The sequence below is a fragment of the Mangifera indica genome, chromosome 9 (genome assembly GCF_011075055.1).
Source record: "Mangifera indica cultivar Alphonso chromosome 9, CATAS_Mindica_2.1, whole genome shotgun sequence".
Lineage (NCBI taxonomy): Eukaryota > Viridiplantae > Streptophyta > Magnoliopsida > Sapindales > Anacardiaceae > Mangifera > Mangifera indica.
Window position 1 is genome coordinate 15,898,307 of NC_058145.1, and position 106,398 is coordinate 16,004,704.

The 106,398-nt window shown below is 32.1% G+C and overlaps 15 protein-coding genes across 22 annotated transcripts; 8 read left to right on the plus strand and 7 right to left on the minus strand.

Moving 5' to 3' along the window:
* The first annotated feature begins 7,343 nt into the window (after positions 1 to 7,343).
* Positions 7,344 to 13,315, plus strand: LOC123225808 (CDPK-related kinase 1-like). The gene is made up of 11 exons (XM_044650079.1): positions 7,344 to 8,246; positions 9,079 to 9,209; positions 9,815 to 9,856; positions 9,952 to 10,060; positions 10,431 to 10,509; positions 10,595 to 10,891; positions 11,135 to 11,247; positions 11,340 to 11,447; positions 11,529 to 11,591; positions 11,693 to 11,860; positions 12,734 to 13,315. Exons 1-11 carry the CDS (start codon positions 7,761 to 7,763, stop codon positions 12,869 to 12,871), a joined length of 1,734 nt encoding a protein of 577 aa, XP_044506014.1. The 5' UTR covers positions 7,344 to 7,760; the 3' UTR covers positions 12,872 to 13,315.
* A 693-nt stretch (positions 13,316 to 14,008) lies between these two features.
* Positions 14,009 to 18,186, plus strand: LOC123225809 (the record flags this gene model as incomplete). Its single annotated transcript, XM_044650080.1, has 6 exons — positions 14,009 to 14,343; positions 14,719 to 14,811; positions 14,971 to 15,204; positions 15,884 to 15,986; positions 17,248 to 17,477; positions 17,621 to 18,186. Coding segments are annotated over 6 exons (1,221 nt in total), but the record flags the coding sequence as incomplete, so codon positions are not given.
* A 3,702-nt stretch (positions 18,187 to 21,888) lies between these two features.
* On the plus strand, positions 21,889 to 26,768 carry LOC123225580 (dual specificity protein phosphatase 12-like). Of its 3 annotated transcripts, none has more exons than XM_044649646.1 (7): positions 21,889 to 22,021; positions 22,679 to 23,171; positions 24,306 to 24,358; positions 24,556 to 24,620; positions 24,730 to 24,808; positions 25,296 to 25,595; positions 26,310 to 26,768. In XM_044649646.1, the coding sequence occupies exons 2-7, from the start codon at positions 22,729 to 22,731 to the stop codon at positions 26,342 to 26,344; spliced, it is 975 nt and encodes a 324-aa protein (XP_044505581.1). In that variant the 5' UTR covers positions 21,889 to 22,021; positions 22,679 to 22,728; the 3' UTR covers positions 26,345 to 26,768. The 3 variants fall into 3 exon arrangements, with proteins under 3 accessions (XP_044505581.1, XP_044505579.1, XP_044505580.1); XM_044649644.1 differs by having other exon boundaries at positions 26,350 to 26,768; XM_044649645.1 differs by having other exon boundaries at positions 21,891 to 22,021; positions 22,669 to 23,171; positions 26,350 to 26,768.
* A 662-nt stretch (positions 26,769 to 27,430) lies between these two features.
* Positions 27,431 to 32,569, minus strand: LOC123225581 (rhomboid-like protein 20). Its single transcript, XM_044649648.1, has 8 exons — positions 32,245 to 32,569; positions 32,053 to 32,153; positions 31,249 to 31,389; positions 29,808 to 29,874; positions 28,999 to 29,150; positions 28,800 to 28,901; positions 28,382 to 28,504; positions 27,431 to 28,016 (listed from the first exon to the last, which is right to left on the minus strand). The coding sequence occupies exons 1-8, from the start codon at positions 32,267 to 32,269 to the stop codon at positions 27,849 to 27,851; spliced, it is 879 nt and encodes a 292-aa protein (XP_044505583.1). The 5' UTR covers positions 32,270 to 32,569; the 3' UTR covers positions 27,431 to 27,848.
* A 3,130-nt stretch (positions 32,570 to 35,699) lies between these two features.
* LOC123224872 (F-box protein At2g32560-like) lies at positions 35,700 to 38,256 on the minus strand. The gene is made up of 5 exons (XM_044648617.1): positions 36,986 to 38,256; positions 36,749 to 36,828; positions 36,371 to 36,543; positions 36,187 to 36,261; positions 35,700 to 36,103 (listed from the first exon to the last, which is right to left on the minus strand). The coding sequence occupies exons 1-5, from the start codon at positions 37,457 to 37,459 to the stop codon at positions 35,916 to 35,918; spliced, it is 990 nt and encodes a 329-aa protein (XP_044504552.1). The 5' UTR covers positions 37,460 to 38,256; the 3' UTR covers positions 35,700 to 35,915.
* A 7,143-nt stretch (positions 38,257 to 45,399) lies between these two features.
* Positions 45,400 to 49,834, minus strand: LOC123226100 (arginine/serine-rich coiled-coil protein 2-like). 5 transcript variants are annotated; one of them, XM_044650577.1, is made up of 7 exons: positions 49,698 to 49,834; positions 49,241 to 49,359; positions 47,492 to 48,385; positions 47,223 to 47,363; positions 46,276 to 46,376; positions 46,084 to 46,152; positions 45,400 to 45,906 (listed from the first exon to the last, which is right to left on the minus strand). In XM_044650577.1, exons 2-7 carry the CDS (start codon positions 49,356 to 49,358, stop codon positions 45,403 to 45,405), a joined length of 1,827 nt encoding a protein of 608 aa, XP_044506512.1. In that variant the 5' UTR covers position 49,359; positions 49,698 to 49,834; the 3' UTR covers positions 45,400 to 45,402. The 5 variants fall into 5 exon arrangements, with proteins under 5 accessions (XP_044506512.1, XP_044506513.1, XP_044506511.1 ...); XM_044650578.1 differs by lacking the exon at positions 49,698 to 49,834 and having other exon boundaries at positions 46,285 to 46,376; positions 49,241 to 49,679; XM_044650576.1 differs by lacking the exon at positions 49,698 to 49,834 and having other exon boundaries at positions 49,241 to 49,679.
* A 1,184-nt stretch (positions 49,835 to 51,018) lies between these two features.
* On the plus strand, positions 51,019 to 51,844 carry LOC123225401. Its single transcript, XM_044649339.1, has one exon. The coding sequence runs from the start codon at positions 51,149 to 51,151 to the stop codon at positions 51,707 to 51,709; it is 561 nt and encodes a 186-aa protein (XP_044505274.1). The 5' UTR covers positions 51,019 to 51,148; the 3' UTR covers positions 51,710 to 51,844.
* Positions 51,845 to 53,055: 1,211 nt separating this feature from the next.
* On the plus strand, positions 53,056 to 55,971 carry LOC123226552 (putative pentatricopeptide repeat-containing protein At1g09680). Its single transcript, XM_044651084.1, has one exon. The coding sequence runs from the start codon at positions 53,118 to 53,120 to the stop codon at positions 54,888 to 54,890; it is 1,773 nt and encodes a 590-aa protein (XP_044507019.1). The 5' UTR covers positions 53,056 to 53,117; the 3' UTR covers positions 54,891 to 55,971.
* A 3,027-nt stretch (positions 55,972 to 58,998) lies between these two features.
* Positions 58,999 to 60,746, minus strand: LOC123226419 (aspartic proteinase PCS1-like). The gene has a single exon (XM_044650935.1). It carries the CDS (start codon positions 60,604 to 60,606, stop codon positions 59,266 to 59,268), a length of 1,341 nt encoding a protein of 446 aa, XP_044506870.1. The 5' UTR covers positions 60,607 to 60,746; the 3' UTR covers positions 58,999 to 59,265.
* Positions 60,747 to 66,641: 5,895 nt separating this feature from the next.
* On the minus strand, positions 66,642 to 68,989 carry LOC123226415 (protein GAMETE EXPRESSED 1-like). The gene is made up of 5 exons (XM_044650932.1): positions 68,405 to 68,989; positions 67,727 to 68,314; positions 67,513 to 67,639; positions 67,096 to 67,430; positions 66,642 to 66,994 (listed from the first exon to the last, which is right to left on the minus strand). Exons 1-5 carry the CDS (start codon positions 68,893 to 68,895, stop codon positions 66,727 to 66,729), a joined length of 1,809 nt encoding a protein of 602 aa, XP_044506867.1. The 5' UTR covers positions 68,896 to 68,989; the 3' UTR covers positions 66,642 to 66,726.
* A 4,371-nt stretch (positions 68,990 to 73,360) lies between these two features.
* LOC123226486 (glutamine synthetase cytosolic isozyme 1) lies at positions 73,361 to 76,234 on the minus strand. Its single transcript, XM_044651013.1, has 12 exons — positions 76,038 to 76,234; positions 75,649 to 75,688; positions 75,436 to 75,539; positions 75,297 to 75,345; positions 75,109 to 75,215; positions 74,934 to 75,021; positions 74,565 to 74,693; positions 74,405 to 74,479; positions 74,255 to 74,308; positions 74,072 to 74,109; positions 73,832 to 73,991; positions 73,361 to 73,738 (listed from the first exon to the last, which is right to left on the minus strand). Exons 1-12 carry the CDS (start codon positions 76,109 to 76,111, stop codon positions 73,589 to 73,591), a joined length of 1,068 nt encoding a protein of 355 aa, XP_044506948.1. The 5' UTR covers positions 76,112 to 76,234; the 3' UTR covers positions 73,361 to 73,588.
* Positions 76,235 to 85,036: 8,802 nt separating this feature from the next.
* LOC123226221 lies at positions 85,037 to 87,428 on the plus strand. Of its 2 annotated transcripts, XM_044650756.1 has the most exons (3): positions 85,037 to 85,413; positions 86,306 to 86,515; positions 86,820 to 87,428. In XM_044650756.1, exons 2-3 carry the CDS (start codon positions 86,422 to 86,424, stop codon positions 87,044 to 87,046), a joined length of 321 nt encoding a protein of 106 aa, XP_044506691.1. In that variant the 5' UTR covers positions 85,037 to 85,413; positions 86,306 to 86,421; the 3' UTR covers positions 87,047 to 87,428. The 2 variants fall into 2 exon arrangements, 1 of the variants encoding a protein (XP_044506691.1); XR_006504304.1 differs by lacking the exons at positions 85,037 to 85,413; positions 86,306 to 86,515 and adding an exon at positions 86,582 to 86,714.
* A 1,812-nt stretch (positions 87,429 to 89,240) lies between these two features.
* LOC123225008 (nudix hydrolase 18, mitochondrial-like) lies at positions 89,241 to 91,054 on the minus strand. Its single transcript, XM_044648833.1, has 5 exons — positions 90,829 to 91,054; positions 90,292 to 90,409; positions 90,115 to 90,198; positions 89,763 to 89,891; positions 89,241 to 89,672 (listed from the first exon to the last, which is right to left on the minus strand). Exons 1-5 carry the CDS (start codon positions 90,927 to 90,929, stop codon positions 89,553 to 89,555), a joined length of 552 nt encoding a protein of 183 aa, XP_044504768.1. The 5' UTR covers positions 90,930 to 91,054; the 3' UTR covers positions 89,241 to 89,552.
* Positions 91,055 to 95,321: 4,267 nt separating this feature from the next.
* Positions 95,322 to 97,289, plus strand: LOC123225287 (plasmodesmata-located protein 7-like). The gene is made up of 3 exons (XM_044649215.1): positions 95,322 to 96,164; positions 96,675 to 96,788; positions 96,892 to 97,289. Exons 1-3 carry the CDS (start codon positions 95,441 to 95,443, stop codon positions 96,897 to 96,899), a joined length of 846 nt encoding a protein of 281 aa, XP_044505150.1. The 5' UTR covers positions 95,322 to 95,440; the 3' UTR covers positions 96,900 to 97,289.
* Positions 97,290 to 103,711: 6,422 nt separating this feature from the next.
* Positions 103,712 to 105,971, plus strand: LOC123226510 (plasmodesmata-located protein 7-like). Its single transcript, XM_044651037.1, has 3 exons — positions 103,712 to 104,584; positions 105,098 to 105,310; positions 105,414 to 105,971. The coding sequence occupies exons 1-3, from the start codon at positions 103,825 to 103,827 to the stop codon at positions 105,512 to 105,514; spliced, it is 1,074 nt and encodes a 357-aa protein (XP_044506972.1). The 5' UTR covers positions 103,712 to 103,824; the 3' UTR covers positions 105,515 to 105,971.
* Positions 105,972 to 106,398: the final 427 nt, after the last annotated feature.

The following is a 106,398-nucleotide window of genomic DNA, read 5'->3' on the forward strand; positions in this document are numbered from 1 at the left end:
AGCTTCCATTGATATTATCATACTTGTTTTACGCTACAATTAATCACTAAATTAATAGATAATTAAGTGTTAATTACGCATGTTAATGAAATATACTCAAATCAAATGAAGATTTTTTTCAAGGAGAAAAAAAAGAGAAAGATGACTATTCATGAGTGGAAAATGATAAGGCAGGAATCAATTCCCTCTTTTATTTTTATGTAAAATTTGGTTATATGAATTCTACTTGGCCAAAGGGTTGTTTTTCACCCAAATTTTATCTCCGCCTTAGAAATACATTCGTGATAGATGAAAAACTCAAACATTTACTAATATCTAAACTACTGTTAGATATAAAGACAAAACCGTCATTTAACAATAATATTAAAAATATATGCAATTTTATCTCAATTTTTTTCCTAGGTTTTAAAAATTAACATTTCACCTTCATATCTGAACTTTAAAAAGTGACTTTCTCCCTCTCTCTCAAATCCCAAAGTTTTTTCTTTACTCTCATTCAGGCCACCAACAACTAAAGCGACACGTTACTGGATGACAATCATCGTCCATTCTTTAGACGACGCTTATCATTTATTTTGGATGATGAAACAACATAATTTAACAGACAAAAACTTAAATAAATATTTAAATTTTTTATTTGTCGTAAATATATATTTGTTATTTCTCCAAAACTTAGGTGGGAAATAGTCTTTTGGCCATTCTACTTTTATGGGGATACATCATACTGGCACCTTATTAAAAACGCAACATTGAATTGCCATTTTTATAGAGATCACCAAAATTTGAGAAAATTATTAATTAGGTAGTCTTAATGATAATTAAAGTGGAATGGAATTAAACCTAGATATGGGAGATTTAATTAAAGGGGCCCGAGGGAGTTTATTAGTTGGATGTTGGGAGACTCATTTAAAAAACTGACAAAAACATATTTATGCTGAATTTGGCAAAACCAATGTGTTGAAATTTGTAAAAAGAACGGAGAAAATACCAAGTAATTTGATCTTGTCCTTTTTATTTCCTCATCTGAGCAAAACGGCTTCCAGATTCATTGTAAATGGAGTAAGCAAATTAAGCTTAAGTTTGTTGATTAACTAGCTTCAACTGATTTCCATATTTGATTTATGTCCTTGAAAGATTAAAGAGAAAGAAGCCTAATTACAAAAGAGATATATATATTTTTTGTTAAGGCTAAAAGACTTACTCCCTCCCAGAATTTGAAGAAATTTCAAACGCATATTTATTAATTTTTAAGAATTTAAATATCCACGATTCTATTACAATTTACTATTAAGGTTACAAATAAAAATATCATTTAACTATAAATATTAAAAAACCTAAATATTCATCATATTTCTCCTACGGGCTTAAAAATCTAACAATTTGTTTTTGTTCAAAGTTTGAAAAGTGACAATTTTTTTTAAGTTTTTTTTTCCTTTCTTTATATCTTTATTTTGGCTCTGTTTGACAACCAGTCTTCATTATATCTTTCTCTCCCGTTGATCTTCCAACGACAACATGCATTGTCATAAGACGAAAATGAATCATCTTCATCCAACGAAGAAGATTTGTCTTCATCCATCTAGATCGACGTTAGAAGACAATAACAAACCTTGAGTGAGAATAAGTCTATTGGCCTTAAAGTATTACCGGAGATGATACAAACTCATACTCTTTTATGCTCCAAATCTCTTCTATTACTATTTAAACTATCTTTCAGAGGTAGATACAAGTTTTTCTTCTTGTTGAATTCATCAGGTAACACATGAATAAATAGTTGAGTACAATTATTAGGAGCCTAAATAAAATATTTTCTAAGCTAGTCTAAAGCTAATCCTAATTAAGAACATAGGAAAGTAGCCATTAATTGGAAAGATGAAATGTTTAATGGCATTGATTAACAGAGATTGAAAGTGCGTGGGGGAGTGAAAATATTGATGGTAAAGTAAACACCTACGGATGTTCATCAAAGTAGGAGCAAAAAAGCCTCAATTACAGGAGGGTAAAAAATTATTACAGCATTAGTTATGCTCATATTTAACCCTCAATTTAATGAAATTATTTATAAATATTTTTTTTTTATGATTTCTTTCATTAATTCTTAGAAAAATGATGTTATTCAGGATTCCGTTTATAATGAAATAATTGCAAAATCCAAGACAAATAATTTCTTCTATTTTTTTTACTTTTTACCTTATGGGACATAATTATAATGTTTATTAGGTTGTCATCCAAACGTGAGGATAACATAGATCTAAAGAGATCTCTAGTACTACTTCTTAATAAAGGTTAAGATGTAATAATTTTAATGATAATGATAATAATCATAATAATTCACTTTATATTATTAGTGGGTCAAATTGTAATGACTTTATTTCGTACAAAAAAAAATATTGACCCAGTAATTTAATGAAATAAAGTAAAAATATTTCAACTATATATATTAACCATCGGATAAAATTTTCAAAATGAAGTAATGTTACAATATATTGTAACAAAAAACTTAAAAATTGCAACATTTATGGATAGAATTGATGATGTGAAGTTAGAAAAAATTAATAGAAGTAAGCTTTAGAAGTATTCACACATAAGTAGTTGTAAAATAGAGTATGATTATGAAATAATTGACCTTCAACCATCAAAATGTTTTTTTGTTGGGTGAATAGATAAGAAACTTAGAGGTCACTGTAAAATTGTTTAATTTAATTTATTCAACATACAAAATCAAAATCCTAATAATTGCTTGTTAATTGTTATAAGCAATACTATAATTAGGGCTGGATTCGAGCTCGAAATGAGTTAGCCCTAAGCCAGCTTGAGCCAATGTTTTTGAGCTCGAGCTAATTGTCAAAGTTTGTAAATTAAAAATTTTAATACAAAATGACATCGTTTTGATCAAGATGTATTAAAATGATGCCGTTTTAATAACGAATACTCAAATTCGAAACGAACCAAGTTGAACTCAAGCCAAGTTTGAGCTCAAGCATAATAAGCTCGACGAGCCTGAGCTCGGCTAGACTTAATAATAATATAGCTCGAGCTATATTATTATTAAGTCAAGCCGAGCTCAAGCTCTATTCTATTTGAATCCAGCCCTAGACTATAATACCCATTTTGAGTATTCAAATGAACGCATATTTATATATGTTATTATGCAATTGAATATTATCTTATTCTTAATTAAAAATCGCTTATTCACATGATGACACATATTAAATATATATCAATTTATATATCCAAAGTGGGTATATATAGTTTTACTAAATTATTATTGTATGTATTTTTCTTCGTGAATTTTTATTAAAATTTTATATAGTTGTCATATGAAGTTTCTAATTCATGAGTATAGTTTATAATTAATTAATTATTATGCAACAACTATGCATATCCAAATTTTGTAATGCACCATCCATTGTTATATTATTACAAATAATACTATACGTACCCACTTTAAGTACTCAAATACATATACACTTGTATGTATCATTATGTAATTGATTATTATTTTATCTTTAATATAAAATTATTTAATCATGATACATATCAAATTTATATTTATTTATATACTTAAAATATGTGCGTATAAATTTGTTGATTATTATTTAGTGTCACAATTATTATGATATTAATTATTTCCCCTAAATTAGTCTTATGAAATCTGGAATATCCAATGCTTGCTGTTGAAACAAATCGTCAAATTAATATAAAAATGGGAGTCCATATTACATAGAGATTTGAGATCACATTGATAACTCTACTGCACGGTTGGTAATAATCATTAAAGTCACTTAAATTGATTCCTTATAATTGAATTGAATTGAGGTCTATCCACAAATTATTTTTAGTCAAAAAGTTATTGGTCCATCAATTTAACTTTTGATGTGGCTTTACTATATATATAAATTTTTTATATACAATTTTAATACATATATGATATATCATCATAAGACTGAGTATTATTTTATCTTTAATTCGAAATATATTTAAAAAAAACTTAAAATTTGCAATATTTATGAATAGAATTAATGATGTGAAGTTAGAAAAAATAAAGAGAAGTAAGCTTTAGAAATATACAGACATAAAGTAGTTGAAAATAGGTATAATCATGAAATAATTGACTTCAACCATCAAAATGTTTTTTTGTTGGTTGAAAAGATAAGAAACTTTGAAGTCATTTTAAAAATTGTTGAATTTGATTTATTTAACATACAAAATCAAAATCCCGGTAATTGCTTGTTAATTATTATAAGCAATATTGTATATATCTATTTTGAGTGTTAATATAATTTTTCAAGAGGTTTCGAAAATTTAAAAAAATTTAAGAGTGTTTCAAAATTTTAAAATTTTAATGTGTCTTGATAGTTTTAAATATGATAAGTACACCTCAAAAAACTGACTGAAACGTAATATTTTTTAAGTAAAATAGAGTTTTGATATTATTTAAAAATCTAAATAATGAATTTTTAAATAATAATTTGACACACACACACACACACACACATATATATATATATATATATATATATATATATATATATATATATATATATATATATATATATATATATATATATATATATATATATATATTAAATGTTAATTGTGGTTTTGTAATTTCAAGAAAAAAATAAGAAAATATTTTCAAGAAAAGCAAATATAATTTTTAACAAAAATAAATGAGGAGTGAAAATGAAAAGTCTTAAAATTTGATGGGTGAAAAATTGTCATTTATTCTAATCTTAGGTGAGAAATAGTCTATTGACCATGAATTAAATATATAAGTAGCTGGCCTTTCTTTGTTAGAAATCAAATCAAAGATTAATTAGCCGACTACCCACTAATTATGGTTGCCTTCCTAATGGAAATCCAAGTGGTGGAAGAAGAGAACTGATCAATCTTGTTGAGTTAAAGAAATAAACCAACTCTAATCAATTTAATTAATAAAAATAATAGAATAATTAAAGATGTGGGCAAATTCTAAATTGCCATGATACTAGACTACTTTTGAATAATGAAAGTAGATGCACCTACTTTTGAGCAAAAACCCTTTTGAATAAAAGATACTTGCCCTACAAATTAAGGGTGTCCCTTACGACTACAACTCTTCCCAGGCTGAAACCAATTCTGGGTTTTTAAGCTTAAGTTTGGATAGAGACAATTCATCCGTTTTTTCAGAACATAATCGTTCATCAACTTAATTCTCCCTCGTCAACTTAATTTTAGCTTAGTATACTAAAACTTTCAAAATGTTCATATCAACTTATGAAAAAAAAAAAAAAGAATAATTTTAGGGATTTGAAAGAGGCCAAAGGACTATTTTCCACCCAAATTGTAGTGCAAAGATAATGTACATCTAAGAGGTTTGAAAAATCTAAATACCTATTCATGAATCAACTGTAGTTAAATTTTTTTGTTAAGATTAAAAGTAAAATTGTTATTTTATTTATAATATTAAAAAACATATAATTTTACTTTATTTTTCTCTAGAGTTTTAAAAATTCATATTTCAACCTCAGCCTTAACTTTGAAAAGTAATTTTTTCTCTCCGAAATCTCTAAGGTTTGCTGCAAACTCTAGCGACAGTGACAGTGGTGGCCAGTTGGTTGAGGTGTTGACTAACTTTCTGTGTATCTCCCTCTACTGCTATCGATGACCCCAAATGAAGAAATTTTGTTGAATTGGCTTCTGACGATGTGAATCTATTGTGTTCATGGCTGGAGAACACACCTTCATTGACAATCGTCCAAATTTGAAGTTAAATTGACAAAAAAAGTGATAAATTCTTGTTGTTAAGAGTTAATTTGATTAAGTCTCTTTGTCTTCGAGCTTCATCGTTGTCACGACTTCATCAGCCTTTATTTGGCATTGTTAGTGACAATAGAGGGAGATGCAAAGAACACTGGTCGACTTTTAAACCAATTGGCCACCATTGCTGCCGTCATCAGAGTTTGGAGCAAACCATAGGGATTTGAAAAGAAGAAAGTTATGTTTTAAAGTTGAGGTTGAGAGGTGAAATGAGAGTTTTTAAAATTTTAGGAGAAAACGAGATAAAATTATATACTTTTAATATTATTGATCAAATAACGATTTTATCATCGGTCTTAATAGAAAATTTTAATAGCAGTTAGTTTATATGTGGGTATTTGAACTTTTTAAACCTCATAAATGTGCATTTACCTTTGCATCAAAACTTGGGTGGAAAATTCTCCTTCGGCCTTTGAAAAAAGGTAGTATAATTTCAACAAAATTAGGTTGGCAAAAGTCTTGGAAGAAACATTGATTTAGAAAATTCAATACAAGCAAGGCATGAAGAAAATAAAATGAGTTGGTTTGCATGTGTGAAAGAAATATTGCATATACCACCTTTGAACAATCTATCATGTGGTCATCATAATAATAATAATAGTCAAATAATGGTAATCACAATTAACTAACCAATTATCTTAAAATAATACATGTCATTAAATTTAATAACATAGAATACAAGTTACATTCAGAAATTAATCATAAATAAAAATCTGTCTTTACTTTGATGGATTCTCAAAAAGATTCATAAAGTTATTCCACTTATCATTAGTCTTGAAATAAAGAAGTTTTGTAATTAAATTCAAACCCTCTTAAATTTGAACTTGCTCTGGTTTGAGTTGTGAGACTCCATTTTCATTTTCCCAAGAAAAGAAAAGAAAAGAAAAATTTTCCCATGTAAAAGAAATAAATAATTATAAAAAAAAGGACAAAAGCCATTCAAAGATCAAAAAGAGGAAGTCAAATGAGAAATATATTAAGGCAAGAACAGTAGAAGTAGTTTAGTTTATTAACTGTTCACAATTATGCAATGTAATGTAATGCAGTGTTCACATACAAATAGAAAAATACACAGATTAAATTTTAAAGTCTTAGTTTTTTGATTCAATGAAGACAGGCTGGAAGGATCCAAAACACAACCCCACTTCCATTAATTATTAGAGAGAGGACAACCAAAGCATGCATTGATTCATCTTCTTCTCTCTTCCTCTTCTTCTTCTTGTTCTTCTCTGAAGAAAAACAAACAATCCAAAGTGGTGGTGAAGTTCAATGGTGTTATATTTTCCACACTCACAGAACCACTCAAAATAAATAAATAAATAAAGCTTACAAAAAGCAGAAATAAAAAAGCATTTGCTGCTTCTTTTCTTTTTACTCCTTTTCTTGTTGTCCCAGCTAAGCATCTTTACCTCACTTTCTTCTGTTCTTTTCCCTCTCTCCTCTTCTCATTCTGTTCTTCTATTCCATTCTTCCTTCTTCTTTCTGTAAATTTTCTTGCTTTCTTCACTTCATTGCATCTATCTCATTTTCTTCTCTTATCTTATTTTAGCTTATTTTCTTTTTTTTTTTCTTGTTCTTGTTTATTGATTTTCTTTTCTATTAGGCATTGTTTATTGATCGGTAACGTTGTGTTGCTTTTGTTTTTTTCATAACTATTATTTTGTGTTTTAATTAATTTTCCTTTCAATTTTCTCTTTACCTAGGTGAATTTGATCTTCTAACAAATTCACAGCCTTCGTCTTTTCTGGGTTTTTGCTGATCAACTGGTTAAATACTAATAAAAGAAAAAAAAAACTAAATTTTCAGTTTAGAACAAACAAAATACTCTCTTTCTCGAATTCAACTTTTCCATAATGGTTTAAAAAACTTCTCCTTTCTTGATCACAATACAGCAAGGCTGAGTCTTTAGGCTTCTGTTGAGGATTTTTGGGATTTTTTACTCTTGAAGTTCTGTTAACATGGGGCTTTGTCATGGAAAACCCAGTGAACACCCACATGACAGATCACAGCAAGACACAGCTCTTCCCTTTGAAAACAACCCTCCAACTAATTCCCACAACACAAAATCTTCAGCCTTTCCATTTTACAGCCCAAGTCCATTACCAAGCCTCTTCAAGAACTCCCCAGCAATACCAAGTGTTAATTCCACTCCTCTGCGTCTTTTCAAGCGCCCCTTTCCTCCTCCTTCGCCTGCAAAGCATATCCGGGCGTTGCTTGCAAGAAGACATGGCTCTGTGAAGCCTAATGAGGCTTCAATCCCTGAGGGTCATGAGAGTGATATTGGTTTGGACAAGAATTTTGGATTTTCAAAGCAGTTTTTAGCTCATTATGAGCTTGGTGACGAAGTGGGACGTGGACATTTTGGATATACTTGCTCTGCTAGAGCCAAGAAAGGGAGCTTGAAAGGACAGGATGTGGCTGTAAAAGTTATTCCTAAGTCTAAGGTCTTATATTTTTTCTCTGTTGTTTGATTAGTTATTCTGATCTTTGATATTTTGGTTCTGTTCTGTTTATTTTAAAGACGGATAACTGCTATCGTTTTGCACATTTAATTGCGTGTTCTTCCAAATGTAGATATTTTTGTCAATTAAATAATCAAGTTTAGGAATGTTTGATCTAGATACTTGTTGCTTCATCTCAGATGTTTTTGAATCTTTTCTTTTGGGGTTTCTTGGAAAATTTAGACTGAAAGTGTTTGTTTTTTCTTTTTTGGGTAAATGGTTGAGTTTATTTTTTGTTCTGTTACCTGTTTGATTTGTTGGAAGTAATTTTGAAGTCATTTTTGATGTTATCTTCTTGACAATGTTGTTTATATTGCTAACTTGTACCTTATAGCATATTTTTTAGTGGATACAAGTGGGTTTAAGGAAAACAATGTTTTGTTCTGATTTAAAACCTTGATGTTATTATCATCTCATCTTCAATAGTTCTCTATTTCATACCATGATGAAAGAACTCTTACCTTTATATTTTCTATGCAATGTGACAACAATCCAGGGCCTAGATGCTCTTCTTAAAGTCAAAACGACCGGATTTTCTGTTTGTTTAAGTTTAATCTTGGAAAACCATTACGTGTCTTAAGTTACCTCAACATAGGGTAAGGACTTTGTAGTTTTTTCTAGATTACTAATTATTTTTTTTTCACAAGAAGGACACTTCGGGGAATCACTGTCCTTCTAGATCGTTGTGGACAAAGTGGAATGACAAGTCTTAGTATCTTGTTTTTTCCTTTGTTTGAAAGCGGGAGCTGATGAATTGTATGTTAATGTGTGACAGATGACGACTGCAATTGCCATCGAGGATGTAAGAAGGGAAGTGAAGATATTACGGGCTCTGACTGGGCATAAAAACCTAGTACAGTTCTATGATGCTTATGAAGATGATGACAATGTTTATATAATAATGGAGTAAGTTTAAGTTACCTCATCAATTTTAATTTATAAGTTAATCTGTTGCATTCGTGATCCTGATAAATGAATGGTCCATGGTTGCAATGTAAGGACTTGGACAAACTTATTGCTTCTTGGATCATGAGATAAATACCAAAATTTTCAACAGATATAATTATTTGTATATTTATGCAAATGTGAACTCTCATACTGAGTTTCACTGTGTTTGGTCAACCTTATTATCAACCGGTTTTGAATTTTTATGTTGGCCTACCTGGAATTTTGATGTCAACTCCACTCTGTTGTAATACTGAATTTGACTTGAGATGCCTGTTGATTACATAATTCCTTCTATAAAAGTGAAGATTGGCCAGCTAAGTGGTCTTTTCATGGTCAAAATATTTGACCTTTGATCTTTTGATATTCACTGGGATAAACAAGGGTCTTCCAGAGACAGTTGCTAATTTATTTGGTTATTTGATACCTTTTTTCATCCTGCCGGATTTTTATTTCTTCTAAAACTAAAAAGAAAGATCAATTGAATTTGAGCAAAGCATTAGAAACTACAATTTTTAAGTTGAACTTTTTTTGTTGCTAATCTTTTCGTTCTTTGATGTTTCAAGGTTGTGCAAAGGTGGTGAACTATTGGATAGAATACTTTCAAGGTACACACAGTTTTCCTAATTCTCTCTTTATTGTGAATTCTTGGTCTGTTTGCTGACCTTCTAACTGTAGCTTAATTTCCATCTGTTTTCTCTAGGGGTGGAAAATATTCAGAAGAAGATGCAAAGGTTGTTATGGTTCAGATTTTAAGTGTGGTAGCCTTTTGTCATTTTCAAGGTGTGGTTCATCGTGATCTCAAGCCTGAGGTAATTAACACATGAAGATTATCATTCTATTTTTATAAGAAATTAGTTAAAACACACCTTATGATCAAAATTTACCTTTTCTAACTCTTGAAAAACAAAGAAATGAGTCCAGCATAAATTGCGAAAATCAAATTGGTAAAAGAAATACCTTTTAAGTTAAACAAAACTAACATCAATCATCGAGCTAAAAAGGATTGTTATTAAAGCTTAGAAACTGGCCAATCGCTTGAATCAACAACTGAAATTCTAGTTTGTGGCTTACAGCTCCTATGTTCACTTTCCTTCTCACAGATTTCTCTCCCAGCTTATATGTATTCACTACCTTGTGGCATGGACTCAATTTCTACTGGTGTTTTATTCTCTGTTTCAGAATTTTCTTTTCACTTCTAAAGATGAGAATTCACCTCTGAAGGCCATTGATTTCGGACTCTCTGATTATGTAAAGCCAGGTCAGAACCACTACCTGAGGTTTCTTCCTAGCTAATTTATGTTGAAAATGTAGTTTGGGCATTTAACAGTTGTAATCTTTCACAGATGAGAGGCTGAATGATATCGTAGGAAGTGCATATTATGTAGCTCCTGAAGTACTACATAGATCATATGGGACTGAAGCTGACATGTGGAGTATTGGTGTCATTGCTTATATTCTTCTGTGTGGAAGCCGCCCTTTTTGGGCTCGGACAGAGTCTGGCATTTTCCGAGCTGTCCTTAAAGCAGATCCTAGCTTTGATGAAGCCCCTTGGCCTTCTTTATCCCCTGAGGCAATTGATTTTGTGAAGAGATTGTTAAACAAAGACTACCGGAAAAGACTAACTGCTGCACAAGCCCTCAGTAAGTCACTGATTTAATCATTCCATAAACAAGCACATTGCTTATCCATGGCACTTGTGGTAAAAACTTTCTTTGAGAATTAGCACATTGAGTTGCATCTTTTATGAATCAATTTTGATTTGTCAAACTATGCAATTGTTGAGAGAGACTAGGGATGCACCCCTTAGTGCCTCTCTTCCATATGTATTGAATCCCCATAACTATTCATATTCTTGTTTACTGAAGTTTCTGGAATGTGCTCAGGTCATCCATGGCTGGCCAATTATCATGATGTGAAAATACCATCAGATATGATAGTATACAGGCTTGTAAAAGCTTATATAGCTTCTTCTTCATTACGAAAAGCAGCATTAGGGGTAAGTTGGTCATTTACAGAGGAAACTACTGCTACATTTTCTGAATATCTTCCTTGATACAAGATCTGATAGCAATGATTCTGTGGTGACAGGCTCTTGCAAAGACATTAACAGTTGCTCAGCTAGCTTATCTTCGGGAGCAATTTACACTGTTGGGCCCAAACAAAAGTGGCTTTATTTCTATGCAAAACTATAAGATGGTCAGCTCTATTGTATGATTTTTGTCTTGTAGAATCTACTACAGTTTTTTAAGATTACCTAAGAAGTTTCATAATTAGCAGGCCGTGACAAAGAACTCCACTGATGCCATGAAGGACTCACGGGTTCTTGACTATGCCAGCATGGTAAATTCTCACAGAGATCATTTAATAATTATTCAAATGAATATATAGGCAAGACAGCCAAAATAGTAGTAAATGGCTGATTATCAGATCTTATACTGCAGATTGGTTCTCTTCAATATAGAAAACTGGATTTCGAAGAATTTTGCACTGCTGCTATTAGTGTGCATCAGCTGGAAGGAATGGAGACTTGGGAGCAACATGCTAGGCATGCCTACGACTTGTTTGAGAAGGATGGCAACAGACCAATTATGATAGAGGAACTTGCATCAGTATGCTCTCCCTCTCTCTCTTTCTGTTCTATATACTGCTTTTGTTGTAGTTTAGAAACTTACTGTATTGTAAAAGATAAGCTCAAATTCCACAAATAATCTAATTAAAGTTAATCTAAGTAACGAATTATTTAAACCAATCCAATCCTGAAGAGAAGATATGTGAAACACAAGTATAAAAACATTTGATGCAGTCATGAGGTTAATTTGCTATTGTGTACACCTGCAAAATGAATGCACCCTGAATGTGTGTGTATATCAACTTAAGGGTGCGCTTGCTTTGCTGCTTCAACAACACAAAAACTAAGGTTTGCATTATATGACTTTATGCATTTGTTTGGTGTACTTTCACTTTCACCCTGGATTGCACTGGATGAGTTGAAAATAATAGTGTTGGAAGATTCACACTAAATAGATGACATGTAAGAGCAAGCTTTGAATTGGCTCATCAAACCCACGAGCCTAGAAGAGTTTGATGCAAATTAACCAAAATGAGGTATTTTTGGTTGATTTTGGCTCGACTACAGCACCAAACCGAGCTCAGCTTGGTACTGTAGCTGAACTCAAGCTTGACTTTTCTCAAGCCAAGCTGAGTTGAGATGCTTTGAAGTGAGATTGACTCGAATCCACCCCCCCTACACTATGAACTGTGCAACCAGTTTGAAGAAACTAATCCAGTCCAGTACAATGTGACAAAACAACCAAAGATATAGCACATAAACTGATATGGAGCAGAATTAGTTGATCACAGAAAGGGCATCAATTACTGGAGGAACTACTGGTGAAATTATTTAAGCTATTAAGTCAAATCTCATGCTGCATTCTCCCTATGGAATGTGATATTGACTCAAGTAATTTTCTTTTCTTTTCTAGGAGCTTGGACTTGGTCCATCAGTACCTGTGCATGTTGTTCTCCAAGACTGGATCAGGCACTCCGATGGAAATCTTAGTTTCTTGGGATTCGTTCGACTTCTACACGGTGTCTCATCCCGCACATTTCAGAAGGCTTGAATAATAAAAACTCCATTTTCCACCTTTATACCACTTCTTCTGCAGAATTATCTCAGGGAGACAATATGCACTGCATAACATGGTAGCAAGGCTAGCTAATGCTTTAGCTCATCTTAAATTGCAGAAAGGACTTAGGCCTATCGGCATGTGTCCTTCGTTTGAAGCTGCTGATTCATCATTGGCTGTCTCAATTTCTTCCTTCCCCCCTATCTTTATATAAGGTTTTGCATTTCAATGATTTAGTTTTGTGATTTGTGTCATTGGAAAGTAGAGGATTGTACAGATAAGAAAGGTAGAATTGGCTAAAATGTATGTAGTGTTAGCAAAGAGCTTAAAAACCTGAGGTTTTTTTTTTTCTTCTTTTGGTGGATTTGGGGTTTATCCCTAGTGTACCCCTTGCTCTTCCTCTCATTCTCATAATAAATCATTCTTGTGCTCTCTTTATCTTTTATGTCAATTGGTAGGCAATTTAGTAACTTTGCGACTTATATACTTTATTTAACCACAACCAAAGATGATTTATTTTTCATAATATAATTGTATATTGCATAGGATATGATTTATTTTTGGTAATTTTCATAGCCTGACCACAATTTAAACAAATTTTTTCTTTTTTATTTCTCATTCTCCTCATCCTAGCTTTCCCCATCTTCGCCATCAACAGTATATTTACAGAGGATCTCTGTAGGGGGTTAGTGAGAAGAACCACACAAACTGGGAATTCTAACTTAAAACACACTAATAAGCAGGAGATTCATTTAAAAATTTGTGTGAACCTTCTATTCGTTCATTTTTCAGACTAACCCCGTTTTTGGCAGATTTTTGTCCAATGGCATGAAAACTCACATGAATCAGAGAATTTCATGCTGACTATTATGTTTCTTTGCGATGTTTGAACACCCTTAAATACTAAAAATGTGTATCCTAACCGTAAATCAAAATACAGTAATAATAATAATAGTCTTATTATACGTGTTCATGAGATTTTAGGTCAGGGAATTTTGATCTAAGGATAAAACAACGACCTGCCTAATAATTTTCTTGGTTATAATGCTTGAGCAGTTGAGTGGGATGTTTCTTGTTCGAATAGGTTTTGTGAACATTCTCAGTTGTGGGTTTCTACCATCTTCGTTCTAATCTAACTCCAATGGCGACAACTTCCAATACCCTGAAGCTCAAGACGAAACCCAGATCCCCAATTTTGATTCTCTCGTTTTCTTATCAGTCATTGCATTTCTTTGCATGTTCTCCTCTCTTCTTTCCATAAATGGCTTCTCCTTCTCTTCTTCTTCATTCTCCTTCAGAAACTTAAAAAGGCCCAGGAGCGAGAGACAGCACAGTCTTCAAGAAAAGTACTTGTACTGGGGTAACAGAATTGACTGCCCGGGTAAAATCTGTGAACCTTGTGCTGGCCTTGGTCACCAAGAATCTAGCCTCAGGTGTGCCCTTGAAGAAGCCATGTTTTTGAATAGGTAGCTTTTTCATTGATAACCTTTTGAGAGCTTGTTGGGGTTATTTTGCTGAATTGTTAGTTTTCTTGGGGAATTGAGTCCAGAAAGTTGGGAAGATTAGGGGAATCTTCGTTTCTGATTAGTTTTTGTAAAGAAAGAATTTGAATGCTGGGATCTGAGAGTCTATTTATTGGGATCTTAGCAGTGGCTTCACTTGTGATTATGAGGAAGTGAAATTTTAAGTTAAAAATCACTACCAGGTGCTAAGTGGCACCAGTTTCATTTAGCATCTTTGTTAATGTGTAATGCACAATGGATTGGTTTGTTTTCTTTCTATCAACTATATGTTTTTTTTTTTTCTAGTGTTTTACTCTTATTAGTTTCTAATTGTTGCAGAACTTTAGTCATGCCTTCTAGGATCTGTATCAGTCCTATACACAATGCGAAAGGAATCCTTCATCAATCTGACAATAAAAGTTCAGTGGAAAGGTCATTTACTGAAGTTCTTTTCTCCTAGAGTTGGTTGACTTTCTAAAATTAAGTGCTCTGTTTTGTGAAAGAAATCTCTTTCACTGATGATCTTTTGAATTTTTTCTGTTGACAGAAAGAAATTGCATAATCTGAACTTGCTTCCTTTTCATATGGTAGATGGGCAGATAACTCTTGTGCTATTGAATCTCTGTACAATGTGGATCTTCTATCTGAAACTGTACCTGTGATTCTAGACGATTCAAAAATGTGGTATTGGGTGCTTATGACAAGTATGCAGTTGGGAGCTAGAGGGGTAGCGCATGTGGAAGGCATTAGTCGAGCTAATCTCAGAGATGATACTCGCTACTCAGATCTCTTGCTCATTAACCAAACTGCTAACCCTCTTTCATGGTAATCTGTTATATTTATTATGCTGATTTTGAGTTGCCACTTTTTGTATGGCTCAGAATCTTATAGTGGATTGATCTCAGTAGTATTAAGTAACTGAGTTTAAAGAAACCATGCACTTGTCTTACATTGTAGGTCAATCATTACATTCTGGGGGCTTGATTGTTTTTGTAAAAAAGGAAAATTTCTTATATTGACTTGCTTTATGAATATTTGAATTTTCCTTGTTTTTGCGTGTCCTTATGAAAATATCAGGTATTTGATTGATTTGGAGGAAGCAGTCATACTTTTGGGAATTGTTTCTTATTACTAACGTTCGTCTCTCTTGTTTTAAGAGCTCAATTGTGACATATTCTTGCCTTATTAATGCCTACACTTGAGTTTAATCATTTTTTTTTTTTTTAGCTTTGATAATGCCTAAATTAGTGTATTTCACTCTCTGGTTGACAATCTTTACCTATTCTAATTAAGGTTAAACTGAATCATTTATCTGAGTTTAAATTAGTCTTTTCCATTTTAAAAGATGTTAAAGACTTCCTTTTTTAAGCCATTTTATTAACGAGATAAGATTTTGAATGCATTTGCTTATTGCAAAATGTAAGTTGTTGCTTTTCTTATGGATGAGTTTAGTTAAGATTCTGTATTTTTCTAGTTTTGCACTCTAATTATCCTTGTTCTTTAGGTTCGTGGAATGCAAAGATCGAAAAAACAAGAGTGCTATTCTGCTGCCGCATTCATTTCTTCCATCAATGGCTGCAGAAAAATTGAGGGATGCAGCTGAAGAGGTTTGTTATTTATAATGCCATCAATGAATTTTTTATTTTTATTTTTATTTTTATTTTATAAAAAGGGGAAAGGAAGTTTTTTTTATGTGTGCTAGTGTGAAAACATGCCAATGGACCAGTGCTTGAATTGCTTTATGGTTTTTGTCGTGTCAAATTGGATTTAATAATTAATTTATGTGGTTGTGACAAGCACTTGGTTCACATCTACTGAGGAGCTTCAATAGTGTTTTCATAGATGGGAGCATCATTAGCTCAGTTTTTTATTATCCTTATGTAGAGTTGATGGTGATCCAATCAGATATAGAAATTCATATGACTATATTTTTTCATAGATGGCGAGGGTAATAAAGCCAGATTCAAGTCATCCTTATGTAAATTGTACGTTGATTAATCTAATAGAGAAATTTATATTATTGTCTATCAGTCAAGAATGGCATGTTAAGAATTAAGTAGTAGTATCTGGTCTCTTTGGTGGTTTGGTGACTATTAAAGGACAGGTTTAGTGACCTTTATATGTGGAGGCAAATAAGATTGGCTCTTGTAGGTTGCAAAATATGAGAATGGACCTTGATGGTTCTATTGAAGTTGAAAGATGTCTGCTGGTTATACTTGGAAGAATTTATTTATCTCAAAATATAAAAATTAAAGTAAAATGATGAGTTATAAACCTTATTATTCATTTATGATATAATTTGCAATAAAATGAAGTAGATTTGGCTTGTCAAATTTGAAGTAGTTGTTTAAAGCAACAATGGCTGATAGTTTAAAATTTTGAAGATGTTTCATTATTATGAAAGCATTTTCAGGGTAGCCATTATTTGTCATATTCATCAAGATGCATGAAGTTGTCATTTTTAATGTTTTAAAGTGTTCAATATATTGCACACTATTGCTTCTGGTTAATTTGCAATAGAAGAAAGTGGAAGGCTATGCCCAAAGGCCTTAAACTATAGCATTTACCTTATACCAGCATCTCTATTTGTTGCCACCCTAGTTATTTGGGATAAGGGTTGTCGTCTAAACAAATTTTACTTCACTTTTTTCTGTTATTATGATTGGCCAAGTAAATGAGGATGATTTAATTTTGATGGATTTGAAAAACATATCGTATATGCATTTAGATTGGTATTGATGTTTACACTCTGTAGCAGGCTCTGTAATTCTTTTTGCTTTTTTTAGTTGCGGCATTTATAAAAGGACTACCATAATGTTCATTCTATTTCATAATTTATTAAGGCTCTGAAGAGTTTCATGTTTATAGATAAAAGCATTCCTTGGTGATTCTGATGCCATGCACGTTCGTAGAGGTGATATACTAAAAACCAGGAAGGACAAAAACGGGGTTGAAAGAACCCTGCATCCTCATCTGGACAGGGATACACGCCCTGAGTTTATCCTCTGCAGGATTAAAGAGTGGGTTCCACCTGGACGAACTCTTTTTGTTGCTTCAAATGAGAGAGAACCTGGATTCTTTTCTCCACTCTCTGCCAGGTGAACACTGGCGTTCATATAAGGTCTTTAAGAGTTAAATTATTTGAATAATGCTCTAAAGCAACATAAAATTAAAAAATTGGTAAAAAAACTTTCATATCGTGGCAAAGTTGACCTTGACTTTTGGTGACTGATATTTTCAGATACAAATTAGCATATTCATCAAACTTTAGCTGGATCCTAGATCCGGTGATTGAGAATAACTACCAATTATTCATGGTTGAGAGACTTGTCTTGTTTGGGGCCAAAACATTCATCAAAACATACAAGGAGGATGAAAACGATCTCAGCCTCACTGATGATCCGAAGAAGAACACCAAGAATTGGCAACTACCTGTTCGTACCATGGATAGAGATCGGGAATGCTGATATTACATTTACCCTTGTTCCTTCTGTAATTCAACTCACTACTTTTCCACTGATTGCATGACACTCAAATGTATGGCCCTACTCTGATCCCAAGATATATACTTACTGTGTGTTGTCGAGATGTTGTAGCTGAATTGGAGAATCCAGATTGTTGGTGAATATGAGAACCTCACTGATTTGGCATTGTAAATTGTGGCGAAAATGCAATACGGGTTGGGTATTGTTTAATCATGCTCTTTTGAAATTACAGAGAAATGGAAATCCATTTTTTATGTACAGCTCTTGGGAAGTCACAGTTGACAGCAATTTTTTAATGGATGGTTATGATTCTTTCTGTGTATTTGAGTTGAAGGATATTTTCGAAGACTTTTCCAGTTTAAGATTATTTGAAATGTCTAACCAATTCAAAGATGCAAAATTAACTGAATGACAGCTGAGTCTCTTGGGTTTTCTAGTGCTGAAAATTCATCAGATGTGATTGCCCGCAAAATCCAAGTAGCCAAGTCTGAAACCCTTCTGAGCAACCTCTTTGAATGATCTTCAGTTACTCATTCTCCAAATTAAATCGGTATGATCTACACCATCTTCTGTTATGCAGTATTTTTATGCTTCTGGCCTGGAAGCCTGTACGTATCCAGCTCAGTATGATCTTTTACATAAAACTGGCCTAAACCATAACTACGGATATAGAATAATCAGTATTTTTTTATTAAAATACATTATATATACAGATAATGCGTTATCATGTGATTGAGTGTTATTTTTTTGTTTAAATAAAAATTATTTAATCACATCATGATATATCATTTATGTATTCAAAACTGTGTACATATAGTTTTATTGTTTTTATTATCTATAATGAGTGGATGATATAGAAAGTTCCTTTAGGACAAATACCTGCAATCTGCGAATGCACTTAGCGATTTTGCATTGGCTATAGGTTACATCTCCACAAACTTGATAGCAATGGATGTGGAAAGAACAGAGCATCGATATGGGACTTTCTGTAAGCACATTTTCAACTATTTTTAACACTTGGACCTGCCAGAACCTATTGAATCCCATGATCCTTATCTTTCTTTTGATTTGTTTTTAATATTTTGTAAATGGCAATCATATTGGAAACTCTTTTCTTTTGGCCTACCTCCAATGGCCAATTGGTAATTCTTATTTGCAAACCAAGTTGGATTCCAAAATCCTCTAGTCTCTCTCCAAGCCTTCAACTATATTGTTCTCATCCTCTATCATTTTCACGTAGTATATCTTGAGAATTATTAAGAAAAATGGGAAAATATCTAGTAAAGTAAAATATTATAATAATACTAAAAGTATACACTTCTGGTACATAATTTATATACACAGATAATGTACCATTATGAAATTGAATGATTTTGAATTAAAAATAAATTAACATTCAATCATATGATGACACATTATCTATGTATATAAATTATATATTAAAAATGTATATGTATAACATTGCTAAAAATATTAATATCAAATTGATGAAATTTTATTCATATTTAGATCATATCAAGAAAGTTTACAATATTTATTCTTACTAATTTATATATAATTACAACAATGTTATGTGTAGTCAATTTTAAATACCCAATTAGATAATTTAATTGGATACTTAAAGTTGTATATAAATAATTTTATTGATATAATTATTAAAGTTCATTAAGCATCACTCTCTTCACTAATATTAAAAAATAGATAATAATTATTTTTAAGGGAAAAAGTGAGAAAAAGTTTGGTGAAACACCATTGATTATTTTAATAAAGTAATAATTAATTCTTGAAAAAGAAAAATAACATGTAATAAAAAGATATATCAAAGACATGGTTGTAAATTAAAGAACTAGAAACACAAGATTCAAAGGTTCTTCCAAACAATTCTCACGACAACAATGGAGGAAGAGTGATTGTACGATCTTAATCAACCTATACAATAATATGTGTCACTAATTTGAAAAATTCGGGATTAATTTAAGGCCAAAGGACTATTTGCCACCTAAAGTATGTTGTTTTTCTATGTATCCTCCTTTTAATTTTAAAAATCCCAAATACTTATTTTTAAACAGTTAAAATTAACGGAACCCTAACTCTTTAAAATTTTATCTCTTTTTTTCTCTCTAAAATTTAAAAACTAAAAGTTTTTCTCCAATCTTAGTTTTAAAAAATGACAGTTTCCTCCTAGGGTTTAGTTTTCAAATCTTTGATACCAAATCTGGTGCCATTACCGGTCGTCTATCCCTCCTAAAGCTTCCTCTCCCTCCAACGGTTTCTCTCCACCCATTTGAACACTCGATCAACGTTAAATGAGGCTTAGGAGATGATGGGAGACGAAGTCTTTCCAGACGTCTTCTTCTGAGAAGACGATCGTCTTCCCAAATAAAGACTACAACTTCATCTTTGTCTAGGAAGACGATAGCTTCGTCTTTCCCAACAAAGCTCTTTGTCTTCCAGATGAAGATCGACGTCAAACGAGTGTCCAAATGGATGGAGAAAGATCGTCGGAGGGAGAGACGACCAACAATGTTGCCAGATTTAGGGTCAAAGATCTGGAAACTAACCCTAGGGGGAAACTGTCATTTTTTAAAACTTCGGTTAGGGAAAAATTTTTAGTTTTCAAAGTTTAGAGAAGAAAAAAGATTTATTTTTAATATTCTAGATAAAATAACGATTTTATCCTTACTACTGTTAATTTAAACCATTCATGGGTAGATATTTGAAATTTTTAAAGTTAAAAGAGAGTTATTTGGGACAACAACATACTTTGGGTGGAAAATAGTCCTTTCGCCTTAATTTAATGAATGATAATGAAACATGAAGCATAGTAGGACACATAAACCAAACAAAAGAAAAAGTTTAGTTTATTTTTTCCTTAAGAAGAACAAAATATTCCCCCCTAAGATTTGTTTAGTTAATCCACCCGTTAAATTTCAAAACAACATATGCCCACCCACCTTTTAAATTTAGATGTGAGTTTTAACGTTTGAATCTTATTTCTGTTAGTTTCTAGAGTACATATTATAGGGGTATCACTTATGTTTATAAGAAAAACAAATTACATTTTCTTCACCGATTTTATAATTAATCACTTAGACTTCTATTTTCAACTGAAAAAATTAAAACTATATTTGTTTAGATGACCAAAATAGCAATTCTAGATGCTATTTTGTCTCAACACAGTCACATTAGAGATGTGCAATTCGACTAAATTTGGCTTGAACGTACTACGATTTGGCCAAATTTGCACCTAGCTAGTTGGGTAATGACTTTTTTAATTTTATTATTATAATTATTTATCGTAAAATTAATATAAACTACTAATGAAAATATGTTTAATAAAGTTTCAATAGAAAATTGTTATTTTGCTCCGGTAAATATTATAAAACTAATAAAAAAAATGTAACAACTAATCATATCATCTACATAAAAGAGCAAGAAAAATAATTTTTAGTAATTATAATAATTTTTCACGATTTTTTTAATATGTAACAACAATTTCCTATTAGCAATGCACACTTTCTATAATGTCTGCAGCCACAAGAAATAAACAGTCAACTCATATAGGATCAAGAGCACATGATCCTCTATTTTTTATAATATGAGATTCTAATATTCAATCAATATAATCACATAAATAAAAGATTATATAAAAATTTAAATACAAGACTTTTAACATTCATACTGTTATCTGTTATATGTTTTTTTTTTTCTTACATAAAATTATATTCATGATTTGACATATTTTTCGGTGGCATAACTTTCAACATTCAGTAATGACTTCCATTGACATATCATCAATCAAGCATATATAATCTTGGTTTAGTCTAGAATTAGATAGGATTAGATATAATTAACAAATCAAAGTATTTTTATGAGAAAAAACTAATTAAATATTGACTAATGATGACGTGGAAAGTTACCGCCAATGAATATTTCCATGTCATCTGACGATTTTGCGGTGGAGCCTCGACTCTGGTCACTGACACGTGGAAAGTTAACTAAGCTAAAGCAAGTCGCACATGCCTAGATCATTAGTTATTCGCACGTGTGAACAACTCTCTATTAATTAGCACGGCATTTTATGCGAGGAACGAGCAAACAAGCGAAAGCGATGAGATAGAGATTCCTTCTACGGCCGGAATATTCCTGATTTTCAGGTCAACATTTTTTTTTATTTTATTTATCTTCAATGTTTGAAGAATAATTAAAATGATTTTCTGGACTTTAGATTCTAGTATTCTGTTTGGTTGACGAGAACGGTAAGGAAATGATAAATGATAGTCTCTGATAGCTTGATACTTGTGAAATCTTATGACATTTATTAAGATATCAAATACTCCTTCTCATTAGTTATATTTAGCTAAGCTACATGGTCCTCAACAAGCTGTAATTTTTTATGGTCTGAGATTTGTTTTTTGCGGGATGGTAAACAGAATAAATTTTTAGTGAGTTTAGTGGATCGCAATTTGTAGGAGAAAAGACTAGTTGAGATTTGGCAAAAATACAGCTACTTGTATGGTTTCAGAATATATGAGAAACATATTCTAAAATTGTGCAAAACTTATTTTCAAATTGTCATAAAGCAACTTTTATTTTTAAGTCTTATATGGGGTTAAATTTATCCTAGTTTGTAAGTCTTGTTGAAATTTTGGGTTTAAAATTATGATTTATGATCAAGTTTCTCACTGGCCAAATAGAGAATATTAACTTTTTCTATTTCTATGAATTTTGCCTTCTACTTCCTTTAGGTAACTGTTGATTGTTGGGAAAACTATACTGAATATGAGGATGTTAAAATTTTTAGCTTTTTGCAGGCACAACATAATCTGGGATCTTGATAAGAAGCCATCATTGTTGTGTTGTCATGCCGTACCTTGTCCGTGAGCATCTGTTTATTGGAAACATAGGCGATGCAGCAGAGGTTCTACAAAATGGAAGCAATGAAATCACACATATTCTATCAGTTTTGAGCAGTGCATCGATATCTTTTTTCTCAGAATGGCGTAGAAGTCTCACAATCCCCACCAAGGAGATTAAGAAGGTTTATGTTGGTGAAGCCGGTGGTGATGGTTCAAGCACCAAGGACAATACAGGTGATGTGTCAAAGAGTTCTTTGTCTCGTGAGAAGCTCTTGTATCTGTTGGAATATGCTGGTAAGGATCTGAAGCTGGTGAGAATGGCAGTGCCCATTAGAGATATGGAAGGTGAGAATTTGTTGGATTATTTGGATGTATGTTTGGATTTCATTGATCGAAGTAGAAAGGAGGGATCCGTTTTGGTGCATTGCTTTGCTGGTGTGTCAAGGAGGTACGTTCTTTACTCATTTTCCTTATTTTAGATAATTAGCATCTAACTTTGTTGTATCATTTTTTCTTATCAGTTTTAATATCTACAAGGAAAATTAGTTAGGTTTTAAGGTCCAGATGGATGCATTTAAGCCTACTTTAATTTTATATTAAGATCAAACTTGTAAGATTGGATTTTGGTTCATCACTTGGGGAGCCAACTCACTGTATTTGTAGCTATAATAGAAATAATAAGAATCTTATGTTTAATTGCTCGGTAGTGTTGAATTGTGGTTATGTCAACATATATAATGCAAAATCAAGAGTGCTGTGATTCAACTTGCTGTTTCAGTACAATTCTGTAAAGAAATGACTGCCTAACTAATTCCTAACCTTCCATTGTGATTTTCATTTTTCTGCAAACAGAGGATTAGCCTTTGATCAAACTTATTTTGGGACAATGGTATCTTGATCCAAAGATATAAGAATGTTTTAAAAGGCTTATAAATTATAGGTCAAAATTCAAAGTCTTACTTTTATTAGTTGAACGTCTTTTTCTTACAGGTTTCTCCAATTCATTCCAATAAATAACTTGAGATTTTCTACATGAGATTCGACAGTCTTAATTACTTGTAGAAATGCTTAAAAGTTTTCCGTCATATTGTGTAGTGTCTTGTTTGCTTTTTGCACATAACATTTTTGGAAACAATTGTTTTGTAAAACTCTGATAGCTCAGGCCTCAGTATAGTAACTGATTTGGTTTTTGTTTACTGAGGGAAGTCTATTGCAATTTGCCCTTGGATTTTTAATGCTACCGTATTAAATATTCTCAATTTAGGATAGTAAATATTGGATTTGACATTCAAGGGTCACTTTCTAGTTTCTGGTAAATTAACTGTTGAAATCAAGTTCAATTTTTATGTGTGAAGATTTTACTTTTACTTATTCAACTGTAGCAGTTGATTTGCTATTGTTATTTTTGTTAATGGCTTTTTTGATGATCATATGTGTAGACATAATCTTTTGTTTCTCTGTCACTTTGCTAATCTGCTTTAATCATTTGTCCAGAACAGGCCTACATTTTAATAACTTTTCCATTTTTCTAAATTGTCAAGTCCTAAGGGTTTACACCCTTCTTTCCATTTGTTTGTTGCAGTGCAGCTATCATTACAGCATATCTGATGAGAACTGAACAGCTATCTTCAGAAGGTTTGCACAAATCCATTGTTAATTTGGAGTAATGTGGGTCCACAAATTGGTATATGACTCTGAGTTTAAGTCTTTATTAAGTAATATCTGAATTGCTGTTTGTGAGATGAGATTGAAAATATTTGTCTTTGTCATTTCAGACTAATACACATTTGCTCTCTTCTTTCTTCTTTTGTTTTGGCCATTTATTCCTGCAGATGCACTTGAATCACTACGACAGAGCTGTGAGTTTGTTTGTCCTAATGATGGATTTTTAGAACAGGTAGTTTATGCTGTCTTTTGTTATCAATTGACTCTGAATTCTCTGTCTTAAGTCTTAATTTCTAATTTCTAGTTTTCTTTGTAAATATATATTCTTTTTCTCATTGCAGTTGAAGATGTTTGAGGAAATGGGTTTCAAAATTGATCATGCTAGCCCCATTTACAAGCGATTTCGTCTGAAAGTATTAGGTACAGTTCTCATACTTATCATTTTTACCATCTTTGTATTGGTTTTTACAAAGCAAAAAAGATCTGAAAATTATAAAATTTACTAAAAACTGTGCTGTTCAAAATTGTTTAAGTAACAAAACATGAAGAATTGGAGCGGCTCTCTAGAGAGATTGTTTAGATTGTATACTGAATATAGTTCTCACATATTGATTTTATTGTTCTTGTTTATCCCCTTGTTCTTGGTTTCTAGAGTGCAGCTCTACAATGTTATGGCTTATCAGCTTCTAGGTCTGTTACATTAAGCCATTCCTGAAATATTTTTGGACTCCTTTTTCCCCCAATATTCCATGTTTGTAATTGAGTAATGTATTAATTTGGAGCTTTATATATCTCTTGCACTTTTAGTTAATGTTTTCCTTTCATTATGAATTTAAAGAGAAGCATATAAATGAACTCTTGCCTTTTGATTGATATTTTGAAAAGATTTTCTGACATATCCTCTTAGGTGATTCTTATAACCGTGGTGAGAAAATCGATGGTTCCAGATTTGGGGCTGATCCTGGCTTGCCTGCAGAAGTTTCCTCTGTAGAATTAACCCCAAATGGAGATAATCATACCCGGGCATATCGCTGCAAGAAATGCCGTAGAGTTGTTGCATTGCAGGAGAATGTTGTTGAGCATGTTCCAGGTGAGGGTGAGACAGCCTTTGAGTGGCACAAGCGGAGTTTTTCCAACTGTTTTAACAAGTCTGACGAGTCTGAGTGTTCTTCTATATTTGTTGAACCGCTTCGGTGGATGACAACAGGTAACATTTGATATCTACTAATTTTTCTTTTTCCAGAATTTCTGATGTGCTAGTGTGCTTTCATCATGGATATCAATTTAGTTGGACATAATAGCATGGTTCATGACTGTATTGTTTACCTTCACTTCATCTCAGTATGAGTATTCTATATTTGTAGCATCTTTTAGCTTGCAAATTGATATAGATTTTCACTCGGGATATTAGAGGATAGTTCAATTGTGAACTGATTAGTCTTACGAAATGCCCTAGTTTTCGATGAATTTACAATCTTGATTTACTGGCTTCTGGTATCTTTGATTGGGATTGTTTGTGAAAGCATTTTGAAGAACTGAATGGTTCAATATATTGATTGAAACAAATGTGTATACAGTGGTATAACGTATACACTTATAATTATGGTGGAATATGATTTGTGAAGTACGAAGAATATGGGTAATCTTGTTGAGACATCAATTTTATCCTTCCCCTTATTCTTTGTTCCATTGTCATGTTTTAATCTATATTGGAGCGTAAGAAAGCCCACCTTAGAGGTACTCCTATTCTTTAATATATAATTTCATCAAATTCATTTTTGAAGTAAGCATTTTGGTCACTTTTTGAGTGCTTCTAATTCCTCTCTGATAGTGGAATCCAATATTGATTTTGAGGTACATCAACTCATGCTGAAGTTGACATTGGTTGGTTTTGTGCACTTTGTAATTTGCATGGATGCAGATAGGATTTACCCTTTTGGAAAAATTTTCTTGTGATTCAGTTGAAGATGGTGCATTGGAGGGCAAGTTGTCATGTGTTCATTGTGAAGCACGCTTGGGTTACTTCAATTGGTCAGGGATACAATGCAGTTGTGGAAGCTGGATCACCCCTGCTTTTCAGCTGCATAAGAGCCGTGTTGACATCAGCACTGTCTGATGCATGCAGCATGCCTGTGGAAGGAAAAGAGAGGCATGACAGTTGAGTGCCCAATACTTTTCCATTTGTAATGCCATTTATACAGTCATATAACGTCCATGTTGACCCTCAAAAGTAGAGAAAGGAAGCCCTCGGAGTACTATATTTTCTTATCTTTTGCACCTCGATTTCACAGTTTGCTGATGGAGATTGAATTGTGGATATTTGGCTTTGATTGTATGCACTCGATATTACCATTATGAAGCTTCTCTGTTCGTGGCGCAATTTTTTTTAAATGCGTTTTATAGGTATTCCTGAACAGAAATTTCCTTAAAGCACCATATAATTAATGGAGTTGCATGTTATGCTTGAGAGAGTATTCTTTATGTTCACTAGGGCTTTGGCTGACTTCATTCGTCTGCTTATTCAACCCAATCTCTCATATACACTAATTGTTACAATGTGGCTGACAATGTGAGGCTACTAATATCTCTGTCTTTATACCCTAAACTACAGTGATAATTGATTAATAGTGAGAGAACTATAGGACTATAATTGGTCAAGGTTTTGTCATAAACAGATTTGCCTTTCATATTGTTAAAAGTATAACGAATCAATCAACCATCGTCTTACTAAATAAAACTTTCTTCTTGGTCTAGAATTTAGCAAAATGGTCATGTCTGTTACTCTTTTAGTATGAGCCATCATTTCGGCTAGCGACTGGATTAATGGTGTTTTGGTTATTCCGTACTGTATACAAACTTTTCTTAACCGCTGCGATTTGGGATTTGTTACCTTCCGATAAAATGTTAACTTCGGCATTTTGATGGCACCTTGTCATAAATTACAGGGCAACTTCAATTGACTTGACCAGAGAGATTATAGTTCATGAAGCCTGAAAGATACCTTTGCTGTTTCCAGGGGTCCCAGCAATCCACATGAAATCATGGAAGGGTAGATTCTGACAATGAAATTTGCAAAGTACTAAGATAACCAATTTACAAACTTATCATCAGCATCTAAATGGATCATATGACAGAATTGCCTGCATGCATGGCATCCTTAACTTTGTGGGGAAATGCATGTTTTCCGCTATGGCATAAAAATTCTACAGGCTCCTAAACTTTAGTGTTAATGGTGTTATATATAGGGATGTGCTAATAATTAAAACTAGACAGTGTCGTAAAGATAAGGGAAAACCCTTCAAAAAGATGAGTGCCCTGATGTATTCCTGGAGCACATCAATTGGGTGGTTGTAATTCGCACTTATGTTAAACTACCACAGCTTGATGTCAACGGATTCAGCTCTGGGTTCGAGAAGTCCAGTTTTCACTTTCTCAACAATTTTTCTTTTTGTTTCCAGAATTAGCGAGATTGTGCTTCAAGAAGGATGTTTGTAGCCACATTGATATCGTTTCTTGCATGCACAAGTGCCTGTCTGGCAGAGTTCCAGTCGAAGCCCATAGAAACAAGCATAGCAATGGAGTCTTCTGGCGGATCTATACTGGAAGGCACGGAAGAAGGGTAATTTCTCTGAAATCAAAGTAAACAAAAGTTGTTCAGAGGTACAAATGAAGCGTAAGTCAAATATGATTTACATCAAAATGCCAAACAGTTATCCAAAAATTGAACTACATGTATCCTACAAAAATAAAAAAGCATCAAAATTAAGTGTCTTGGGAGCACGATCATTGTTGGAAGAGATTTTATCCACTTTCAAGCGGGAGAGGAGAGGATACGATGGTAAATTTTAGGGCACCGGGGTTAAAAAATCCCAGATATAGTGAAAACGAATCAGTAAAAACCATAAATGCACACATAGTTTTGTTAGTTATTACCACTAGTTAACAATTAAACAAGTTCTAAGGAGGTGGTTAAAACACAGCCAAGGTACTTGCCTCCACTTGGCGCCTTGCGTAGGATGGCATGCTTCCTACAACATTTCTACCCTGTGTTGCAGATGAACTCCCAACAGATGGCCAGGAAAGCCGTGAGAAGAATGAAGCAACAAACTTAGGGAACTGTCAGGCAAGAATAAAAAGCGTGATTAAGAACAGTATAGCACAATATTTATGACAACATATACAAATAAAAATAGATACTATCATTGTAAATTCCATAGAGCACATTTTATAATTAATTCCATTCTCTTTCCTTCTTTAAAAAGTCCAATGAAGCTCATATGAAAACATCTACTTATGCTTGAACAGGGTACCAAGCAAATCATCTAAATGTATAGTCACTAAAAGTTATTTCAGTTCATACATAGTAAAGAACTATAACCTTTGTTTTGCTTTTAAAAAAAAAAATTATTACCTTGGCCTTGCGGATGCGGAAGATATTTAGACGGTACATGGAACCAGCGAGAATTCCACATATTCCTGGCAGCAGAGATCTTTTCCATGATGATAAAAGAAGCTGCAAACAGAAAGTAATGTTAGATCATAGAATTCTATGGCAAGAGGGGAAAGGAGGGCAGACATGGTAAAACGTAATAAATTACAGCCATACTAACCTGTAGACCAGCAAGATATACGAAGGACTTATCAGAAAAGCGAACTCCAAACACACGGAACCTTGTCGAAACTGGAATGTCGAAGAAAAAGGGTATGAATGAAGCAAATATAAGACCATATGGTCCAGATGTGATTAGGTTCTTTTCAGGATCTGCAAAAAGGATAGATACAAGTGAATTAATTTCTCCACCGTTTTGCATTGTATACAAGTATTCAGAAAGACAGAGAAGTAATAAATAGAGAGTTTAGCCGCAATTATAGTAAACTCCAACATCCACAAGCCAGAAAACAAAGAAAAAAAAGAGAGAAAGAGAAGGAAATTATGAAATTAAATAGTTAAACATGAAGAAGCAATTAACCTAATGTCTTCATTGCTTTAGGAGCCATCTCCATGACATGATAGTCTCATGTTAGAGACTCCACTTTCGCTTGGATATTTTTACACAAGGAACTCATGCGTATAAGGAAATTATTGTCGTTCCATGTCTTAACTTGGGAGCATGAGGGTATAAGTTCTATTTCAGATCACTTGTCAGATGCCTACTCTTTTGAAAGGGCCCTTAATATTATGAGGCTTGTTACATAAGAGATGACTAATTTTGACAAAAGTATGAAGCTTGTTAACATAATTTTCCTGAAGACCATTAACAAAAGCGGAATAACGTGCGCACACACACACACAAAAAAAAAGGGGGGGTGAACAGTAAGACTGCAAAATTGCTCTCATACTACACTGCAAAGAGCTGAATGAAATACTTAAAGTTTAGAAACTAGAGAAGCATATAAGGATCATACAAAGATAGCATACCTTTAAGAAGAGCCAGTGCTAGGACTTCAAAGAGTGATGAAACTATCATGGAGAATAAGATGAAGACCTGCATGAATGGAGCATATTCTCTCTTTAAGAAAGAAAACAGCTACAAGTTTAAAAGGAAAAGCAATTCAAAACTAAAAGAAAACCATTATTTTGTATCCTGTGGTTCATCATTGATAAAGAGGACTAACTATAGTCAAGGTAAACTAAATAGTAACTAAACAAACTAGAAACCGCAATTTACCATACATGGGATTCTACCACCACTTTCATAAAAGCCTTATAAAAGTACAGAAACAAAAGAGCATGATGAATATTAAAGAAAACATGTTATGTGAAATATAAATGAACCAACCTATAAAAGGTTAAAAAAAAAAAAACAATTAACCACATCCGTGACTCTAGCACAAACTCAAAGAACTAATTTTGAAATGACCTGGCCACGTTGGGAACAGAAAAAAGCTTACTTAAGATAACACCCACCAAATAAATCACAAAACACTAGTCTAAATTTCATATTCCATGAGAATATACCTACAAAGCTGAACTGAAATCAGCAGGAATGAGTTATTGACAAAGGGCAATAATGGCTATAAGAAGCTGCAACATTTAACTATTCAAACCATCAAATAATCACCTTCACAACCTGATGAATCCTAAAATCACTTCTCAAAGTGATATACTAAATGGAAAGAAAATTATACTAAGTAATTGAGCTATTACACGCAAAACAGTTACCCTACGAAAAAAAGCTTTCAGTGATATACACAATGGGCCTCTTTGAAAGCCTTTGATTCATTTTAAACAAGTTTCTTCTTTCATTTTCTCTTTTCTCTCTCTGCCCATTTTCACCTATGAACAAAAATTGAGCTGTCCAATATCTGGGCAATCTAATGTAAACAATCAACTGAAAATCTCCTTCATTTCAAGAAACAATTTCTCCAAGTAAACAGAATAAGTCAGCAGCTTCTTTGCCGGACCTTCCAAGCTAGGTAAATGTATATATTAGCTTGAAACTAAACTTTCACTCAAAAAGTTTCTATTGTTTTTCACATTTCAATTCTACAAACAAGTATCATGCTATGATTACACAGCATACAAGCAGAACCCATTATTATGCCAATTGCTCAATAATAAGAAATGGTTTGCTTTATAATAATTATATAATAAGAATAATAGGACAAAGTTAATCCTCCCTATTGCATGCACAAGATAGTAGCAATTAATTTCTAGAATATATGGTAAAATAAGATATTATTAGGGAATTTTGACTGCTTGCTAATATGATCAGTTGGGTCTCTTCTGGATGCACAAGAATTCTTGGATCCAAATTTTATTCAGTGAAGGGTTCAGTCATCCAAGATGTTTGGTAGGGGGTAAAAAGGAAAGATAAAATACAGAAATCATGAGGATTTCAAAAAGGATGATCACTCACTGAGTACTTATTAGAACCTATCTGTCTCTCAAACACCCTGAAGTAGTATAGAAGATAAAGCCCAAACATCAGTTCTGGTGCAGATGAAAAGGCAAATCCTGACACAATCAACTTCCATAGGTGAAAATTTCTGAATATGTCCTGTCATTATATAGAATAGAATCGATCAGAAAATGTCACATTCAGAATGAGTTTGTACAAAACATATAATTTCAGTGAGCCACTAAAAACTGAAGGAAAGATGCTGATCAATTTTGCCACCAAAACAATACTACATAGCCAATGGTCCAAAGGACACCTAAAGTATAATAGTGTGTGCTATCACAATTCAGATGATGTTCACATGCGCTGTTTATGATACTGTTAAAATCCATATTATCAGGTAGTTCTTACACCCATTGGTATGATACTATCCATGACAATGCCCAATTCATGCATATTCGAGAAACTATTCATTCTAAAAAATTTCAAGCTTTTTCCATAATAAATTTTTTTTTTTTAAGAACTCCATTCAAATCTAAAATCCTAAATCCTTGTCTTTACGTATCTAAATTCAAAAAATCCTTGATTTTCAAAACCATCCCAGGTCATAATATAATTTCCAAAGGATATGGAAAGTATTTTTCTACAAAGCTAAAAGAACCCTAAATCATCATCAAGTGAGTTGAATGAAAAAACGATATTGATCATAATTCGAGCCATCAATTTCCAAGTAACACAAAACCCAGTTCAAATTAAGCATAGATATCAACAATAAATCACAAAAAAAAAAAAAAAAAAAGAGCAACAAACAATTATAGTTACCTCATACGACAAACCAAGCTTGTTAAAACGGCCTTGGATCCCAAAGAAAACGGTGAAAATCGCACTAGCGATGACAAATGTTCTGGTGACTGGAGCATTATCTACAAGACGATATTCAATTTCATCAATCATATGTAAAAACTTAAAATTACGAACATGAATAAATCAAACAAACACATTATTGGTACGTACTGAAACCCGAGGGACCGCCGTTCATCTTCCCTTTCTCTTATCAGAGAAGGAGAGACCAACAAATAAACTAAAGCTGTATGACTTATTGACTTTCGATTATCTTTCTTTCTTCTAATCAATGGAATTCAGAATGTTTTTTTATCAGTTGATGTTTCGTTTCCTAATCGTATTCGACTTTTCCTCCAGAAACTTTTTTCTTTTTCTTATTAATAAAACTTAAACAAATGCCGGGGACGATTGGAACAGTGCAATTCCAATAAAAATCTCTTCGAAATAATATGATTTCAATTTGAATTGCACCGAAGTAATGCAATTCACCTCTAATTACATTGTTGATGATTCTAATTAAAATTTCATTATTCCAATGCTATTTAAATTGAAATTGTATTAGAATGACACTATTCTAGACAAAGTTGGGTAGATATGATGTGATTCTAATCCTAATTTTAATTATAATCAATACTCAATACGATTACATATTTGAGACTAATCAAAATTAGAATTAAGATTTTAATTTTTTTTAATTAATTATACGGGTCAAAGCAATAAATTTTTAAATTGATTGAAAAAAATTAATTTGTTTGTACTTTAGAGGTGTAAGTAGCAAGATGGGTTAGACGGATAAACTCATAAGTATAATGGTTGAACTTAGAATTGTTATATCAAGTAAATCAAAGTTTTATAAACTTAACATAAACTCAAATTTAAGATTTTTCCAAAAAATTCTAGTGTTATATGAATAACTCTATATAGTTTATATATTTTATAAACCAATAAAAGCACCTTTTTTAATTGTGCCCAAAGGAATATTTTCACACACCCCCCCCCCCCCCCCCCCCTCAAACCACCCCAGAGTTTAGTTGCATTCTTAAAATTATATTCATGAAATTTGAAAAAACTCAAAAATTTCATCTATGAGTTAATTGTCATTATAATTTTTTGTTAAAAATAGGGGTAAAATTATCATTTTATTAATAATATTAAAAAATAAAAAATTCATTATATTTTCTCCTCAAAGTTTTAAAAATTAATAACTCATTATTGCCTTAAGTTTTCTAATTTTGAAAAGTCACATTTTCTCTTCCAAATTTTTTCTTCACCCTTTCGATCATCATCTCTAATGTCGACAACCTCCTCTTTCCACTCTAAACCATTGACAAACATACAAGAGGCCATCTAAAACAGATCGTTTCATCGGACAAAAAGATTGGAATCTCTTTGTCGGAGATGATTTCTTCGTCTCCAACAAAGAGATTTATTTTAGATTGTTTCTCATGTATCAGCTAATAGTTTAAGGTGGAGAGGGGAGGTTTTTGGTGCTAAAGATGGTGACCGGGGGAGAGAAGAAAAAATCCTTAGGTTTGGGGGGGGGGGGGGGGAGAGGAAGAGGAGAATATGATTTTTCAAAGTTAGAAAAACTTTAGATAGGGGTGAAATGTTAATTTTTAAAACTTACAGAGAGAACTGTAATGAATTTTATATTTTTAAAATATTATTAGTAAAATGATAATTTTTTTTTATCTTTAATAAAAAATTTTAATCTTTATTAATTTATAAACGAGACTTTAAATTTTATAAATATAACTTTGAAAACGCAACTAAATTTGGGTGGAAAATAGTCCTTTGCCTTAGTAGTTAAAACTCACTACTAATTTTTAATAAAAGGTTAACAAAAGATCTTTTTCAACTTCAAACGTAAGAACTATTGTTTTGACATTTAGGTGAGATATGGTCACTCTCCGTTATTTAATATTCTTTTTGTTTGGACTCCAACAATACTCGTCCGTGTAGTGTACGGGGAGGTGTCAAATGGGCTTGTATATGGACATTGATCGGCCCAAAGTTTTTACATGGGAGTCCGAGCCTAAACCCAGCTCAAAGTGGTGTTACATCATATTGTGTTACTGTTGATTTACCTTCAAACATGAATTATATAATTCCATATCATAAATAATGTATAACTAGTACAATTGGATAGATTCTGAGTAGAGAAAATAATTTCAATTTAAATTTAAGGACTCTGACTCTCTCTTACCCAAACAAGGAGAAATTTTCTTGATAAGAACAAGGTAGAGAACAAAAACGAAAAAAACCTCTTAATCGAATATGAAAATACATGTATTTCCTCCTCTTCTCCCCTTGTCTCTGTCCCACCATTTTATATTAATATATATTTATAGTTTTATATTATTTATATTTTTCAAATTTATTTAAGTCTTTGTCATATATATTAAAGTGATTAATATATGATATTTGTGATATTTGAAATTATGGATTGATTTTAATTTTACTCAATTTTGTTATTTAATATATTTATATTATATTTAAAGAGTTTTCCTGCAGGTAGAGGGAGATGATTTCTTCCCGTAAAGATGAGAAGAGGATGAAGAGGGGACAGAGAATCATTATCATCTTGTAACAAAGATAGAGATTAATATCCCCTTCAGGGATAGAGACAATGATTGAGATCTTCTTTCTATTGTCATCCCTATTTTGAAATGAGCATGTAGGAGCCGTATTTTTTTTATTTTGTGGGAAAATTTGGGCCCAGATTCAATTGAAAGTATATTTTCAATAAAACAATATATTCAAACTTTTGAATATACAAATAATATGTCATTATATGATTAAGTGATTTTAAATTAAAATTAAAATAATACTTAATTATATGATGATATATTATTTATATACCTAATTATAATATATATATATATATATATATACCTAATTATAATATATATATATATATATATATATATATATATATATATATATATATATAAAACATTATTTGCACATTTTTATCATGTTACGAAAAAGTCTTGGAATTGATATGAACAAGATAGATGAATTGCGGAGAGTAGGCATGAAAAGCACGAGAGTGGCAAACGTGTAAGGAGTGAACACGTGAATAAGACACTCCAATCTCAATTAATTTTCCTTTGTTTTATCTTATTTTCTCTCTCCAATCACTTAATTATTTGATTAATAAAATTATATATACATATTTTTTAAACATAATTTAGATACATAAATAATATATCATTATATAATTAAATAAATTTAAATTAAAAATAAAATAATTGTTAATTATATAATAACATACCACTTCTATACTTGTTGAAAAAATGTCGAATTAGTATATGAGTATTAAGTTGGTTATAGTAAAAATAATTTGGGTATTATTATTATTAGTATCATTTTAAGTTTTACATTAAGAGAAAGAGAAAAACCCACTGACCTACAGTAATTTTTATATTGTACTTTCAGGGTTGGAATTTTAGCCACTAATGTAATGGGCCAAACTGGCTTGGAAAATTATATGTTACTTGCATACATTTCTAAACCAGGAGCTTTTTCCCATTCATCAGTTGAGACTTCTGCTAGATAAAAGTTTTCATGTCATCAAATATCTTATACTCCAGCTGAGGGCACAAGAAATTCATAGAAAATGGTAAAAGAAAAACCATCAATTACAAGTCAGGTTGGTATTCAATTTAAATGAGTTTCAATGAAGATTACATATTTTGGTAGACTGTGTGTGAAGAGCAAAATTAATCAAGTTTAATAGACTCTACATCTTCTGTAATTAATCCCCTCAAATTCTCAGCTCAGAAGGAAAAAATGAAGAGAGGGCTTATGTACAAACTGGATAATGGTTTCATCATATTTTAGTCCAGGGCATGGGCAGTCCAGAAGCTCTTCCATATTGCTATCTCTTCTTCCTTGTAAAGCTTTCTGATTCCTCCATAAAACCCATTAATCTCATTGCCTACTTCGCGATGCTCTCTTCGGTTTATCATCGTTTGTCTCCATTGCGAGCCAGCAGGATACTGGTTGAACTCCAAAACCATCATATCTGTCATAAAAAACATCCAGAATGTTGAATTCAAGGATGTACATTTTGATTAGGAGAATGCTAATTGCAGCTAATTTACTTACCACTACAGTGGCAATGGCAGTGATTGCCATTTCTGTCACATGATTCCAAGTGACCAACAACACCATACCACCAACCTGCAAGAGACTAAGGTCTCTTAGTTACACAACCAATTTCATAGTGACAATGATTTGTTCTCTAGGGGAAAACTGAAGTGTTTAATACTCATTACTGATCGAAACGCACCATAAGGGAATTCTTTGTTTCTTCTCCACTGGATCTCAATATGATCACCAGGCTTCAAGTCATCTAAACAATCTGAGATGTGAAGAACATTTGAAGGAGTATCAGTTGGTGGTGCTCTTAGTCTATTCCATGAGATGTTTTCCTCATTCGTCCGGCGTCCCAGATTCGTGTACCTGGAAAATGAAATCCATTTCAAGTTCAATAGAATGCCCTGCTTTGCAGATGAGCTTAAAGCATATAAATAAAGTAATTTTCAATATCAAGGCCCTCCCCTGCTGCTAAACTTGAAATCCCTTTTCAGAAATCTCTAGTAACATAAAATTAGTAGGTCTAAATGTTGACATTGCTTCTAATTCTTAATTTTCTCAGTTTAAATACCTTGCTCGGAAAGTGTTTGTTCGAGAATCATAGCTAAGCTCAGCATCATAACATGACAGTAGAAATCCAGCATGGCCATTCTGCCTCCAAATAAACAGAATTTCAATGTTTTTTCAGTGACAAATGCAAAATACAATTATTTGTATAGAAACACTGGACAAATAATGCAATTTTTTCGGAGGAGAAATCAACTAAAGGCTAAGTTGCAATTAAGAAATTAACACTTGCAGCTATTACCTCACGATTATAAACCTGTGCTGAGAACCAGAATTTGCCACTCTCAAGAGAGACATACCAAGCCATAATTGAATCAGCTGGCAATGAACTTCTTGGCTCACAGTTTTTTTCCATCTTTGGTCTATTCCAAGAAAAGGGCAAAAGGTTATAAAGAGAAGTGAAAAAACCTTTTTGTTTGGTTTGCTTCTGGAGGCTTGCTCTCTTGTTAGAAACTACATGCCATTGCCATTCTCTATAAGCTGCATCACCAATCAATTTTCCCCATTTCTGCTCCATGTGTCTCTTCCACAAATGGTCACTTGTACATCTATCTCTCAAAGAACTACAAACTCCAGCCATGCTACACAACCCAGCTGGTGAAAGCTTCTTAAGAATGCATTCCAATGGTAACTCTGGCAATTCCAAGAGAGAAAGTTTCTCTTCTGGTAAAGTTTCTGCTTTTGAAGGAACGAGATTCATCTTTTTCAATGGCATGATTTTAGGAACTTGATGAAAACTAATAGCAAGCCTGCCCTTTTGGAACCATGACTCAGAAAAGCTTCAAAAACTCTTCCAAAACCAAGAAGACAACAATCTCCAGTCGGTGATCATTAGAGGGTATAGCTTGAAAGACAAAGACTTCGACAGCAGTATGAGAGAAAAAGAAGAAAAGCATTGAAATAAGAATGAGCTTCAAATGGGGTGAGTCACTTTAAGCATCAAAGGAAAGGAAGAAGTAAAGCATAGAAATGAAACAATGGTGCCATGGAATCAAACCATATACATGATAAATAAATAAACATAAGGGAAGATGTAGTAATATTAATATTATTATTATGAAGCTGAAAATGACCGAGAAAGATCCACCGATGAAGAGAATAAGAGAGTTGGTTGGGGGAAATCAACGGAGTTGTCAAGCGAGCTCAAAGATTTAAAATTGTATTAAATGCCTCAACCGACAAAACATTGATTGCTCGTTAGATATGATCCCACCAAACTGATATAGAGAACGAGCAAGCAAGCCCTGGCTACTTAAATGCTACATTGAGATTGAGGCATTTAGCCACATACAATGAATTCCAACCACTGAAAGAGGAGGGTGGAGGACAACTGGCAGTTGAACATTGAAAGATTTTAAGAGGGAAAAATGAAGAAGGAATAAAATCTAGAGAAGCATGAGCTCGTCAGATTTTGCTTTTGCTCAGATTCTCCATCAGGAGCTGAGCCACATGCTAAAATCTAACACGGGGAGTTTACAGTATTGTTAGTTGAGCTCAACACAAGAAATAGACTAAAATAATGAAAAAGAAAAGAACCTTGTATTGCAGATGTACGCTGATTGATGAAGATGAGGATAAACTTGAAGTGGGTCCTCCAGAAAGTCATAAAAAATGCTGGTCATTTGAAGTAAAAATCTTTGTGGCTGGCTGCCAATGTGATTTGACTTGTCTGAGGGCCATAATGCCTCACCAATCCTTTGCCTAACTTCCACCAAACTCTGAACTCAACTCAACACTTCAACCACATATATGACAAACCACACAAATTGAAAAACAAATCATGTCCCAGCAAGGGAATTAATGAAATAGATATAATATTATGGAGTCCCACCCTTTCTTTCCTTTTGTTTGTCAAATGCATTGAATATATTAGTAGAGATGGATTATACTACATGATTTAGACAAAATTTAAAGGGATTTGGACAAATTAGAGGAGCTCCCCAATAAAAAATATAAGGGGAAAGGACTATGTCCCACCCAATTTTTGATGTTTTCTTAAAATGTCATTTATGACAGATTAAAAACTCTTATTCTTATCCATAAATCATTAGCGTTATAAGAATTTGTTTGAGTGAAGGGGTATTTTAGTAATATCAAATGTTATGTTGGTTTTATAAAATCAAGGGAATAAAAAATTGTTTATTCTGTAAAAATTAAATGCGGTAGACTTTTCTGTCGCATGTCATCCACCAATGCTTAACGCATGGTGAAGCTTACAGTGGAACGAAGCTTTATTGGCGAGTTGAAGCGAATTAATCAGTGACATGTTTTTGATGGATGGTGTGACGAAAGGAAATGAGGACACGTAGAAGGAAAAAAAAATGGCTCCGATTTTAAAACAATGAGGCGGTGCATTTCGGTGCACTCGTACGCAACACCTATAGAGAATTAAATACGTAATGATTTTTCAAAATCAACAACTAATATTGTTTAGATAGAAATCAATGGCTATGGGGAATTTCAAAATCGATAAGCCAATCAAATATGGACACATGTTAGGGTGTTTTTGTCATTTAACAGGGTTTTGAATAAATATCGACAGAAAAAAGAATTTTTTATTATATTGAGAGTGAACGAAAAAGCGACGTGTGGCCTAATAATTTGAAACGTCATTTTGAATGATCGAAAGAGAACAAAGGTTTCATTCATTCTCAAACAATTAGGTTGCTTTTTGTGTTTTCTCTAAAGTATGAGCGTCTTGTGAGTTCCAAAAACTGACAATGGCGAATGACGACTGCAAAACGACGATGACGACAGTAACGACAACGTCTTCAAGAGTGAACGAAGTAGTGTTTCAACCAACGACAATGTGAAAGGTTTTCTGCAACTACCTTTAAACCTACGACAACAATAATGGTTTTTCGTATTGTTTGAAGTAGGAACGATGATGAAAAGTACACCAATCAAGGGTTGTAGAAGTTCTTTGGCTTCGAGGTTTGATTTGTCCATGTCTCGTTGTTTCATACACAGTGTTTCAACATTATATTGTTTATAATGGTCTGCTTTGTTGGTAAAAAGGTTAAATATGTTGGTGTTTGTTTATGTTAACGGTTGGTTTTATGATTTTTCTGCTATGTTGGTTTAGGGTTGATGCTAGGGTGATGTATTTTCGTATATAGTAGGTCTAATAAATTTACGTGTGGGTTTTGCATGCTTTCGTGCATATTATTGCTACAATACTTAGGGTTTGTTTTTCTTCATCATATTTATTAAATATTTTGTAGCTTCACATGAAAAAATGGGTAGTTCGTGAGAGTTTTTTAGGGTTTATCGTGTATATGTAATTTTTTTGTGTACTAATGGATCTGATGTTTTTAATTAACTGTTGATTGTAAATAAAACTTCTGATTAAGGTTTCTTTGCTATTGAATAAACTTGATTATATGAATAATATGATTGATTATGAATTAAATATACTTACACGAAGAGTTGTTATATGCTTACTATTATAATATATATGATTATATGTATATTGTCTACTGTATAATAGATCTATACTGTTTACATGTAATACGTATGTGTATGATGTATTACATACTTTCATACTATTTGTAACATGTTTACATAATGTATTATAATATATTAATTGAACATGCTTACTGTGAATGTATTTTATGCTTAAATATTGTTTGATGGTTGTGAATATACATTATTTGGTATATTGTCTGGACATGCAAAAGTGCATGCTACTGGCGCGACAGGAAGGGGTAATAGCTTCAAATCTCCTGGTTTAACAACGCCTCATACCAATAATGTGTAAATTCATGTTATTTGATATGTACTGATTCTTTGCAAATTGCATGTTTGCATAGTGACTGCATTTTGATTACATAATTGCAAACAATTTCCATGGTTACATGTTGTTTACATGTTGTCATGCTTGACATAACATGCTCACCATGTACTATTGGAGTAGATGGACATGCATACTGTTAATCAGAAGCTTGAATATTGTTTGATGATTGTGACTATGCATTATTTGGTATATTGGTTGGACATCCAGGAGTGCAATGCTATTGGCGCAACAAGAAGGGGTAATACCTTTAAGTCTTCTGGTTTAACAACACCCCGTACCAATAATGTGTGAATGCATGTTGTTTGATGTGTATTGATTCTTTGCAAATTGCATGTTTGCATAGTGATTGCATTCTGAACATGCATGTTGTTTAATGGATGCATTATTTGGTTAATAGATGTTATTTATGGATGAACATGCATGTTGTTTAATGGATGCATATTGTTAATGCATTATTTAATTGGGGATATGTCACACATAGGATATTGCCCACAATGCGGTTTAATTTACAATTCAATGCCCATGATATTCCGTGTAAAATTCACAATGTTAATCCAGATGAGTATAACTATATTGTTTGTGAAAGTTTATTGTTTTCTAGGGTTATGTTTTCAAATCTCTTGGTTTGTTCTGCATTTTCTTGTTTTTGGACTTTTCCTGCATTTTCTTTTAGTTTCTGAAAGTTTATTTGGTTTCTTCTGCATTTTCTTGTTGAAAGATTATTATTTTCCAAGGTTGTGTTTACCATTTTGTTTCTTCTGCATTTTCCTTTTCTGGAATTTTTTTGCATTTTTTGAGAGTTTAATTTTTTTCAGGGTTCTGTTTGCAATTTGGTTTCTTCATTTTCTTGTTTCTGGATTTTGGTTTCTGCATTCTCAGTTTGGAATTTGAAAACATTACCCAAACAGAACTATGCATGCATCAACTAAAACACTAAAATGAGCTTATAAATTGAACAGAAGTAATTGGCATAAAAGCATCAATCCCTAATGTAAATTGGTAATTTACTTTCTTCATCGCAAATTGGTAATTTCAATCAAACTCCAACGTCAATTTTTGGACAAATTTTGCGGATTAAATTGAGGGGTATTTTTGTTATTTAATCTAATAAGGGCAAAATAGTCATTTTAACTCCATCCAAATATATATGATCTATATTAACGGCTCATGGGTGAGAATAAGGGTTTTTGCTCTGTCATGGATAACATTTAAAAAAAGCATCAAAAATTGGGTGGGAATAGTCTTTTTCCCAAAATATAATATCATATTCAAATTGATATAGAAGAGAATAATAATATGAGACAAAATAATGTAAGAATATCATGGGAGGGTGAGGCCTTCTAAATGGAATCATTACCTAAGAAAATATCATTTTCATTTGTGATACTCCAAATCTTTCGTTGGTGTGGTAAGCAAGAGAGTTTTAAATATTTAAATTATGTGTTAGTATGTAATTAAATTTTATTTTATATTTAATTGAAAATTATTCAATCATATAATGATATATTATTTAATTATATAATTAAATATCTAAAATTGGGTACACATAAATTTATTAAAATAAGAACTCAATTAGATTTAGATACCCATTTCATTTCATGTAAGGTTGTTCAAAATTATCCAATAACCAAACTGAACCGATTTTTGAATTGAAAATCAAACAAAAAAATAAGTTATTTAAAAAACTGACTCCGATACTAATTAAAAAATATAGAAAATCAGGTTTTTTGATTTGATTACTAGTTTGTCTAATTTTCAAAACCGGTTAATTGATTTAAATTGGTTTTTAAAAAATTGAATAAAAATTTAATCCAATATTAAATATATTTTCAAAATAATTAGAAAAAATAATAAAAATATAATAATTTTTTGAAATTTGGTTTAAAAATCGGTTAACCAAAAATTAGGTTCAGTTAATTGATATTTTTTATTCGATTCAAAATTTGTTAATTGATTCAATTTCAATTTATGGTTTTTTCAAACCAAAATTTGATTCAATTCAAAAAATAGATAAACTTGTTTGGTTAACCAGTTTTAAATATCCCTAATTTCATATATGAAAGGAGCAAGACCGGTGTGATGTCAGCATAATTACTAAATGAAATCCCCAAAAGAAACCCAAATTCAAAGGTACTTTTTAAGACAACTAAGTAGAGATTAAGAATCAATGTTTAAATTGGGCCAAAGGACTATCTCCCACCTAAAGTATGTTGTTTTCTCAAATTTTTCTCTTTTAATTTTAAAAATCTTAAATACCTATTTATGAATAGTTAAAATTAACGAAACTTTAACTCCTTAAAATTTTATCTCTTTTTGCCCCTCTAAACTTTAAAAACTAAAAGTTTTTCCGTAACATAAGTTTTAAAAAATAACAGTTTCCCCCTAGGATTTAATTTCCAGATGTTTGACATCATCTCTGGTGTCATTGCCAATGGAGAGAGACCGTCGAAGGGAGAAAAAGTTTCGGGAGGGAGAGGTTGCCAACAATAGCGTCAGAGATGAGGTCAGACATCTGGAAATTAAACCCTAGAGGAAACTGTCATTTTTAGGTTGGATAAAACATTTAGTTTTTAAAGTTTAGGGAGGGAAAAGAGATTATATTTTAGTATATTTTTAATATTATAGATAAAATGATGATTTTGTCTTTACTACTGTTAATTTTAATCAGTCAAGGATAAGTATTTGAGATTTTCAAAGTTAAAAGAAAAAAAACTTAGAAAAACAACATATTTTGAGGGGAATAAGTCCTTTGGCCTTTAAATAATTAACAAAGCAAGAAATTAGGTTAAGATTTTTGGATGGTTGGGTTACAGATAATACATTGTGATCAGATTCCTTATGTATGTGGATGAGGGGGACATCCATTATTTTTTTGCCAAAATTTCTGCAAATTTTATAATTTTGGGCCCAAAGTCCTTACAATTTCTATTGAAAAAAAAGAAAATTATAAAGAAAGAGAAAAGAAAAGCGAAAGATTATAGACTTTTTGTTTGCCACTAAATTTGTACTACTGATAATTGTATACTTTAGTTGACTCATAAGTTAGTGTTTGCAAGAAGCAACTTTAAATTCTCATTTATTAAAATAATAAAACTATTTTCAATATATATATAAAATCATATGATTGAGTCAATTTGAATTAATGATAAAGTGATTCTCAATCATATGATGATATATATAAATGTATACATATTTGTATACCTAAAATAGATACATATAATATTACTCTTATTAGAAACTCTTATCTTAAGCCTTTGAATGAGTTTTTATTGATGCATGTTTGAAAATTTTTCAGGGTGGCCTAACAAAGCCATCATTCTTGATTAAGAGTCTATATATTTTCTCATGTGAATTAGGCCAATCATTATGTAAATTTTGCATGTTTTAATTGCTAAAACTATAGTTTATAATTGTTTTTTTTTTTTAACAATTTCTTTATCCCTATTCATATGATGCTTCACAAATATGTGAATGATAGAATTATAATATAACTAATAACATTTATTTTGCTGCTTTTGCTAAAATTGGTCAGAAGGGAAGGATTGAAGGAGGCCAAAATCATATAAAGTATAACCTATAATTATCCATTCACCCACCTTAAAAAAAAAAAAAATTATTTAAATGATTTGGGAGATAAGTGCCCCAAATTACTGACTATGAAGGTATGTAGGTTGATATTTTATATTAAAAAAGAAAAGTTAATACCAATATAATCTTAAAGAAAATTTGGTAAATAATTATTTAACATCACTTATAAAGATATGTTTATATTTTAGAAGTTAGATTCTGTCTCCCTCTTTTTTTAATATTTTGATATTTTAAGAAGTTTTAAGTAATTTTAAATAATTTTAAAATTTATCTTTCTTCCAAGAATCATAAATGAGAATAACCGATAAAAGAATAAATAATATTATGTAAATTCAGATTTAAATATTTAATTATTTTCCATTAAATACTTAGATGGAGTGTCCAAAAAGTTGAGATGATATTATTCTTCAAATCTTTGGTGCACTTAGAAAGAAAATATGCTTCAACCCATATAACATAATTTGATTCTCAAAGCAATTCAAATGGCACTTTCAGACCCATCTCCCCATCATTCATCAGCAACACAGAGGAGAGAAGGAGAATAGCTAAGCTATGACTATGATTTAAAGATAAAAGTTATGAAAATTTAATTATAAAAACAAGGTTTAATTGGTCCACTTAGCAAATGAAATTGGCTTCTTTAAGTTGTGCCGGTATGATAGGAGACTAGAATTTAACTACGGGAGGCCTACAAGGTTCATGTGGGGTCTTATAACTCTGTGGCAGCTCTTTTCTTTTTGCTCTATGAACAAGCAAATGGATAAGGTTTTCTTTTTAATATATATATATATATATACAAGTAACATGAACGCTTGCACTTTTTGAGGTTGTATTTGATATAAGATGACCAATGAGTGTGATTTTATTTGTTCTTCTATCAAGTATGATTATTTTCTTATGGGGGAACAAGACAATCTAGCTACCTGAACAAATATTTGGCTAATCTCAAACAGTCAAAAGATGTTGGAAGAGAAAACTACTTTTATAATGCATAATGCAAATATAATAATAAGAGAGAAGATTGATAAAGCAAGACTTGTGAAATATGGATTCATTTTTGGTGCAACTAACTTGATTAATTAGCCCACCAAGAATATCATCATCAATTGCCTTCAGTGTGATTTCTACAAAGTTGGCAGCCAACATTGTCGTTTGTCATTGCGCTAATCCCTCTTTATATTAAATTAGCTTTCATAATCATGTTTTAGTTTATGTCAATTTCACCGCATTTGGCTTCATTCTGAAATTGTATTTGTGACAACAGATTGATGTGATTAAAGGGCTAACTGCTGTTTCTTCATATATGAAACTGTTGTATTCTTGTGATATAGAAAGCTAGACACAGATGATGACAACTTCCCAACAACATATATGAATGCAACCCCATTTATAGATTTAAAGGCGACAAAGTTCAAGTGACATTTTTCAGTTTCTAAGATCTGAAATGCCCAATGGCAGGAACTAAGTTCCCTAACAAGCTGTCTCTGTAAAAACACAAGATTTAAGATTATTGAACATGAGCACAACAGATTGTCATAAAGCCTGATCGGGAGAGTAGAAACAGATCCTGGCTTGATGCTTAAAGACCTAATCCAACAGTGCGTCCATCTCTCCGTCGAAGTCCAGCTGTGTACTGCTTCTCCAAATCCAGCTGCAGTTCTCTCTGCTTCTCGGCTTGGAGGAGAGCACTGCCATCTTGATTGTCGGGTTTGTGCACTACCTTCGATTCGCCCTTCACACCCTACAATTGGCCATATGTACCAAGGCAACCTCAGGCTCTAAAACTGTGTTAGTAGGCGTACAAACTCTAAATGAGACAGTCATACAGCAACATGCAACAATCGGTTCTTTTTCGATGTTAGCAGAGCAGACAAACATATTGAAAGCAAGCCTCTACAGAATGAGAGAGACTGTTTTGCAGTTGGAACATACAACAGGACGAAAATGAGATTTACCATGAGTTTGTTGAACTTCTCCTGTCGATCATGATCACCAAACAATGCAGTGTCCCAGCGATGACCAGACTGAAAAAATTGTTTACCAACTTTATTAAATAAATTATGGGCAAATGAAAAAAAAAATTATGATATTCATATTAAATAGCAAAAAGGAACCGACAAACCATATGTATGCATTAGGAAACTTACTGGAATTACCTCTTCTGTGGTTGTACTTTTTTTGTTTCCCCACAATAGCTTCTTCTTTTGATCAGTAGACAAGTAACCGCCCCCACCAAGGTTCCTATTAACTGTATGATTATAAAAGATTTCCAACTGAGTACAATGTTGCAGAGTATCAGAAAATATAGATAGGGCGAACCATGCATCAATTAAAGATGTGACCTTTAACTAATGCTACACTTATAGATAGGGTGAACTACACATCAGTTAAAGATGTAAACTTAATGTTACACTTACAAAGTTAGTACCCAAGCAATGTGCAACTTTTTCTACTTATATTACTTACAACATCATCATGCCATTTATATGTCGCTGAGAAACTAAGTGCTGTGTTACTTAGGATACAGTATTAGAATATTTATTTTGTTAAAGTGTAAAATTACTCACAGCCATTTAATTTGTTTACCCAAGCATTCAAAGGCATTTGATAATCAGAAATCATAGGCAGGAAAATCCAATAGTCAGATATATTGACTTTAGGAAATAATATCCTTGGTAATCTTAGGAAAGAAACACTAGCATTTGTTTGGACATGGAAACACTATAACACAGTCAGAACACTATGATTAAAAAACTCAAAAATGCTTTAGGAAGGAAGAAATGGCACCATGTCCATTTCATTGCAACGGTGAGACACTACAACAAATTGAGCTTATCCAATTACCAACTAAAATTAAATACATTACAGAATAGCACCTATCAGGGACAATAAAAAAACAGAAGCCGAAATGGAATTAAAGATCTAGAGTAAAATAATAATTGTCCTTCATATCCCAAACTAACACAAGAAAGACAGAATGATTCTAATTAAAAAACAATTGATGTAAAAATTGAGATATTAAGTAAAACAATTCTCAATAGCATATAGTACTCATTTCATATGAAGATGGTAACTATATACTGGCATTTCATACCTAATTCAGCGGCTTTCATTGCAGCAATTTTTGCCGCATTTAGCTCATTTGTGACAGAGTCACCATCATTGGCCTGAGAAAAAGCAACATTACCACCAATTTCCTGAACTTTCTTTGAACTTGAAGACATCTTTTCCGCAGCTACAGTTGTAGACGACTTTAAGATTAATCATACAACAACAAATAATGATTAAATGCACATCAAACAATTGGAAGACAGGTAGAGATGATTGCAATGCTAAAACAAAAGAATGTAAAAAAATGATTACCATCTTTCACAAAATCAGAGCCTTTATCCCAGTTCGAAAACTTTGGTTTCTTGGCCAGAGTTTCTTGATTTTCACTTACAAAATCAGCTTTTTCTCTATAGTACCGGTCTTTGTCCCTGTTTGTTTTCCCATCATCATATTTTTTCTTCTCCTCTTTGGCATGCTTTTGTCCATCCAGTTCCTTCAAGTCACTCTTATACGCTTCTTTTAAGTGGTGCCCACCATGGTCCCTTTCAGAAGATGAATGATTTCGATAGCCCCTTGATTCTTCATAGGTGACTGAACGATCATTTCTATAGTCTCCCAAACTCCTGCGATTATCTCTTTTTTCATCTCTGACATCCTTATCCCACTTATGCCTATCTTTATCTGTCTCTTCCGAATTTGAGCTAGTGTGTCTCCTAGCAGATCCAGCTCCGTCAAATGAGAAATCCTTATCTTTATACTTCTGACGCTCTAAGTATGACAATTTTTTCTCCTTATCCTTGCTTCTATGCCCAGTAACAATATTTCTATCACGGATAGATTTGTCAGCATCACTGAAATTGACTTTAGACCTACTAGAGTCACTCTCTTGCCTTTCATAATTAGAATGAGAACTATTTCTTGATTCCCGACCAGTACGAGATGATAACCTCTGATAATTTCTCTCTTCATCATTGGCATGCTTGTCATGTCTGCCATAGTCATGATGCCTAGAGTAACCATGGGAACTCCTGAAGGATTGGTGATCAGAACTTATATATAAATTACCACTTCTACCACACTGATATCTACCAGAATCTCTGCCTCCTTCCCTCTCATCATCCCTCCTCCTTTGTTGATGTTCAGAGGCTTTAGCAGGATCTTCCCTTGAAAGGACTGGACTAGAGCTCCGGTCATGTTTAGGACTCCCTATATACAAAGACACATGAAATTTACTTACAAAATAATCAATGAGACTGCTGACTACAAAACATGCTTCAAAAAGCTTTAAAATCTTAAAAATAATGTTAACATACGAATTCATAAACAAACTAAATTTTTGGATGGTCTTAGGACACAAATTAGGAATACAAAAAAACAAAAGATTTACTGACTTCAATACATATTTTGTACAAAAATACCAAAAAAAAAAACACTTTCCAATACATTGGAAGGCTAAATCTTTTGTGCCCTAAGATGACCCCTAATTTTAACACATAGGATCACTAGCAAAAGTCCATTTACACTATCAATTAAACAACAATTGCACTTCAAGATAACCATGACAAAAGGCAAAATATCAAATCTAAATTTGTGCACTGTAGTTGCACATTCTGGATGCATTTTTGATATCCAACAACTAGTGACAAACACAAAAGACTTTTGATTTATATTTATTTTTAACAAATAGATGTTGAAAACGAGAATCACATTCAAATCTCACTTTCACAGGATCCACCTTAACTCCAACAGATGGTTAAACATAGGAGACCTTAGCACTGGGTAATTCTACAACCAAGTCCACCCCTTCAGCTAAACTTGGTATGAAATATTTTCTTCCTACTCCAACTAAGAACGAAATCATATTATCTTCTGTAACTTCCCCACCCGCACATTGTCTAGATAAAAGCATAAACATAACAAGTTGTGTACCACGTGAGGATTGTTCTGGGTCAAAAAAACTGTTCTACATTACACTAAATTCACTAAATTACCTGGTAGCAAGATTGAAGAATACCAACACAAACTGAAATTGTATTAGATCAAAGACCATGGAAAACTAACCATCGGATGAAGAGGACCCATTAACTGGAGAGCGACGCCTATATTTCCTATTACCCGCATCATTTAAAGGCTTGCGAAATTCTGCTTTTGCGTCCACAGCTTGTGAAGAAGATTGCATCCTGTAAAAAAACCCAGCAAGATAATAAACTTATTAAAGCATTACGACTTAGTTGCAACAACAAAAAGCACAGCCAGAGACCCTAAATCACAAACCCTAACCAAAATGATAAAAACAAATAAACACAAAAACAGAAAACCCTTAAACCATTATGTCTTTGGGTTTCTTTATTATTCAAATTCTAAGAGAAAAAGTGCAGAAAATGTTGTTAAAAAAAAAGAAAAAAGAGTTAAACAATGGGATTTAAAACTTGGGGATGTTGAATAATAAGAGCAGTTAACATCGTAATCTTGATGAAATGGTAATAAACGTTAGTGTGACAGAGTGAGTACAATGAACCTGAAAAATGTATTAGGGCTGAATTGAAGAAAATTGGTTCATCTAGTGAACAAAATTGATGATTTGATAAATTTAAATTTAGGGTTTGTTTAGATTGGATTCTCTACGCGCTGAGTGTTCATTTGCTTTACATAAAAAAGGAACAAAATTGGGAATAAATACCTCTATTTTTTATATTTTGTTTGTTCCAAAATACCCCTGGATTGCATTAGATATTTTTTAAAAAAATAAATATGTGTATATATATTTTTTTGTTACGAAAGGAATATTTTACTGAAAATGTAATGGTTCAAATAGAAGTGAATATGAACTAAATCGAATTCAAATATCTTTTGATTCGAATAAAAATTAACCTGATTGGAATTCGAAGAACCAAAACCAACAAGTGTTTAAGCAAACCAAAAGATGCTTGCTAAAAGGAAGTTTTGGTTAAGCAAAGGGCCGGATAGTGGTTGCTGAATTGGACTATATCGATTTGGGATGCACTCATGAAGCATTCATGCGGAGGAGGAGAGTCGATATGCTAAGTAGCCTAATATATTATTTGAATATCTAATTAACTATTTAAAATTAAGTATGCATAATTTTACTGTCAAAGTAAATGGTTGGAGGTAAATTAAGTCCCTTGGTGATGGGTCGGGTGATACTGACTAATGGAGGCCATTTCTCAATCTGAAAGCAACATTCTCTCCTCAATTCCCCTTTAGTTGCAATCCTGCCCAACCAACTGCGTAGGGAAAAGCTTATTTATAGTTCATTTAACTAATCATAATTAAACTGTTTGCACTAACAAAAACTCAAGCCGAGAAAATTCAAAGGGATAAGTAATTTCATCATCTCTTAGAACAAGAAATCTGCAGTCATTGAACAGGTCAAAAAGTTGATTATTGTTGCTTCCCAAATTTCTTGAAGGGATTTTCAAAAGAAAGAATAACCAGAGTCTCAATCTAGGCAAATGAGAAAGGTTATTTTCAGTCACTAAAACGTTTTGAAAAAATAAACACAAATAAGAATGATCAATCTCTTCTCATCTCTTTTACAAGAAATTTTTAGTTTAATCAGATAATTACATATTTAACATTAAATAAATTAAAATTTTAATATTAATATATCATTAAAAAATATTTAAACTTTAACGGTTTTATTTCCTTTCTTTTATCACTCAATTAGGTTACCTCTCGGAGACCCAACCCAGCACTTAGTTAACAGTACACTTCAAGTGGACCCGAAAGCCTATTTCATATTCAATTTTGACAACCAGGCACGGGCCAATTCAGCCCACAAACAAAATTTCGCGTAGATTTAGGTACTTTTCTTCAACAATTTTCAATTCTACACTAGGCGAAGTTAACCAAACATCTCTGTCAACTTTTTCTTTGTTGCGTGGAACTCGATCTTTCCACATATTCCTTCTCGTAGGTAAACTATTCCCCATCTTCTCAATCTTTCTCATGCCACTCTCAACACCTTTCAGCTCTTTCATGGCAGGCAAAAAATCTAGAGCTTCCTCCACAGATGAATTATCGATAATAAAAGCAGCTGCATGGGCGTGGTACCAACACAGTTCTGGCTCCGAGGGCAAACCCATGGGCGAATTTGACATCACAAGAACACGACGGCCTCCAAAACCTTCACGTTATAAACTGGAAGCCATGAAAATCAAAGAGGAAGAAGATCGCAGTACTACACAAGCTTCCTCTCAAACTTCGAGTCCAAATCATATTGATGATAATATTACCTCTCTTCTTGATTCTTATGAGATTGAAAGTATTTCAAAACGGCTGGATCAACTTACAGAAAACTCAAGTGGCAACAAGTTTTATGGTGGACATGGAAGTGGTGGGATTAATATTATGAAGAAAAAGTCTAATAAATTGAGAGGGCTTTGGCAGCCGGTTTTGTGTGGCAGAAGGGAAGACATTGCAGCCGCGGATACAAGGTTTTTCAGGGTGAAACGGCCGCCGGAAAAGGTTAAGTCGGCAGGTGGCAGGCCACGGGTAACACTTGTCTAATGAATAGTTGTATACGTAGCGAGGGCTACTGGTATGGTTGTTGGGTGCATATTAAATTGTATCTACTGCAGTGCAACTTTATTTTTTTGCTTCAATTAATTTACAGCCAGTTAATAAATCAAATTTATTAAAGAATTGTATTCCTTGATCATATTTACTTTGCGAAGCTTATGGAAAGCCTTATAAATGAAGTAAAAACAAAAAAAACAAAAGTTAGGGCATGCATGAAGAAAGGCTTTTGAGTTTTGATAGTAAAAGAGATTGCATTTTTGGGTCATATTTTCTAAAGTACTCCGAAGAACCCAAGTTTTCCTTTTGGCTTAATCTTATAAAACACCAATCTGCAATTGCAAGGAAGGCATATACTTCTGAAATTGCCAAAAACATATTTTCCCTTCTGTGGCAAGGAAGGAATAATATATGTCGCATTACTATAATTGTAAGATCGAAGAAGCTCAATGACTTAGACGTTTCTGCAGAATTTATTATCAAATTTATAGCAATTAGGTGGAAGAATGTATTTGTGCAGTACCACTTGGTGGCGCCATCACCTGTTACTGATTTTTGTCTTGTGTATTGTCTCTTGTTGGATAGGAAGTTTGTGCAGGAAAAGGGAGTTAATCATCAATCCATATCACTGAATTTAGGTGGAAACCAACTCAAGATCATAGAGCTGATGATGCCAACCACTGTATGTGGTTGCAAGAAAGTTGTTTGATCTTGTATATCTATGGCCAAGAAAAGAAAAAGATAAAAAGGGTTACATCAATATCTTTCTCATATGAATTTGTATATTTTACCTTAGCATTCATAGACATATCCGATGTATATGAGATAGAATTTGATACAGATTGGTTGTGACCACAATATATGAGCACAATTGACGTATAACTAAAAAACAAGCTTATGTTAAACATTCCGTTTCACACAATATATCAAACACATAGGAAACAAATAATCCTAAAAAAGTAATTAAAATAAAGGAGATAGATATATTTTTTTTTTTTTTGGCTAAGCAAAAAAGAATACATAAAAAAGACACAGCCTGCAAGGCTAAGAAACAACCTAAGCTCGTCCTGGAGCGCAGGACAACAAAACAAGCAAAGGCCAAAAGTACCCAGGACCAACCATCACTGCTCTTGAGATACTATCACAATGTTTGCAATGTGGATAATTTTTTCGTAATTCAGTTATAAACATAACCTACGGACCAGCCCCTTGGGCCAGGCTTTTTTTAGCCTCGGACCGTTGTGGCCTATCGCCAGGTCTACTTTGGACCCATAGATGTAACTTTGGAATTTTGGGCCTCCGTATTCATTAAATTCCAAATTTCGGACCACCCTGAATTAACTTCCTGGCTTATGATCGCTTCTGGTGCGTACACATCTGCTCCTGCAAGGCTCAAGCCATGGCCACACTCAAGATCCCAAGAGTCCCTCTCTCTCACGCTTCGAGGAACCATTCTTTCTTCAACTACTCTACTTGGTACTCACCGCCTTCCTCTTACCCTGACGACCCTCTTCTCACAACAATCTCAGAAGCAATCAAAACTTCGGTAACAGCAGCTGACACTTCTTCTCTTAAAAAACTCCTCAATTCTTTTACGCCCTCTCATGTCATCAACCTTATCAACCACAACCCTCACTCTCTTCCACCAAACTTTCTCTTCTCCTTTTTCAACTTCCTTTCTTCGCAGCCTAACTTTCGCCTCACGCTACAATCCTATTTTGCAATGATTCATTTTCTTATTGCCCATAAAATGCACTCTCAAGGCCAACATCTTCTTCATTTCGTGGTTTCTAAGCAAGGGAAGGGCTCAAGTTCTAAACTTCTTGCTTCGGTTATGGAAACTAGAGGTGCCCATTTGTCTGATTTTTTTGTTTTTGATGCTTTGATGATTGTTTATACGGATTTAGGGTTTTTAAATGATGCTGTTCAGTGTTTTAGGTTCGTTAGAAAGCATAATTATCGGATTCCTGTTAATGGGTGTAGGTGTTTGCTTGATAGAATGACGAAAACGAGCTTACCTATGGTGATTTGGGGTTTTTATTTGGAGATTTTGGATTATGGGTTTAAGCCAAGTGTGTATATTTTCAATGTTTTGATGCATAGATTGTGTAAAGAAAGTAAAATTAAGGATGCCCAAGTGGTTTTTGATGAGATTAAGAAGAGGGGTTTGCGTGCGACGGTTGTAAGTTTCAATACTTTGATTAATGGGTATTGTAAAGCTAATAATTTAGAGGAGGGATTTAGGTTGAAGATGGTCATGGAGGACAGTGGAATGCAGCCAGATGTTTACACCTATAGTGTTTTGATCGATGCATTGTCTAAAGAGAGTAGGTTAGATGATGCAAAATTGCTTTTTGATGAGATGTGTGGAAGAGGGTTGGTCCCAAATGATGTTACTTTTACTATCTTGATCGATGGGCATTGTAAGAATGGGAGGGTTGACTTGGCCATGGATATTTATCATCAAATGTTGAAGGGAGGTATGAAGCCTGATTTGATAATGTATAATACACTCATCAATGGCCTTTGCAAGATTGGAAATTTAAAGGAAGCAAGGAAACTTTTAGATGAGATGTATGCCAAGGGTTTTAAGCCTGACAAAATTACTTATACGACACTCATAGATGGTTTCTGCAAGGATGGTGATTTAGAATCGGCCTTTGGTATTAGAAAAGAAATGATTGAAAGCGTTATCAAGCTTGACAATGTAGCCTTCACAGCGCTTATTTCAGGACTTTGTCGAGATGGGAATGCAATGGAGGCGGAAAGAACATTGAGGGAGATGATCAAAGAAGGATTGAAACCAGATGATGCCACATATACTATGGTTATCGATGGATTTTGCAAACGGGGAGACGTTAAGAAGGGTTTTAAGTTGCTTAAGGAGATGCAATGTGATGGGCACGTACCAAGTGTGGTAACCTATAATGTGCTCATGAACGGGCTCTGCAAACAAGGGCAAATTAAAAATGCTAATATGCTCTTAGATGCTATGCTTAATCTAGGTGTTGTTCCAGATGACATTACTTATAACATTCTATTAGAGGGCCATTGCAAGCATGGAAACTCAGAAGATTTTGATAAACTACAAAGTGAGAAGGGGCTTGTATTGGATTATGCTTCTTATACCTCACTTATCAATAAAACATTGAAAGATCGGCAGAAGGGATGATTGTATTGTGTCTTAAACCAAGTGTCTGAGTAGGTTGGCTTTGCTGTCAAGGACTGCGAGTTTAATGATGACCCGAGAGGACTTTCTGATGATTTTCTATGTTATATATCAGTTCAGATCAACCAGAAGGAGTGAAGTGATTAGAAATGTGTCCATGCACCAACACAAGCTTGCTGATAATTATTCCATTTAAGAGCAAAGTGATTACAGATTATTTCAGAAGTAGGTTGGCTGAGAAGATAATTCAGGAGTGGAAACCTCAGAGAATTTGAAATGATAGTTCTTGTTAACCATAATCTCAGAGTTTGACAGAGTAATCTGTTTATAGTGTTATCTGTCTACAGTATTTGAAATGATAATTCTTGTTAACCATTGTCAGTTTGTCTATAATGTTTTTGCTAATGTGGACCCCTGGCCCACTATGCAGTATATTTTTTTCACATCAAGAGGAAGCACCAGAGTTTTAACTCTGATGTAGGTTGGGATGGGTGGAATAGAATGTTGGTATAGTTCATACCAATTTGAAAGGGCATGGATCTTTTTCGATTGGCAATTAGGAAATGTTGTTCTTAAGATGGTTACCCATCCAGGATAGCTGGTGTTTATGTGACAAAGGACTTCTGTGCTTGTGGATATAAGTGGTGCCTCTTAGCAACACAGAACTGAGGAGCAGATTAGTGAATTTTTATATCCATCCTGATTCAAGAGATTTCATTTTTCTGCTGTAAACGACCTGACAATGGACAGATGTTTATTTCCTTAATCCAGATCTTCATGATAAGCTTGTCCTGGAGGATTTTACAGTTCCTGTGGCTTTTCATTTGAGTTAGGAACTTAAAACGGGAATATCGATACTGTAGAGAGAAATATGTATGTGACTATAGTCTTTTTGTGCTCGAACTGTCTCTGCCTGGAGGGAGGCAGAACTCAACACTTCTCTGCGGGCACAGATAAAATCATTTTCTTCTTCAATTCCCTGTATTTAGCTTATCTTCTTTTCCATATCTCAGCTGTGTTTACATCTTCTATATTTGGCATGGAAAGAACATAATAGATACTGATTTCGGAATGTGACTCAAAATGTCTCGAGCTTATGATTTCTTTCTAGGCTTTATTCGCCATGTCAGTGTTCTTTTTTCTCCTGGTTATGTGCCTTCTACTATTGATCTGGTCTATCATAACTTGCGAGAAGTGACTCAATTGTCACAATTAATTTAACTTGTAATTTATCATATGTTCCCCCTTTATCCTTGGCAATTTCATGACTTGAGTTTAATTATAAATTGTTGCTCCCATGCAATGTTCTAACTAACCAGGGCCTCTCCATCATGCTCCTAAAATTTAATCTTCATTTTCAATCATACTAGTTTAAAGGAAGTATGTTCAGTGAGCCCGAGCCCAACCCAGGCAAATATGTCATGGCTCAACTTTTGTTCAGTTTCGGCTGATGAAGTTGTCCTTGCATAGGCTTGTTCCTGTTCACCTGCTTATTTCTGAAGCTACAGGCAAATCCAATATGCATTCTCCTTCTCTGGAAAGCTGGAGCAGTACCTCTCAACATGGTTTTTGCTCTTGTTCTCTCAGTTGTGAAGCCTCTTCAAGAAAGTCCTGCAATGATACTAACAGTTTGGATGGTTAGAATTTTTGTGCAATTTCTTCAATATCTCTTTTTCATAGCCCAGTCTTCTAGGTTAGGCCTACTCCTTTGTTTGTTAATAGAGGAATTGTAAATTCTATTCCTCCTCTTCTCTTGAACTCTATCTTCATAGGAACTTGGATAAGTTTTCAAGAGGAGAGTTAGACTTTTCTTTTGTTGTTCTTAGTTGTGTTCCTTAATGTAACTCGTCCTAACTTTTGTTTTTTCAACTGTCCTTCCCTGCTTAAGATAAGATGTGCTTAGATTGTATTTAAATCTCCTAGATTGAACCTGTTTTTCTTCTTTTAATATACACATTTACTCAAATCAAAGCAAAAAGTTTGTGTTAATCGAAGACATTTAACATGTTTAGATGGATCTACCCTGTAAATATAAAGATATCAAAAATATATTCTTCTCTACTTACAACTTAGCCTAAGAATTTTCAAGATTATATTCTTCTCTATACAAACCTATATGATATACCTTGCGTTTCCCATTCAAATTAAGATAAGATTTTTCCAGTAAAAGAATATAAAACTATGCATGCATATAAACAGAATCTCATTTCCTTTCGATACATTTCTTTAAACTAATCAGTCAAATATATACTACGAACATAATCAGATTTGTGTTCCATTCTCTCTAGCTGCCTGTTGAAAATACTAAAATATCTAAACTCCATTATTCAGCTTTAAACAACTCCATTATATAACAATACTTTATGCATTTTGTCACCATTTTTCTACTTTCTGCAATCAACCCTTAATTTGAATAAAAAATTTATGACTACATATTTATGAAACCTTTAATTTTCTTCTTCTTTTGGTGAGATTGTTGAATTTTTCCCCGGCTCTATCACTTTTGTCCCTGTTTCCTTTTCTCTTTTCTTGACATTTTAGACTTCTTCCTCTACTCTACCTTTAAAGACAAAGTAGCAATTAAAACAAAAGAAAACCACTCTGTCTATACAAAAATGGAAGCTAAGCAAATGAAACGCGTGGAAAGATTAGAAGCTGGTGGCCATGGCCCTTGGGACCATGAAAAAAAAAGAATAGCTAGCACCCCATTATACTATAGCAGCAACAAAAGCTGAAAGAAAAACAACACCTTGTGGCTGTAGGTTTGGTTTGGTTAATTATTTTTATTGAGTTTTTTTTTTTTTTCAATGAAATGGTATTAAAGTTTGATTTTTTTTTTAGATTGAATCAATTTTATTGAATAGGTAAAACTTTTGACAGCCTTATAATCATGGTATATAAATCAATTTCTAACAGCTATCTAAATAGGCTGCTGTGCTTCCTTTTTCTCCATTGCCAGCTGCCCCCCACCCCCACAAACCAATTCTTTAATTGTTTGTCTTCTTGAAACTTGGTTCCTAGATTTGCCTTTCGCTTTTACCATAGAAGCCGAAAATCATTAAGTGATGTGATTTGCGTTGAATTAAGAGCAAACAATGAAGATGATTGATGTGATTACTGACAATCACTTTTGGTTCTGATGGTTCTGACTAATTAATTAATCACAGCAAGTACCCACATGCATTGGGAATGGAACCATTACTTTTTACTGTTTATACCAAATTTTATTTAGATTTGGAGTATTTAATTAGTTATAGAGGTAATATATTATTATATAATTAAATTTTATTTTATTTTAATTTTAAATTTAATGAATATGTGTAGATGATGTTAGTTGGGATTGGAAATATAACTTTTCGGGTATTTACAACATATACCACAAAGTCTTAGACATTTGTATGTATATTTATTAGACCTTCCATTGCTTTATCCTCAGAACTTGCAGGGTAGAGAACCCTGCTTTCTAAATTGTGTTTGTGCAGGATTTAGGAAAGTCGAAAAAGGAGAACACTCATCTTAGGGCTAACAAACTAGTTAGATGCTTTTGCTAGTTAACTGTTATGCACTTGACTGTAACACATATCCTTCCATGTCCTCTCTTACTAGGAAAGATCATCTCAATGTTTTTATGTCTATGATAGATATATATTAAACTATTTTATAATATTTAAACTCGACTAATTAAAAGTTTTTTATAATAATTATCCAATATTACAAATTACTTGTTAAGATTAGAAAGTTTGAAATTTGCTTCCACTTCATTAAAAAAAATTGTAGTGGTGAAATTTTGGTTAGAATTAAATGGAAATTAAAATTAAATAAAAATGTAGAATTAAAAAGGGAAAAGAGTAAAAGGTTCGGGAAAATGAAATGATAGAATGTTTGGTGTGGATTCACATGACATAAGATGACGTTAAAGAAGAAGTAATTGTCCTTGACCTAACTTCCTCTAATCATTCATGCGACCGTCCATCTCCATCTGCATTTCCATTTCCATCACTTGTCATGCATTCCGACACTTGTGAGTGGGTCCCACTCCCTCCTCTTTTGTTTTTTTAAATGATAATAGAACTATTATTATAAATAATTCAGCGGTAAATTAGTCACATGGTTTCACATCCTCATATATACATAGTCTCATCATCACTAATACAACACTACTGAATGGGCCTATGCTCCCATCTTATCATCTCAATGCTGGGACCTTCTGCCCCACTCCGGCCTTACTCTAATGTAGACCGTAACTCAGAGAATCCAATCCGGCGGTCAATTCTCTTTTTAACTATAGTGTGCACAGTAGCTCACAGAAAAATATCTGTATGTTACTGTTTTTATCCATGCACGTCGGGCAAACAAGCACGACCACATATATTTACGCTCATCTGCTACAGTCCGCCTTACCGAAGCCCACCCTCTTGTTCGTCGGATCAAATTCCACCCACAGATTTTGCTGATGAAAGCTTCCAATTATATTACTTGGGATGCCAAGCATATCTGACCGTCCGATTCCCACGCAATGGATCCCATTCTCCACGTTTGCCAACATTCTTTCTTCTGGAATCACTATCTCCACTCCTTTATCGAACTCCAGCACCATGTCACCGATCAGCCGCCCGATCTCTAAAGCGTTTCCGTCGAAACACATGTCCGAAACTCCACCGTACACGTACCCCTTTTTCAACTTAGGGCCCACCAGTCTGACAACCTCTGCCTTTACTTGATTGTAAGCTTCATCCACTAGATAAGTGAACTCGGATCCAGAATCGACGATTGTTTGCCCCGACCCACTAGCATCGGGTCGGAATACCGTCGCTGGAATATTTAATTTTTTACCTTTGATTCGGATTCCTTGCAAAACAACAGTGTACGCCAAGGGATCCAAATTTGGCATGTGTTGACTTTGAGTAAAAGTCAATAGATTAACATATTGAAACCCGGATGAGTTCGGGTTTTCACCGAGGTAAAACGACCCGGTTGGTGTAAACCCGGCTCGGTAGCTTTGTGGCGGAACGCAATAGGAGAACTTGGATATTTTGGCTTGGGAAGCGAAAGACAGCCGTCCAACATTCATTCCCCAAATGCCCTTGTCGTTACTAGGATCCTTCGCACAGCCAAGGACCAAAGGAAGGGTACTTTGAGAACGTGAAAATGTAAACTTTTCTCTGACGAGATTACCCTCAGCCAACGTGCCATCAGCGTAGAAGTACGAGTAATGACACAGACGGTTCTTGTCACAATCCGTCGGGAGGGTAAAATCGGTAATCCGCGGTTTACACACCGGATGATTACACGGTAAAACAGAGAAAGAAGAAGAGAGAGAAGGATCAAACGACGTCGTAGGGGGACCAAGCTTCTTGGGAGAAAGAGCAGTTTTCTTGTGACACTGAATCCAAGATAGCTGGCTACCGGTATCCAACACCATCTCTTGAGTCTGCGGTGGCGTCCCAATGGGAAGAGACACAATGAGCACCTTCGAATACCTGAACTTCGATCTGAAGTTCAACGACGGAGCGGCTTTCACTCCGGTTTTCGGCCTGGTCGGCGCAACAAAAGAAGAATAAAATTTGGGAGAAGAATGAGGAGAAAGAGAACGAGAAGTAAGAGGAAAGTAAAGAGAGAAAGTATTGTTTTTGTTCAACTGGGGTTTGATAGTTTCTTGAGACGAAAGTGAAAGAAAGGGCGTCAAGAAGAAAAAGAAAAGCATGGCATTGAGAGTCATGGCGGAGGCAGAGTGAGTGTGTATGTAAGGAGTGAAGGAGTGGGGGGCTGTATTTTATACGCCAAAAAGAAGAGAAAATTACAAAAAAAAAAAAAAAGAACGCGGTTTCCTAATTGAGCGGTTAGATCTTATGATGACAATCAATTGATTTGATTGTGAATTTTCATTCGTGTATTTACACAATATCGAATATTTGATTGCTTCCATTTTGATTTTGGTTCTGTCATTTCAGATTCTTCTTGCTGTAAAAACCGCAGGGGCAGTTTTTTTTCTTTTTTTTATAATTATTAAATTAAATAAATGAAAAACAAATTTTATATAAAAAATAAATTGATCGGTGGATTCAACCAATTGAATTGATTTCATGGCATGGGTCTCAATTATTTATATCAGTCAATAAAACAGTGATTCTTTCCTTTGAGTTGAGGCCATACTCAAACCACTCTTAATGTTTGATCGAATAATTTTAGAATAAAATAAAAAATAAATAATTATATTATCTAATTAAAAATTATCATATTAATTTGTATAAAATTTATTTATATGAATAGTTTTATTTAACTTAAAAATGATATTAGTTGCACAAATTCTTATATAATATTTTATTCATTCTTCCGTATTATTAATAACATTTTTAATTTTTTTCCTAATTTTAAAAATATTATTGACTTAATTATAAGTTAAATGGAAAATTTTTAAAAAGGGCAAAATGACTATTTTCCACCCAAGATGTGATGAAAGAACAAATTTCTATCTTTTCAGTTTTAAAAGGCCAAATTCTAGCTTGTTCAGCAAATTTAGCAAATTTGTTTGGTTTTGCTATAAATGAATGTTTTGTCATTTTATTGAAATATTAAAATTATTATTCATACTTAATATAAATATCAAGTTACTAATATATCATTACTAATTTAATTTTATCATTTATATTTCTAAAAAAAAAAATTGAAATTATAATCAACTTAAATTAATTCTTAAAGTAATTGAAAGATATATTAAAAATTTTAAATTAAAAAAAAACCATTAAACTTTTTTTGAATTTCAAACTTTTAAAAAGTAATTAATAAAATTCGTTAATAAAAATAAATGATAAATGACAAATTAAATTTTAAATCATAAAAGATTTCAGCAAACCTGGATGGAAAAAAATAGCCTTTTGTCCTAAAAGTAGGAGGCTGTCAAGCTGTAGGTCACAACTAGGTATGCCTTAGATACTTGCAATTTAATTGTAGTAGGGCCAAGCTTCTTGATATAAAATATCAATCACAATCCAACAGTGAGAAATGTAGGAGGAAATATAGAAGAACAATGTGTGACAAGACAAGCAGAAATGCCTGCATTTAATTAATTCATTTAATGGAAATAATTTCACCACTAAATATTTTACCTACTTCATCATTTTTATTTTCTTTTTAATTATTATTTTTATTTTTTTAATCTTAAAGCTACTCTCTTTCTTTTTGTATTATTGGAGAGTGTGTAATTTAAGAATGGATGTGTTAAGTGGGTGAGCAGCCTTTCTTCTGTAGTCAAAACCAGCTGGATCACATTCATCACCAACCCACTCCCAGTTAAAATTCTTTGACCACTATTCTACATTAAGCGAACCCTAATTACTTTCCCTTTATTCTGTCTCTACAAATGTGATCCTGCTCTTTCTTTTAATAATTTTGCTATGTTTACATCAAAACCTTGAATATCTTTGTGGAGATTTAAATTTTAATGTTATAATCATCACAATCAAATTATGTATTATATCATATATTAAAATTTTAATTTTTTATATTATATATCAAGTATTATATTATATCACATATATAAATTTTTAAAAATAAAATAATAAAAAAATCTAATTAATAATATATCATTTTATAAAATATCACAAACACCTTTAAAAATTTAAATTTTTTCATACAATTTTTATTATATTATCAATTTTAAATTAATAATAAAATAATAATTAATTACATAATGATATATTATATATTTATTTATTTATGTATTCAAAAATAGATACGTATAACATTACTCTATTAGTAAAGAATCACTTCTATTAGAATGGAGGGGGAAGTAAATTTGGGAAATAATAAAATTATATATATTAATTTTAAAGTATCTAATTAAATATTTAAATAATATATTATTATAAATTATATGATAATATATTATCTGTATATTTAATTGAGTAATTAAAACTAATTACACATATCATTTTGCATTTGGAGAATATAATGTATCTAAGAGTAAATTGATTCATTGTGTTGAAATGGTTGGGGCATAGATTTGGTCCTCTCTATCCAGAACTTTTTTCCCCAGAATAAAATTTAATTTATTTTTATTATGAAAATATCATTTATAATTTATTTTGCATTTTATTGGAATGAAGTTTAATAATTTTTTAGGAATTGTTTATTTAATTATAATATTATTAATTTTTAGTGTAATCATTTATATCATTTATATATAAATAAATCAGGAATGGGCTGAGTTTGGAGAGTATCCTCCTCATGTGGGGATTTCCCATTCCTACACCGCTCAAATTGTCATGAAACAAGGACCAAAATCCAAGAAGGGGGTGGGGAATGGATAAGAATCATCCCATATAAAATAAATTCTAAATTTAATGGTTAATTCACGAATTATTAAATTAAAATTTTGATTTTAATATATTATCAATTAAATAAATTTTTTTATAACATAAACTATTTTTGGAAAATAAAGATTAAAAATATTTTTATGACATAGAATATGAACTTGATCTTCTAAAAAGAGAAAAAAAGGAATCTTCTCAATAAAAATAAAAAATAAAAAATTGATCCATTCCTGAAAGTTTGATGTGCTTTGCATTAAATGATCACGAGATTTCCAGTACAAAATCACTTTTATGAATGAGAACACATCAACAACACTTCATCTGAAGCAGAGCAGCCCAGTGGCACAATCTACCTCTCCAACAAGATTCATGCATGGAAAACTTGGAGAATCGCTTCTTTCTTAAATGATTATGATTTTATATTCATTTAAAATTATTATTTTTCACTATTACAACAACGACATTGTGGTTATTTAATTATAACCATTTATGATGGAAGCCTCTCATCTCATCTCATCTCATGTGATGCACACATGTTGCTTGTTAGACCGATGGAATGGTTTAGGGTTAACTTTATTTGAGTACCATGAACAATCAATTAATGTGGGTTTATGTAGCTTTAAAAAAATTGTTTTTCAAGCAATATTCCTACCTTTTTTTTTTTTTTTTTTTGGGTTATGAGAATGATTTTCCATTTTTAAAGATATTTGGTTTTAACCTAAGTTAAAAGGATTAGAATAATCTTATTTTGAAAAGTTTATTCTTTTCTTAAAACCCAATATCATAAATGTTCGAAGGCATAATAATAAAATATTATATTATCATATAATTAAATAATTTTGAATTATAATAAATTATCATTGATATCTAATTCAATATTTCTTATAGATGTATATAATATTATTTTCTTTTTAAGAGAGGTTGTTAGTATAGAAAAGAGTTCATATTATCTTATATGTTTTAACATTTATAAGTAAATGTGTATATTAACAAAAACGGGACACCGATAAAAAGAACTAGGGATTCAAAAGATAACTAACACAAAACTATAAACAGACAAACTTTACAAATACCGAAAAAGCCCTACTCATCTTCTCTTGAAAGCTCATCAAAATTTCTACCAAAATAGAGATAAAATCTTGTATATCGGTGGTTTTATAAAATCAAATATGAATTGAGATTGGTTAACCATCTAATAAATAAATCATATAAGTTGGTTTTTAAGTAATTTAATAAAGAACAAAGAGGGAGAGAGAATAAGCATGTCTTGTTTTATTACAACATTTAGTCACCAAACATTGAACTAGCACAAAGATGACAAGTCTGGTTGAATAGTAGGAGAGAATATTATTCACTAATTTCTAATCTCTTCACCAATCTTGTTCCCTTAATTGCCAGTCTAATAATTCATATGATTTAACCAAATAATCCAAACATTAATTCTTAACAGATAGATACATGAGCTTCACGGGCAACATAAACAGGGTTAGATTGAGTTTAGGGATAAATACAAAAGCACTGACCTACTAAATAAATATATAAAAAGAAATGGCTAGAGAGCTTTAAACATTTGGGTTATGGGTTATTATGTGATTAATTATTATTTTATTTTAATTTAAAATATATAATATAAATATTTAATTAAATATTTAAAATTAAAATTCCCTAATTTTATTGTAAATTTTACTGTATTAAGTATTGCCAATATAGTGAAATAAACACGAGATAACATTTGAAAAAATATTTGCTTGAGTACCTGATGGGTTCTGCCATAATCTTTAATTGTGGAAGATGCAAATAATATATATTTATTTATACCTTCTCTTTAAGCTTATCTGAAACAGTCGGGTCAACTGCAGGTAACTGGTGGATTGCCGGGAGAGCCATAATTGTAACCAGTCTTCCACTACATATCAAATCAGAAATAGACAAGCGGTCAATTGATTAAATAAGTAGCTATATCCAATCAACTTCCATCAACAAATCAATAATTGAATTAAACATTTTTTTTGTTAGAGAATATTATATTTATATATATATATATAAATTGGGTATTTTTAATAATATATTTTTATATAATTGATATTATTTTATTTTTACTCCGTCTAATTAATATTTACATGGTCAGTCATTATAGTCTTAAGCCAAGAAAATATGACTCAGACAAACCTCAAGAAAATATGATTGCCAATCTGCATATTTTAACATTAAACAAGGCCAGAACTAGATGATTGCAATTCCAATTGAAATGAAAAATAATACAATATGAGGGGAATACACAACCAATCATAGGCACATGATCTTTCCTTCCTATTCACCACATTTTAGTTTTCGGATAAATTTGACCTTACACAAGATTTGGAACTCAAATGTTCAGTCATAGAGATGGGAAAGCAGGCCCACCCGCTCAAGGCCTGCGAGTCTAGCCTCGCTCAGGCTTTGGACCAGCCTATTGAGGGTGCGGTTCATGCCTTGGTAATTAGGCCTTGAGTGACTCAGTCGGTGTATTTACTGTTCATAATTTTGATGTCTACAATACAATATATTATTCTTTCGTTATGTATAAAGTATAATTTCTGCAATAAGAACATTCTCAAATGATAACGTGGTTAAACAATATGATGACACATTTTTAGTCTATGGAAGACAATTGACACATAGCACTGGAGTTTTGCATTTGCAAACAAGTGTCTCATATTTTGGCTCTAGTGGAGTCTTGAAAAGTTGAAATGTAAGATGGCTCTTCTACTCTTCCTTCAGTGGCTTAATTTGCTTAGTCCACTTCTCTTTGCAATCCAAGATTTCGGTTTCAAATAATTTTTTAGACTGTGAAACATAAAGCACACATTCTGTAAGCTTTGTAGCATGACTCCATTCTATATTCCAAGAGGTACCCCGGATAAGGTTGCAGTTACATTCAGCTGCGTGGACCATGGAACTTTGTCCCATGTTGAGATTAAGCCTTATGATGGGAAGAACTAGGACAGGGCACATGATCAAACAGACTTTGCTTTATGTTCAATTACTTCAGATCCCGACTGTCAATTTGTATGAGAGAGTGGCGGTACCAATTGCGAGGTTGGACACTGGAAACAAACTTTTACCCATGGGTTGTTTTCCACTGTATGCCTGAGGCGGGGAAGACTGACTTTGCCACTGTAAACCTTTAACGAATTGGTTTATGTGCTTTAGTAGTTAACCTATTTTATTATATACGTTTTAATTATTTAATTATTTTACTTCTTGGTAGACCAGATCCTAATGCCCTGGCATGACCCACAAAATGTGGGTCATGTCTTGTTAGAGTGGGTTGAGCTGGGCCACGGGTTAGTCTGGCCTCTAGTGATGGGGTATGATTTTGAGAGTCCGGGCTTCTGCCTCGCTACAAAATGATTTTATGTATGAGAAATTCACTGTGAATTTAAATAAAATACTGACGGTGTTTTCAGATGATGAACTGTTTCTACATTTCAAGTAAATTGGTTTCTAATACATAAGAGGGCTAAACAAAAATATCAGTACTCCGGTCAGTGTTTACTACGGGAACGGAGATTATATCTTCCTGTAATTGTGGAGGTTGTGATCCAGTTCTCTCCAACTTCTTCTGCAACTCCATCTGCAGTCAAATAGTTGGGATCTTCAAAATGATCTACATCCTCAGGTAGTTCTGTTTCCATCCATGAAGGCCAGTCTACATGGCTATCCGATTCCCATGACAACTCTTTGATTCTTTGCATTCCATCAACCTTCTCGAGCAATGTTTGTAGCATCTGATGATTCAACACTTCATAGTCTCTGCACAACAACAAGCCCTTCTTTCATTAGTTCTAGAATCTATATACCTGATGTACTACTTTTATGGTTCAAAAATTCCTGGAATTCTTCAATCTATATACCTGTATGTACAAATGGCATGTAGAAGCTGCAATGCAGCCAGAATCAGAAACAGTGATCTAACAGAAGTTATTATCCATGTTTGTTGCTCAATTTCATTCCCCGTGAATCGGACTATTGCCACTTCAATCAAGAATGTAAGACACAGTCCCATATATAGCCTGTGTCTAATGGCATAAGTTTGCTTTGTACTGGTGAACATGTAGATCATGAAAATAGTCATGGAGTAGATGAAGAAAGCTTTGATTATTCGCGACTCCAGCAACATGGTTTTTTGTAGAGTAGATAGCTTATCTAGAGCAATGAACATGCTAGCTTGCTTCGATTCAAAAGCTTCCTGCAAGATGGTAATTGAATATCAAAACCAATCTGAGCATCTACTTTAATTAAGAGTTACAAGGGTTATAGGAAATGCAAACCTGAGCTGCCAATATTGATTTTGAGTTTTCAACCAGATGATCATGGACTTCCTGAAGCTGTTCTTGTCTCTTAAGGAGCTCTTCCTGTTGTTTATGTCCATATTCAGCTAATTCTTGCAGTTTCTTCCTGTAATCATCAATTAAGAAATGTTTAGATGAAAAAATTTTGCCTCTTTGACTATAAGTTAACTAAATCCCCCACCCCCCAATTTACCTGCTCTCTTCAAGTGCTTCAGACTGAAATTTGGTTAAAAATTGCAGCCCATCAAGTGCTGTGGATTGACCCTGGAGAAGTTCTTGTTGCTTCTCTAAAGAAACCCCTGCCATGCTTCCAATATCATCAGCTTTCTTCTGCAGATTTTCCATCCTGCAAAACATTGCCTCTCCAACTTCACTGATCTGCTTCTGAACTTCAATCGCCTCATCTCTCAAGTTGCCGACTTCTTCACCCAAATTACTGTAAGCATCATAAAGCATTGACATCCCTTCATCTAACTTCTCCTTCATTCTCACTTGCCCTTCTCGTAGCTCAGCTTGAGAAGATGCAATTTTCATAGATTGCTGATAAACAGCTTCAGAATGCCTTGACAACAAATCTATATGATCTTGTACACCCTTTGCTGTTTGAGCAACACTTTGAACCCGGTGATCGATCGAATCCAATGAACCGTAAATTTTATTAGAGCTCTGCAATAGAGTTTCAGACTTCTCTTCTATTATTTCCAGCTTGTTCTCCGTATATTGGGCTGAACTTTTAAGGTCATTCACCAATCTCTCAGTTTCATGCTGGAATGCATGAGCCCTGGCAAAGAACAAAAACAAGACTTGTCAGTCTTTGTATTTAGGCAGTACAAAATGCCAAATCCAATGAAGTGAATTAATTGTACTTAACTGTAACTGATAGCAAATAGAGTTAGTTTCCAACAAGAATGCAAGATAAATCTTGTGCTCCTTGTCATCTAATTTCTTTAGGCAATTAATCATGGAGGATTTCGGATCACAATACGGAAACGAAGGCCTGCCAGAGTCCTTTTGAAAGCAATCACTGAGATGCCAAGCAAATCTAGACCTTTTCTCTTCAATGGCAATAATCTCTGAGCACCCGGCAAAGAGATGCCTGTAAGCATTTTTCCAGCAAGTGTTTGAGCCAACCAGTTTGCCTTTGCCTTCTTCAACAAGCTGCCTTCCCTTATCGTTGTGAAGACTCTTAACAGAGAATTCAGCAACAAAACCATTGGTGTTATCTTTCTTCCGGGCAGGGAAAACATTATCTTCAGTTTTCTTTGCAGAAGTTGTACCAGAAGAAAACCAAGCCCATGACTGGCACTTTGGTGAAACAAAGAGTAAAATTAACAGCATCAGAAGATAAGTGGTACAGCCCATTTGATATTCTCTGCAAATTTTTCCAATTCTCTTTTCTAATGTTATGAAACCTGCAAATCAGTATTCAAATTCAACAAATTTAGCTTCCAGTAAATTCAATAAATTTATGATTGCAGGCTTCTGCTTCAGCGGGAGAAGTGGAGAGATTGAACAACAAGACATTTTATAAACAGGAATATGGTGAAACTTGGAGTGCAAGTAAAGAAGTAAAATCTGATAAGGACAATAAATAAGAAGGAAAAGGAAAAAAAGAATAAAAAATATATAATGGGTCAGTGACGTATGTATATTTTAACACAAAAAGAACAACACTGAACTCAATTGAACATGCAGAAAAAGATGAATAAAAAAACAGACATGCCCAAAAGTCAATTTCTCAAGTTCTAGTATTTGATGACTTATATGTACAAAATTTCAGAACTCTGTATATTTTAAGTTATCTTCACCTTTCTTGGCGTCTCTATCTAATATCAAACTTTAAATTCATTATTTATCACCATTAACAAAGGAGAAGTCACAAACTTTGAACATGGACAGAACAAAAACCACGGAAAGAAAAAAAAAAACAGAGAAAGAGGAGGGAGAAACCTTATAAATTTTATATTGCTGAAGTGGGTTTAATGTGAGTCGCTGTGTTGTAAACTGTAGAATGTGTTTTGACTTGGGAAGAAGAATGTGAAGCGAAGGATATAGAATTTATTAATATGTAACAGTCATGACGCTTGAAGAGGAAACAAAGAAATTAAACGGTGCATGTGATTTAAAAAATCTAAAATACTGATTATTCTCTATGTAAAGGTATGACACCGATTACTCTGACAGATGAAGCTTCTTTATTTATTCATGGTAAAAAATCTTGCATTTAAGATTTAACTTGTACACATGTTCACAGTTGAACCAGAAGTAAAAACCCATAATTGAATTAATGAGTTCTGAGTTTTCCTGAGTAGTGTGTTCGGTGAATTGCTTTTCAGATATGTGAAGTGAATTGCTGGAAATTCTAAATTTGGTATGAAACCAGGTTAATCATTTTTATTTCATGCACTATCTAGGTAACGGCAGTCAAATCACATATAATATTGTATTTCAAAAACTTAATATTTGTCTTTTAAAATAAAATTTTTTAGTTACGATTCTGTCATATCATCAATTTTTTTAAAATATATATTAATTTGTATCAATAATATATATTACAATATATTATATATCTATCGTATTGTATTAATTTAATATATTTTAGGATACGTATTATTTTCCGTCGATATTGTATTATATCATTGGATACTAACATCATAGTATAAGTCATAAATTGAACTGAACCTTATCGTTCTGGTTTTATACAGGAACTTGTTGCCTCAAGCAACAAGTAGTAAATTGTTTAACCTCTAACACAATTTTATACAATACAATTGGTTCTCATACTATTTGAAACCTTACAACTAAAAGTTTAAGATTACAGGTAAGGTTTCAACAATAGTGTTTAATCTCCAACACAATTTTAATCACCCATTTAGATTTGCTCTTTCAGAAACCAGAAAATTCCATTTTCTTTTGCAAACAGGTTCATAACAAATTCCATTAATGCGCACCAAGCAAACTGTAATGTCAAAAATCCATTTAAGATCAAGATGGAAAGCAACACATAAAAAAAAAAAAATACACAGGTTTTGAGAGGCTATAAAAGAACTTCCCTATTTGTAAGCGGCAATGCTTTCAAAAAGTGCAATTCAGCCTCATGAACCGGTAAATTCTCCTCCATCTGTCAGAGAGCAAGCATAATCACTATTTAGCAAACCATAACAAGTCTGAGCCTTAAACAAAATCAAATTTTCCCATGATACTGCAACGTCTCTCCTCTTCTCGAATTCATTTTCCCCAACAATGCCGAACCATGTAATCTGTTGGATCCCTTGGTGAGGTGAGGTATCAACACAGGACATGAACAAGGCTGGGGGTACAAAACCAATAGAAGATCACTTGATTATTTCTTCTCCTAATATCATCTCTAGTTCTTGTTATCTCTCATGGCCAACCATCTTCATCAAACTTACTAATATACCAATCAGCTTCAATTATTGGACAACTGTTCATAACTTGAATTCCCCCAAAAAGAAAAAATTATTGGAATTCTAACAAGATCTTCGTCAACTTCATGTTCAAAAGCCTGAGTTTAAAGCATTTGGAACTAACCTCTTGCCTATTAGAAGTTATCCCAAGTTCAAAATTCATTATCTCTAGAGTGGAGTTTGCATTATTAATCATCTATTCAGAAGCTTAAATTGTAAAATTTTAAAGAGAAATGGTCCGTTTTATTATCTTAACCAGTGTAAAATTTTAACGAGAAATGCTCACCAGATCGAGCCCATGATCTGTTACTATTGGATTATAGATCACCATTGCAGCTCCATTCGATTTTACTAGCCCATTTTTTTTGATTCGGTCAAGGGTTGACTGGCCTTCCAAGGAGGAATCCCTCTTTGTTGTTGGGTTTGCTCTGAGTCATTCATATGGTCTTATCCAGCCTTATCGTCTCCTATAATCTCCAAAAACATGTTTTATCTAATAATTGATCTTATGCATAGTCATGCACTTCTTTATGCACGATTGCAGATGATGACCAACTTAAATTGTATTCTTTTGTCCAGTATACGGGTGTGCATCCCTTATTATGCACGATCTTATATCATTTTATATTTACAATAAATTCCCACCTCGTGATGGAGAGAACCAAAGTGTCATTGCATCACATTTACAAGCTTGTACTCTTGATATGCACTACCATACAACATGCTTTAACAATAATGCATTTACAAATATTCATCAAATAGGTTAATTACTAAAGTATCATAAATCGTAAATCATAAACCTTAACCTTAAATGTTAAATCGTAAATGCTAAATCATGAACTATAAACTATATTATCTTAAGTGTAAACCCAAAATCTTAAACTATGAATTGTAAACCCTAAACTTTAAATATTAAACCTTAAAACCATAAATTGTAAACTATAAGCCATAAATTGTAAACAATAAACCCTAAATGTTAAGTCTTAAACTGAAAATTGTAAATCATAAACCTAAAAAATTAAACCCCTAATTGTAAACTACAAACTTTAAATCGTAAATTGTAAACAATAAATCCTACATTGTTAACCCTAAATATTTAATTGTAAACTCTAAACCATACACCTTAAAATCTTAAACTCTAAATCTAAAACCCTAAATTATAAAGAATAAATCCTAAGCCTTAAACAGTGAACAATAAACCATAGACTGTGAAAAATGACAACAATTCTTATTTGAAAAGCTTTGACAATAAATTGGATAGTATTTCTTTCAATTCTTTTTTATTTTTTTTTTTTAAACTGAAAACCATAATTTTTAAATTTAATAATTAATAAGTTGGATAGTCTAAATCGGTTTGATTTTGGTTCATGATTTTTTTCAAACTAAAAATTTGATTCGGTTCAAAAAATGAGCAAAACGGTTCAGTTAACCGATTTTGAACACCCTACTACCCCTTATAATTATCTTGCCAGTCTAATGTTACCAAACTATTTTCTAATTTGTTTTCATTATAATTATCTTACTTAATAATTTTTCAATTCTTCTTATTATAATTGTACGTTACCTAAACATTTCCTTAATTGTTTCACCTTAATTATATTGTTTCCTTAAATGGATCAATCATTTACACTACAATTATAATTTTTTTGTGCAAGACTTAAATGTTTCATCATGACTAATTTGTTTTACTTTCCAAAAATAATGGAGTTCTAAAATTTGATTAATTGTCAAATATTTGGCATATTTTGCTAAAAAGTCTATAGAGACTTTTTAATTGTAGATAAAATTTAAGAAAAATAATATAATTTAAATTGAAAGTATAAACATGCATAAATAATATTGAATAATTATATACACATAATTATATAAAAAAAGAAATATCATAAAATTAAAATTTTATATTCATAAAATATAATTAAATCTTCCCCAATTGATATATTAATTTATATTTATTATTATTAATTACTTATAGTATGAAAATATAATAGAAAGTATGAATGATTTTTTAAAATAAAATTACTCGGAAATTATCAACCATTCTCAATGAAAAATATCATTTAACCCTTAAATTAGAAGATATAAAAATTCAACCATACTCAAGGATGAACAATTGACTAACCTATTTCTCCATTTTCAACAAGATTAGTCAACAAAAAGAAGTCAAAAATATCGACGAAACTATAATATATGCAAAAAAAAAAAAAAAAAATTGGATATACAAGTTCACTATGCGAGTTTTTAAAAGTTGAAAATAATTACAATACTCGAGGAAATTTTGTTCAACCATGATATATATAGTTCATATCCGTCAAACTTCTTTAGCATAGATTAGAGGAATAATGCATGCAGAACGCCAAGAGAAATCACATTTTTACCCAAGCATATCAATTGCAGGAGAGTTTTGATTTGGAACAATAGAAATCAGCCCTTCTGTGTAGTTATTAATAATATAAAAGTTCACAATATTCTGACACCAAGGAGAGAAGGAAGCAATGAGACCTGCAACACAAGTAGCTATACTGCAAATGAAACAGAAGGATTGGATCCTAGTAATGCTCAATTCTTTTATGACTCATCACTCATGAGCCTTAATGAAGAAAGCAAACCAATATCGGCTGAGCATTTCTTTACTTCATCAGAATGGTGGTTTCAGCAATCATGGAAGTGACCACATATGGATCCATGTTAGAAGCAGGCCTCCTGTCCTCAAAATAACCTTTTCCTTCTTTCTCTGTGTCTCGACCGACACGAATTGATGCACCGCGGTCTGCCACGCCCTGTGTAGGGACAGAACAAAAGGAAAATTAAACAAGCTGTTGCATGTCGACCATCAAACTGTTAGATATAATTGAAGGGTCATTTCTGTATACCCATTTGAATGTGCCGATATCAGCGGTTTCATGTCGACCAGTGAGACGGCGTTCATTGCCTTCACCATAAGCAGCAATGTGCTCTTTGTGCCTATGACCAAGCTTTTCAATTGCCTTTTTGATAACCTCAAATCCTCCTTCCTTCCTCATTGACTTGGTGCTGAAACATTAACAAAATTAATATACAAGTCTTAACTTTAAACGAATGACACAGTCAGCATAAACTGACTATAAAGTTACCTGTAATTTGTATGAGCACCAGCACCGTTCCAATCACCCTGGTAGAAAAAAATAAAATGATAGATTTTATGCAAGCTGCCATATTCAAAATGGTAAATTCTGTAGGCTCTTCTTTGCAATTCAACAATGCACATGTGAAATTTAACCAAAACTAACAAACTAAAAGCATAAAGGAAAATTGACCTCAATAGGCTTGGGATCAAAGGATAGGACAACTCCAGCAATTTCTGTAATCCTCTGTTAGAATCAAACAATGACATTAAAATACTTCAAACTTTGAATTGATATGAGCAGTAATCACGGAAATATGATAGTAAAAAAACCATAAATTACCTCCAAAATATAGCGTGCTACCCACACTTGGTCACCAGCAGAGATACCAACAGAAGGACCTACCTGGAACTCCCACTGTATGGAACATGAAGAATGCTTTAGTAGCTAATTTTAATATGTCTAATGTTAATAGCACAAGTCGAAATTTTTGACAATTAACCTGTCCAGGCATGACTTCTCCATTGATACCACTGATGTTAATTCCTGCGTACAAACAAGCCTTGTAATGGGCATCAACAATGTCCCTTCCCCAAGCTTTATCAGCACCAACACCGCAGTAGTATGGTCCCTATTAAGATCAAACAATTTCTAATCAAACAACCCTAACACAAAATCTATCAACAATAAATCAAGCAAAACAACCCATATTGGTTTTTTTCTTAGTTCTGGAGTTATTTAGATTAGGTTTAAAGGGAAAGATGCGGTAATATAAAGACCTTGGACTATATAATGGGAAAAATTCTAGCATTTATTATTTCAAGAACTTGCAAAGAAATAACAAAATCGAGAAATAAGGGAGAAAGAATACCTGAGGTCCAGGGTAACCACCAATAGGCCAGCCAAGGGGCCACTTAACATCTTTTTGAAGCAGGGTGTATTCTTGTTCAATACCATACCTAATTAAAAAGCAATTCAATCACATTTTCCAAACAAAAAATAAAGAAAAACTTGTAAAAGAAACAAAAGGTTCGATGGTAAAATACCAAGGCTCCTCTGCAAGAACATCAGGATGGCTGAAGATCTTGGCAGCTGCATATCTCTTGTTTGTTGGAATTGGTTCTCCAGCAGGAGTGTAGGTATCACACATAACCTAAACGAAAATTTATTCAATCAGTATTTAGTCAATACGTATGAAACAAAGGCAAAACATAGTATATAAAGTACAACTCACAAGAATATTGTTGCCCCTTCTGAATGGATCCTTGAAAATAGCCTGAGGGCTGTCAAATCACACAATATATAGAGAGTTAAGAAACTAAGAACATGAATACAGAAGTAAAAGGAGAAAAAGATTTATAAAAAAACCCTACTAGAGGATCACTTCACTGTCTTCACCAGGAGCTTGACCAGTGCTGGAACCATCATAGGTCCACTTGGGAAGCTTAGAAGGATCACTTACAGGTCCATTAAGAGTCTGCAAAACCAAACCAAACCAAAAGAAGATTTAAAAACCGAATCAATATTGAGAAATATGACAAAACTTTCTTCTCTTTCATCAAAAGTAAAAGTTGATAGTTGATTACTCTTGCTTTGCTCCTCAAATCCATACCAGATCCGCCGACCCTGTTCAACAATAAAAACCAAAAAAAAAAAAAACCTCATAAAACGGCAGATTTGAAGCATTAAAAAGAAAAAGAAAAAAAAAAAAAAGAAAGCACGGATTTCTTCATTCACTCGTACTTTCTTTCTCCAATCAAGACAATAGACACATGTAACTAAGCAAATGGTCAACATAACATGTTCATAAAAACTTTGAAATACATAACAACACAACATGTAAGAACGAATTTAACAACAGCACAGGTCCAGATCAGAACAAAGAAAAGAAAAATACGGTTCGAAGTTTACAACAAAACAGAGTGATAAAAATGGTAAATAACGGAAAAAGTAAGAGAAAGTTGACGAGGCGAACCATATGTACTCGGCGATGATCTTGTTCGTGGATTCTGAGAGGTTAAGGTTGATGAGATCTGTAAGAAGAGACATGTTTCAAGAACTGAAACTTGTACAATCCAACTCCCTCGTCTTTGCTTTTGCTCTGCGTTAATGACTTGTCCTGTAGAGACCTGCACGGAGGACAATTTTGTGTGCTATTTATAGAACAGGAACATAGGGTGGTAGTGTTGATATTATTTAAGAAGTCTACTTTCATATAAATTTTGTAAAAATATTTTTTTATTTTTTATTTTTTTGGATAAATAACTTTTTTTTTTTTCATGACTATTATAATTAAAAAATCAAGTCGCCGTCTGTGAAACTAAGGAAAATCTGATCAGTGGTCCACGAAGTTGGAAAATTTTAGTTTATTTTGTCTTTTCATTTTATTTAAACTAAAATAATTCTTTTAGGTAAATTTTACTTAAATGGGTAATATTTAATTAACCTAACTATGGTAATTGCTAATTTGGTATTACCAAATTGATATGACACATAATATAATAAATATTCTGATTATACATGTCCTGTATATTAAATAATTATCAAGGCCTTCCTAATTTTGTACAAATTTATTCTAGCTTATTTATTTCTTAGCATAAAACAGTTTTTCCTTTTATTTAAAAATAAAATATTTAAAAATATACTCATAAAGTAATGGACAATAAAATAAAAACTTGAAAAAATAATTTAATTTTTCATAAATTAATTAAGATCTTAATTTAATTAAACACAATGTTAATTTATACTTACTAATGTTTGAAAGAGATCTAAATAAATTAATTACTTCTACATATCAATATTATCTAATATAATAATAATTCATATTAGTAATTTTGTAAAATTTTTATATTAATCTTTAATTTTTTAATAAAACATTGAGTTTAGTTATTAGAAAAGAATCTGTATATTGTAATTTTAAATTTATATAAAAAATTTAACACTTACATTTATATATATTTATTTATTTATTTTCGTAAATTATGTGATGTGATAATTGTTACATAATTAAGAACTTTGAACATTATCGGGAAAATTATATGTGTAAATTCAATCTACCACCATAAAATAATCACCAATAATTTAGAAAAAAAAATTATAATAATAAAGAAATGGATAAATACCATTTTAGCCGGCCTGCCGGTGGCATGCGGTTGTACGGTTAAGGGCGTGGGCCAGTGTTCGGAGTCTCCCGTTGGGTTGGCCCACGGACCTTCGAATTTCCAATCAGATCACGCATGGATTGTCGCGACCAATAACACGTGCCGCCTTATCTCGTGTGCCTGTCAGCCTTTGCAGCCATAAATAGCACTGAACACTGATATTTTTTAACAAAAAAACAAAATTCGAAAAAATCTGAAACTTTTCACATAAATTGCACTCAAAAATATTTTTAATAATTTATTATATTGATAATTTATGAAAAGATTTATCAAAAACCAAAAAAGCAAAATTCATGTTATGGAGTATTAAAAATCTTTAAGATTTTAAAAGCTTTTTTTGTGTTAATAAGAGATTTTAATCGTATTTATTAGATAAATAAATTTAAAATATAATAATTAAGACTCATAATTATTGTATTTAATAAATCAAAATTTGATCTAAATAAGTCAAAGTTTTCTAAACATGTAAAAGTTTAAATCCAAACTTTTACTTTAAAAATTTTAATATTTTATTAATTTTGTTAACATTTAAGATGAATTATAAAAATATTTATTTATTATTATCAAAAGAATAATATTATATTTTTTAATATATAATTTAAATATATAAATAATACATTATTATATAATTAAATATTAATTTATTTTTAATTTAAAATTTATATAACATGTATTTGTAAAATACAAAATTTTTGTTCTCATTTATAAATTTACCAACGCGCGCTTAACGTGCATGTGGACTTGGATCAAACACCTTTCCAGGGTTAGTTTGTCAATAGCACAACAGCTTAACAAAGTGAAAAAACATTAAAAAAAATTGAATTTTTATAAAATTGGTATAAAGTTGTATTTAATTAAAGAAAGCACATTTGAAGTTTCCCATTTGCTTAGAATTCTTATAATTGCCGCTTGTCTTTTGTTGCGTATGAGTGTTCCTCTAATATTAGTGATGAGACATGGCACCTTTCTCGTACCTTTTGTTTTTTAGATGAGGCGTGTTTCTTTTTTTTCCCCTAACAAAATGCCAAACTCCTGAAGAAAAAATTATCATAAAGTGCCCTTTATTTTAAATATTTAATTGATTAATTGGAAGATAAGTCATCATGTAATTATAAGATATTATATTATTAATTAAAATTTAATCAATCATATAATAATATATTATTTTTATACTTAATTAAATATTTAAAATTATATAAATATAATTGTATAAGAGTTTTCTATATGAGAAAAAATCAGCCAGGTTTTCTCTCTTGGAGGTAGGGTTGGGCTCGAGCCAGCCCGAGCTGGTTCGATAAATTTTTTTTTAAATTTTTTATACAAAACGACATCGTTTTGATCCATATATATATACAAAACGATGTTATTTTGATATAAAAAATGAGCTGAGCCAAACCGAACTTGAGCCGAGCTGAGTTCGGCTCGAATTGAGCTCGAGCCAAACTCAAGCCGGCCATAAATAGACCGAGCCGAGCCCGAGCTCGGCTCTGCTCGAATCCAGCCCTACTTGGAGGCTGTTTTTTTTTTTTAAATTTCTTTTACTGCTAGTGTTTTGTTGGGTTTGGTTGTTTTTGTTGATGTTTGCTGTGTTTGTTGTCTCACCTGAGCTTGTTACTAGTTTTTTGGATTGTCTTGTTTATTTTTGTAGTTATGTGTTGGCCTTCCTTGGTTTGGTTAAACTTGGTTGTTTTTTAGTCCTCATCCGAGTGTTATCCTTTTTTGTTAATATACAAATTTATTTATTTAAAAAAAAATCATCAGAAAAGCCACAATATAGGGACTTTGAAACTTGGGATACTAACTTTTTGTAAAAAAAAGTAATATTATATTTATAATTTTTTTTTATAAATAATAATATATCATTATTTAATTAAATAATTAAAAATTAAAAATAAAATAACATTTAATTATATAATAATATATTATTATTTATATATAAAAATTATGTATATAATCTTACTGTGATAGGAAATAATATCCTAAAATTATCCAAGATAAAAATCATTGTATCCAAAACGTTAAAAGGGGGTTATAGTCATAATGGCAAACCCATTAGAGGGAGTCCTCTCTATATTTTAGTTTGGCATGTTAGGTAATTTTAATTTTAAAATGTATTTTATATAAGTAATTGCCAATTACGTACTAAATAATATTTTTGCCATTTTAATGATCCAATTATAAAGGTTAGGTATCATTCTTTTTTTATTTTTCAAAAACAGAAATGTCACATGCATGAAAAGACGTATAAAGTCTGTACATCAAATTGATCTCTACAATTTATTATATGGAAGGGAGGGGTTAGGAGACCAATCTAGGCAAAAAATATATAAGAAGATCAATTCCCTAACACATGGGTTTATATACTGCATTAAATTGAATGGGATTGAATCCGATTTGGTCATTGTATCAACAAATATGTTGAGTCAAAGTCTACTTAAAAATAAGTCTTCCTAACTTATGATATAACAAAACTTATGATTTAATCAAAAACTCCCTAAATCGGCTTAAGTGAGTGTCTAAAAAATCAATTAATTATATTATATATTTACATTTTTAATTTAATTTTTATTATATCAATTTGAATCATAGACCTAATCTTGAGACATTGGCATAATTTTTACCAACCACTGAGCTTGGCTCCACCTGCAAATAGTAAAAAAGACAAACCCTAAAAAATGGTTAAAGCCTAAGCCTGACTGCTTCAATGGGTTTCTAGAAATTCAATAATTGTGTTGATATTTATTTTTTATTTAATTAATTTGATTTTTTATTCAACTTATTTTTGTTTACCACAAATTAATTTTATCTCTTCACTGTCTAAAACTCAAGTGTCAGCCTGTGCGTCAGATTCCACTCTCTGAATTCCAAGTTGTCAGTACTCCCACTTGTTCCTGTTTCTTCACGTTATCGTATGGACGTGGGGTTCTTGCCTTCATAATTAAGTATTCTGTAATTATTTTTTTTTTATTTTGACCTGTAATTAAAATTGCTAAAATTTTCATATAATATTTGATGTTGTCATATTTTATGAGCTATACTTGACTGGAAATTGAGTGGCAGGAAATAATAATATTTAGTAGTGGATTCGAGCTGAGCCAAGTTTGGTTTATAGCCAGCTCAGGCTCGGCTCGGTTTTTTATGGCCGGTTTGAATTCGACTCGTTTTCAGCTTGATTTGTTTATGGCTTGGCTCGGTTAGACTCGTTTTTCATATCAAAACGACACTATTTTGTATATATATATGGATTAAAATGACATCGTTTTGTATAAAAAAAAAAATTATCTAGCCAACCTGAACCAGCTCGAGCTAGATCGAGCCGAACCGAGCCAAGCTCGAACTCGAGCTGGCTCGGTATATTTTTTTAAAATTTTTTTTATACAAAACGGCATCGTTTTGATCTATATATATATACAAAACGATGTATATATATATACAAAACGATGTCGTTTTGATATAAAAAACGAACCGAGCCGAGCCGTTACCGAGCTGAGCTGAAAATGAGCCGAACTATAACCGAACCGAATTTAACTCGAGTCGAACTCGAACCGAACTCGAACCGGCCATTAAAAAGCCGAGCCGAGCCCGAGCTGGCTGCGAGCCGAGCTCGGCTCGGCTCGAATCCAGCCCTACTAGTGGATGATTTGAGCAAAGACCTTCTCATTTTGCCTGCCATTCTAGATTGTCTCCTTTAAATAAAATAATAATGCTACCTCTGCATATTTTTAATTATATAAATAATATATTATTATAAAATTTTATTTTATTTTATTTTAAATTTAAAATTATTTAATTTTTTTCGATAAACTTATTTTCTTTTTAAATAATATTTTATATATATCAATTTTAAATATACAATTTAAATATATTATTAAGTAATTTAATATTATTTTTTATTAATTAAAAATTATGTAATTATATAATAATATACAAAAATATATTTATTTATTTATTTAAATTAAATATATATAATTTATCATTTATCTGCATAATATCATCATTAGTCGTCTCTTTTTAAAGAACGAAGAGCCGGCCTCTCTTTACTCTCAAGCGATAATTGTTCAAAGCTACAAGGGTCACAAGCAGGCTTAATTCATTATCTCGAAAGGCCAACTCTAAGATTGACCATTTTGTTTGTAGAAGGCTATAGTTTTCACGTTAATTACTACATTAATTATAATTTTATTATCAAGCTCATCACCTTCTTCTAACAGAACTAATCACTTTTACGTCAATTTGCAAAGTCTAATCTTGGCATCACAATCTGTTTATTTTTCTAATAGAAATTACTACAACCATCTCTATAAAAAAACAATTAAAAACCTATCAGTATCTTATAAAAGTAATTAAAATACCCCATTTGAATTATTTATTCTGACGTAACATATCATGCTTTATATCCAAATTTATTCATTTCAATGAATGTGAAACATATTATAAATGTATCATTGAAAATATCAATTATAATATATTTTTATTTTTACCTTTTTAGGATGGTCTCGATCATTAGAATTAATTTAATGAGTAATATTATATATATATATATTTTATAAATAATCTATATATACAGGTAATATGTTATTATATAATTGAATATTATTTTATTTTTAATTCAAAATCAGTTAATTATATAATGACACATAATTTATATACATAAATTATATGGTAAAAATATATACACATAAGTTTACATAAATCTTTACTTTAACACATGCTTATAAAACTTACATAAAATATCTAAATGAATTACATTCAATAGTTGACCTAAAATAATAAAAATATTTTCACTTTTGAAATTCCAACTTAGTATAGACTTAGTCATATCAATTGAAACATAGATAAAACTAAATATAAAATTTTTAAGTATATAACTGAATATATAAAAAATATTTAATCGTATGATTGAATAATTTTGAATTAAATATAAAATTATACTTAATTATATTATAACATATTATATATATATATATATATATATATATATACACACACTTAGAAATATGTGTATATAACATTATAAATATTAATATATATCCGTAATTTCTCAATTATACGATAAAAAGGAGTTAAAATTATTACAATTTTTAATTTTTGTATAGAGTAATATTATGTATATTTAGTTTAAAATATCTGATTGGATATTTAGATAATATATCATTTAATTATTTGAGATTTTATAATTAATTTAAAATTATTTAATCATATGATGATATATCATCTAAAAATCTAATTGGATAATCAAAACTTGGTAAATATAATTTTATTGTTTTTACTTGTTTAAGGGTGAAAATAAAGGAGACAGCAACAAAGCTGCAATCGTTGATTGGGACTGCGAATTGGCAGCAAGTGGGAGAGCCCCAGTTGTGTTTAGATTGTGCGACGGTGGTGGCACTTGGCAGCATTTGTGCAGCAGAATTGCGTTGATGATCCTTCCAAGAAGTGGCCTCATTCGCCGGTCACAAGAAGCTCCTGTTGCCTGCAATAATATTCCAAGAACTTATTCTACAACAATGATAATGTATGAATAAAGCACACCACAGGCATCTTTATCCATAACCTAGCCTAGCCTTCTTTCTTGGACAATTTAAATTTCAGTAATAATTTTGGGAATAAGGTACCATGATGCTCTAATCTTTAGTACCAGCCAACTATTTTTCTAGATTGGATTTATATTCTTTTATCGAATATCTCCTCGTGCCAAGATCGAGAAAAGATAATAATGCATTATTAATTAAAATCCTTGTAAAGTTTTTGGAATAACATCTACTTAATATTACATAATTACTTATTAATTATGCCCTATAAGTTGCCAAAATTTAAAGGGTGTTTGGTTTGGAATAAGATTTAATTAGCATAATAATTTATTTTTTTATTTTTTGTTACTTGTATGACGTGGCGCATTTTAATTAAAATTTTTTTTTGTCGAAGTCTAATCAGCAGACGATTGCACGATTTTCAAAAAAGATGTTAGTCAACCGATATTTTTGTTGATTTGATATTTTACAATTTCTGAACCACAACAAATCTCTTGTTCAAAAATTTTAATCTATTTTATATTCATTTTTTTAATAAATAATGTTCTAAAAAATGTCCACCCATAATTTAATTTTCAAACATTATCATTTTATCTAAATTAAAATGTTTGCCAACCCCTCATATTTTTGACAATATTCAACATCGCAAGCTAATCCCTTACTTTCCCTTTATTATTCTTAACTGAGTAATCAGAAGAATCTTGTGGCTTTCTTAATTTGACCAAATATTATCTTGGTTCCTATGTTTTTGATAGCCAATAAAACAACTCTAAAGTTAATTACACGTATTAGTCTTTTGTTTTTGCCAAAATGATTATGTCCCATACAATGTTTAATGAAAGAATTATTTTCAGTTTTAAGTTTAAAATTTCACATTTCTACCCATTTGTCGAAATTAATCGTGAGTTTTAACAATTACGTGGTAATTATGTTATTTTGTCAAATATTATAATAGTCTTGATATCACCTACATTTTCAATTGTCTAATGATACATACAAATTATATTTTAACTCTAAATATTTATTATTTTTTACCTTGTTTTTATTTTATCATAAATAAACATAAAAATTAATTATTATCAGCGACATTTATTGTCGACGAGATTGACAATTGCATTGGTTAGTGGAATCATCAACATCATCGATGACTAAAAAATTAAATATATATTTTGTTATTTTTATTTGAAATTAATATAAATTATAAGTAAAAAATATATAAAATAAAAATTTGAAAACAAAGTGATATTTAGCTTTAAAATTTTTTTGTCTTTTCCACAAATTTTATTTAAAAAATTTGATAGATTCATTTGACAAATTTAATTGATAGGTGGGAAAATGATTATTTCAAAAAACCTTGGGTCGACAAATTATGTGGCCTTTGTTTTCTCAAACAAAGTGGCAGGCCCTTTACGCTAAATCAGAAATAAAAGGATTTTCTTTTAGTGTTTTATTTTTTAGAAAGTGTACACTAGGACCCCATCATAGAAAAGGTTCATCCTGTATAATTTTTTATTTCTCTTTATGAGCACCTTTTTTAAAATGAGAATAAAAGCAATTTGCTAGTGCTTGTTGATTAGGTTTCATTTTTTTTTTTTAAATTAAAAGCTTGTATTTTTGTGGAGGGCATGTGTCAAGACTCAAGACTGTCCCCAATTAAGGATGACAAATTGACAATAAAACCTAAATATTCCTATTTTAAATATAATTTTTTGACAAATTTTATTTTAATAATATAATAATTTTAAAATATACTAATTCTCCATTATATATATATATATATATATATATATATATATATATATATATATATTTAATTTTAAAATTTTAATTCTTACATTAATCCTAGATTTGAACCTTCTTTTTTTTCGAATAATTCTTTGTAATCTAAAAAAATAATTTCCAAAATTTGAAATGGTAACAAGAAAATAAAATCCAGTTAAGAAGTTACGAAAAAATGTGTAAATAAAAACCTAATTAAAATTTTAATTTCGGAAAATTAATATAATAAAAAAATTAATTAAGTTTGAAAAAGGGAAAAATGGTGCAAGTAAAAACCGTAGTTAATCCTAGTCGAGCAATGCAAATTTTGGTATTAAACAAGTTTTGCGAAGTTTGCTCTGTTTGTGGGCTTAGAAGCTGGGCCAATATTGGTCTAGAATTCTTCAAATATCGGGCCAGGGCTACAAAGTCCGGCCCAACAAATTTTCTTCCCATCTCCCGCTCGATTTCAAAATCCGAAGGCCAATGTATTCAAATCAGACCTACTTTCTGTCAAAAGCGAGAGGGAACGAGAGAGACTAGAAGAAGATGGCGGTAACAGAAACCAGAAGAGAAGCAATTGATGACGAAAATAGCTAAAATTGTGGACGAAGTTCGGACATCATATGCCACATACAACCGTAAGCTCAGAGAACTCCGAACAGTCCAATCAAAATGTGAATCCCCGGCCGAATTCTTCTCTGTCTCATCCAAAACTCTAATTCCACTTTTCGGCGTCCAGAGACTTACTGTCTCAACCCAGCGCGCGCTTAGATTTGTTTCAGCCTTAGCCGTAAACAGTGATGACAGGTTTTTGGAGGACTTCTTCAAGTTCCTTTTGGTTGGTGCTGTAGCTGCCGACAAAACCGCTAGATTTCGAGCTTGCCGGATAATTTCCGAGGTATGTAATTTCTCTTCTGCTTTTTTATTCTTTTGGGTTAAATTAAATTATTGTTCCGGTTGTTCCAGTAGGATGCCTTTAGTTACCAATTTTTCGCTGTTCGCGAACAAAAACGTTCTTACTTTTGATTCACTCGAAATTTTCTTGGCAGTTTCTGAGATTAGAAAATTATGGTGTGCATTATGTTGATTAATGTTAGTTACTGTGAGGGGATTAATCCTTATACTTCTTGTACCGTTGCAAGTGATCTCTTAGTAAGTGTAACCCTTTCTGTAATAAGTACTAAATTGCAGAATGAACCTTCCACCTTTTGGCTTCACTTATCCACAAGCATGGTTTTACTCCGATAAATTATTTCCATTATCACAAGCATGATGCCTAATTTCTGTTAATATCGAATTGTCTATTAAAATCTCTTAAAACAGTTGAAATTGAGATTTCACAATGACATGCATCTTTTTCCTCTTTGGTCAAATCCTTGTTTGAAGAATATTGTTTAATTTCCATGTAGCTGATCTACAAAGTAGTACATCCTGTGATTGTTTAGCCATGTTGAGCATACACTTGCATATTCTGTACACTTTCAGTTGAAGTAATGTATCTGTTTGAAAGCTTACTGAATTATCAAAATCTTTTTTCAGTTACTAAAAGGAAATTGGATAACTAGTGTGTCATATTCTACTTTGGTTATCCAAGAACCCATGTTCTTTCAAGGATAAGTATATTGATCACTATATGGACAGTAATGAAAATTTATGTCCTAAGAATATCTATTGTATGCTTTTGTTCGGATCTTACTAGTCTTAAACCTAGCAATTTGCTATTACTCTGATTTTTGAGGCGCTGCCCTTCCATATCAAAAAGGCACCTGCTGAGCGGCCATATGTTTCAGCTCTGTGCAGAATACTTGTCTTACTCCATTTCTGGATATCAGAGCAAGGCACAATAAAATTAATGAGGAAGCTTTTGAATCATGTGTTTGAACCTGTATAAGCTCAAAAGGATCTTATGAAGGAGTTGAGGCAGATGGCTGAACGTCTTAAGGAACTAGAGAGACGTCCAGATGAGGAACTCTTACAAGATGAAGCTAATACTATATTTGGTAAATATAATTCCTTTTAGAAATGATATTTCTGTATTTGACAAAGAAGAGGTTACACAATTGTTTTGTGCGGTCATATGCATAGTTTAATGTCTTGCATTGGTTTAAAATCACATAAAATTTTGAGGCGTAAACTGAATATGATCTTTGCATTCTAGCACTCAAAGTTTTCTATGTTGATCATTGTTTCGCTAACGAAGTATGTCATTATCTTGATTGTGATTTCTGATGGTTTTTCAACTCTTGAAAAGTGTGTTTGAGAGTAACATCAATATGACTCTTACCATCTTCATGGATTGTGTAGGGAGTTTAGACCCAGACTTCAATCTGGATGCTAGTGCTTCGGTTGCAGAGCCACAAACACCAGCCCCATGCTCAACCAGACTAACCTGTTTGAGAAGACGAGTGAAACGTGAATATACTTCTTCTGATGAAGAAGACACTGAATCTTTAATTCAATCCATTGTTCCCAACGTTCCCCAAACTACAATCACCCCTGCTCACAAAGGGCAAGCAAGACTGCAGCAATGACCAAGATGACTACCAAAATGGATCGCATCAGAATAGAAGAAGATGATGAAGAGGAAAGCTCAGAGTCATAGATAATCTCTGATGATGATTCTGATCAGCTCACCGAATAACTGCAGTACTGTAAGTTAATTTTCAACACTTCAATATGTTGTTGTGTGGTCCCCACTCGTGATTAGCCTGTAAAATGAACGTGATTGCATTGGCTGCGGAAAATTCCATGCAATTGGTCTAATAAAAAAAAATTGCTTCAGTTTTGTGCTTATCATAGTAGTTTATCTGTCTCTTTCTGTCATTGTAGGGTTCGGTTTTGTAATAAATTGTGTAAGTGATATACTGTTCTAATATTCAATGATATTACGGTAGATGTGGACCATTTAATATAGTTTTTTTGTGCCATATGTTTGAATGGTTTAAAATCATCTAATCTTTATTGATCATCCTCTTTATGCTTATTTCTGAAAAATATTCATATTCTTGGTTATGTGGACAGAGACAGGACAAGGAGGAAAAATATGAGAAACATATAGGAAAAGAAACATTACGTCAAAGAGAGAGATTTATAGAGACTAACATCAATCAGGTCTGTTACTTGAATTGCCTATTGTAGTGTATGTTGAAAATTTAATCATTCATATTATCTATTGTATTATAAGATATAATTTTCAAAAATAATAAAAAAAACATAAAATTTTAATTATTATAGTATTATTTAAAAAATATTATAAACATTTTTTAAATTTTAAAATTTTTTATGTACATTCTTGTCACATTATTATTTTAGATATATCTATTTGTATTAGTAATTTATATTGTATCAAATAGATCATCTTTCATATTATATTAATTTTTGATATATTTTAAAATATATAATATTTTTTAATATATTAAATCGTATAATATATATTGTATATATTATATAATATTAATAATCATACTTTCAAGTTTTTCATCTTTAACAACAAAAAAAATGTATGTTCATTTTTCATATAATATTATTAGAGCCAACCGTGAGCAATGTTGGATAAAATTTAGAGTGGTGTGTCATATTCATGAGTCGTATCATGACCCACCAAAGACCAGACTTGCGGGCCGGCTGTGCTTGCCTATGGCATGACAAGGTTTGGGGTATGGCCCAAGTCCCTTTGGACTGTTCCTTCATGGTCTTTGTTAGCCAACTCACATGCTTTACGGGTGGACTCACAATATTATATATTCTTTCAAAATTTTAAAATATTTGTTGACCGTGTTGAATTGGCCAACATGTTGAACTCTAAGGGCCTGACACAGTCCACTCGATCAGTCAGGATTCATGAAAATGTCCAAACTTTGCTTTTTTAAAAAGGCCAAAGGACTATTTTCCCCTTAAGCTATATTACAATCTTAAATTTTTACCTTTTAACTATAAAAATATTAAATATTTATTTATAAATAATTAAAATTAACAATAATAAAAATAAAATTATTATTATTTTTATAATATTAAAAAATAAATTAAAATATAATCTATTTTTACCCTCTTAAATTTTAAAAACTAAAATTTTTCTTTAACTTAAGTTTTAAAAATTGATAGTTTCACTTTAGGGTTTTATTTTGAAATCTCTAGTGACATCTCCGACTCTATTACCGATGACCTCTCCCTCTCAAAGCATCTTTTCTTTCCGACAATCTCTTTCCTTTCATTTAGACGTTCGATTGACGTCAGAGAAATTTTGGAAAATTTCAAAACGAAATTATAACGTAAAACTGTCATTTTTTAAAACTTAAGTTGAGAAAAAATTTTAGTTTTTAAAGTTTAGAGGGTAAAAAGAGATAAAATTTTTAGGCGTTAGGGTTTTGTTAAATTTAACCGGTTATAGGTAGGTGTTTAGTATTTTTATAGTTAAAGGGTAAAAATTTGAAATTGCAATATACCTTGGGTGGGAAATAGTCGTTTGGCCTTTTAAAAAGGTTAAGTTGGGTCAAGGATTATCCCACCCCTTAGACATGTCTAAATGCTGTAAGAATAGTAATTGTTTTATTCAGTGAACCAGATATACAAACAATTAACTTATTATAACATATATAGGGTGATTAATTTTTTTTTTAATTTCAATTTCATCTAACCACAATTTTTATATATTAGTTAGTAAAAAATGTTTTTTTATTGTTATTTTAATAAACCAATTTATCAAGAAAGAAATTATTGACAAGCTCATACATCAATTAGCACTGCTAATTTTCTTTCTCTGTGAGGCAGAGCTCAAGGTTCATGACAATACATTCATTTTCTGTTTCACCGTACAAACAACAATAGTTGGGTTTCTCAAATCAAACTTCACTTCTTTATTAACAAACATTGTCGACATACAATTCCCACTTACCCACTAACACATTCCAGGATTACACTTCCAAGAGAGTCAAACAAGATTGTAAGTATTTCTAAACTTTCCCACAACTCCAGCTAAAGTTGATCGGCCCTAACTGCAGTCTCTTCCTCTTCAACAACATTCAGAGATTTCTTGATTAGCTACAAAGAATGATGTACCAGTTTTTCCTCATCTCTCTGTTGTCGTTGCTCTACTAATCTATCCAATGCCTCCTTCATCCACAAATATTGACAAGCTTTTCGGGCTTCTGCCACACTCATCTGCAAAAAACAAGCAACATAATCATCAGAAACTATAGATGCTTCATTTTTGGATTGCAGAGTGCAAACAATAGGTTTAAATGAGCATACCCAAGTTCTCTTTCGGACATTTTTCTCTGGCCAGATTTCTAATTGCTCCTTTACAAGTAACGAAAACATGATGCCTTCATAATAAGTGTCATGTGATTTGCTCTTGAATTTCCATGTGCCCAATTCTCGCTGCAAAACAATAACTATTATCATTAAAAGTACACACTTTTAAATATATAATAAGTATATGTATAGTATGTCATCATGTAACATCGGATCATGTTACAATCAAAATGAAATGAAAACTAGGTAAACCAAGTTTCCATATTATGTTTCCACTCTTAGATCCCAACATTTATGGTAAGAATCATATCTAAATCTCCGGAGATAAAACTTGTACAAGTGAACTAACCTCTACCAGTCCAGTTACCCCGGCTTCCTCCACAGTTTCTCTTGAAGCAGCTTGTTCTTTAGATTCATCAGTTTCCCAACCTCCCTGTAAATGAAAAATGGGTTAATTAGATCACGCTGATATGAAGTTTATTTCATTTCAAGTAATAAAAATAACATCTTGATTATATTAACATACCTTAGGAAAGAGCATCCCTTTGCCCTTCTGTGAACTGATAAGAAGAACTTCTATATCTTCCTCGTCAATTTCAAACTCAGTTTGTTGCTTGATTTCCTTTAATCTATATGGTATACATCTGCACAGTGATGAATAATCTGTAAGTCTAAAAGATTTTCTTACCCTTTTAGTCGAAATAAGGTAAATGACTTTCCCACCACCCAAACACACTTTTAGTCTAGAATAAAAATATCACAAAGTCAAGTCAGCGCGTAGGCTAGTGGCACACCCAACACCGCATATGCCTTAGCACCTCCTTAACTAAAGTAACTTTTTACCCCCACAACTTTTGCATAAAAAAAAAATTACAAGATTACTCCATTCAGAACCCCAGCTATGGGATCTGGAAGAAAAAAGGCAAAGACTTTGATTAAATTTTCTTAAGAAGTTAAACTTTAGATGAATCTGTTGATGAAACTGTTTCCAATAAAAGAATTTAGAAGTGCCCGGATGGAAAAACAAAATCTTGGTGATAAGAATAAAGACAGAGACACTAACCCGACAACTTGGCGAAGTCCCGTCTGACAATAACGCTGTAAATGTCGTCCAGTCCGGGAAACCAAAGGAACGGTTGGTTCTTTAGCAACTAAAGCCACCATGTTCTGTTTTGTTTTGTTATGAAATAGCCAGATGGGAGAAAGGAAAAAAGCAGTTAAGTTCGGTTGTGGTGTAATGAAAGAAGAGCTGCTCCCTTTAATAATTGAAGGAAGGAAGGACAAGATGGAGATGGAAAGCAAAGCTGATGAGGTTAAAGAAGGTGGGCAAGTTGGGCGGGAAGAAGGTGGGGTACGTGTTGCTGACGCGTCACGTTGCCCTTTTTCTTGTTATGTATAAACAGTGTGTGGACAACATCACACGCATGCATGTGTTTTGTTTTGCTTTTGTTTTTTTTTCTTTTCTAAAATTAATTAATAAATTATTTGAAAATATAAATTATTATTTAGAGTTAGAGACGTCTAAAAGCATCCATACTGAAGGAAATGATTCAAGAGGGTTGATGTTGCCAATTCTATAACATAAAGTCATATTTAAGATTAATGTTAGGAATTAATTGCTAATATCAGACTTTGACCCATTTACAATTTGTAATTTTTTTTGTTTGGAACTTTAATTGCCACGGGCTAGCCATTGTCATGCCCTAACCATCACCTCAATCTCTTTTTCTCTAACTTTAATTGTGCTTTACCTTTTAATATCTGCTCATTCATTGTAAACTACGTGAAATGATTTGTCAATATGGAGATTTTATTATTGATGTTTTAACGTTGAAAGATTTTGAGGACAGATAGATTTGTTTGGGAGAATGACTTCCAAAGTTGAGTGGGTGATAGAGAGAATAAAAAAAAGACAAAGAAAAAATTGTTGAAGAATATTGAATATAAATTTTTATTTAAATTTTATTATTATTTTAGAGTGGTATAATAATTTATATAATTAAAGATAAATTTTAATTCAAAATTACTGATTATATATTATTAACAATCTACTTTGCATTCTCGAAACAAAATTCACGCGGATTTATTACAAAGATTAAAATGTGTTTTCAAATCTGTCATCTCATCACAGCTTGTTGTATGCTATTGCCGTATTACTGACTGCACAAAATCAATTAAATTTACACGTTTACAGCTTCTCCTATGCTGTCCACATTATTTCTTACTCACCAACAGCACAGCTCCTCCTCCTACTTGTAATTTGGTTGTGTGTTGTTACATCCATTAAATCAATCAATAATTAAATATTTTCATATTCATACGACCCATTTAATAATCATACCTAACAATTTTTCAGTCCGAAATAAATTAATGCGGAAAATATTATTTGAATATAAATAATTCTAATACCTATACACGTTCATATTTTTTAATATTTCTGACTTTTTTAATTTATTTATAATGGTCGTTACTCGTTAATATTTTGGTTTACAAACTGAACTGGTCTTCAAAGTTGATTCCTGGCTCATTATTCACTCATGGATTTCATTATTTTCATGTGATATTTGACTCTTCTTTTCTTTTCTTTTTTATTTTTTTTTTCCATTTTGGTGCATTGGTCTTGGCCTTTCAATTCTTGATATAAAATATTCATTTTCTCGGGAATTCGAAGTTCAACCATAAATAGTATTTGTTCATAGAATATATTATGTGAAAATAATTTATTTGAGATTTAATGGTTGAATAATAATTCATTTCCCATGCGGCAATAGATTAATTGGGGTCATTTAATCAAACATATAATTTATTTATTTGATAAAAGAATAATTAATTTAATAATTATGATTGAGTTTTATTCTCCACCAAAGCAACTTAACTTTTTTATAATTAATTATATGATGTATTCATTTATATATATATATATATATAATTTTATTATTGAAAAATTGAAATTAGATACTTATATGTTGATCAAAATGTCTTGAAATTTTGAATAATAGGTGTATGTGAGTATACATATAATTTGCCCAAGTAATTTAAGGCTAGAGTTTATTTAGGTTAAAGGATTATTTCTCACCTAAGTTTTACCCTAATCTCAAAATCACGTTTGTGACAATTTAAAAACTTAAATATTTACTTATAACCTAACTTCTATTAAAAATTTTAATTAGAGGAAATAATAATATCATTATTTTATCACTAAACTCTAAAACTTTAAAAATTTATATCATTTTCTCTCCTTAGTTTAGAAAACTAACATTTTTCCCTCATGATGAAACTTTGAAAAACTACATTTCCCCTCTTAGGGTTTCAATTTTTTTAGTGGCTCAAGGGAATCTAGCCACCGTGGTGAAGAGGCATCGACAAAGGGGTTTCATTTCACATGGAAGTGTTTGGGACTAGAGATCAATGCTTGATTTACAAATGAGACCAAAGATTGACAATTCCAGATGAGATCAGAGACAATTTAAGGGAATCTAATAGCTACGGGATTATTGTCATCATCCAAAGATTTAATAGTTGAATTTCGTTGAGCCACCAGAAAAATTGAAACCCTTGGGGGGTGAGAACAGTTCTTCAAAGTTTAATTATGAGAGAAAATTATTAGTTTTCTTAATTAAAGAAGAAAAATAATATAAATTTTGGGTTTTACAATGAAATGATGGTTTTACCTTTACCTCTAATAAAAATTAGCTTATAGATTGGTATTTAGATGTTTTAACTATCACAAATGTAATTTTAAGATTAGGGTAAAACTTGGATGAGAAATAGTCCCTCAGCCTTTTATTTATTGACAATTATACCGAGTGCCACAAGAGTCTATGCATGTTACATATGTATATGTAACGTTTTTATTATACTCATCTTAGAATATGGACGCTGACGGTTCATGAATTGTAAATGCCAATCATGAAGACGACTAGAAAATTGAGTCTAGTCAATAATAAAAACTTAGGTCAACATTAATGCAATTGCGTCTAGCACATGGTTTAAATCTTAACCATAACATTATTGTAATAAAAAATTTCCATATAAAATGAGGCATGCATCTACGAAATAATAACTTGAAAAAGAATGAGGTAGCCCAGCGTTGGGCACAAACAAAATCACTTGTCTCAAAGGACCATTTTTGGTTCATAAATTATTGGCCAAAAACATATCTCCCACCCAAGGTTTGCTGAAATAACAATTTTTACTGTTTAAGTCTCAAAAAATTTAAAATTATTTTATTTTCTAACATAGAAAATAACTGGTACCCCAAAAGAGTGGCTAAACTAAGTCCAAACCAGAACGGGCCGGAATCCATTTGGGGCCATTCTGAGAATTCATATTAATATGAATTTTTTATTTCATCATTGACAGGACTAATAGGTGGCCATGAACCATTACCACCGTTGTCCCGCATTGGGAAGAAGACAATGAGCCATTAATCTTAAACGACATTGATGAATGTGACGTTCTCTTCCTTCCATCTCTTTCTTGCTTTGTTCTCAGAGAAATGAGCAGGGTGGCCACTCTTTTAATTTAATTTTAACGTCTTGTTGCCATAGAGAAAAGTGTGGAACGAGGGATTGTGGTGAAGGTAGGAGCAAGTCTTTGAAAAACTTGAAGCTTAAGTTCTCACTTCTCATCCACTTAAAATCAAGAGAAAGCAATTATTCATCGAACTCATCCTTTTTTTTTTTTTGGGCTGCAGTCAGCCATCTCATCAGCGTCTGATCTGATTTCGAAAACAGAGGTTAACCTTGAATTCTTCATAGAATTTAAGCTACTCCAGCCAAATATGCATAATTTACCAGATAAAGTAATGAATAAACATTTTCTCTAAGAATGTGGGAAGCTGCAGTGCGATTTGTACAGTTGTTTGGGGGATCTTTACTTGAAAATTGTTTCATATAATTAGAAACCATCCTCAATATGTAAATGCACAGGAGCTGGGAAGTTTTTGATTCGTCCAATGGCTTCATTATCCATTAACATAAATTTTACAAAAACTCATCTTAAAGTTGTGATCCAAGATAGTCCACACTACGTACTATTCTCTTTTTCTTTATTTTTGTGCCATGATACCGTTTCTACTTAAATAATGCCCTAAGTTTTGTTGTTTAATCCAAGAAATTACTCCCCAGACGAGACTGACTTCACTTTGTACCTGGCTATCCATTTTCCCCATAAAAAAACAAGTTTCTTAAAACTCATGAATGAAATCACAGGAAGAGACTGTTCTATATGATAAGAATATTAGACTTTTAACATTGGCTTAATTCATCCACTACATATATTGGATAGGTTTTCATTTTAAAATTATATAAAATATAATTATAGTACAATTTATTTCATTAAAAATTGTTATTCTGAAAAAAATTTGAAATAAAAAATCAGTTATATTAAAAGGTAATCTCGACAGTTCTATAAATTCAAATTATATTTTAAGTATTTTAATAATTTTAAATAATTTAATTCAATATTTTATAATTTATATATAAATCATGTGAAACTAAGGTTATATTAATTTATTTATTTATGCAAAATAAATCTTACACCCTATAAGTTACATTATATTATTTTCTTGTTGTAAGAAATTACAGAACAACATTTCTATCAAATTATAGCTCATATTAAGCTCACGTTATTGTTTCTCTCGCTCCCTTCGAAAGAGAAAACTACTCTGAAACATGGCAACAACAAGAAGAAGAACAAGTTTTCTTCTCTTGCTTCTTGCATCTCTCTTTCTTCTTTCATCTTCTTCTTCGACGGATTCATTCCTTTTAGGAGGCTGCACTCAACAAACATATGCACCCGACTCACCCTACGCGTTCAACCTCAACTCACTCCTCACTTCCCTTGTCAACTCAGCCACCTACTCCTCCTTCAACAACTTCACCATCCTCGGCTCCAGCCCGCAGGACGTCGTGTACGGGCTCTACCAGTGCCGCGGCGACCTCTCCATGCCCGACTGCGCCGCTTGCGTGACACGTGCCGTCAGTCAAGTGGGCGGGTTGTGCCCGCAAACGTGCGGTGGAGCTCTGCAACTAGAAGGGTGTTATGTGAAGTACGATAACATGACGTTCTTGGGGGTGCAGGATAAGAGTGTGGTGTTGAAGAAATGTGGGCCGTCGGTTGGGTATGAACCAGAGACTATGAGCCGTAGAGATGCGGTCTTGGCTGGCCTGGCCAGTGCTGCTGGACCGTATAGAGTTGGTGGAACAGGAGAGGTCCAAGGTGTTGCCCAGTGTGTGGGGGATTTGAGTTTGGGACAGTGTCAAGATTGTGTGTCGGAGGCAATCGGACGACTGAGAAACGATTGCGGCACGGCGGATTACGGTGATATGTTTCTGGGCAAATGTTATGCAAGCTACTCTACTGGGAAAGCCCATTCTGCCTTCAAGGCCCCCGATGGTAAGTCACTCTCCCCACCTTTTTTAGAAGCGATGGCAATAGGGTGACCGGGGGTTAAATATCTTCATCCTTACTTCTATTCTTGTAAAGGTCTCATCTCTGATCCGGAGATAATAGAAAATCCTCTTCGTCTTTCCATTCCCGTGGGAAATATTCACAACACTTTCCCCTCTCTAATTCCATTAAAAAATCATTGAATATTTATTAGGTATTAATATTTGTAATAAATCATAATTTTTATAGGTAATTTAATATAAATGAGTTTAAGAAATATATAAGAAGAGAGATTGATCAGAGAGGAGATAGATTCAGGATATATTTATTTCTATCCCAACTTGTCTCCAACTGCAATGATTTTACCACCCGCATCTCTGTCTTTATTACTGGAGAATCTTCTCCTTGTTCGGAGAGAAGCAGGCTAGAATCCTAATTTCATAAGCCAAATTGTCATATCTACATTTTAGTATGTTTTTGTATTGATTATTTATGAAGTGATTTGGATGATTGCAGAGAAACACAGCAACGAAGGAGAGAAGACATTTGCAATAATAATTGGACTGTTAGCTGGGGTGGCTTTATTAATAATATTTCTTACTTTCATAAGAAGGGTGTATGGGGAAAATGGTAATGGCTTCTTCTCTTTGACTAACTACTATAAAATTGCTGGAATCTGTGTATTAATTCTTATATATTAATTGGGCTGTCTTTGATTTTTCCTTCTGTGCAGGTAAATAGAATGTTAATGTACTGCTATTATATGCTTCAAAAACTTATTGACCTGCATGCACAGAGAAATCAAGATCTGCTTTAATGTGAAACTTTTCTGCTTCTCTTTTCATGATGTCTCCTTTCCTCTTCCTTTTTTCTATTTTCTGAACTTCAATCCCTGCAAATGAAGAGTTGAGGAAAGATGCAGAAAGGGGGCAAGTACCAAAGAAAGTTTTAAAAGGAGGGGAGGGAAATTATTAAAAAAGTCATTAGGCTAAGATTTCACTCTGCTCTCCACTAGCTTGTTGTTTTGTCAAATATTGGAAAGATTTAATGGCCATATTCTTTTTGTAAAGTATCAGACTCTGTTTCCTTTCTCTGTCGCTAATGCTTTTTTTCCTTTTTTCCAGCCAACAATTTACGCTCATTTCTTTCTGTCTTTTTCTTGTATGTTCATCGATCATGTCATTGGAAAGTGGGTTTGATTTAAGATTCCCATCAATAATTTTAATATATCTTTTTGTAATTACCTTATGAAAGAGACCACCATTAACATAAATACAGTGGATTACATGCTTGTAAGAGATGTATGAAGACAAATAATTTATTAAATTAAAGTCGATCCTTTTCTCCTTTTCTCTTATTTTGTTCTTGCGGGGAAAAGCACTTCACTCCCAATCTCTCTTTGATAATTATTGCTCTATGAATGAAATAATAAAAGAAAGAATATGCAGTATCTCCTTTCACAATTGAATTGAATTGGATAAGATGAACTTATGGGTTAAAGGAAGAAGATGAGACTTTGAAATAATAAAGCTATAAAGAGGATGGAATTAAGAAGCTATACCATGCAAGAATTATTGGCTTAAAGAGACAAACTAACAAAGTGATAATCAATTGATTAAGAATTCAAGAATATGCGGTGGGTGGCCATAAGAGATCCATTTCTTGCACAAAGATTTGGTTGGATTCAGTACTCTTTTTTCTTTCTTTTTTACAATTTGAAAAAGAGTTAATCCCAATTTTTTTTTGAACATTTGGGTCATATTTTGATTAGTTTGTGTCAACCTAAATTTGATTAAATTCGTAAATGGGTTAACTCAAACACAGTTTAAATTATAATTTATTTCAACAAAATTAATCATAATCTAATTTTATATGTTATATCATATCAAAGTCATAATTTTATAGTTATTTTAATTTGAGTTGAGTCAAATCAAATCAAATATAAGATTAGTTTGAATTCAGATTAATTTTATAATATTCAATTTGAACTCTTTTAAATTTATATATAATATCATTAAAGAGTTATTGACGAATTGAATAACACTGTTAAAAAGATAAACAAAGATCTTGATAAGATAAATAGTAGTATTATGATCGGGTTTCTTTTGTTAATTCTTGGGCTTACCTATAGGCTCTTACTTTGGCTCTGCAGAGCTATCGGATGTGATTAGCCTTATACTATGGCTCGGCCCATTTATGTATTTATTTGGACAGCCTTCGATAAGAAATTGTTTTACACAATTTTATATTATCGCAAATAGACATGACAATGGCCTTGGGGTGGGCTGGACTGGCCCAAGGCTTATACAGTAATGGATATTTGGATTGGGCTAACTTATATATTTTTAAAACCCAAAACCCAACTCTATATGTAAATAGGCTGATCTATTTGAATAATTTAAAAAAAAAATTAATTCAAAATTTTAAATATAAATATTTTTCAATTATTAAAATAAAGAATAATACCTTGAATAATTTATTTATAATCTTTCATTTGTAGTGAAGAAAAATTGTGGTTACATAATGAAAAATATTATAAGTTTATAATATATATACTATACTATTTATCTACTTATTTTTAACATTTAAATCTTTGAATTCTTTTAACATTGAATATATTTGTAATATTTTGTAATGATAAAATTAAAATGAAAATAAAATTACAAACACAAAAAATTATTATTTACGAATTTTGATAATTTTTTAAATAGAGTTGATAAGAGAAAATGAGATTGAGAATATAATAAAAAAATTAAGACCGAAAAAAATTGAAATCGATGAAAAGTTGGATTGGTTTATATGAAGAAAAATAAATTAATTAAAAATTTTTCATATTCATATGACCGATTCAATAATCATACCTAACAAATTTTCAGGCCGAAATAAATTAATAAAGAAAATATTATTTGAAAATAAATAATTCTAATACCTATACACGTTCATATTTTTTAATATTTCTGACTTTATTTTTTTAAAATTTATAATGGCCGTTACTCGTTAATATTTTGGTTTACAAACTGAACTGGTCTGCAAACTGAACTCGTTAATATTCACTCATGGATTTCATTATTTTCATGTGATATTTGACTCTTCTTTTCTTTTATTTTTTATTTTTTCCATTTTGGCGCATTGCTCTTGGCCTTTCAATTCTTGATATAAAATATTCATTTTGTCGGGAATTCGAAGTTCAACCATAAATAGTATTTGTTCATAGAATATATTCTGTAAAAATAATTTATTTGAGATTTAATTGTTGAATAATAATTCATTTCCCATGCACCAATAGATGATTGGGGTCATTTAATCAAACTAGGGTTGGATTCGAATTGAATCAAGTTTAAGCTCGATTCGGTTTATATAGAGTTGGCTCGAGTTCAAACTCAACTAAGACTGACTCGATTCAGTTTGACTTATTTTTCGTTATCAAAACGATATCGTTTTAATATATATTGATCAAAACGATATCGTTTTGTATTAAAATTTTTAATTAGAGAATTTGACGAGTAGTTCGAGCCCGATTGAGGTCAACTTGTTTGGGGTTTGATTGAGTCAAGCTCAAGCTGACTCGGTTTGAATCCAACCCTAAATCAAACATTAATTTATTTATTTGATAAAAGAATAATTAATTTAATAATTATGATTGAGTTTTATTCTCCACCAAAGAAACTTAACTTTTTCATAATTAATTATAAGGTGTACATCTATATATATATATATATATAATTTTATTATTAAAAAAATTAAAATTAGATACTTATATGTTGATCAAAATATCTTGAAATTTTGAATAATAGGTGCATGCGAGTATACATATAATTTGCCAAGTAATTTAAGGCTAGAGTTTATTTAGGCTATAGGATTATTTTCCACTTAAGTTTTACCCTAATCTCAAAATTATGTTTGAGACAGTTTAAAAACTTAAATATTTACTTATGATCCAATTTTTATTAAAAATTTTAATTAGAGGTAAGGGTAATATCATTATTTTATCACTAAACCCTAAAACTTTAAAAATTTATATCATTTTCTCTCCTTAGTTTAGAAAACTAACAATTTTCACTTATAATGAAACTTTGAAAAACTACATTTCCCCTCCTAAGGTTTCAATTTTTTTAGTGGCTTAAGGGAATCCAACCACTATGGTGAAGAGGCATCTACAAAAGAGTTTCTTTTCACATGGAAGTGTCTGGGACTGGAGATCAATGCTTGATTTTCAAATGTGACCAAAGATTGACGATTCCATATGAGATCGAAGACAATTTAAGGGAATCTAGTGGCTACTGGTTGTTGTCATCATCCAAAGATTTAATAGTTGAATTTCGTTGAGCCACCAGAAAAATTGAAACCCTTGAGGGGTGAGAACAATTTTTTAAAGTTTAATTATGAGAGAAAATTATTAATTTTCTTAATTAAAGAAAAAAAATAATGTAAAATTTGAGTTTTATAATAAAATAATAATTTTAATTTTATCTCAAATAAAAATTAGATTATAAATCAGTATTTAGATTTTTAAACTATCATAAATATAATTTTAAAATTAGGATAAAACTCCGGTGAGAAATAGTCCCTCGGCCTTTTATTTATTGACGGTTATACCGAGTGCCAAAAAGGTCTATGCACGTTACATATGTATACGTAACTTCTTGGTTATACTCACCTTAGAATATGGATGCTGACGGTTCGTGAATACTAAATGTCAATCATGAGGACGACTAGAAAATTGACTCTAGTCAATAATAAAAAATTCGGTCAACATTAATGCAATTGCGTCTAGCACGTGGTTTAAATCTTAACCATAACATTATTATAATAAAAAATTTCAATATAAAATGATGCATGCATCTGCGAAATAATAACTTTAAAAAGAAAGAGGTGGCCCAGCGTTCGGCACAACGTCTAAATCTACGAAATAATTGCGTTTAGCACGTGGTTTAAACTATAAATCTTAACCATAACATTATCATAATAAAAAATTTCAATATAAAATGACGCATGCATCTACGAAATAATAACTTGAAAAAGAAAGAGGTGGCCCAGCGTTGGGCACAACGTCACTTGTCTCAAAGGGCCATTTTTGGTTCAACAATTATTGGCCAAAAAACTATGTCCCGCCCAAGGTTTGCTAAACTAACAATTTTTACTATTTAAGTTTCAAAAAATTTAATAGGCCAAACAACTATTTCCCACCCAAGGTATGCTGCAATCTCAAGTTTGCACCTTTTAACTATAGAAACACCAATCATCCACCTATAGCCGGTTAAATTTAACGAATCCCTAACCCTTAAAAATTTAATCTCATTTTCCCCTCTAAAAGTTTAAAAACTAATATTTTTTCTCAAGCTAAGTTTAAAAAGATCGCATTCCCCCCCTAGGATTTATTTCCAAACCCTTTTACTTTCTCCAGTGCCATCACCGGCCGTCTTCCCCTCCCAACCGTTTTTCTTCCACCGACGACCCCCCTCAACTCCACCCTAACCCATCCGGTGCAAAGAGACGTCGTCTGGGAAGAGAAATAGTCTTTTTAGACGACAAAGACGAGGATGAAGACAAATCATCTTCCCAGAGGACGACGAGTCGTCTCGTCTTCGTCTGGAAAGCTGATCGTCTTCCTAGACGACGATGACTGGGAAGACGATTCGTCTTCCTCGACGAAGTTCTTCGTCTTTCACGACTTCTTCGACGTCGATCGGACGTCCAAATGAGAGGAAAGAGATCGCTGGAAGGAGATGATGCTTCGGGAGGGAGATGTCGTCGGCAATAGAGTCGGGGATGTCGTCGGAGATTTCAAAACGAAACCTTAGGGTGAAACTGTAATTTTTTAAAACTTAGGCTGGGGAAAAATTTTAGTTTTTAAAGTTTAGGGGGACAAAAGTAGATTCTATTTTAGTTTATTTTTAATATTATAGAGAAAATGATGATTTTACTCTTACCTTCGTTAATTTTAACTGCTCATAGGTGGATGTTTGATATTTTCATAGTTAAAGGGTGGATACTTGATATTGCAACATACCTGGGGTGGGCAATAGTCGTTTGGCCACTTTAATATGAGTTTTTTCTTTCATCATTGACAGGACTAATAGGTGGCCATGAACCATGACCACTGTTGTCCCGCATTGGGAAGAAGACAATGAGCCATTATTCTTAAACGACATTGATGAATGTGACGTTCTCTTCCTTCCGTCTCTTTCTTGCTTTGTTCTCAGAGAAATAAGCTGGGTGACCACTCTTTTAATTTAATTTTAATGTCTTGTTGCCATAGAGAAAAGTGTGGAACGATTGTAAATTGTCAAAGTGAGACAAGAGCCAGTCATGACAACAAATATATACATCTTTTCTCTAATAAAGAAAAATCACTAAATTCTAAAGATTAGTAAAATTATGAAAGTATTAAAACTTTTAAAGAGAATATATGAATTCAAACTTTTATCTTGGGTTTATTCATCCAAATAACATAAGTGAGGTTCTCAATTATCAAATAAAAAAAAAAAAAAGGCACTCCCTACAAGTTGTGTACATAAAATACAAAATTTGAACTTTAAGTTTTGTTTTGATATAATTTATGGTTAACATTAGAAGTTAAAACAAAAGAGAGATTTAACTTTTTCTTAACCCGTTTTATCAAATGACATTTCCCTGTTTTTAAATTGAAAAAAAATGATATTTTTACAATTTAATTTTTTGTTGTAATAAAAAATTTCATTCGAATTAGATTGTTTATTCAAAATAAAATCAATTATACAAACCAAATCAACAATATTTTTATTAGTTTATAAAATATATTTGCTCTTACTAAATTTTATTTTTAATTAAAAATATTAAAATCCTAATTTTAGTTTTAATTATTTTACATTTATAATCTTATTCAATAGAATTTCTATTAAAATTAAAACCGTATTAAAATGGTATAATATGGTTAAATTCACACCTCAATGGTGTTGAAAAAGCAAAGCATTTATAATCTTATTCCATTCATTGACATAAATTTTACAAAAATCCATCTTAAAGTTGTCATACCAAGATAGTCCACACTACGTAGTATTCTCTTTTTATGCCATGACACCTTTTCTATAAATAATGCCCTAAGTTTTGTCGTTTAATCCAATAAATTACTCCCCAGACGAGACCGACTTCACTTATTATCTGGCTATCCATTTTTCCCATAAAAAAGCAAGTTTCTCAAAACTCATGAAACCACAGAAAGAGACTCTTCCGTATGATAAGAATGTTAGACTTTTCACATTGGCTTAATTCACCCATTACATATATTGGATAGGTTTTCATTTTAAAATTATATAAAATATAATTATAGTATAATTTATTTCATTAAAAATTGTTATTTTGAAAAAAAAATTAAAATAAAAAACCAATCATATTAAGAGATAATCTTGACAGTTTTATAAATTCAAATTATATGATATTTTAAGTATTTTAATAATTTTAAATAGTTTAATTCAATATTTTATAATTTATTCAAAAAATTATGTGAAACTGAGATTATATTAATTCATTTATTTATGCAAAATAAATGTTACACCCTATAAGTTACGTTATATTATTTTCTTGTTGTAAGAAATTACAGAACAACATTTCTATCAAATTATAGCTCATATTAAGCTCACGTTATTGTTTCTCTCGCTCCCTTCGAAAGAGAAAACTACTCTGAAACATGGCAACAACAAGAAGAAGCACAAGTTTTCTTCTCTTGCTTCTTGCATCTCTCTTTCTTCTTTCATCTTCTTCTTCGACGGATTCATTCCTTTTAGGAGGCTGCACTCAACAAAAATATGCACCCGACTCACCCTACGAGTTCAACCTCAACTCACTCCTCACTTCCCTTGTCAACTCAGCCACCTACTCCTCCTTCAACAACTTCACCATCCTCGGCTCCAGCCCGCAGGACGTCGTGTACGGGCTCTACCAGTGCCGCGGCGACCTCTCCATGCCCGACTGCGCCGCTTGCGTGACACGTGCCGTCAGTCAAGTTGGCGGGTTGTGCCCGCAAACGTGCGGTGGAGCTCTGCAACTAGAAGGGTGTTATGTGAAGTACGACAACGTGACGTTCTTGGGGGTGGAGGATAGGAGTGTGGTGTTGAAGAAATGTGGGCCGTCGGTTGGGTATGAACCGGAGACTATGAGCCGTAGAGATGCGGTCTTGGCTGGCCTGGCCAGTGCTGCTGGACCGTATAGAGTTGGTGGAACAGGAGAGGTCCAAGGTGTTGCCCAGTGTGTGGGGGATTTGAGTTTGGGACAGTGTCAAGATTGTGTGTCGGAGGCAATCGGACGACTGAGAAACGATTGCGGCATGGCGGATTACGGTGATATGTTTCTGGGCAAATGTTATGCAAGATACTCTACTGGGAAAGCCCCTTCTGACTTCGAGGCCCCTTCTGACTTCGAGGCCCCTTTTGAATTCGAGGCCTCCGTTGGTAAGTCACTCTCCCCACCTTTTTTAGAAGCGATGGCAATAGGGTGACGGGGGGTTAAATATCTTCATCCTTACTTTTATTCTTGTAAATGTCTCATCTCTGATCCGGGGACAATAGAAAATCCTCTTCGCCTTTCCATTCCCCTGGGAAATATTCACAACATTTTCCCCTCTCTAATTCCATTAAAAAATCATTGAATATTTATTAGGTATTAATATTTGTAATAAATCATAATTTTTATAGGTAATTTAATATAAAAGAGTTTAAGAAATATGTAAGAAGAGAGAATTGATCACAGAGGAGATAGATTCAGGATATATATTTATTTCTATCCCAACCTGTCTCCAACTACAGTGATTTTACCATCCGCATCTCTGTCTTTATTATTGGAGAATCTTCTCCTTGTTCGGAGAGAAGCAGGTTGGAATCGTAATTTCATAAGCCAAATTGTCATATCTACATTTTTGTATATTTTTGTATTGATTACTTATGAAGTGATTTGGATGATTGCAGAAAAAAGCTGCAACAAAGAAGAAAAGACGAGATTTGCTATAACAATTGGAGTGTTAGCAGGGGTGGCTTTATTAACAATATCTGTTACTTTCATAAGAAAGATGCCTGAGGATAAGCCAATCATAACAGATGTGCCTGTGGGTGAGCAACCCATAAAAGATGTGCCTGTGGATAAGCAATCCATAAAAGATGTGCCTGAGGATAAGCAAACTCGTAATGGCTTCTTCTCTTTTACTAACTAATATAAAATTGCTGGAATTTGTGTATTAATTCTTATATATTAATTGGGCTGTCTTTGATTTTTCTTTCTGTGCAGCTAAACTGTATGTCGATGTACAGTTACCACAAATGCTTCCAAAACTTATTCGCCCGGATGCACAGAAAAAGGAGATCTGCAACTGCAATCCCTGCAAATGAAGAGTTGAGGAAAGATGCAGAAAGGGGATAAGTACCAAACAAAGTTTTAAAAGGAGGGGAGGGAAATTATTAAAAAAGTCATTAGACTAAGATTTCACTCTGCTCTCCACTAGCTTGTTGTTTTGTCAAAAATTGAAAAGATTTAATGGCTATAATCCTTTTGTAAAGTATCAGACTCTGTTTCCTTTCTCTGTCGCTAATGTTTTTTTTACTTTTTTTTCCAGCCGACAATTTACGCTCATTTCTTTCTGTTTTTTTCTTGCATGTTCATCGATCACGTCATTGGACAGTGGGTTTGATTTAAGATTCCCATCAATAATTTTAATGTATCTTTTTGTAATCAGTGTATGAAACAGACCACCATGAACATAAATATAGTATATTACATGTTTGTAAGAGATATATAAAGACAAATAATTAATTAAATTAAAGTCGATCCTTTTCTCCTTTTCTCTTATTTTGTTCTTGCGGGGAAAAGCACTTTTTTGTTCTTGCGGGGAAAAGCACTTCACTCCTAATCTCTCTTTGATAATTATTTCTCTATGACTGAAATAATAAAAGAAAGAATATGCAGTTTCTCTTTTCACAATTGAATTGAATTGGATGAGATGAACTTATGGGTTAAGGAAGAAGAGGAGACTTTGAAATAACAAATGTGCATTGAAAAGGAAATAAAGCAATAAAGAGGATGGAATTAAGAAGCTATATTACACTAGAATTATTGGTTTAAAGAGACAAACTAATAAGGTGATAGCCAATTGATTAAGAATTCAAGAATATGCGGTGGGTGGCCATGAGTGATCCATTTCATGCACAAAGATTTGGTTGGATTCAGTACTATTCTTTCTTTCTTTTTTACAATTTGAAAAAGAGTTAATCCTAAT

What these genes read in the sequence shown, in the direction of transcription:
- LOC123226415 (XM_044650932.1), bottom strand. Translation starts at nt 68,895, where the DNA reads ATGGGCTGTACCACTTATCTTCTGATGCTGTTAATTTTACTCTTTGTT. An exon ending in TCTATTTGCTATCAGTTACA is followed by an intron (nt 68,315 to 68,404) that starts GTTAAGTACAAT and finishes GTTCTTTGCCAG; the next exon opens with GGCTCATGCATTCCAGCATG. An exon ending in CATGCCATTTGTACATACAG is followed by an intron (nt 66,995 to 67,095) that starts GTATATAGATTG and finishes GTTGTTGTGCAG; the next exon opens with AGACTATGAAGTGTTGAATC.
- LOC123224872 (XM_044648617.1), bottom strand. Translation starts at nt 37,459, where the DNA reads ATGCCATTGAAAAAGATGAATCTCGTTCCTTCAAAAGCAGAAACTTTA. An exon ending in CACAGGTTTATAATCGTGAG is followed by an intron (nt 36,829 to 36,985) that starts GTAATAGCTGCA and finishes ATTTGGAGGCAG; the next exon opens with AATGGCCATGCTGGATTTCT. An exon ending in AAACAAAGAATTCCCTTATG is followed by an intron (nt 36,262 to 36,370) that starts GTGCGTTTCGAT and finishes AGTCTCTTGCAG; the next exon opens with GTTGGTGGTATGGTGTTGTT.
- LOC123225287 (XM_044649215.1), top strand. Translation starts at nt 95,441, where the DNA reads ATGGCAACAACAAGAAGAAGAACAAGTTTTCTTCTCTTGCTTCTTGCA. An exon ending in TGCCTTCAAGGCCCCCGATG is followed by an intron (nt 96,165 to 96,674) that starts GTAAGTCACTCT and finishes GGATGATTGCAG; the next exon opens with AGAAACACAGCAACGAAGGA.
- LOC123226419 (XM_044650935.1), bottom strand. Translation starts at nt 60,606, where the DNA reads ATGACTCTCAATGCCATGCTTTTCTTTTTCTTCTTGACGCCCTTTCTT.
- LOC123226221 (XM_044650756.1), top strand. Translation starts at nt 86,422, where the DNA reads ATGAAGGAGTTGAGGCAGATGGCTGAACGTCTTAAGGAACTAGAGAGA. An exon ending in TGAAGCTAATACTATATTTG is followed by an intron (nt 86,516 to 86,819) that starts GTAAATATAATT and finishes TGGATTGTGTAG; the next exon opens with GGAGTTTAGACCCAGACTTC.
- LOC123225008 (XM_044648833.1), bottom strand. Translation starts at nt 90,929, where the DNA reads ATGGTGGCTTTAGTTGCTAAAGAACCAACCGTTCCTTTGGTTTCCCGG. An exon ending in GGGTAACTGGACTGGTAGAG is followed by an intron (nt 89,892 to 90,114) that starts GTTAGTTCACTT and finishes ATTGTTTTGCAG; the next exon opens with CGAGAATTGGGCACATGGAA. An exon ending in ATGTCCGAAAGAGAACTTGG is followed by an intron (nt 89,673 to 89,762) that starts GTATGCTCATTT and finishes TGTTTTTTGCAG; the next exon opens with ATGAGTGTGGCAGAAGCCCG.
- LOC123226510 (XM_044651037.1), top strand. Translation starts at nt 103,825, where the DNA reads ATGGCAACAACAAGAAGAAGCACAAGTTTTCTTCTCTTGCTTCTTGCA. An exon ending in TGAATTCGAGGCCTCCGTTG is followed by an intron (nt 104,585 to 105,097) that starts GTAAGTCACTCT and finishes GGATGATTGCAG; the next exon opens with AAAAAAGCTGCAACAAAGAA. An exon ending in GCCTGAGGATAAGCAAACTC is followed by an intron (nt 105,311 to 105,413) that starts GTAATGGCTTCT and finishes CTTTCTGTGCAG; the next exon opens with CTAAACTGTATGTCGATGTA.
- LOC123225580 (XM_044649644.1), top strand. Translation starts at nt 22,729, where the DNA reads ATGCCGTACCTTGTCCGTGAGCATCTGTTTATTGGAAACATAGGCGAT. An exon ending in TGAACAGCTATCTTCAGAAG is followed by an intron (nt 24,359 to 24,555) that starts GTTTGCACAAAT and finishes TTATTCCTGCAG; the next exon opens with ATGCACTTGAATCACTACGA. An exon ending in ATGATGGATTTTTAGAACAG is followed by an intron (nt 24,621 to 24,729) that starts GTAGTTTATGCT and finishes TTCTCATTGCAG; the next exon opens with TTGAAGATGTTTGAGGAAAT.
- LOC123225808 (XM_044650079.1), top strand. Translation starts at nt 7,761, where the DNA reads ATGGGGCTTTGTCATGGAAAACCCAGTGAACACCCACATGACAGATCA. An exon ending in TTGGATAGAATACTTTCAAG is followed by an intron (nt 9,857 to 9,951) that starts GTACACACAGTT and finishes TGTTTTCTCTAG; the next exon opens with GGGTGGAAAATATTCAGAAG. An exon ending in TTCTTGACTATGCCAGCATG is followed by an intron (nt 11,592 to 11,692) that starts GTAAATTCTCAC and finishes CTTATACTGCAG; the next exon opens with ATTGGTTCTCTTCAATATAG.
- LOC123225581 (XM_044649648.1), bottom strand. Translation starts at nt 32,269, where the DNA reads ATGAACGGCGGTCCCTCGGGTTTCA. An exon ending in CGGCGGTCCCTCGGGTTTCA is followed by an intron (nt 32,154 to 32,244) that starts GTACGTACCAAT and finishes ATCGTCTTGTAG; the next exon opens with ATAATGCTCCAGTCACCAGA. An exon ending in AGCACTGGCTCTTCTTAAAG is followed by an intron (nt 29,151 to 29,807) that starts GTATGCTATCTT and finishes TCCTTTTTGCAG; the next exon opens with ATCCTGAAAAGAACCTAATC.
- LOC123226486 (XM_044651013.1), bottom strand. Translation starts at nt 76,111, where the DNA reads ATGTCTCTTCTTACAGATCTCATCAACCTTAACCTCTCAGAATCCACG. An exon ending in ATTTGAGGAGCAAAGCAAGA is followed by an intron (nt 75,540 to 75,648) that starts GTAATCAACTAT and finishes TTGGTTTTGCAG; the next exon opens with ACTCTTAATGGACCTGTAAG. An exon ending in ATATCGGCACATTCAAATGG is followed by an intron (nt 73,739 to 73,831) that starts GTATACAGAAAT and finishes GTCCCTACACAG; the next exon opens with GGCGTGGCAGACCGCGGTGC.
- LOC123225401 (XM_044649339.1), top strand. Translation starts at nt 51,149, where the DNA reads ATGCCACTCTCAACACCTTTCAGCTCTTTCATGGCAGGCAAAAAATCT.
- LOC123226552 (XM_044651084.1), top strand. Translation starts at nt 53,118, where the DNA reads ATGGCCACACTCAAGATCCCAAGAGTCCCTCTCTCTCACGCTTCGAGG.
- LOC123226100 (XM_044650577.1), bottom strand. Translation starts at nt 49,358, where the DNA reads ATGCAATCTTCTTCACAAGCTGTGGACGCAAAAGCAGAATTTCGCAAG. An exon ending in TGGGTCCTCTTCATCCGATG is followed by an intron (nt 48,386 to 49,240) that starts GTTAGTTTTCCA and finishes CTTTGTATATAG; the next exon opens with GGAGTCCTAAACATGACCGG. An exon ending in AATGAAAGCCGCTGAATTAG is followed by an intron (nt 46,377 to 47,222) that starts GTATGAAATGCC and finishes ATAATCATACAG; the next exon opens with TTAATAGGAACCTTGGTGGG.